The 144,179-nt window shown below is 48.1% G+C and overlaps 2 protein-coding genes across 3 annotated transcripts in view; one reads left to right on the top strand and one right to left on the bottom strand.

The window, feature by feature from the left end:
• LOC119451039 (zinc finger protein 800-like) overlaps nt 1-16,158 on the bottom strand; it is a 120,447-nt gene extending 104,289 nt beyond the window's left edge. Inside the window, 1 exon segment of the mRNA XM_049666404.1 lies at nt 15,924-16,158. The gene's annotated coding sequence lies outside the window, so the exon portion shown is untranslated.
• Nucleotides 16,159-55,175: 39,017 nt separating this feature from the next.
• On the top strand, nt 55,176-121,301 carry LOC119451037 (protein arginine N-methyltransferase 1). 2 transcript variants are annotated; one of them, XM_037714468.2, is made up of 9 exons: nt 55,177-55,259; nt 61,026-61,064; nt 68,060-68,350; nt 81,612-81,689; nt 82,841-83,047; nt 85,618-85,705; nt 97,374-97,640; nt 107,630-107,751; nt 121,108-121,301. In XM_037714468.2, the coding sequence occupies exons 1-9, from the start codon at nt 55,233-55,235 to the stop codon at nt 121,189-121,191; spliced, it is 1,203 nt and encodes a 400-aa protein (XP_037570396.1). In that variant the 5' UTR covers nt 55,177-55,232; the 3' UTR covers nt 121,192-121,301. The 2 variants fall into 2 exon arrangements, with proteins under 2 accessions (XP_037570397.1, XP_037570396.1); XM_037714469.2 differs by lacking the exon at nt 61,026-61,064 and having other exon boundaries at nt 55,176-55,259.
• Nucleotides 121,302-144,179: the final 22,878 nt, after the last annotated feature.

Here is a 144,179-nt window from a genome sequence, read left to right as displayed (position 1 = left end):
TGTAGCTTCCGTGGTCAGTCTTAGTTGGCATTCTACAAGATGCGTCTTGCCAGGAACATCCGACATATGTCTTGGAGTGCACGCATCGTATCTTTTGCTTGATCGCCTTGCTCTACTGGCAAGTCCGTGACAATCTTTACGTTCTCGTACGTTTCTTTCTGCTTGAGTACAAGAAATGGAGGGTCGCTATTTTCAACACCTTCGCGAGTGTTGACCGCGGCAGCAGCTTGGTGTTTTGTCGGCGGCAACGACTCCCGCTCCTCGTACTTTTTAAGGAGATTGATGTGGAAAGTACCTTCACGTGTGCCTAAGTCTACGACAAAGTCGATGTCGCTTCTCTTGTCAATAATAGTAAATGGTCCCTTCCAGGTCAGTATTAGTTTGTTGTTGTCGGATGGGAGCAGAAGTAATACTTTGTCTCCCATGGCAAGGTGTCGACACCTTCGCCTTCCGGTCATAATATTCCTTCTGGGTCGCCTTTGACCTTCGAAGTGCCTCATGGGCAAGTTCGCACGTTTTGGTGTAATCGGTCTTGCAGCTCCACAACGTAGCCGTACGTTGTTTTTGTCTCGTCATGCAGTTGGCTTCCCGACCACAGCTCCTTGAGGATTGCCATTGGTCCTCGTACGTAGCGTCCATAGAGCAGATCAAAGGGCGAGAAACACAAGCTTGCCTGCGGGACTTCCCTGTAGGCAAATAACAGTGGGGCTAAGTATCGGTCCCAATCTTTCAGGCTTTCTTGGCACATCTTTCGGATCATTTGCTTTAACGTTCCGTTAAAGCGCTCCACTAGGACCATTCGCCATTGGATGGTAAGGCGTGGTTGGTAGCTGTTTAAAAGACAGCAGACGGCTTAACTCTTTCATGAGCTGCGAGGTGAATTGTGTACCTCGGTCGGTTACTATTTCTCGTGGAATTCCGACCCTGGCAAACATTTCAAGCAATGCCTCGGCAATTCTTTCAGCGGTGATGCTTGGCAACGCAACCGCGTCTGGATAACGGGTTGCAAAGTCCACCATAGTTAGGACATATCGATTACCACTGGCCGATATGGGTGACAGGGGTCCAATGATATCGATAGCGACACGCTGGAAAGGCGTATTGATTATTGGTCGCGTTTCTCAGAGGCACACGTCCTACAAGATGTTTTGGGACGGTCCTCTGACAAATGTCGCAGGACTTCACAAACCGCATGACTTCTGCTTGCACACCAGGCCAGTAGAATTCTTCCGAAACCCTATCCGCCGTCCTCTTTGTTCCTTGGTGACCGGACAGTATGCCTTCGTGTGCGATCTTCAGGACGGATGCTCGAAGGTCCTTCGGAACAACCAGCTGTTCCACTTCTCTCTGTGTCGCAGACTTGTACCGCCGGTAGAGAAGGTCATTGATGATGACGAATATGGCAGTGGTTGATCGTGTCGTTTTAGTCTTGCCAACGTCCGCGAAGCAACCACTGAGGCTCCGGTCGTCTTTTTGCATTTTCGCGAATCTTTCGGGACCAACGTCCAACGGGCTTGGCATGACTACTGACAGCTTTGGTGATTCTTTGCCACCGGATCGTGATACAGCAGCCACATCATCATCGCAAACAGGTTCGGTGTTGTCCTTGCAATGTAGACAGCCATCAGTACGTTTTTCAGGCTTTAGCGCGGCTTCGATTCCAGGCAACTCGAGAGAGGGGCAGATGCCGTTGATATTGCCCAACACAACGTCATACAGTGGCCGTTCCATGCATATGACAAGTACCGTGCCCTTGTAGAACGGACAGTCGATATCAACTTCCGCTTCTGGAAGGTGTTGAGCGGAACTGTCTAATAAATAAACAGTCCGCGTTTTCCCAGTAAGTTTCTCGGCTGGAACAAGTGCGCGTTTTACGATGACAGTGTCGCAGCCTGAATCTCTGAGAACGGTCACAGGCTGACCTTCCAGATAACCTTGCGCTGTCGGCATTCGTGCTGTTCGACGTATCGGACCGACGGGGCTTTCCGCACCCGACCCAATCTTGTCACATCGGGTGTCTTCAATGTCTGTTGAAATTTGGCACTGTTCGCGCAGGGTGCTTTCTTGCGTTGTTTGACCACGTTCATAACTGGAACACAAAGCCTCGTTGCAGTCCTTCGCGTTCTTGGGAAAGCTCTGTGGCTTCTTCCCTTTCACATTGTTCACGGGCCTACTCCCTGTGGCTCCAGACCAGCAATCAGACGGCTTGTGGCCTCGTTTATTGCATATGCAGCAATGGGGCTTTCCTTGAGCGCTCGTTGGCTCTTTTGGCACCGTCCCGCTCTTCACATACGCGTTCTCTTCTCTGCCTCTCGCCAGGTGTGTCCGGCCTTGGGCTTCGAGATAATGATCCGCTGTTGCGGCCAAATTGCTCAAATCTTTACAGCCTCGTTCCTTCAAAAATACCGCGAGCTTCTGGTCGCATCGACGCAAAAATTGTTCCGAGACGACCCTGTCTCTCAAGGCGTCATATGTCCTTTCGGTTTTGGCCAGTTCTTGCCAATGGTCAAAATAACCAAGCAGTCTGCCTGCAAATTGGCGTCCTGTTTCGCCATTTTCGGGTGTGGCCTCTCGGAACTTGATTCGGTAACCCTCTTCGGTATACCGGAACCTCTGCAGTAATGTTGACTTCAGCTTTGCAAAGTCAGTTGCATCTTCAGCAGACATGCGTCCGACAACAGTGAGAGCCTCCCCTGTTAGGCACAAACTCAGGGATAGACCCCACCTGTCACGAGGCCATCCTTGGTCAGTGGCTACTCGCTCGAACCTTTGAATATAAGCGTCGAGTTCATCCCGGGATTCATTAAAAGCTGGAATTAGCTTGTGCGGACTCCGAAAACCTTGACTGCTCGCGCTGCGTTCGTTTGGTTCAGCTGTGCCTGCTTGACTAGGTTGTTGCGACTCTTGCACGCGTAGCCTTAGCTCAAGTAACTGGCGTTCTCCGGCTTGCCGCTCTAACTCTCTGTCGTGATCCTCCTTAGCAGCTTCACGCTGTAGCGTAATATCTCTCGCTTTCTCTCTCGCGCTCCTTCTCTATCCACTGCTGGAGTGCCTTTCCTGACAGTCCTAACTCTTTACCAAGACCTATCAGCTTTTCGGCATCCATCTTCAACCACCGCACATAAACAAAGTGAGACTCTCAAAAGGTGTTAAAGAGAGTTTCGTCCTGTCGCGCGGACGCCAGAAATGTAGTGAGATGATTGCGGACCGTCACGTTTGTTGACGTGCGGTGCGGTGAAGGATGGAGCCGTAGACGTTTAGGTTTGAAGATAACATATATTAGAACTAAGCACTCTGTAAAACACTATACAAACAGCACGACGCACACACCACACAGTGACTAAACTACATATAACCCATGCATGCTACGTCCCTACGCTACAAGGTTCTTGCTCACGTCCTCGTCGTCTTCAGTAGAAGGAGACCGTGGTGGGACGACTTGGTCGCTGAGCAAGACGTAGTGGGTCGACTTGCCGCGATGCTGGGTTAGAGGTGGCGGCGGCTCGAACGTTGAGGATCGGCATGCGATCAGACGACCAGGAACAGTACTAGCCGGGAACAGTCTCGCGGGCAGGTAGTCGACGCACAGGTCACCTACATCCGCAGGAACGCAACTGGTCAGGAGGTTGCCCAGCGGTTCACCCGAGCAACCCTCTAGAACCCTGGCTCTTCGAACGCCGTCTCCAACGCCTCTGCTGCGCTCGTGCCTTCTACCTCTTCTTTTTTTTTTTCTCGGCCGCGCCACCTCGTGCTCTCTCTCTTCTTTCCGCAACGCGCCGCACATGTAGTCAATGTCGTCGTCGTCGTCGTTTCACCACAGTACGTAAGGTCTTACAGCTATCTTTGTGTAGCCTGTTTCAATGGTTTGTGGCAATTCGCTCAATTCAAAGGTAAGTATCAGATGTTTCGTGGGGATTTCTTTGTTGCCCCGTCTCACAACAATGCGCTTCACATTCGTGACGTTTTGCTCCTTCCATCCTTCCAACAGTTCTGTTTCAGATAGGTCGATGAGGTCTGCTTCTGATACTACCCCCCGTACTGTGTTCATGGACCGATGCGGTGAAACGGTAACTGGGACATCACCAAAAGTAACAAGTTTGCCGAGTCTATTATATTGTTCTTTGTCACGTAGTTCAAGAAGAAGGTCCCCGCTTGGCATTTTGGTGACCTTGTAGCCAGGGCCTAGCGTGTTGATCAAGCTCTTTGCAACTACAAATGGGGATATGGTTCTTGCTAGTTTTTCTGTTCTTTCACTATGCACTACTTGAAATGGTGGGAAAATGTCTTTAGGTTGCGTGAACATGTTCAATATCTCATCGGTGCGTACCCTCTTGTGAGGGACACGATCAAGAAGTCGAGGAAAAGCGGGCGTTCCCATAACAGTTCAGTGTTGTTCGGCAGCAATGGCAGCCACCCACCACGGAGTCCAACAAGGGGACGCTACAGCACTTAACGTGTAAGGCTGCAGGCGCCAGCCGTACATTGCCGCTATAACCTTATATAAAAACCCAAGAGAGGGCACCTACACAAGGTTAACCCAAGCCGCCTATGAAAAGTGTGGAAGTAACAGAAGAGAAGAGGTGACAGGACAGTGAGGACAGAAAAATAGAGAAGAAAAAGATCGGAGAGGGGGACAAGAAAAGGCGACCGCCGATTTCCCCCGGGTGGGTCAGTCCGGGGTTGCCGTCTATGTGAAGCAGAGGCCAAAGAGGTGCGTTGCCTCAGCCTTAAAGGTCCAAACACCCGACATTAGCTCAACCTCCAGGATCCCCCTTTCCCCAGACACGGCTAAGCCACGCACGGCTACGCGTGGGAGGGTCCAACCCCCGTGTGCTCAGGTACGTGGTGGCGCAACTCACCAAACGCCTGCTTGCGCAGACGCCCCTGCGGGGTGCCATTCTTTGGGCACTGAGGCCAGCTGCTACCTCCATAGGCTTTAGCGAAGAGCTGTGGGGGTCCGCAGGCTTATCAGAGGGGGATGGTTCCTCCCTAACCAGTTAGGCTAGAAGATCTTGGCCTCGTCTCTGTACGAGAGGCCAAGAGGCCTGAGATAGCTCCCTAAAGTCAAGTGAGCCCATCTTCATGGGCTTGGATGGAATACTGAAGGAGTTGGGAGCCGGAGGACAAGGTGGCTGATCCTTCTGATCACCTCATAGCCCCTACACAATTCTCTCCCCAATGTCACTTCTGCGCAGAGCCCGAGTCCCTCAGGTACGTAGTAGGCGGTTGCAGACAGGCACCACTAAATCCTGCGAACCCTTACCACACCAATGAGCTTTGGGAGAGAGCCTTGGCCAGCTCCGACCTCAAGGATCAGCAACAGCTGATTGCGAGGGCCCAGGATGCGGCCAGAGCTCAACGCATTCTGGAATGAGGACGCCACTCCAAAGCTTCATTTACTTTATAAAGATGTTTATTCTCTCTCTGGCTGATCCTTCTTCTGTGAGACTTTCGAAGTTCCAAGCCACGCATCAGCGGCACATTTGTTCAGAGCAGCTGCTCGCTGCTCAGAGGGGGCGGGGGGGGATAGGGTCAGATCAGCAAGGCTGTATTGACATCCTGTCGAAACCAGATGCCGCCCTGCCCCCCAGCAAGCTGCATCGGCGTAGTTGGTGCCTGAGAACTGTGCATGTCTTCTACGCGCTTCAGGGAAAGATAAAGATGTTTTCGCAAACATTTATAGCTATTGGCTAGAGGTGAGTTAGACCTATTGGCCTGTAACAATTGGCTAGAGACGGGTACTGACCTTGTTTAAGTATGGGGATAACAATAGCTTCTTTCCAGGCAGATGGAATGTACTCAGTTGCCCACACAGCATTGCGAAGTGATAGTGTTTTTAGTGTTTGTGAGTGTCAGTAGTTGATAATTTCATAAATGATGCGATTGCTAACTGGCGCAGAGTTTTTCTGACACTTCGAAGATGCTTGAAGTTCAGCTAAATTGAACGGGCGATTGTAAGCCTCATTTCCTGCACATTTGCATTCAAGGTGCTGAGCAGGAGAAGGAGCTGGAAGATGGATGTGACGGATGGCTCATGGAGACGGCGGCAATCGAGTGGAGGCTTTGTTTGCTTCAGCTGCCACAGCTGCAACCCATGAGCTGAGCAGGCGCCCCACCGGAGACCTCAGCTACAGGCTGACGGCACCATTTCCGAGAGTCCTTGTGGCTACTATCCGCAGGCTAGCTGAGCTGGAGGATGGATGCGACGGATGGCTCATGGGGACTGTGGCAATCAAGTGGAGGCTTTGCTTCAGCTGCCACAGCTGTAACCCATGAGCTGAGCAGGCGCCCCACCGGAGACCTCGGCTACAGGCTGACAGCACCATTTCTGAGAGTCCCTGCGGCTACTATCCGCAGGCTAGCTGAGTCAGCCGGGCGATTCAGGTCCTGCTCTTCTGGCCAGATCAACCGTGGAACAAATGGTGGAGACAGCAACGTCAAATCAACGATGCATCGGGCGGGCTCAACGAATTTTCATCAGAAGCAGCAGCAACGAGGTGACGCCTGCAGACTCAATGTAAATTTTTTGAACTTACCAATACATTATGTCTGCGGACTTCAGGGAATGTGTGGAATTGACTGCGCTGTACATTGTTAGCTTTACACTGTTTTCTTGCAGGTTTCTTTTTTCAATTATAAATATTCACCTTACACGTGCCACTTGTCTCTGTCTGCCAGTACCGTAAAATAGAGCGGAAGCCCCTACACCACTTTCACTGAAAATTGGGATAATCTAGATATGGGCGCTCGTCCGGTCAAAGCGGTGAAAACCAAGGTGACAGCCAACGAAAAACTTCAAGGCAGGAGGGTGGCTACGAAATCGAAGAAAGCATTCTTATTTTCAAATGGTTGAAATAGATTGCCAAGGTTCAGGTTTTCAGCAATTCTCAACACTTCCTCTGTTAGGAGCCGGTTACTAACGGCACGGCGAGCATCTCGTTCCGTTTGAAGGTAATCAAACAGGGCGTCGTCCAACTCTTCATTGAAGACGGGCCCACCATCCGTGAGCTTGCACTTCATCTTCTGCTTGCCGTAGTTGAGGTACTTTAGGCGTCATACTTGAAGTTCAACTCGGGGGTTAGCACAACATATAATTTTCATAATTCTGAAGTTTTGGAAATGTTAATACTGGGCGCTTGTGCGAAACTGGGCACTTCCGCAGTATGACGGAATTTGTGACAACGTTGTGGTACATTGGCTCCTTATTGAGTAAGCATGCACCAGAGGAAAAAAAATTTTCTACCAAGCACCCTCGCCCATCACAATGGGAATCTCCCCACAAAGTGTTATGTGCATTTAAATCTTCGACAACTATGTATGGCTCGGGAATTTCATCAATGTAGCTTTCATATTTGGTTTTGTGAAGTTGATATTTGGGAGGGATGTACATAGAGCCGATAGTAACTAGGTTATTAAATAACACTGCATGGACAGCAACTGCTTCTAGGGGCATACAGAGTTTTAATTCACAGCAGGCTACACCTCTATCGATTAATAGCCACACCACCAGATGATGCGACCGCATCATCGCAGTCTTTACGAAAAATGACATATTGCCAAAATACATTTGTTTGTGTGTGTTTTAGGTGTTTCCTGAACACACAGCACCTTGGGAATAAACTTGTGAATGAGTTCTTTAACGTCATCAAGATTGTGAAGAAAATATTTGACAGTCCAGTGAACTATTTGTGTTCCCATATTAAAATAGAGGTGTGTGTTCCGTGTTTAGGAAACAAATATATCACAAAGCCCCCCTCGGGCCGAGAGGGGGGCTTTGTGATATATTTGTCGAGAGAAGCCAGTCGAGAGAATCCCGCTGCTTCTTAGGCACTGGCTGCGCCACTTCGCTGGAAGTTGTGTCCATCACCTCTTCCAGGCACACGGCACACGCTCTTGCGAGTGGTGTGTTTGCCTTGAGGGCCTCACCTCAAGAGACGAGACCCTGGAGGCCACTAGACCAGTGGTTGATGGCCCCTTTTGGAATGGGCGCTGGCTGCAGCTAGCAAGAAGGCATTGCCACCGACTCACTGCATGTGGGCCAGACAGCAGCTGGAAGCCTTTGTGACGCTGCCCTCTGAAGCGCCATTTCGGCAAAACTGTTCTTTGGCAGGTACGACACCCACTTCCATGCTTCCTTGAAGGATAGGTTCTCTTTTACCCCGTTGCCATGATTTCTTTCTCTCTTTTCCAGGATGGGCAGGACTGCGAGTATGTGGCCCCACCTCAGTTTACACAGTGTAGAGCATTTTTGCAGGATTCAGCTGGATGTTCGTGTGCACTGCATTTAGCACAGGTCAGTCGGCCTCGGTATTTTTGTGAACTGTGGCCGTATCTTTGACATTTGAAGCAACAGAGAAGGTTAGGGATCTACTGCCTTACTCAGATCTTAACGTAACCTGCCTCGATGGTTTCGGGCAGCACACTGGAACCGAATGTAAGACTTGGGTGCTTAGTGTCGATTTCATTTCCATCGCGCCTCATTTTGATTTGTTTTATGTTGATAACATTTTGTTCTTTCCATTCTTCCAGAAGTTCACTCTCGGTCAGCTCCATCAAATCATCATCGTAAATGACACCGCAGATGGTGTTCATAGTGCGGTGTGGGGTCACTGAAACTGGTATGTCCCCGAAAGACACTAGGTTACGCGCTTTTTCATATTGCTTTTTGTCATGAAGTTCCAAGAAAAGGTCACCACTTGCCAGTTTCGATGCCTGGGCCAATAGGCTGAGTTAGACATTTGGAAACGAGGAAAGGCGAGATCATTCTCGCTGTCCTTCCTGATTTTTCAGACTGAATTACTTGATAGCGGGGAAAGCTTTCAGTGTTTTGGCCAAAATATTTATATACTTTATACTCGTTTCTGAGGACAATCAGGGAGTTTAGGAAAAGAACTAGGAAATCTTCAGTTTTCGGCGTCATACAATCTTCAGTTTCTAGAAAAAAAATAACAAATCTTCAGTTTTTAGAAAAGAACCCATAGGAAATCTTCAGTTTTCGGCAGTAACGCCAGTTTGCCAGTGTGGAGCCTAACAAGGCGCTGCAAGTCTTAAAGAACAAGTCCTGCAGACGCCAACTGTCAGTAGCACACTTTGCCGCTATCATACGGCAAAGTGTGCTACGAACAGACTGGACGCTGCTTAAATGTTCGTCTTGGTGAGCACCACGCTGCTGTCAGGAATTCTACAAGCTCAAATCTGGCCACACGTTGCAGGCGCTGCCAATGCGTGATCCCCTGCTTCACCAAACCACAGTGCTGTTCAAAAACGGAAAACAAACAAGCCGAGAGATAGTGGAGGCATATCACATGCACATAGATTCCGCCTCGTGTATTAGCCAAACTATTTCACTGCATCAAAAAGAAATAATTTATGACTGGCCTGATGTCTCGGCATCCTTCCATATCGGGTAAGCACCACGTAACCCAAGTGTTTATAATGATTTGTCAAGCAATAAACTTTCAGTTGCCAGTTAGCATTCGTGTCGTCCTTTCCTTGGCCCTCATCTGCATCACACTGCACATATACATAAAAATGCTTACCTACCAACTTGCCCAACTTGCTGTGTCGATTCAGTACATTTATTCTTCATGGGCCACCTTTCCTATCCTTAATCAAGTTTTTCATGACCCCGCCTACTTGGCCGTGACAATAGTGGGCATGGAATGGGCATGGGAATGCAGCACCGATGGCATCCTCAAACTGTTTTTGCCTGCGTCATCTGCTCGTGCTTACTGGCATGTCCCCCATGCAAGAGCCCTTCTATAATATGACAACTGGCTATGACACGTGTGGCGCATGGACCAACGGCGCCTGCGTCATCAAGGACCATGACGACCTTTGCGCGACGCCACCAGCGCCACCCGGGAACCATATAAGCAGCCTACGAGCGGCCGGCCTCTTCAGTGGACATGCAGCACCGATGGCATCCTCTAACTGTTTTTGCCTATTTGTGCACCCCCGTCACTTTTTTCTAAACGTTCTAACAACGTTGCCCTGTTGCAATTCCCATGCCCACGGGTTTTGTTGTCTATTGCTATTGATTGCGTTCGTGTTTCAAAAGCCCTTCAACTTTGAGGCAATGTTGAACTTAATCCCAGTCCGCTGCATGAAGAATGTAGTGCGTAACATAAGAGAATTCTTGCTGCGATCAAGCAGCTTAGTACACATTTGGACACATGCCACGATGAGCTCCTCAAATCTATTGATGACGTCAAGGAAAATCAAAAACTGCTTGACTCAAACATCCTGGTCTTCAATTCTTGGGTGTCTGCTCTAGAGTACAAAGTAATTTCCTTAGAAAATAGTCACGATCACCTAAACTTCGAGAACTTGGTTTCTGTAGCGGTCAAAGCAGAAAATGCAGCACTACAGGCACATCTGCATGATCAGGAAGAACGAGCTAGAATCGAAAATCTTGTCTTCTACGACATTGCAGGTTTTGGCAAAGAATCATGGGCTAGTGCCGAGGAAAAGGTGCGCGAATTGCTATCCAAGTGCCTCGGTCTGCAGTTGCCTGACGACGTAATTTCTCGTGCTTATCGGTTGGGCCCGTTCCTTTCAAACAAGTGCAGACCAATTAAAGCATGGTTCCCTTCATTTAAGGTCACAGCAAGTGTGTTATCTCAAAAATCTAAACTTCGAGGCACTGAGGTATCTATTAGCGAAGATTTTTGTCAGACAACGCAGAACTCGCGCAAGAAACTGCTTGAATTTGTGATGGCCAGTGGGCAGCCATAAGCGCTGTGCCACAATAAGCTATTATTATATAAAAAAACCTATACCTTTTGTAAAACAACTGACAGAGTATATGAACTTGAATCGAACGGCGGGGTACACGTGCTGGCCGATGTTATCACATTGAGTGAAACATGGCTTTCGCGAAAATCGACAGTTCAGAGCTTTTGAACTGCGAAAGAAGGTATACATTTTATCGATGTGATCCCGTAACTCGAACTGGCGGCGGAGTTTTAATTGCAGCGGACAATGAAATAACTTTTTTTGTTAGTCCTGTTGTTGGAATTGGCTCGGAACTAGTTCGTGTCTGCATCCGTCTCCATCATAAAGACATTGTCCTTTGTGCTTGCTACCGCCCTCCTGGACATCCAGTTTCTGCTTAGGATTACATGACGTTCTGCAGGTTCGATACCCTGTGGCACCCAAATTTTTGGTGGGAGATTTCAACTTTCCAGGCATTTCTTGGGCCTCATGTAAGTTCTAATTCCTCGGAATGTACAGCTTTCATAAATACTTGTTCCGATTTCAACCTTGCACAACTCATTAAATGTCCGACACACATCACGCGTTCTAGTGCGACTACCTTAGATTTATTGCTTACCACGCACCCTTCATTAGTTGGCGATGTAACAATGCTACCTGGCCTGAGCGACCATTTAGCGATGCACTTCTCAATAAAAAATTCTTCACCGCCGATAAAGAAACCAGTAAAGCAAATCAGGGATTACGGCCAGGGTAATTATAGCGCTATTAATGCTTAATTAATAGTTAATTGCATCATTGCATAATGCTTAATTATTTATTAATGCTTAATTATTAATTAGAACTTTTCTTGTCTGACTTCATTTTTGAATTTTCAGAAAGATTGGTTCATGAAAACTGGCTTTTATTCAAGTCCAAGACATTGGAATTAACTAACAAATACATACCATTCCGAAGGATAAAAAGCAATAACAAAACGCCCTGGTTCACGCCATCCCTGAGACGGCTTCTCAATAAAAAAAAACTTCTTTATAGGAAGGCTAGGTTATCTGGCAGCGCTTCTCGTTGGGTCACAACCCGGCCAATGACTACACACATGCGCTGTCGTCCCCCCCCCCCAGCTAAGGATTCATTCTTTCAAACAACACTTCCCTCTTGTTAATAATCCGCACAAATTCTGGAAGGTGGTGAAGGGTGACAGCAACACAGTAGTTTAGCTCGTTGGTGAAGATGGTGCAATACTTCGAAGACCAAATTGATGTTCTGTGTTAAACGACGCATTTTCATCTTCCCTTTACAGATATTGCACCAACCTCACTTCCAAAACTTTCTCAATACGATTTTCCGCTAATGGATTCAATAATCATTGACTCGGTTGGAATTGATATGTTAATAGAGAAAATAAAACTTTCTTCACCAGGTGAAGATGCTATCAATCCAAAGTTCCTGAAAAATACTAAGACTTATTCGTCCACAATGTTGTCTATGCTTTTTTCGCAGTCACTAGATACCTGCGAACTTCCGAGCCATTGGAAGGTCAGGAAAGTGGTTCCCTTGCACAAAGCAGGTGATATACACTCTCCTGGCCACTATTGGCCTATTTCCTTAAGAAGCATACCTTGTAAATTAATGGAGCACGTCATCTACAGTCAACAACTTTCCTCGAAGAAAACTCCTTCTTTAATGCACATCAACACGGCTTCAGGAAAACTTATTCGTGCGAAACACAACTACTCTCCTTTACCCACGACTTGTTTTCTGGACTTGACCGTTGCTCTTTCATCGACTGCGTCTTCATCAACTTTACTAAAGCCTTCGACTCTGTTTGCCATAGGTTCTTACACTTGGAACTCGGCGTACTTAATATGGATACTAATGTCTTACAATGAATTGAATGCTTCTTGTCCTCTCGCACGCAGTTTGTGTCAGTTAACGGCTATAACTCTAACAGCTCTCCTGTAAAATGTGGCGTCCCTCAAGAGTCAGTTCTGGGCCCTTTGCTCTTCATTATATACATAAATGACCTACCCAATAATGTTTACTTCTCTATAAAGTTGTTCGCTGATGACTGTTTTTTAACGCGAAATATTGAAAACCACTGATAGTGTCATCCTTCAGGCAGACCTACACAGCGTCTCTGCATGGTGCGATACTTAGCTGATGAAACAGAATGTAACCAAATGTAAAGTAATGAGAATTTCCCACCATGTTAGTAATTTTCCACCTTTTAACTATTCTCTTAACAACGCTCCGCTGTCTCAAGTTACCTCATACAAATACCTAGGCATCCACATTACCAAGAACCTTTCATGGCCTTGCTTGTGCACCTATATTGCTGTCTTCCTTCCAGAAGTGTAGCAAGTTTCATCAGGTCCCCTCTGTTGTGTCCGTCTTGTTCACACGATAATTATTGCTTTAAGTATGAACCGACTAGCCGAAGAGCAAAAAAATATTTTGGGCATCAATAAAAAAAAGTGAGAAAAAAAACAAGAGCATACCAAATGAAAAAAGGTTGTAGAAAAGCAAAGCAATGACTGAGGGACCAGGCAGCACTGGGCTAGTGCTAAAGTGGAACTGCGAAACAACAGGCATAAAAAAGCTAGCACGTTTGTAAGTCGACCGAACGAGGGTTCGTGTGGAAACCAAAATGTCTAACCCTTTCGACCCCATGACCTCAATCAACGGTCTACAATTCCTATCCCTAATATAAAATACCAACATCTGTCCTGCATTTTCTTGACATACCTGAGCCCATTACAGTGGTCAGATCATTTTAAACAGCTAGTGAACCATAGTATATCGAGTACTGCTTCCCAATGTTTTGTTAGCTTTAACATCTACATCAGCACAAAAATGTATTTTGTTGTGTAAAGCTTCGCATTGGCTTTACAGGTTAAAGCCCATTTCACATGGGGCGATTTTGCAGTGCATTTTTCGCACCTGCGATTTCCGCAGATGCGAAATTCCCAATCCCACATGGATTCACGGCAGCTGCGTTTTTTACATACTCATAGCACAGGGTTTGCAAACTCGTATATTGTTCGGTGTATGTTTTGCCAACTTTTTTTTTTTGCTAGATTAACGACTCAGCAATGTTTCTAAACAATATATTTAAACTCCTGAAAGTTTTATTAACATAGTTTATGAAACAAAAAAAATTAACACTGCGAGCCGCCTCCTATACGTGGGTTGCATGGACGTCACATTCGGGAACGAGAGGACTGGAACACTTGCCGCTGTCTAGAATCGTAGTGGGGAGGTTAGCAACGACGAGATCTATTCTGCGGACGCGCCTCTGGCTTCACCATGACGATTTGCGCTATTTTTGCCTGCAGAACAAGAAGTAGACCTTGTGCTTCTAAAGACAAGGCACAGCCAAGCCTTAGAATGTTTAGTTTGCCCAATTAGGACAAATCAGTGCGCACGAACAAGGCTGTTGTCCGAACAGCACCGGAACGCTTGGCTGGCGTGCATGGGATTCTCTACAGGAACCAAACGAGCACAACTGCGGTGACGTCGGAAAAATGCACATTTACTTTGGCCGTAACATGAAAAGGCATCAACTAACGTCGCTTAGAACAATGAAACACTGCGATGCAAGCTGCTACTCTCTTTACCCATCCGCTGGTGCATGCAGTATAGTTGAGGCCATCCAGTGACTTGTAACCTTCATCTGCTGCGGTGTGACGTGGCTTGTCGAAAGCACCAAATAATTGACGATGTCGCCGTGTGTCACGGCAGGCAACAGATCGATGTTCGGTGCAGCATCCATACCGATGCGCAATTAGTAGGGGTCGATGCTATCGCACATTTCAATTTTCGCTCAGTAACGCACCCGGGTCGGTCCTACGAGCTCTTGAAAGTACGAAGGGCAAAGCGCGTGCACGTTTTCTTTCGCCATGTCGACAAGAAGCTCTGGCGCGGCGGTAAGCCATATTTAAGAACAGAAAGTCAGGCTGCCGCGTGCTGTGCGCGCGCACAGCACGCGGCAGCCTGACTTTGTGCTCTTAAATATGGCGCTTGCTCGCTCTGTAAGCCCGAACTGACATCACGTGCAACCCATGTATTGGTCCTCTGTTTCCACCGCATCTGCTTTTTCGCAGAGAAGTTCAGCACACCGAACATCAAAAAAATGCACGCACGAAGGGTCCAGCGGCCTATTTTCCGCAGCTGCGAATTCGCAGACAAAATCGCGCCATGTGAAACGGGCTTTACACAAGTGAAACTAGCAACTTTGGCAGGGATTAAGCAACATTGTATAATGTCAAAAGGAGAAAGAATGCTTCTACCACCGGCCAATATATTGACTGGGATAATGCATGCATCTACTATCATAGTAGCATTGTATTGTTTCGTGTATAGCGCGATTAATTCACCATTGTCACCGAGTGCAAGTGGTTGGCGCGCTTTCAACTAGAATCATTACACATTTGAAAAACTGTAATAACTGTGCCGACACTTAATCGCAATGACAGCATCCTGCCGACTGCTTATGCGCGCCAACTGTACCACTTCTTTATTTATTTATCTTGCCTGCAAACTACTGTCACTATTGTGAGCAAAGCTCCCGTATGAGAGCCGAAACATATTTTGAACTTGCAGTATTTGTGCGGTCAGTGTCCATGTTTTTACACCACTGTGCCAACACTTTACATCAGGACCGCTAGCAGTTCAGGACAGATATCGCTCATGCTGCACCAACTGCAACCTAGTTATATTGCCTGCATGTGGAGGTGTATGACTTTTCTTCAGAATAGTTATATCAGCAGTTGGGTGTTATAAACTCGAGCCATTTCGTGCAATATGAAGCAAGAAGCAGGAGTCACTACAGCTTCACATACACTCGGAGAGTTTAGTACGCTGTAGCAATAAGCACTTGAGACTGTCATAGGACTATATAGACTATATGCACGCCTGTGAACTGTACGCAAATTAACAAAAACTGACAAGTGTGTACGCACGGCGTCACCATGGCAGAACTACCACCTGGTGAGCGTGCAAGCAGCCCGGCACATGCCCACCCTCCCCAAGGCATGCGCTGGGCTCCGCCGTAGAGGGCAATCTGCAGCTGTCGAAACCAACCGCAGCGTTTCGCCGCCGCCTGGGATGGCGACGCAAACCTTCCCGACGCCGTGTGGACAGCGCAGAAAACGCGGAGCCCAGCGGTGCAGGGCACCACGGTGGTGCCCCGCGACACAGCTACGTACCTCTCCGGCGTTAACTCCCAGCGGCTGTCCACGTTGCTTCTCACGGCCGCTGGGCAGATTGTAGAAAGGCGATCGTCCAGCGTGCAGCTTGTGTCACCATATACGTTGACCAAAACTCAAGCGCAACCTAAGCGCCCGATGGTTCGTCTGGCTATTCCGTACGCGTTCACAAATTGGTCAACTTGGCAGACTTGGCTCCGACTTGTCGATGATGCTACCCAGAGGGCGCGGCCGCGCTTTGCAGAGATTAATGGACATCTGTGGTAAAGAGGGAGATAGCTTAGGTTTGAAGTTTAGTAAAGAAAAATCGGCAGTCATGACTTTTAATGATAATCAGGGCAGCGAGCATAGGATACAGGAGGTTACGCTGGAGGTGGTGGATAAGTACAAATATCTTGGAGTGTGGATAAACAATGGGGCTGAGTACCTAACGGAACATGAAAAATATGTGACGGCTAAAGGTAGCAGAAATGCAGCTGTGATGAAAAATAGGGCACTGTGGAATTACAATAGGTACGAAGTGGTGAGAGGGATTTGGAAAGGGGTGATGGTCCCTAGTTTGACTTTCGGCAATGCGGTCCTGTGCATGAGATCAGAGGTTCGAGCAAGGTTGGAAGTTAAGCAGCGAGGGGTAGGTAGACTGGCTCTGGGAGCACACGGAAATACACCAAATCAGGGGGTACAGGGTGACATGGGATGGACGTCATTCGAGGGCAGGGAAGCCAGCAGCAAGATAGAATTTGAGGAGCGATTGAGAGAGATGGCAGAAAAGCGGTGGGCAAGGAGAGTTTTCAGTTACTTGTACATGAGGAATGTTGATACAAAATGGAGGAAGCTGACCAGAAAACTGTCAATCAAATATTTGGACTGCAGGAGGGGTGCAAACCAGGAAACAGCGGTTAAGAAAAAGGTTAAGGAAACAGAGAGGGGTCTGTGGAAAACAGGGATGCAGACGAAATCAGCACTGGGCACATACCGAACTTTCAAGCAAGAAATTGCCAAGAAAATATCTACGATAATTCTAGGGGAAGCTCTTGTTGTTTGAAGCCAGGACGGGAGTATTGCGGACTAAGATGTACCGAGTCAAGTACCAAGGTATAGACACGTTGTGCTGTGCGTGTGGAGAAGAAGAGGAAACGGCTGAACACCTCATACTTTTCTGTAAGGGGCTTAACCCTACAGTGCAAGGCAACGGGGCTGATTTTTTCAAAGCATTGGGGTTTAGGGACAGTGAAGGCAAAATAGACTTTAAGCGGGTAGAAATAACCAAACAGAGGTTATCTGATTGGTGGATAAAATTAAGGCAGGGGTGAAATTTCACCCACCACAAAGTACAAATTATGTTAATAGCCATGGCTAGGTGGCGTATGCCACCGCCCGATTTAAAAGGTTCAGCCTCATCCATCCATCCATCCATCCATCCAGGACTTGGCTTCAACCTTTCCTATTCCAAGCAGGGAGAATGGATTAAACAGTCATTACCAGGACTGATGTATGCAGATGACATTGTACTTATGGCTGACAGCAAGGAAGACTTGCAGAGATTAATGGACATCTGTGGTAAAGAGGGAGATAGCTTAGGTTTGAAGTTTAGTAAAGAAAAATCGGCAGTCATGACTTTTAATGATAATCAGGGCAGCGAGCATAGGATACAGGAGGTTACGCTGGAGGTGGTGGATAAGTACAAATATCTTGGAGTGTGGATAAACAATGGGGCTGAGTACCTAGCGGAACATGAAAAATATGTGACGGCTAAAGGTAGCAGAAATGCAGCTGTGATGAAAAATAGGGCACTGTGGAATTACAATAGGTACGAAGTGGTGAGAGGGATTTGGAAAGGGGTGATGGTCCCTAGTTTGACTTTCGGCAATGCGGTCCTGTGCATGAGATCAGAGGTTCGAGCAAGGTTGGAAGTTAAGCAGCGAGGGGTAGGTAGACTGGCTCTGGGAGCACACGGAAATACACCAAATCAGGGGGTACAGGGTGACATGGGATGGACGTCATTCGAGGGCAGGGAAGCCAGCAGCAAGATAGAATTTGAGGAGCGATTGAGAGAGATGGCAGAAAAGCGGTGGGCAAGGAGAGTTTTCAGTTATTTGTACATGAGGAATGTTGATACAAAATGGAGGAAGCCGACCAGAAAACTGTCAATCAAATATTTGGACTGCAGGAGGGGTGCAACCAGGAAACAGCAGTTAAGAAAAGGTTAAGGAAACAGAGAGGGGTCTGTGGAAAACAGGGATGCAGACGAAATCAGCACTGGGCACATACCGAACTTTCAAGCAAGAAATTGCCAAAGAAAATATCTACGATAATTCTAGGGGAAGCTCTTTGTTGTTTGAAGCCAGGACGGGAGTATTGCGGACTAAGATGTACCGAGTCAAGTACCAAGGTATAGACACGTTGTGCTGTGCGTGTGGAGAAGAAGAGGAAACGGCTGAACACCTCATACTTTTCTGTAAGGGGCTTAACCCTACAGTGCAAGGCAACGGGGCTGATTTTTTCAAAGCATTGGGGTTTAGGGACAGTGAAGGCAAAATAGACTTTAAGCGGGTAGAAATAACCAAACAGAGGTTATCTGATTGGTGGATAAAATTAAGGCAGGGGTGAAATTTCACCCACCACAAAGTACAAATTATCTTAATAGTCATGGCTAGGTGGCGTATGTCACCGCCCGATTTAAAGGGTTCAGCCTCATCCATCCATCCATCCATCCATCCAGGAGCGATTGAGAGAGATGGCAGAAAAGCGGTGGGCAAGGAGAGTTTTCAGTTATTTGTACATGAGGAATGTTGATACAAAATGGAGGAAGCTGACCAGAAAACTGGGGCTCTATTATAGTGATCTAGATAGGGGTAGTGGGACGAGGGCGATCCGGGAGCCGAGGTCGTTTGCACGGAAACCGGCAGGCGGCGCTACTGCGCCTTTCACCTGAACCGCCCCGCAGTGTGCGCTTATTCGCCGCGCACTCATCGGAAGAGTACGATACATCTGAAGCTTATGCTTGACTCCTGAATGTTTACATTGCTCACAATGTCAGCAAAAGGAGAATAAATACATTTCTATAGTGTTGTCTATAGTGAATAAACAGTAAAAAACGATGTACAGCGCGAAGGACAAGGGCTGAGAGACGACACACACACAGCGCAGTGCGCTTCGTCTCTCTGAGTTCCTGCCTTCGCGCTGGATATTGTTTTTTACCATGGATACCAACCAGGCCAAGCAACCACCTTTGTGTAAATAAATATTTTTGTCTGAAAAGCTCCCATCCGTGGGATTTTAGGTACAAATCCGCCTATGATAAAGTTCGCGGAACTACGCGTGGCTACTCGGAATGAACGGGTGTACCAGTACATCGAAAGCGGACCGCCGGGGCCGTGATTGCAAAAAAAAAAAAAAAAAAGAAGAGAGAGAGAGAGAAAGCTCTGAAGGAAGCTACGAAACCATTTTATTCAGGACAAACGCTTAGATCACAAAAGCGGCGTCAAGTGAAACAAAACCAGCCCCTAGATCGTCCTGCTCAGCTTAAGGTGCTTAGCTCTCTGTGGCTTTGCGCTTCTCGAGCTGTTAATACCTTTGACTAAGAAGTGGAGTCGCGTGAGGACATAGAAAGAAGCAATTCTCATGCTTACTTATTCCTTGTGAGCGTCGCATCCAACACCACTGGAGCAGAGGAAATTACTCTTTACAAGAGCCACAACATCGCAGATGCTGTTCGTGTGCAGCTCTAAAATGCTTAAGCATTCTGTGAATATGTTCTCAAGAGCTTCAATAAATGAGTACAAATCTTGCGACGGATACAAAAGTCCTCCCCAGTCACACTGATAAGTGTACTCTGAGGGTAACAGGTGTGGCTTCTGTTCGCCTGACGAGGAGGATGTGCTCACATAAACAACAGTCAAGTTTTAGGACGCACTTTCTTGCTACGTAGCCTGCTAGGTAATATATTAGCCGATATTGACTCCTCGCCATTACTAATTATGAGTGGCTAGCAAGGGGAGCTTCTACTATGGCTAGAGACTCTTCAGCTTCTTCTACCTCACTTGGGCGAGCAGATCAACACTGTTTGAAGAAATGTTGGGAGTTTTCTCGACCACGCTGAAAAGTGTATTTATGATATTATCATCATCATCATCAGCCTGTATTTTATGTCCACTGCAGGACGAAGGCCTCTCCCTGCGATCTCCAATTACCCATGTCTTGCGCTAGCGTATTCCAACTTGCGCCTGCAAATTTCCTAACTTCATCATCCCATCTGGTTTTCTGCCGACCTCGACTGCGCTTCCCTTCTCTTGGTATCCATTCTGTAACCCTAATGGTCCACCGGTTATCCATCCTACGCATTACATGGCCTGCCCAGCTCCATTTCTTCCGCTTAATGTCAACTAGAATATTGGCTATGAGTCATAAGTCATACCTCCCTTATGACTTAAGTCATTAGGGAGGGAGTCATACCTCCCTAATGACTTATTAGGGGTGCCATTTTCACCGTCCACACTCCTTGCCATGTTGTAAAATGACAAACAGTTCACTGTGATAAGAAACTGATCTGGCGAGGGGTGGGCATTACAGCAGCTGAACTGGCGGATAATGCCAAACGTGCTCTACGGAGTCGGTGCTGAGACGAGCAGTCATCAAGTACTTGAAGCCTACATTCTCTGCCAAGTACTTCAGGAGAGACAATGTACTGGCAATAGTGACTCTCAGCCCTGTCGCCGTGGAGTTCCAACCTGCCTGCTCCCTTGCAATGAATGTGCTACCTCCAGCACCTGCTTTGCCTCGTCCATCGTCCGTGACACACTCTCACATACGAGCGTCTTTCGTATGTACAGTACGTGCGGCAAATTACTGCACTGGGGCTCTCGCCGTAGTTCATCAGCACAGCTTTCTCAACGCCGAGTCTTTTTCTCACTGTCCAACGAAGCCAAAACAAACCCAACACCATCATAGTTCGGAAACGTGAGCAGTGCCCAATGCTCAGTGGGTCAGGGAATTTCACTCAGCACAAAGGCGCGATTTTCAGCGCCGTCAACTATGTCCACAGTTTCACTGGTCTGCAGGTCGTCCTCTTGCAGGCACCGCCTTTTGTCTGGTCGGCATGGAGTTGTAAGGCAGCCCTTTTCCTTGTGGGCCGTTCGCGAGATGGATTTTTCGAAAGTACGTACATGGGGAGATTAGGCAGAATCGTGGGCACGGCTTCTGTCGAGAGAGAGAGGGCTTTCCGCGTGGTGTACGTATACCTCTTTGCCTTCGATCACGTGTACGTAATCTCTCAGTACATACTTTCCTTCAAAATGAAGCTCGCATACGGCGTCAGTGGCATCCAGCGGCTTGTTCTTGCGGTGTAGGTTCCGCTCTCATGTCAGGCGCATTTTTTCATCCTCGGGGACAGTGAACAGAGACAACTTCGGGGCACCTTTCACTCTGCTGAACCCAGTCTTACAACCAGGCGCAAAGGAATAGTTCTTTCGCCGAGGTATCCCTATCTCATAATTCAGTATTTCAGCCAACTCAATGCGCACACGCCACCAACAAAAACCGCGCACGTGCAACTACAATCACACGTCGGGGCCTGTCCGAACGCGTGCGGCGGGGATGCGGCTTCAGGTGAAAGGCGCAGTGGCGCCACCACACGGCGCGCGAATATTTCCGTGTGTTTCGCCTCGCCGGCGCTGCCCCTACCCGCTCTCCCTCGACCCACTACCCCTATCTAGTTCACTATAGCTCTATTCTGGACACGCATGGCGGCTGCACGGCCGCCATTATCCGCCATCTTGGCTGTCTCATTGGCTGTCCGGAGGTCACGTGTTTTGAAATTTGTGCCGGGAAACGGAAGTTTTGCTACATGCAATTTTGCGTTTTCGTCAGAATGATGAAACGTGAGGTGGAGCTGCAAACTTTATCGACTAATACTTTTTTGTGGTCCTTGGCACCTCTATTGCGACTTTAGCGCTTAAAAAGAAAGTGGACGGTAGCGTGCAGAAGCTCGTGCAATGCATCTGCAATTTCGCGAATATGTGGTGGCGCCCCAAGATAGCCGGCATGTCAGCTTGCTGATTGGCTGAAGGAATATCCTGTGAAGAGCGTCACAGGAAGGGCTGTTTCGTAAACGTCAATTTGACGTTGCGTGACGTTGCGCTCGGCGGCCATTGCAGAGATTTTCCGCCATAATTTGTGGTGCGACGAGCCACGCGAATTATGGTAATGAGCGGCCATATGCAATGACAGTGGAGAGGCATGCGTATCGCCGCATTTTCCCTGTCATTTGGGGCGATGAAAATCTTTTGTTCACAACGCGTGCTCATAGCATTTGCATCGCTCTCGGGTGGTGTTGGCATTTGTTTGGAACCATCATTTTTATTAAAAACACGTTTATTTGAAATAATATTGGTTGAAACTAGCAAACTCCTTGCGACTTTTTGCAATTTTCGCCACTGCGTTTGTATTGTAATCAATATTAATGTCTTTTCGCCTAATCAAAGGCTATGACAATGGCGACTTTTTAATTTATAAAGATAAATGTACGCAAGGCGGCGTCTTGAAGTATCCTCTCGCGGTGCGAGTAAGCAGCGAAGTGAACAAGAGATGGCAGTGCCGGCGCTTGCGTCGTGCAAGCGGATACCTGTGGCGCGCGCAACGCTATCGATGATATTCGGCCGCTTCTCAGCCAGACGAGTCTGGCTGATTCACTTGCGGATCACGAGATAGCGATAACGCGGCCTAGAGCGTGCGCTGATCATCACTGGCAGGTCGCGTATGTTGTCTCAAGGCAGAAAGCAAGCGCGTGGGCGCCAATATACGATGACTCATTCAGTTTCCCGAGGACACGCCTCCTAGCTAATGAAGCAGACGACAGCCTGCGCGCATGCAGACGACGGAAGCGAGAAACGATTTTGATAGAATAATCGTACGCTTTGAGCTAGCTGCTTTATTTTTACTGGGGAGGAAAACTGTTTTGCTTTATCAAGAATGCTAGGTTCAATGCCTACATTACAGTTTCTTAGGCGAAACGTCAAATTTGCGTATCGTTACGAAAGCAAAACGGGGCCATGAGCGCCATTTTGTAAGCGTCGCGCCTACGTCACGCCTCGAAGAAAATGGCGGAATGTCCAGAATAGCGGCTCTGTACTAGAATATGGTCGAGTGGGACGAGCGGCTGGGGCGGCGCGTGCTTTGCAGTGAGGCGCCCGACGTGGAAAAATACTGTGGCGGCGCTGCGATCGAACTGGATTGGGCCGCATCAAGGTCGCGCCGTTGGAAACTGCTGGCGATACTGCTCGGCAGGGTCAATCGCACTACTTCGCGCGCTGGTATTTGCGTTCAGACCTCTCAAATGGTGTTCATATTCGAATATGACATGTATATATGTCTTAAGAACAAATGCCTTTCTTTCTCTTCATTTTATTTTTTAATGCCGCTCGGTGATTGCCGTGCATTGCGGCCGCAGTGTCGGCTTTCATTCTACTATGTTATTGTACGGTTCCCTTAGGAGAACAAATATTTTTCTCGTTCTTCAAGCAGCATGTATCTCTCGTGTGTATTGTTCCGCATATAGTTTTCCATCAGAAGGTCTTGCGGAACGCAAACGGAGAAACATATGTAACCTTCCTGCTTGCCGCTTCAAACAAGTAAAGCATATCTGCCCCATCCGGCACCTTGTACTCAGATTTCGTTCTTCTTTTGGGGTTTTTTTACGTGCCAAAACCAGTTCTGATTATAAGGCACGCCGTAGTGCAGGGCTCCGGATTAATTTTGACCACCTGGGGTTCATTAACGTCCACTACAACGCAAGCACACGGGCTTCTTGCATTTCGCCTCCATCGAAATGCGGCCGCCGCGGCCGGGATTCGATTCCGCGAACTCGTCCTCAGCAGCGCAACGCCTTAGCTAACTGAGCCCCCGCGGCGAGTACTCAGATTTACGGGAAGCATCGTTATTGAAAAAAAAAAAAACTGCAGCGCAACATATTCTATTCAAGTTTCCGCCTTACTCGCGTAACAGAATGCGGAGTAATGGGTACGGGATCATTTATCGCGGTCGGTGTCATTCTGGTGTCATTCTGGAAATTCATTTCAAGTGGATGCGTTTTGCAACCTCACCGGCTACAATTCGTAAATTGCAATATGTATTAAAGTAATTAACTAAGAAGTTCATTAATCAATTTTGTTAATAAGTTGAATAGGTGTTTCGATTCTCGTGCTACTAATGTCCGCCTCTTCGAATAACCCAGCTCATCAACGAGAATTGTGCTAACTGCCACAGCAGATTTTTAAAAATCCCCTAAGTGGATATACGGCGTTGCGTTGCTAAACTGGAGCTCGCGGGTTCAATCCGTCGCGGAATTCGATGGGAACAAATGGAAAACACTCGTGCACTTCTATTTAGGTGCACGTTAAAAAGCCCCAGGTGGGGAAATCTAAACCGGGTGCCTCATACTCATATCGTGGTTTTGCCACGTAAAACCCACAAATTTGTTTGAACTAAAAAAAAAAAAAAGACAGGTGGCTGCGTTCTTCGTCTTTTTGCTAGGAGTGTAAACAACATAAATTGTTCTCGAGTCTGATTTCCGAGAAAAACATGTTACGCTTATCCTATATTTCATACATAAATGTAATGCCACTCCCAAATGTCTGTCCGCTCAACTCTATAAGCAGCTTGTATATTATAAACGGCTGCTTTCAGTTATTCGACGCACTATCATAACGACAATAATGAAGCAATTAAAGAAACGGCATATATACCTCACATACACGTACAGATATGTGTAGATCTGCTGCGTTCGTTCAAGAAGATAAGTGTGGTACCACATGGGGCACCCAGTTTTAATGGGTTGCAAAGATGGTGAGACTGTCAAAAAAAAAAAAAGTTTTCCTTGCCTGAATCAAGTTAGCAGATTTACAGGCTGCCCAAAAACGGGGCATTTATATTGAATGACAGCTTATTACACTTATTAGCAGGGCTTATTAGCAGCTTATTAGCCGGACTTATTAACACCCCTGCGTTAATTTTCTCAGGAACTGCGACTCTGCGCAACAGCCACAACTCTCCGGCAGCACAATCATTCGGAATAACAGTCCGCACTTGCATCGGTCTCACCTTTGAGACTGCAATAGTGCGGTTATGCGTTACATTCGTACGGAAACGACTGTTCGGCGTCGTACAGCATATATCAATAACACTTTCACACACACACACACACACACACACACACACACACACACACACACACACACACACACACACACACACACACACACACACACACACACACACACACACATATATATATATAGTTTTAGTTCCCTGCTATGAATATTATTTCTGCGAATGAGAGTTTTATGTGCACTATTCACTAATACGTGTGTTTCGTATGCAAACGTGCACGGTCGGGAGTTCTCACTGTACCATTTGTACCATTCTCAATGTACCCTTTGATTTAATTACGTAGAAATACATCAGTCATTCTTCGCGCCACGCAGCTAATAAACCTGGTTTATTTCACTTTAATATTGTTTTCTTCGATAATTGTTCCTGATCAATATCCACCGACAAGAAGCGCGCGTAAAATGACACGCTATCAATAATAAAATTTTCGTACGTAGCTTCATGTTGCAGAGATGCCAGTTGCTTTTAGAAGACAGTGTTAAAAACAATGGTTCACTTGACTGAAACTACCTTTGGTACCCGCCGTCAAGAGTCATGAGCGCACCAAAGCAACTAAAACATAAAAACAAATGTACTACACAGACGTTCTGCGAGAAAAACTGGGCGCCGCCAGCGTCCGCGTAGCGAACGCGCGCTCGCTAGCAGACGACGCGCTTGACAACGACAACAAAACTGAAGACGACGCGTTGTATAATCCATGCCTCAAATATATATGTTTGGCAAAATGATGTAAACATAAATTTGCAGTTGAAATAAAGCACTATTTTAAGAGCGTACTATGCGCAATCGGCCTCGGCGCCCGCAGCGAAAGTGCGTTGAATATGCCGCGGAGCGCGTCTCCGCCCCAATCTAGTTCGCTCGCAGCGCCCTCGCAAAATTTTTCCACACGCGGCGCCTCAGCGGGAGAGCGCCGTTCGGCCCACTCAACCATTATCTAGTACACTCTACAGAAAACTGTCAATGCTGTCAATCAAATATTTGGACTGCAGGAGGGGTGCAAACCAGGAAACAGCGGTTAAGAAAAAGGTTAAAGAAACAGAGAGGGGTCTGTGGAAAACAGGGATGCAGACGAAATCAGCACTGGGCACATACCGAACTTTCAAGCAAGAAATTGCCAAAGAAAATATCTACGACAATTCTAGGGGAAGCTCTTTGTTGTTTGAAGCCAGGACGGGAGTATTGCGGACTAAGATGTACCGAGTCAAGTACCAAGGTATAGACACGTTGTGCTGTGCGTGCGGAGAAGAAGAGGAAACGGCTGAACACCTCATACTTTTCTGTAAGGGGCTTAACCCTACAGTGCAAGGCAACGGGGCTGATTTTTTCAAAGCATTGGGGTTTAGGGACAGTGAAGGCAAAATAGACTTTAAGCGGGTAGAAATAACCAAACAGAGGTTATCTGATTGGTGGATAAAATTAAGGCAGGGGTGAAATTTCACCCACCACAAAGTACAAATTATGTTAATAGCCATGGCTAGGTGGCGTATGCCACCGCCCGGTTTAAAGGGTTCAGCCTCATCCATCCATCCATCCATCCATGGAGCAACTAGAGTGTACTAGACAATGGTCGATTGGGCCGAACAGCGCTCTGGCGCTGAGGCGCCGCGTGTGGAAAAATAGTGCGAGGGCGCTGCGAGCGAACTGGATTGGGGCGGAGACGCGCTCCGCGGCATATTCAACGTACTTTCGTTGCCAGCGCCGAGGCCGATTGCGCATAGTACGCTCTCAAAATAGTGCTTTATTTCAACTGTAAGTGTATGTTTACACCATTTTGCCAAACATATATATTTGAGGCACGGATTATGCAACGCGATGTCTTCAATTTTGCTGTCGTTGTCAAGCGCGTCGTCTGCTAGCGAGCGCGCGTTCGCTACGCGGACGCTGGCGGACGCCCACTTTTTCTCGCAGAACCTCTGTGCAGTACATTTTTTTAATGTTTTAGTTGCTTCAGTGCGCCCATGACCCCTTACGGCATGTACCAAGTGTAGTTTTAGCCACGTGAACTGCTGTTTTTACCACTGTCTTCCAAAAGTAACTGGTATCTGTGCAACATGAAGCTACGTAAGAAAATTTTATTATTGATATCGTGTCATTTTACACGCGCTTCTGGTTGGTGGATATTGATCAGGGACAATAATCGAAGAAAACAATATTAGAGTGAAATAATTACCAGGTTTATTAACTGCGTGGCGCGAAGAATGATCAATGTATTTCTAGGTAATTAAATCAAAGGGTACATAGACATATATGTTTACGATATATATATATATATATATATATATATATATATATATATATATGTAGGGGAAAAATAACAAATATCATAAATGCAATAATTGAAAAAATGAGAACTCCCGGCCGGAAGAAGCGCACGTGTTTGCAGTAACAAACACACTTATTAGTGAATACTAGAAATAAAACTCTCATTCGTAGAAATAATATTCATAGCAGGCAAAACCTTCGAGCGCGCGCGCGCGCGCGCGCGCGCGTGTGTGTGTGTGTGTGTGTGTGTGTGTGTTATTGATATACTGTATACGACGCCGAATAGTCATTTCCGTTCGAATGTAACGCATGCCAGCACTATTGAAATCTCAAAGGTGAGTGACTGCATGCAAGTGATTCCGAACGATTTTGCTGCCGGAGAGTCGTGGCTGTTGCGCAGGGGCGCAGTTCCTGAGAGAATTAACGGACGGGAGGTCCAGTCTCACCATGTTTCCAGCCCATTAAAACTGAGTGCCCCACGTGGTTCCACACTTATCTTCTTCAACGAACGCAACAGATCTGCACATATCTCTACGTGTATGTGAAACATGCCGTTCCTTTGTTTCATTATGGTCGTTATGATAGTGCACGGGATAACTGAACGCAGCCGTTTATAATATACAAGCTGCAGAGTTGAGCTGTCATACATTTGGGAACGGCATTACATTTACGCATAAAATATAGGGTGAGCGTAACATGTTTTTCTGGGAAATCAGGCTCGAGAATAATTTATGTTGTTTACACCCCCAGAAATAAGCCGAAGAACGCAGCCACCTGCTTTTTTCTTTTTTTTAATATAAGCAAATTCTTGGGTTTTACGTGGCAAAACCACGATATGATTATGAGGCACCCGGTTTAGTTTTTACCACCTGGGGTTCTTTTATAGATATACTAAGCTATCTCCCTCTTTACCACAGATGTCCATTAATCTCTGCAAGTCTTCCTTGCTGTCAGCCATAAGTACAATGTCATCCGCATACATCAGTCCTGGTAATGACTGTTTAATCCATTCTCCTTGCTTGAAATAGGAAAGGTTGAAGCCAAGTCCACTCCTCTCTAATTTTTTCTCTAATCCTTGTAAATACAGCATGAACAACAGAGGTGACAGAGGGCACCCCTGCCTAAGCCCCTGCTGTATCTCTATAGGCCCAGATACCTTGTTTTCCCATTTTATAAGCACCTTGTTACTTTTATAGATATCTTCTAAAAGATTTCTCACTCCATCTTCCACCTCTAGAGTGCCCAGTATGTCCCACAAATCCTTTTGGATTACACTGTCATAGGCTCCCTTGATATCCAGAAAGGCAAGCCATAGGGGCCTGTGTTCCTTTTCTGCTAGTTCAATACACTGTGTCAATGAGAACAGATTATCTTCTAACCTTCTTTGTTTTCGGAACCCATTTTGTAGTTCCCCCAGCACCTCCTCGCTCTCCACCCATGCCTGCAGTCTGTCCTTTATAATCTGCATCACCACCCTGTAAACCACTGACGTCACTGCTATGGGACGGTAGCTGTTTATGTCGGCTTTATCCGCCTTTCCCTTATATATCATGCTCATCCTGCTCAGTCTCCACCCGTCGGGGGCTTTACCGTCCATTATCATTTTGCTCACAGCCTCTCTTAATGCTTTCTTAGATTTTGGGCCCAATGTCTTTATCAACATAATTGGGATGCCATCAGGACCTGTCGACGTGCTACTAGGAACCCTCTTCTCTGCCCTTTCCCACTCGCTTTGTGCCAGTGGAGCCACTGCACTGACTAGTCCATCCTCACCTGATTGAGCACATGCTATGTTTCGTTCTTTAAATTTTTCTGTCATCATTGTTCTTATATGTTCCATTGCCTCATCTCCCTCCAGTCGAACACCTTGAGCTGTAACTATCAACCTCTGCTCTAGGCTAGTCTTATTACTCAAGGAGTGGAGATGTTTCCAAAATTTCTTCGCTGCTTTTCTATCCTTTTTGTTTACTTCTGACAACCATTGGCTCCCCTTTCTTCTGATCTTCTCATTGATCAAATTGGATGCTTCCCTTCTACAGTTTAAGAAGTTATTCCATTTTCTGCCTACATCAGCTTCTGGTTCACCCCTCTGCTTTGAATATCCGTGTTCCCTGGATGCTTCCTGACGTTTCTCTATGGCCTTCTTAACCTCCTCATCCCACCAGCTCTTGGGTTTACGTCTTCTGTTCCCTTTTGTCCTGACTCGTACCTTAGTAAGCTCTAGCTCAAATAGTCCTGTTAAATTTGCATATGTCCATTCTGTTTTTGTATCCTCTGAAATTACTTCCTCAATTTGCTGGGTTGCTATTTCAAGCTGCTTTTCCGAGTAAAATATCCCACCTGGTTGTTCATCTTGCCTCCTACCTACTTTCATTTCCCTTCTAAAACTCACCTTAATACGTTTGTGATCACTACCTAGACTTCTGGAGCCATATTCATCTATGCTCATTACATTTAGCCTATTGTGCATCCTATGTGACATTAGTGCATAATCTATCGTCGACTGCAGGCTCCGTACCTCCCATGTTATGTGCCCTTCACACTTCTCAGTACTGTTGCATACAACTAAGTCATGCATTTCACACATATCCAGCAACATGTTGCCTGTTGAGTCTGTGTACCCGTCCATGTCTTCTATGTGTGCGTTCATATCTCCTAGTATAATAATCTCGCACCCTTCTCCTAGCTCATTAATGTCACTTGATATGCATTCCAGCATTTTTTTGTTTTCCTCTTTGGCATTTGCTCCTGTCCACAGGTATACAAAGCCAAGGAGTGTCTGCTCTCCTGCAACTTTCCCTTTTAGCCATAAATGCTCCTTGCATTCCTGTTTGACCCTTTGCCAATTCATACTTTTATGAATGAATGCACCAATTATTCCAGCCCCTTTTCTGCTGCCCTCTGTTCTATTGCAATATTCCCATGCATAGTCAGGATTACAGGGAGGTTGCTCCATGTCCCTAAGATGTGTCTCCACAAACCCGTATACCATCAGCTTTTCTTGCCTTAGTTGCTCGTCTATCTCCTCCCACTTCAGCCTATTCCTGCCACCTTGCATGTTAATGTACCCTATGTCAGAATGACCTTGCCCCTGGTGCTTACGTCTATTTCTTCTACCGATTCTACGTTTCTTGAATCTTCGAGCCTCTCTGGGTCCGTCTTCGTACCTTTCTAGGGTCCCTCGATGCCCAGCGCCGCCGTCGGCGCTGGCATCGAGGCACCCTAGAAAGGTACACGGAAATACACCAATCAGGGGGTACAGGGTGACATGGGATGGACGTCAATCGAGGGCAGGGAAGCCAGCAGCAAGATAGAATTTGAGAAGCGATTGAGAGAAATGGCAGAAAAGCGGTGGGTAAGGAGAGTTTTCAGTTATTTGTAGATGAGGAATCGTGATACAAAATGGAGGAAGCTGACCAGAAAACTGTCAATCAAATATTTGGACTGCAGGAGGGGTGCAAACCAGGAAACAGCGGTTAAGAAAAAGGTTAAGGAAACAGAGAGGGGTCTGTGGAAAACAGGGATGCAGGCGAAATCAGCACTGGGAACATACAGAACTTTCAAGCAAGAAATTGCCAAAGAAAATATCTACGATAATTCTAGGGGAAGCTCTTTGTTGTTTGAAGCCAGGACGGGAATATTGCGGACTAAGATGTACCGAGTCAAGTACCAAGGTATAGACACGTTGTGCTGTGCGTGTGGAGAAGAAGAGGAAACGGCTGAACACCTCATACTTTTCTGTAAGGGGCTTAACCCTACAGTGCAAGGCAACGGGGCTGATTTTTTCAAAGAATTGGGGTTTAGGGACAGTGAAGGCAAAATAGACTTTAAGCGGGTAGAAATAACCAAACAGAGGTTATCTGATTGGTGGATAAAATCAAGGCAGAGGTGAAATTTCACCCACCACAAAGTACAAAATATGTTAATAGTCATGGCTAGGTGGCGTATGCCACCGCCCGGTTTAAAGGGTGCAGCCTCATCCATCCATCCATCCATCCGTACCAATGCATACCAATGAATACCAATGAATAAGTTCAATTTTTTTTTTATTTTTATTTGGTTGATAGAAGTGTTAGGGTACCCGAGCTATCTATATATATTGTTTTTCATGCTTTTTTAGTTTCTTGGTTATTTTGGTAGGACGTTAGCAGGTAACGAATAGTTTTTTTTTTTTTTTTTTTTTTTTGGAAGCGGGTTGTGGCGTGAGTGTTGCATGGTGAAAGCAGTGTAAAGCGGCAGTTTTAAACCGCGTTAGGGAAGCTAGCGGAGGTAGCCGGATAGCGAGATCGCCGTACGGCTTACCGTGGGGCTTTGTTCAGGTATTTTGGTGGGCTTTCTCGTTTGGTGGTCGGGCGGACAATGGTGCGGCAGGCTAGGAAGGACAGGGGTGGTGACGAGCTGGTGCAGTGCGAAGAGTGCAAACGTTGGTATTATTTGGACGAGACGCACTTCGCCAGTTTAGCCGACGCTGAGGAGGCTAGCTTCGCGTGCAGGTCGTGTGAAGGATTTAAGGGGGCTGTGCGGCGGATGGAAGGGGAATGGGCAGCCAGTGTGGAAGAGCTCGAAGGGGAGCTGAAGGTGGAGCGAGAGCGGCGAATTGAGCTCGAAACTCGGATCGGCGAGTTGCTTCACAGGGAGGGGGCAGAGGCCGTCCTGGTAAAGCGAATAGCTGGCGAGCTACAAGAAGAACGGGAAAAGCGATCCGTGCTGTAAGAGCGGGTGGAGGCGTTAATGGCACAGGCGGTGCGTAATTCTGGGTCAGCTCAGGCGGGCGGCGGGGACAGCGAGGAGACTCAGGCAGAGGCATGCCATGAGAGCAGGGAGGGACGCCCAGGGGCCGTTGAACAGCAGGCGAGAGCCGGCGGCAACACGGCGGTTCCACAACTCTACAGCGAGGTAGTGCGGCAGGCTTCGGGTGGGAAGGAACGAACGGCAGGGAGCACATCGTCACGTGTCCAGTGGCGTAGCCAAGGGGGGGGTTGGGGGGGTTCAAACCCCCCCCCGAAATTTTTTGCACCCCCCCCCCCCCCCCACTAACCCACCCTTTGCTCTCGTCGCTTCACGCTGACACATTTCAAGAAACCGGTGCTACTTTCACACTTTCGTTCCTGGGCGCTTCCGTTTGGGTTGGTAATTTACAGCGAATCATGTCTGCATATGGAAAAAAACTGTCACGGTGTTTGTCAAGGCCTTGACACTCTGTGAGGTTTTGGGCGCGAATGTGGCGGCCGCATTCTGAAACAACAAATGCGCAACAAATGAAGCAACAAAACAAATGCGGCAGCCGCATTTTAGATGAAGGCGAAAATGCTCGAGGCCCGTTTACTTAGATTTAGGTGCACGTTAAAGTCTCCAGGTGGTCGAAATTTCCGGTATACATTTCCACCGCTTCCCTTCAGGTGCCGGTTAGGCCGCGTTCGCGTAGGAACTTGGTCTCGAAGCTGGCGGAAGCGGCAAAATCTTGCAAAAATCCGCCCGCCTAGGCGGCAAAACAGGCAGAAAAACAGGCGGCGAGCCAAATTGGTCTCGGACCGATTTTTTCGCCATGGCGAAGCGGAAACGTGGCGGAAAGTCGTTCTGCTCGACCGGAAGCTACACTAGCATGTAAACTTCAGGTCGTAACATTGAACATGGCACCAAAAGTGTAGGCTGCAATGCTGATCGACGCGATCAAGAACCACCACTTGCTCTACGACAAGAGAAGCACTAAAACGTACTGTCAGCAATACTCGCGATAGTATTCAACGTCGCGCGACCGGAGGCGCGGCAACGAAGCCAACGGAGTCGCGTGACCCAACTTCTCGCGCTTTTGCAAAGCCAGGCGAACCCACCACCGCCGTTTCCGAGGTTTTCTTGTCTTCCGTTTATTCATTGTCCATTTCTAGAAAACAAGTAGGTAGAAGTATAAAAGCCATTTCTTCTTCCACTTCCATGACAGACAATAGTTAGGCAGATTCCTCGTTGGCGCTCCATAATTCTCCTCGCACGTGCACGGTATGTTGCAGAAGTCGCGGGGTGCTTTTCTCGTCGCGACGATAGATTGGGAGCGTAGGTCTCACGAAGGACGCGCAGGCTTTGGCGAGCCTCAACACAAAGGGCCAGCCCGGGTTTTAGCTTTGGTGTTCCCGTTGCCACTTTCGTGTCCTGGAGGCGCCGAAAATAATACGAATTGATGAAATGTTATTACAACTTGTAAATAAAAGCTATTAAAGAAATATAATCACGCCTAGGCAGCAACCTGTGACACAGCGCTACCGCGCCCGTGTGAGGAGAATTACAGAACGCCAACGAGGAATTTACCGAAGGTCGCAGATGACACGCGAAATTGCGCAAGATGATCACTTTTGATGACGGGTGGGTCAGTGAATGAACATACCGCAAGAAATAATGCGATAATGAGCGCCACCACGCCGACAAACGTACGCAGACTAGATGGATGTGGACGAAAGCGGCAGCGGCGGCCGCGGTGGTAGCAAAACAAATGTGAACTTGGACATGCGCGGAAAAGATTTTGCGGCCGCTTTGGCCTTTCCGGCCGCTTTGGCCTCTCCACCCGCTTGCCGCTTCCCAACTGTGAACGTAGCCATAGTCTGCAGCGCAGAACGTCTCTCGTTTGCGATTGCGCCCCTACGGAAGGCTGGTAGTTACTGTTGTGTTGCTGAATCCCCAACCAGCAATTGCGAAAGGCTGGTAGTTGCTGTTGTGTTGTGGAATCCCAAACCAGCAATGTGCCCACCAAAAGGTTGATGCCAGCAGTGAAATTCCACCGACTCGCAACAGAATGCACGAAACAGACAGCCGACAAGCATGGATTATATGTGCGCAGTGCAGCGTAAGTAAACTCTTGTTGCAGGCGCTGACAGTTCTCGTCGGAGTTCACGCGTCCTGAGAAATTGATTATCTGCACTATGCACTGAACAAGACCGGAGTTCATTCCTGCATCACTAGTACACTAATCAGTCGAGATTCTGTGAGGTACAAGGCCGCTTCCTGTTTGCACCGGCCTAAGTGAAGCAGAAATGACTCGCACGCACTACTTAAAATGCGTACACATGCCATGACGTAAAGGCAAATGACGGCTGCACGCTCGCACACAGCGGAAGACACAGCAGCCCATGCACTTGCCACAGGAAATGCAAGGCGACGAAAGCTTCGTAAAAAAAAGCATTACTCGTTTTTGCGCGTATTTAAGTTTCTAGCGCAAAGACGCAGCGAACAAGCTATTGCTATGGGAGTAGGTATAGCCTGGTAACACGTGCATTTTCACATGTATAGCCGTCCTTGATCTGTGAAACGCACTTCGCCCCGACGAGGACGACGCCATCCACGCTTAACGGAGATTAACAATTAATGATGTCTTCTCCGATCGGGCGGGTCGTCTCAATGATGCGTTTTCGAAGACTGGTCCATTCAGTGGCGCGATGAGAGACGGTTGCTCCAAACGCCCACTGTACCTGTCGTACTTACTGTATTTTACTGAGCTTACATTACTTTTTACTTAATTTCTTCACAAGCACACACTAGAGCACTGCACGTGCCGATTTTTTCAGCCCGGGCCCGGCCCGGGCCCGTTATTACGTTGGGTGGCCCGCCCGAGCCCGATCAAAACTTTTATGGCGAGACCCGGGCCCGGCCCGGGCCCGGAAATAATCTACGTTACCCGCCCGGCCCGGCCGGCCACCCCTTTACCTTATGCCCGAGCCCGGCCCGAGCCCGACTCTAAACTGGCCCGAACCCGGCCCGAGACCGAAAAATAATGTTTTTCAGAGTTGAGTCGCCCGAGAATAACTCACTGCACGTTACATGCACACCACCAGAAAGCCTGAGCCCGGCCTGGGCCCGGGTCAAAAAGCACACGCCGTGTCCGAGCCCAGCCCGAGCCCGTGAAAAAAGAAAAAACAGTTCTACCCGGCCCGGCCCGGCCCACGGGCCCGGGCTTTCGGGTAAGCCCGAGCCCGTGCAGCGCTCTAGCACACACACACGCGAGGGGGGAGGGGGGGTCCCATGTCTTTGATATACATACATAGAGGGTGCTTAAACTACCGATATTTATTATCGATCACGTCACGTAGAGGAAAGCGGACGCATGCCCCCCCCCCCCTCCCGGTCGGGCCGATGAACCCCCCCCGAAAAAAATTTCTGGCTACGCCCCTGCACGTGTCAGTGGCGCACGGCGGGTGGAGAACCAGCTAGCGCGAACTGGAGGACGACAATCGCAGGCGGGAGGCAAACGTGTAGAGCGAAGGGTCCTAGTGGTGGGGGACTCCAACGTAGCTAGGGTTGAGGAGGGCGTCCTTACAACAGTGAAGGCAGACGGGCAGGTGAGGGTGGAGGCGGCCCAGTCAGGGAAGTGCATGGTTGACGCAATGGCAAAAGCTCAGAAGGTGGTATGGGACAACATGGAGCATGAACATCTGGTCGTTATCAATGATGTGCTGAAGGGAAGGAGCCAGAACCTAAACAGACAGTTAGAGGTTGGGTTGCGTAAACTCAGAGAAACCTCTGCGAATGTGCATGTGACCATATGCACAATCCCAGAGGTCCGGGGCCAGGCTAGCGGGATGGAACGGAGTGTGCTTGAGGCTAACCGGGTCATTAGGGGTCTGAGCCAACCACTTGGGTACGGCATAATGGAGGTAAACCGGGAAGTGTATGAGTCTGGCTCCCACCCTTTTGCACTGGATGACATTCACTACAGTGGTGCCACGGGAGGGAGGGTAGGTAGTAGGATAGGGCGCCAAGCTACGGCTTTTCGGGGGGGACCCAGAGCCCTAAGACCACCAGTGTAGACGAAGACGGACCCAGAGAGGCTCCAAGATTCACGAAACGTAGAATCGGTAGAAGAAATAGACGTAAGCACCAGGGGCAAGGTCATTCTGACATAGGTTACATTAACATGCAAGGTGGCAGGAATAGGCTGAAGTGGGAGGAGATAGACGAGCAACTAAGGCAAGAAAAGCTGATGGTATACGGGTTTGTGGAGACACATCTTAGGGACATGGAGCAACCTCCCTGTAATCCTGACTATGCATGGAAATATTGCAATAGAACAGAGGGCAGCAGAAAAGGGGCTGGAATAATTGGTGCATTCATTCATAAAAGTATGAATTGGCAAAGGGTCAAACAGGAATTCAAGGAGCATTTATGGCTAAAAGGGAAAGTTGCAGGAGAGCAGACACTCCTTGGCTTTGTATACCTGTGGACAGGAGCACATGCCAAAGAGGAAAAAAAAAATGCTGGAATGCATATCAAGTGACATTAATGAGCTAGGAGAAGGGTGCGAGATTATTATACTAGGAGATATGAACGCACACATAGGAGACATGGACGGGTACACAGACTCAACAGGCAACATGATGCTGGATATGTGTGAAATGCATGACTTAGTTGTATGCAACAGTACTGAGAAGTGTGAAGGGCACATAACATGGGAGGTAGGGAGCCTGCAGCCGACGATAGATTATGGACTAATGTCACATAGGATGCACGATAGGCTAAATGTAATGAACATAGATGAATATGGCTCCAGAAGTCTAGGTAGTGATCACAAACGTATTAAGGTGAGTTTTAGAAGAGAGAGAGATAAATGAGATGGGAAAGGCAGGGAGGTTAACCGGAAGGTAGGTATCCAGTTTGCTACCCTGCACTGGGGAAGGGGTAAGGGAAGACAGAAAGATAAAGAAAAATGCACACACATAGAAAGGAGGGTGATCAGAAAAAAAAAACACAAACACATGCACACACACAAAGGAACTCAGGAGTGTCACAGTCGTTCAAGCAGGTCGCTTGTCCGCAGGAACCTCAGCACTGCGCTCATCCCCTTCTGGTGTGAAGACCGCGTCAGCCGGCACTCTAAGATCGTCTGCTCAGAAAGCGGCCGGTCGTCGAGGCGCGCCAGCGTCATCACGAGCGTCTGTCTCTGAGAGCTGTAGCGGGGACAATGACACAAGATATGTTCGATTGTTTCCTCGCTGTCGCAACTATTACAGGTAGCACTGTCAGCCATTCCAGATGCGGCAAGCAAACGCATTCGTAAAAGATACTCCAAGCCACAGTCGGCAGAGACCATTTGTCTCGATTCGGGAAAGTCCAGATGGAATATGTAGTCGGATGTATAGGTCCAAGCGGTGCAGTCGAGTATACCGGAAACCTGGCGTGTTCCACATGGATCAAGTGGCATCACGCGCGAGTATACGAAGCGTTGCGGCTGCATCGGTTCTTGAAAGTGGAATGGGTTCCTTCAAAGCATTTTCGTGAGCCCTCCTAGCAGCTTCATCGGCCTGTTCGTTGCCCATGATGCCGCAGTGGCCTGGAAGCCACTAAAAAGTAATGTCATGTCCTTTTTCTACTAGTTGGTGATATATCAGCCTTATTTCAAGCACAAGTTGGTCGTGTGGTCCAGGACGCAGAGCGGATAGCAGACACTGCAGGGCTGCCTTCGAATCAGTAAAAATACTCCATTTTCGTGGTAAATCTTCATGAAGCATATGAAGGGCGCTGCGAAGTGCAGCAAGCTCCGCAGCAGTTGACGTTGTCCAGTGAGAAGTTTTAAACTCATAGGTCACGGCTTTTTCGGGGAAGATCACAGCTCCTGTAGATCCATCAAGAGTTGTCGAGCCATCAGTGTAAATGTGAAGGTGGTCCTTGTATGTCTCGTGCAGCATGAGTATATAGAGATAGCTGCTTGAGAGCTGGTGACGAGAGTCCTGCTTTCGTTTGAATCCCTGGTACCGAGTCGAACTTGTGGGCGAGCCACAGTAGCGCACCCAGGATCTCTGCCAGGGGGGGGGTTGACAGTTTGCCAATACCATCTAAACAGCACTAATTTCGATTTCTTAACGGGAAATTGTCAAAAATGCGCTTTTTGCGAGTGTGCAGACGATTGCGCGTCTTACATCTTAGTTGCAGTACTCAAATGCGTAAGGAAAGAAAAGGGGTTAAACAAAAGGGGGGGTTAAGTCGGCCTCAGGGGGGGGGGGGGGTTACAACCCCCGAATCACCCCCCGTCGGTGCGCCACTGGCGAGCCAAACACCAAGGAGATGATAGCAGCCTCTCGGCAGGCGTATAATCTTGAGGGAGGCAGTCACGGTACGACAATATCACCTGGCAAAAGGAGGCATTGGGTCGGTCTTTCGGCAGCGTGGCGAGGTGATGGGAAGGGGCGCGGGCAATGTGCCTGATGTGTGCTCTCAGCACTTCCAATGTCATATGAGTTCGCGCTGGGTAATCGTGTGCTATTGCAATTGTTTCCACTGTCGATGTGCATCGTGGCAATCCAAGACAAACCCTTAGTGCCTGCGCCTGAGCACTTTCGATTGTGCGGATGTTGCTTCTGCAGGTATTGCTCAGTACAGGTAAGCTGTACCTCAGATATCCGAGAAACAGCTCCCTGTAGAGTTGTAACATCGCGTGTACTGACGTTCCCCATGTTTTTCCTCCAAGAAGTTTAAAAATGTGTGAAATGGCCGTTAGGCGTTTCTTCAGGTAGGCCACATGAGGACTCCAGCTGAGGTCTCTATCAATGATCACCCCTAAGAATGTATGCGTCCTGGCGTAACAGATGTCTTGCCCATTGATGGATATGGCGTAGGACGTCATTGCATGGCTTCCGCATACACGCGACCAGTGCACATTTCTCAGGTGAAATCTGGAGGCCTTGTTCGCTGAAATACGCCGGTATTGAAGTCGCGGCTTTTTGAAGCCCCGCGCGCACCTGAGGACGTGTTACACCTGACGTCCACACGCAGATGTCATCGGCGTACATTGATATCTAAACAGCACTTGGTATGCGTTCCACGAGACCGACAAGAACAAAGTTGAATAGTGTCAGGCTCAAGACGCCACCTTGGGGAACACCGCGGTATGTGTAGTGTTGTGAGGTCAGACCGTCATCGGTCTGCACAAAAAAGGACCTCATGTGTAAATAGTTGCGGGTCCACCGGTAGACTCGGCCACCAAGGCCGACCGATTCAAAGCGTTAAGTATGGCGTCATGAGCAACATTGTCATAAGCTCCTTTTACGTCGAAAAACATGGCGACAGATAACCGTTTCAATCTCTTTTGATGCTGGACATAAGTGACCAGATCGATGACATTATCAATAGAGCAACGGATACGTCGAAAACCGGCCATAGCGTTTGGGTAAACTTTGTGGCGTTCCAGGTACCACTCCAATCTGGCAAGGATCATGCGTTCCATCACCTTCCCTACGCAACTTGCCAGTGCGATTGGGCGGTATGACGTGAGCTCTAGTGGTGACTTGCCATGTTTGAGGAGTGGCACCAGACGGCTTGTCTTCCATTCCTGAGAGACGTTTCCATCCCGCCAGGATTCATTGAATATATCCAGCAACACATTTCGTGCTCTCTCACCCAGGTGGCACAAGATGCGGTAGGATATGCCATCTGGTCCAGGAGTCGACGACCGACTACACAAAGCAAGAGCCGCATCAAGCTTCTCGGTGGTGAAAGGCAGGTCCATGCGTGAATCCCGTGGATGGGGCATGGTGCTATTAGTACCCAAGGGAGCAAATCTTGTTTCTGTACCTTTATCGAGGACTGACGCAGCCCAACACCTAAGCAAGCTAGCGCAAACTATGACATTGGAGAAGTGGCATACAACTGAATTCGCCCAACATTGGTTGCATTCTATCGACCCATCTATGCAGCTGCGGCTGTTGCCTGGATTTCCGCGAAATGAGGAAACAATGCTGTGCCGCTTACGCTTCGGTGTTGCATTCACCAATGCTTATACGTGTTTGATTGGAATGGCTGATAGCGCCGAGTGTAATGCCTGCGGTGTCGATGAGACTATAGAACACCTACTATGCTACTGTCCATCTTTTCAAAATGAAAGACATGACCTCTGCAACGTTCTCAATAGGCTAGATAGAAGACCGTTCACTTTGAGCAAGATCTTGGGACCATGGCCTCGAATATCACAGCTGCAAAAGGTCACAAAAGCGCTGCTGCGATTTTTAAAAACTACAGGACTGAGTGACCGTCTATGACCTGGACTGATTGATCATCAGTGATAGAACAGAGATCTGTTGCTACGTCGGCGATATCAACAGTGGACTTTCTATTCTTCTCTTAATCTCTCTCTCCCCTTTTTCCTTCCCCCAGTGTAGGGTAGCCAACCGGGCTCAGTCCTGGTTAACCTCCCTGCCTTTCATTAAATCATTTTCTCTCTCTCAAGGGCACCTGTGTACGATGATTGACCTGCAATCTTCCTGCAAAAATCTTCTGCAACCTCAATGTTCTCTCGACGTTGGAAAAGCACCAGGGCTTTGAATGGCACGCGTTGGTCGGGAAATGTACGTAGGCCTAACACGGTTCTCCACATATGAGAAAGAGATTTTCGGGGGTCTAAGGATTCACAAAATTTTGCCCACCGTTGACACTCCAATTTGTGCATTCGACGCTGGATCTTCTTTTGTGTACGTCTGGCTATTCTTAGATCATGGATGGACTTTGTGCGTCGGTATTTTCGTTCAGCACGCCGACGAATCGCACGGAGTCGCTCCAATTCCACGTCGAATTTTGAGAACATGGAAGTGCGTGTCAGTGTGCACATCGCATTCTGCGTTGCTTCTTTGATCGCTTGCTGAAGGCCAGAAGGGAGACCTTTGCAACAAGCTTCTTCCATGCTGGTTTCGAATGTATACCAGTCAATACGCTGGATTGTGTTTGGCGAATGACAGCTGGCCAGAAAGTAGGTAGGAGGCAAGATGAACAACCAGATGAGATATTTTACTCGGAAAAGTAGCTTGAAATAGCAACCCAGCAAATTGAGGAAGTACTTTTCAGAGGATACAAAACCAGAATGGACATATGCAAATTTAACAGGGCTATTTGAGCTAGAGCTTGCTAAGGTACGAGTCAGGACAAAAGGGAACAGAAGACGTAAACCCAAAAGCTGGTGGGATGAGGAGGTTAAGAAGGCCATAGAGAAACGTCAGGAAGCATCCAGGGAACACGGATATTCAAAGCAGAGGGGTGAACCAGAAGCTGATGTAGGCAGAAAATGGAATAACTTCTTAAACTGTAGAAGGGAAGCATCCAATTTGATCAATGAGAAGATCAGAAGAAAGGGGAGCCAATGGTTGTCAGAAGTAAACAAAAAGGATAGAAAAGCAGCGAGGAAATTTTGGAAACATCTCAACTCCTTGAGTAATAAGACTAGTCTAGAGCAGAGGTTTATAGTTACAGCTCAATGTGTTCGGCTAGAGGGAGATGAGGCAATGGAACATACAAGAACAATGATGACAGAAAAATTTAAAGAACGAAACATAGCATGTGCTCAATCATGTGAGGATAGACTAGTTAGTGCAGCGGCTCCACTGGCACAAAGCGAGTGGGAAAGGGCAAAGAAGAGGGTTCCTAGTAGCACGTCGACAGGTCCTGATGGCATCCCAATTATGTTGATAAAGACATTGCGCCCAAAATCTAAGCATTAGAGAGGCAGTGAGCAAAATGATAATGGACGGTAAAGCCCCCGACGGGTGGAGACTGAGCAGGATGAGCATGATATATAAGGGAAAGGGGGACAAAGCCGACATAAACAACTACCGTCCCATAGCAGTGACGTCAGTGGTTTACAGGGTGGTGATGCAGATTATAAAGGACAGACTGCAGGCATGGGTGGAGAGCGAGGAGGTGCTGGGGGAACTACAAAATGGGTTCCGAAAACAAAGAAGGTTAGAAGATAATCTGTTCTCATTGACACAGTGTATTGAAATAGCAAAAAAGGAACACAGGCCCCTATGGCTTGCATTTCTGGATATCAAGGGAGCCTATGACAGTGTAATCCAAAAGTATTTGTGGGACATACTGGGCACTCTAGATGTGGAAGATGGAGTAAGAAATCTTTTAAAAGATATCTATAAAAGTAACAAGGTGCTTATAAAATGGGAAAACAAGGTATCTAGGCCTATAGAGATACAGCAGGAGCTTAGGCAGGGCTGCCCTCTGTCACCTCTGTTGTTCATGCTGTATTTACAAGGATTAGAGAAAAAATGAGAGAGGAGCGGACTTGGCTTCAACATTTCCTTTTTTCAAGCAAAGAGAATGGATTAAACAGTCATTATCAGGACTGATGTATGCGGATGACATTGTACCTATGGCTGACAGCAAGGAAGACTTGCAGAGATTAATGGACATCTGTGGTAAAGAGGGAGATAGCTTAGGTTTGAAGTTTAGTAAAGAAAAATCGGCAGTCATGATTTTTAATGATAATCAGGGCAGCGAGCATAGGATACAGGAGGTTACGCTGGAGGTGGTGGATAAGTACAAATATCTTGGAGTGTGGATAAACAATGGGGCTGAGTACCTAACGGAACATGAAAGATATGTAACGGCTAAAGGCAGCAGAAATGCAGCTGTGATGAAAAATAGGGCACTGTGGAATTACAATAGGTATGAAGTGGTGAGGGGGATTTGGAAAAAGGTGATGGTCCCTAGTTTGACTTTCGGCAATGCGGTCCTGTGCATGAGATCAGAGGTTCGAGCAAGGTTGGAAGTTAAGCAGCGAGGGGTAGGTAGACTGGCTCTGGGAGCACACGGAAATATACCAAATCAGGGGGTACAGGGTGACATGGGATGGACGTCATTCGAGGGCAGGGAAGCTAGCAGCAAGATAGAATTTGAGGAGCGATTGAGAGAAATGGCAGAAAAGCGGTGGGCAAGGAGAGTTTTCAGTTATTTGTACATGAGGAATGTTGATACAAAATGGAGGAAGCTGACCAGAAAACTGTCAATCAAATATTTGGACTGCAGGAGGGGTGCAAACCAGGAAACAGCGGTTAAGAAAAAGGTTAAGGAAACAGAGAGGGGTCTGTGGAAAACAGGGATGCAGACGAAATCAGCACTGGGCACATACCGAACTTTCAAGCAAGAAATTGCCAAAGAAAATATCTACGATAATTCTAGGGGAAGCTCTTTGTTGTTTGAAGCCAGGACGGGAATATTGCGGACTAAGATGTACCGAGTCAATTACCAAGGTATAGACACGTTGTGCTGTGCGTGTGGAGAAGAAGAGGAAACGGCTGAACACCTCATACTTTTCTGTAAAGGGCTTACTTAACCCTACAGTGGAAGGCAACGGGGCTGATTTTTTCAAAGCATTGGGATTTAGGGACAGTGAAGGCAAAATAAACTTTAAGCGGGTAGAAATAACCAAACAGAGGTTATCTGATTGGTGGATAAAATCAAGGCAGGGGTGAAATTTCACCCACCACAAAGTACAAAATATGTTAATAGTCATGGCTAGGTGGCGTATGCCACCGCCCGGTTTAAAGGGTTCAGCCTCATCCATCCATCCATCCATCCAGCGCCGCGTTTCGACTCGTACGAGCCGTGCCGCACCGTCTGCGCATGCGTGGGCGCGCGGACGCGAGCTTGCGCGCGTTTGCAAGCGTACGTGTGGTCTGGGCTTTAAGACGCAGTTAGCGAAAAACAGCTCGGCCATCCTGGCGCAGTTAATTTGAGTTAATGAATCGTGCTGAGACATGATTCCGACGCTTCCTATGATACTATTGTAACTTATTTCGGTTTTTGAGCCACACTGGCCGCACAGGGCGCCGTGTCGCAGTTAGCGAGAACTCAGCCGTGGTGTGTAGTCTAGTGCATCTTGCTAGGAGAAGTTTGTGCCGCTTTCTCTGACGCGAGACGTTACTGAAAAGTAATTTTGTTACTTTCTGGGGTACTTTTGAGGCACGATGGCCGGATGCGCGCTGTGACGCAGTTAGCGATAAGCAGCTCGGCCGTGGTGATAAAGTTAGTTTGGCGTGTAATGAATCTTGGAGGGACAAGACTGACGTTTTTTTTTTTTTTTTTTTTTGTGGCTCCGCAACAACATATACCTTCTTTCGGTACTCACGCCTGTTGAAAACGCGATGGGCGATTGCCAAGAGTGATAACATGAGGTGTGCTTTACTCTGCCAACAACCGCGCTCGTCGCTCCGCCCGCACCGTCTCTTATCTCCCCATGGCTCTGACCTTTATGCGCCGTGCATTCGCCGCTCAGTTTCCGTTGAAGCGATAGACCGCACGTACCTTCGCCGCTGCGGCGTTTGCGCTTGCTGCCAGCGTTTTGACAGTCGTTGTCTGCGGTCATTCAGTGTGATCTATTCATGTTTGTTTGTGCGCGCTCACATCACGCTTGTTCATTCAGTTAGTAATAGTCGGGCCACATTTTCCAACGCACGCTACACATGCAATTAATGCTGCCCGGATCGGCAGTGCAGCGCTACAGGTGTGTCCCTTCGCACGCGCTGCCCACGGGAAGCGCTTCTCATCAACACCACCGTTTCACACGCGCCTTCTCGTGGTCATCGAGTCTCTCTTCATGTCGGTCTACTTACGCCGCAGCATACCTGCTTACTTAATCAGCTCATGTTTACTACAATTCATATTGCTACCAAAGCCGCTCACCTTACTTCGTATGACATTGCTGTGTTGCTATCGCATTCATTGCTTCGCCCTTAGGGCGAAACTATGACATTATTTTTTCAGCTGGTGCCGTCCGGTGGAGCTTCATACAGGAACTACTGCCTTACCTGCTGGTGTCACAACGTTGGATGAACGCACAAAAAGCGCGGAACGAGCTTTTACATAGAGCAAAATAAATATTTTCTCATTGCACAAAAGGTCTTGCGTCTACTTTGTGAAATTGCACGTGGCACAGATTCGATGGGACTTTACGAGATCGTTCGCAATCATTTTTACTAAATAATACAGATTCTGCACGAAGAGCAAAAAAAAAAGGGGGGGGGGGCGCAGCCGGCGTGCTAGCTTGCGTTCAAAATACGCGCGCCCAAAACCGAAACCGGAAGTGATGTAAGTGATTGACACCGACCGCTTGGCACGCTGCAGTCAATTCGGCCGCTGGGCCTAAAGTGTTCTAGTTCACTATAGCTGGGCCCTATGGGACTGTCCCCTCTTGTTGAATTCCTTTCTCTGTGCCCGCAGTCTCAATGATGAATGCGCCGGTACAACAGCGCTGGCACGGCCTGTCACAATCGGCAACACCGAGCAAAATGGGTCTTGGAGGGTTTACGGTAGCGCGATTAAAAGACAGAACAAAAGAAGACACACACGGCGCTAACTTCCATCAGTGTTTGTTATCGAAGTCCAGTTCGTACTTTTAATCGCGCCACCTTTAACCCTCCAAGATGTGTTACCAACAAGCACACATTGTGAGCAAAATGGGTGCCATGTGCGATTTGGTTATCGGCTGCTACGCATCGAAGTGTCCTCGTGTTTTGCTTTTTTTCGTCACTTTTGCGTTTTAGAATACGTTGCGGTTGCTGTCAAAAGCTTCAGTGGAGACCACCTTGCGACCGTGTATCACTGATACATATCCCTTGAACCATAGGCGCCGACTACGGGGGGCTCTGGGGCTCGAGCCCCCCCCCCCCCCGCGCGCCCCTAAAATGTCATTACCGGAGTTCTGTTACCCACATAATTTGAGGATTCTCTTGCGTTGCCTCCACATTTTCACTTTTGTTGTGGCTAAAAGTTTACGGCACTATTGTTGGCGCGGACGTGCACGGCTTTTAATTTATACTTTCGCTTTATTTCGGCAAATCCTGACAATAGGAGGACAAGCGCATTAGTAACACCAGCGGTGGCTACCTCATCCGTGTTTCCTCAGTTTAACATTTTTTTTAAATTTCCGCTGAGAACACCACGCACAGACACTATATTTAAATCACGGTGTAAAAAGGGAAGGTGATCCGACGGCGGCGCGAGGCGCGGCCACTTAGTGTGACTCTACGCACGCCGCTGCTGCAAGGGGCAGCACCTGTTCTGGGGGCCACTTTTTTACTCGCTTTGCTGGCGCTTTTATGGGCACGCGCGGCAGAAGCGCTTTATTTCGATGAATATATGTCGTTCGCCTGCTTAAAACGACTCTACTTGGTTGGAGGAACGTCCCTTTATATTTCTGCCGACATTCCGATTGACTCCGACGCGGCGAGCAGTGGTAAGCGCACCGCGCCGTCTGCTCGAGCAGACGACGCGTCTCTCTCGTGTTCGAAATGACGGTATTTTGACTGTAAGTGGCATGAAACCTTCTACCTGCTCAGGATTTGGCGTCTAAATAACGAAAAATTGCATATCTTTGGCTATGGGTGTTTAAATGCTGACGGAGGTCGTAAATTATCCACTGTTGTGCGGCTTTTCCAAGGCCTCCTGAACGCGTGCTGCCCCTAGCGGCGGCGCTCACTTCCGGTCACACGAAGTGGCCGCTCTCTCGCCCCAGTGCGGGCGCGCCGTCGGAACACCTATCTTCTTATTTAAATATATACAAAGGACAATGTTTATTATATTTTTTTAAACAGAAGGAAGTAGCCAACTAAATGGATAGCCTATACCTAGAGAATGAATATGTTGATGTATGTTCACCTCACTTCAAACTATTTTGCGTGCTTTTTTGACCCTGAAAAAAAAAAAAAACTGCAGACTGCAGTGACTCCTTCGGCAGAGTCTTCTATCAACGGCGTGTGAAAATCACGTGAGTGCACGACATATGTCTCAATATTGATTCTCTTTCCAGTAGGCAATGCTAACTACTGGCGACAAAATAAAATAAAAAAGCTATTTTAATTATTTACATTTACGCATGAGGGATGGAAACATCGCCTCTTGCATGCAGAGGCCATAAATACGGGGTGTTTCAGCAAACACTTTCAAGAAATTTTTAAAGGTTGCCTGTGACAGATAGCACAATTCTAGTTCATGAGCTGGTCTACTCGAAGAGGTGGACATTACTTGCACAAAAAATCGAAATGCATAATCAACTATTAAAAAAAATCACCAATTAGATTTTTGACATATTAACTTATGGCCCGTGTTGCAATTTACAAATTCTAGCCGTGGAATTCGCAAGGCGGATGCACTAGGAACTAATTCTCAGGATGGCACCAGTTTCGAGATATTAATACTTCCCGAACATTGCGGAGAAATGCATTGGCGTTCCAGTTACTTTTGCGCTTACCCGCCGTGGTTGTTTAGTGGCTATGGTGTTGGACTGCTAAGCATGAGGTCGCGGGATCAAATCACGGTCACGGCTGCTGAATTTCGATGGGGCGAAATGTTAGAACACCCGTATACTTAGATTTAGGTGCACGTTAAAGAACCCCAGGTGGTCTAAATTATTCCATAGTCCTCCACTACGGCGTGCCTCATAATCAGATCGTGGTTTTGGCACGTAAAATCCCATAATTTGTTCTTTTCATACTTTTGTACTTTGATGCATAAAACGACGTTTTGTTGAGAAAGTGACTGGCACGCCAATGTATTTCTCCGCAAAGATAGAGAATTAATATCTCGACACTGGTGTCCATCGGGCGTGCGACGCAGCAGAGGGGCTGGGCCTTTCTGTACCGACGTGGGAGCGGCCCGCTACGTGCTGAAAGTTTTATCATACATACCATACTGGTGTCAGCCTGAGATTTCGTTCAAAGTGGATCCGCACTCCACGGCTATAGAATTTGTAAATTGCATCATTGACCATAAGGTAATTAGCTAAAAACTTAATAATTTTGTTAATTAGTCGATTATGCATTTCAATTTTTTGTGCACGTAATGCCCGCTTCTTCGAGTAGACGAGCTCATGAACTAGAATTGTACTATCTGCCTCAGGCCACCTTTAAAAAGTTTGGAAACTGTTCACTGAAACACCTTGTATATAGAATTCACTCAGTAACCGAAATGATGCCAAGCCGAATTCACTCAAAATCAGAATAAACAGAAGTATAGAGATCATGCGCAGCAGCGCTTATATTCGGACTGAAAGTACTAAAAAAAATAAAAGAGTGTAGTTTGGCCGGGAAGGCGAAGCAGTATTAGTGATAGAGGAAGATTCTTACCGTGTGAAACCGTGTAAGGATCGCACCCGTGTAAGGGCCGCACCATGCATAACTTGACAGCCAATAAAAAAAAAAAAAAAAAAAGACATCCAACCGAGAAGCAATCGCGTTCCGTGCGCTGATTCTGATCGGGCTCAACAGCGAATTGTCGCGCGCAGCATACTTTCGCGCGTCGCTACTGGATGTCGGGAGGAGGCGATCGTGGAGGTTTACGGCAGATTTCATACTCGTAGTTGGAAAAAGGAGGTCAAATGGCCCGGTCCCATGAAAGACTCGTAAAAATCGCGACAGAGAAGTGTGGCCCTCACATGAGTCTATACGTTAGTTATAGTGGCCATATGAATTGTAGTAAACATTCACCTAAAATTAAAATAGTAAGCACGGACCATGTAAACCTGTAAATACCTCACTGGATGACCTCGAGCACTCGCTTTCACAACGCAAGCATTGTGAAGAACGCCGGCAGCGGAGGCGAACGGTTCGTGCAGCCGCGCGATTCACCGCAACTCTGAAAATTAGATTCATCATCATTATCTGCCTATTTCAATGTTCACTACTGACGGCCTCTGTGAGTGATCTGCGATGACCTCTGTTTCTTAACTCTGCAACACTAGGGGTGCAGAAAGACAGCCCGGCAAGGAAGGCAGCGCACATGAAGTTAGCAGCCATCCCTGGTTGCCCTTTATCATTGCACACACCATTGATTACCAACAATTAAATACGGCACGCGGGCCCCATAAGCGTCAACCGCGCACAGTCATTCACAGTTACGGCAGGGCTAGAGGAGAAGACGCGTTCTCTCCTTCCAATTCGCGTTTTATTACGTGACCTACAACTAATCCGAATATTGAGCGCGTGGGAAATAATGCCCATCAAGCCGTCATCTTTTTCGGCTCACTGTGACGTGCTTTTTCCCGCACCCACAGGGTATGGGTCGCTCATGTATATGGCTTGTGGATTTAATGCGGAACATCACGGCGACGACAACTGCGACAATTTGCCTGAGGTGTCGATATAATCGCTTTCGCCATAAAGTGAGCAATAGAAAATTGTTAGCAGAGGGCATATATATATATATATATATATATATATATATATATATATATATATACACACGGTGTTTCAGCGAACACTGTCAAAATTTATTTAAGGTTGCATGTGGTAGATAGCCCAATTCTAGCTAATGAGCTGGTCTACTCGAAGAAGCGGACATTACTTGCACAAAAAATTGGAATGCATAATCGACTAATTTAAAAATTACTAATTAGTTTTTAAAACTAATTACCTGATGGCCCATATTGCAATTTACAAATTGTAGCCGTGGAGTTCGCAAGACGGATCCACTTGGAATTAATTCTCCGGATGACACCAGTTTCTAGATATTAATTCCCGAACATTGCGGAGAAATGCATTGGCGTTCCAGTTAATTTTGTGCTTCATTGCAAAAAGCGACGTTTCGTTAAGAACCTAACTGGAACGACAATGCATTTCTCCGCAAAGTTAGGGAATTAATATCTCGAAACTGGTGTCATCCGGAGAATTCGTTCCGAGTGGATCCGTCTTGCGAACTCCATGGCTACAATTTGTAAATTGCCACATGGGTCATCAGGTAATTAGTTAAAAACTTAGTGAATTTATGTTAATTAATTATGCATTTCAACTTCTTGTGCCAGTAATGTCCGCCTCTTTGAGTAGACCAGCTCATGTACTAGAATTGTGCTATCTGCCAGAGGCAACCTTTAAGAATTTTAGAAAGTGTTCGCTGAAACACCCTATTGACCCTTTTCGCGGAGCAGTTTGTTTTAGAGAAACGAGATGGCGCTCACGGCGGCGCGCCATTACGCGCCATACCTCTCCTCAGCGACCGCGCACGAATACGAAACCATTACCGATTCTACCTTGCTTCTGTGCGATCAGCTGTCGGAAATGCAACTGAGTTTTCGCTAACACACTGTGCTCCAATCATGCTAGATTGAATCATGTGGTTTAAAGACGTGTGCAGTAGTTGGCTGCAAAAATAGGGACTGGTATGTTAAGGAATAGAATGAATCTGTGCGGCGAAGTTCGCGGACCGCTGCTGCAACTGTCCGAACGTGTTACCGGCACTTCGTGATGTACGGCTTTCCTCGAGGATACAGAAATTTGCTCATCCGCCAGCCTTGTATCGCTAACCTTCAAAGAAAAGACTTCATCTCCAGAACGTCGGCAACAGTGAGTACCACTCGTTAAACAATGACAAAGGGAGTAGCGCCGCTTCCTGTCATAGTAAGTTTCGCGCACGTTATCTATGCACATCTGTCCAAATGGCAGGAAAACTTACGCCCACTCTATCGCCGACGTATCAAGAATAAGTGAATGGACGCACACTTGAATATATGCGCACTGTATACACACAATAAATGACGGACTACACCTATGGCGCACCAATGGTCGAAGCTCAATGTTTCGTGACGGTCCACAAGAGTAAGCAAGTTACTAACTGTAATATATATTTGCTACAAGGTATTACAATGTACAAAACAGCTACGTTTCAAGCCTTGTGCGCAGCAAGAACAAATCTATCGGATTCGGAACTGAGCACACCCGCGAGCGATTAGGCAGAAAGTAATCAGATAGTGGCCGCACCGAGGAACTTCACTGAGTCAGAAACTGACAAGCCACTGCTTCAAAATATTTGCCGAATAAAGAACAAAGAGCAAAACACACTAATCCTGACTGAATTCATAATCGCAAAGCTTGGAATGCATATTTAGCCCCGCTTTTAGAAGAAGCACCATATAAACTGCCTGCGCCGTTTGGACATAGCTCAATCAGCTCCGAAAGCGCTTTTGCATGTTCTCTGAAGCTGAGATCAAAGCTTCGTGTCGTCCACCTAGTCACCGTCTACGATATCTCCGAAAACAGAGGTTTTCTCAGCCGCGCCGGCGTCATACACTTCCATTGTAAACAAGGAGGCAACGGAGGCAGTTGAGGCAAGCAATGGACGCGTCACCACGTGATCAAATATGGCAGCGCCCACGGGATCGCCGCGAAAAGGGTCAATATATATATATATATATATATATATATATATATATATATATATATATTCGGAAAGCTGGTCGGGCCCCAGCCCCCCCCCCCCCCCGGAAAAATGAAAACTTTCCGCCTATGGCTGATGATGATGATGAATAATTACCTTTCTAGTGGCCGCAGTAAGCAGTCATGTTATTGCGATAGCAATTATATGGACACTCAAAAGCAGATTTCTGCCGTCGGCGTCGCCGTCGCCGTGAGGTTCCGTATGACGTCATTTGGAGAAGAAATCGTCGCCGCGCGCCGAACGCTGTATGTGCGAGTGAAAGGGCGCGAGGGGCGCGTCTTTCACGGGGAGTGAACGCACGGCGGAGAACAAACGCGCGTTCTGCGCCGTGCTCGCTTAAGGGCTGCAGAAGTAGGCGTCTTCTCCTTCACAATCACCATGTATGTAGAGCAAACGCGCCTTCTTCCGACGAGCGAGAGGCTGTGGGGGAGGGGGAGGGAAGGGAGGCGACGTTTAGCTGCGGCACGCAGTGCCTATTTATATCAGAGGCTCCGGCAACAGTCACCAACGCCGCACGCATTTTGAGCGAACGCGGGCAAAACGCCGATGGCGTCGACAATAGTTCTGCGTGTTGCCGATGCTGCTGCATGTCCAAGTTTATACAGCTGATAAAGCTAATATCATTACTCCGTATAGCTCTCTACAAGTTTGCTATCGCAATTGATGCTTCGCCTTTCAGGTGAAACTGCGACAACTTTTTATATTGAAAAGTTAAAGGCTAGGCGTGCTTTTATAGACAGTATCAGAAGATGACGTGGAATCGTTCCCCACCTGCGGCAAGTTGTTTTATTGCGATAGCAATTATATGGACACTCAAAAGCAGATTTCTGTCGTCGGCGTCGCCGTCGCCGTAGCCGTCGCCGTCGCCGTGAGGTTCCGTATGACGTCATTTGGAGAAGAAATCGTCGCCGCGCGCCGAACGCTGTATGTGCGAGTGAAAGGACGCGAGGGGCGCGTCTTTCACGGGGAGTGAACGCACGGCGGAGAACAAACGCGCGTTCTGCGCCGTGCTCGCTTAAGGGCTGCAGAAGTAGGCGTCTCTTTTCTCCTCTACAACCACCATATATGTAGAGCAAACGCACCTTCTTCCGACGCGCGAGAAGCCGTGGGGGAGGGGGAGGGAAGGGAGGCGACGTTTAGCTGCGGCACCAAGTGCCTATTTATATTTTCATCCACTTCAATTTCCATTAATTTATCATTTGTTTATTTTCAATTAGTGAGTACAAGAAATTGCCCTTGTGTTGTCTTTCGTGTCTATGTTTGTTGGCTTCCCATGATATATATATATATATATATATATATATATATATATATATATATATATATATATATATATATATATATATAACTAATTAAGAACGTTGGGTCGAGAAATGGTCAAATTCCAAGCCCATCACTGAAAGATTAAACCAGTAAGAGGAGTGGATGATTTAAAAAAGACGCATGTTTCACCCGTGGTTTCACCCGAAAGGCGAAGCATAAATTGCGATAGCAAATTAGTAGAGAGCTATATGAACGTTATAGTCTAAGAACGTTGAGCTATACGGAGTAAGGATAGTAGTTTTATTAGCTGTAGAAACTTGGACATGTAGCAGCACCAGCAACGCGCAGAACTGTTGTTGATGCCGTCGGCGTATTGCCCGCGTTCGCACCGAAAGCGCGCGGCGTTGGTAATATTGAGGGGCTTTAGTTGGTAACTGTTGCCGGTGCGATCTGGCGGCGGCTCGGAGTTTTTCGACGAGATCAGAACGGGACGCTCGTCGAGCAGCGTCGGAAGTCTTTAACACCTTCTCGCTTTGCAACGTTTATATATAAATACGCATTTGGTGCCGCAGCTAAATGTCGCCTGCCCTCCCTCCCTCACTCCCGTACCACCACGGCCTTTCTCGCGACGGAAGAAGTCGCGTTTGCTGTCCGCCGTGCGTTCGCGCGTCCCTCGCGCGCGTTCACTCGCACATAAAGCATACGGCGCGCGGCGACGTCCATATAATTGCTATCACAATAAAAGCAAAGTTCATCGACGTTTTCTGCAACACCGAGATATTCCTTCTAGAAGCTTCAGCGTGTGTGATCTGTCTGCAGTGTGCATCCCAAGTGAAGTCCGCTGCGCCGCGTCTACAATTCGGCCGTGTTTCACGCCGTTTCTATTCGTTGTTGCTCAGAGTGGCCAGCCAAGGCAATGGCCAAGGTCTGTCAAGATAGAACGGCGTCACTCCCGTCGTTTGCAGTCTCCAGCTTTTCGTAGGCTCGCGCACCAAAGTTTGTACTCGCCATCTGACGCTACTGGTGAAGGTGCGTGAACGGTGCCTGAAGGGATTGATTGATTGAATAACTTTTATTTTTTCAGTCCTGCAGAACGCACTACTGAACAATAATTAAACAATTGGTGACCGCGCAACGGCGAAAATTAGTTACAGCCAGGCGATTGTAAATCAACTACGCCCGTTAGCTCCATGCTACCCACAATGACGTGAAAACCAAATATTTTTTTACGTTGTACACTAGCCGGCAAGATTTTTCACGGTTCCAGAAAAATACACGCGCGTCCTAATTGCGATCGCCGCTATGTGTCAGTCTTGTCAAGATTACCGGCGGCGATTAGAAATTTTTAAGCTCCATAGAGCCTGGTACCCTCATTTTTGTGGACAAGCCCAGCAGACATCCTCTACAAGCTATTAAAAACATAAACAACGTTTTGAAGCATAGCGAAAGCTTGCGATGCGCGTCTTTGAGCCCATAAAACCCCTATCGCCCCCTGGCGATCACTGTAGAAACTCGAGAGGTTCGGCGACGCGCTTGCGGAGTTCGTTGGCAAGATTTTTCACGGTTCCAGAAAAATACACGCGCGTCCTAATTGCGATCGCCGCTATGTGTCAGTCTTGTCAAGATTACCGGCGGCGATTAGAAATTTTTAAGCTCCATAGAGCCTGGTACCCTCATTTTTGTGGACAAGCCCAGCAGACATCCTCTCCTATTCTACCACCGTGTTCCTGAGTCTTCAATTGAAAACTAATTTTGCTCTGCACTTCTCTGGCTTCAAAAGAGTTCCAACGTGCATGTCACCTTGCACTGCCTCATTTGCGGTTTTACCGTGGGCTTCCAAAGCCAACCGGCCTACCGATCTGTGGTTAACTTCCAACCCCAACAAGATATCCGATGTTAAGCATAGAATTACATTTGCGAACGTTAGCGCTAGCACCCTTACTCCCAGTGGCGCACCGACGGGGGGGATTCGGGTGTTGTAACCCCCCCCCCCCCCCTGAGGCCGACTTAACCCCCCTCTTTTGTTTAACCCCTTTTCTTTCCTTGCGCATTTGAGTACTGCAACTAAGATATAAGACGCGCAATCGTCTGCACACTCACAAAAAGCGCATTTTTTGTCAATTTCCCGCGAAGAAATTGAAATTAGTGCTATTTAGATGGTATTGGCAAACTGCCCCCCCCCCCCCCCCCCCCCCCGGCAGAGATCCTGGGTACGCTACTGCTTACTCCTGTACAGGATTATACTTACTGTGGCCCCACAGTGCTCTGCGTTTCATTATTTGCTCCATTCCGCTTCCCCTTTATGTTCAGGTTATTTGGTGGGTGTACAGTGTACTAGAATACAGTGTACTCTTCTAGTACACTGTAGGTGGGTGCTTGAATGAAGTCTCTCCTTCGTTTATGTTTTCCTTCCTTCATGGTTTATGTGCATTTATGCGAATTTTAGCTCCAGAGGGCGCCACCCTATGAGGCGCGACATTGGACACTACATATTCTTCGCGCAACAAATATTTTATACATTGTATATTTGTTTAAAATACGTGTATATTTTTTACATAATATTTTTTTATGTTAGTGTAAAACTTGAAAATTTTGAAAAATTAGCCAGCAAGCGGAGCTGGCGACCGCCTCCTAGCGCAAACCACGTGGGAAGCGTTATTGCAAATGGACGCTATGGCGGAGCAAATGGACGTGAGTCGCTCTTTTGTCTCTCTTCACGTAACATTTGAAATGTGATAGTATCGTCTGCGAAACAGCGTCCGACGAAGCCACGGATAGCGGCACATTATCTTCTCATCGTTTGCCTTGTTTTGCGGCTAGCAGTGGGAGCGGGCCGTCGTTTGGGGCTACCGGCCGGCGCGCCTCGGCGCGAATGAATGATCGTGTCTCGAATCCTTTCATAGCGGCATCCACTAATCACCTTTACTAGTGCGCTTGTTCTCGAAGAAATATTGTCGCCACCACCTAGTATTTGCCGCTGTGCTGCCGCTCAAGTCCGCCGCCGCGCGTGCCGGACCTCTTCCTTTGTTTGGCCGCCGGTGCCTTCCTTCTTGTAGCCGGCATTTCTCGTGTAACCCGGCGCGGCTTCAATTCATGCGCTTCAGGCGCATTCGTCGTGTTGCTGCCTCGCCTTGTGCAGCAGAGGCTTGGAACAACGGCGTCCATCGTTTGGTGGCCTCGTGGCGACGATGGTTAAAACGACGCACCGAGCTTTTTTTTTTCTTTCTTTCTTTTTTTTTTTTTTAATGAACCGGCTCTTATGTCTGCCGCTGAAAAAATTAATGCGCCGCTGGTTGCAGTAGTTGTAGCGAACACTATTCGAGGAAAGCAAACTGGGAGTTTGCGCTTGGCTGTCCGCTCGGTATTTGTTGGCGCCCGGGAATAGCTCGTCAGGCACGCTTACTGCAACAATGCTCAGGTCGGGGCGCTCGCGTTTCACTGTAGCTGTCAGCGCCGCTCGATAACTACTTACTGAAGAAAATTATAGACATTACCTTGGACATTGACATTTCACTCAAGTTCAACAAGTATAATTGCAAAGACGACGATTTGCACACACACCACAGGCACAGTAGTGGGGCAGCCTTTGTCCCACCACACTTGCCATGTTTCCAGATTGTGGACGTGCCTTTAGGAATCACTACTTTACGAGTAAGAGACAGGAAGATGGACTGCAAGCTGACATTCAATTGGCTAAAATATTCTTGAGAATTGTTTAATCTGTTGGCACCAAGCAGGGCATGTAGAACCATGGGTAGAGGAGGAATGTTCTCGCTTGCACAAAACAGGTTACAGGGGGAAAATCTGTACTATTGTGGGTGAGAATGTATACAGAATGTATAGGTACGAGTTGATTGTTGACATGGCTTACAAAATACAAGACTGATCAGACCTTCTTGGCACGTGCTTTTCCTGATATGTGTGCAAATATGCAAACATATAAATAGTGCAGCTCCCCTTTAACCCTTTCAGGCCCAAATTAATTCTGCTCAATGTAAAAAATTGGTCTTCACAAGTTGAGATGTGCATGATCGTGCTAGTTAAAAAAAAAATTTAAAAATCTGGGCTCACACTTTTCAATCAAAACTTATTTAATGATTCCAAATGCAGAATCAGTGGGACTTGGTGGACTTCAAATGCGTCGTTTCAAGCAATACGTGAAAACTCTATTTTATATGAAACTCTTTGAAGCAATTCTTTTCTTTGTTGAGGCAGAGGTGTGTGCCACACTTCTCGCACCGAATGCGGGAGTAAGAGCACATTCTTCTCCATTTTTTTTTTAGTTTTCATCGGACGAATCAATGTTACCTCGAGGGATCAGCACAAGCTTCACGACTTCTTTCTTTTTCCCATAAAATTCGCATGTGCTGATTGTCGCCATCTGTTCCCAAAGAAAATGTTTACGTATTACGGAGGGATTTCCCCCTCCGTAAGTTTATCTACACGGCATAAGCTCATATCAACAGCATAAAATCACAAAAAGCAGAGCAAGGCTCCACCAACAATACAGGCTCCTGGTGCGATAATGATCCATCAGGTAACACATGCCCAAAACATGGCAAATTACGGCAGGAAAACGCCGTTTGAGCGCGAACAAATACGCAATTTAGTCAGTGAGGTAATGTCAATCGAAAATGTATCGCGTGACTAGTCGGGGTCGCTACGTCCCAATGATTCCATTTGCGAATCTTGATGATTCTAAAGTTCTCCGGTACCCGCAAATACTTTTCGCCGAATAAATTTACTGCGAAGGGATAGCATAACACCTAATAGTCAAAATCCAAATGTTCGAGCCAAAAATAAAATAATTTTCGTACCTCTGCACGGTGAAAAGAAGAGAGGATCTCAGCGAATGTCGGGAATAGTGCAAGCGATTCTTTTATTTTTATCGTTCAGAGGTGGCAGCACGTCCTTGAGTCTACCAGCTTGCCAGCATATGTAGAGCAAGGGCTAAATATGAGTTGTAGCGTAAGAACAAGCTTTTATTTTAAACCCGGGGTTGCCCACTGAGCTACAAAATTTGATGGTCCCCCTCTAAAGGGACCATGTACAGACACCCTAAATCAGTTGAGACTTATCAGGTACTCTTTTGAAACTAAGTTTTTGTGCTGGGACCCCAGAACCAGTGATGTCAATCTATTTTCTCATATTTAGGCCACTGTGGCACTTGTGGAGAATCTTTACCAATTAAGGATTAACTGTGCTCAAGCAGACTCCATAGAAATTGGTGGTGCCACAGTGCTGGAAGCTCATTGGTCTTTCCATCTTTTCTGGCCTAATGATTCCTGCAGCAGTCGTAATGCTATGCAGGAAATGTGCAACATCAAGAAAAACTATTCAGAAATGTGTCGGCAATGCTAATTACATAATTTGTCCACTTTGAGCTGCAGATAAATAATATGGCTCTCCCTGAAAAAGTCCAAGTTTGGCATCACGCTCAAGTTGGGCCTCTGTGCACTTATTTTTAGAGCCTAATAAGTATAACTTGCCTTGGGTGGCACAAAAATGGCCTTTAAATAATCTGGTCATATTTCATACCATTATGATTATCAAGTTCCAAGTCTAAAGAAACATGTGCTGCTTAAAACGCGTTAAGAATTTCACAGTTCATGCGAAAACTTGCTCATTGTCAAACTCCAGTGGATATTTATTCTTCCTTGATGTCGTCATTCAGATGCGCATAATATAAAATGTTCACTTCATTTAAGAAATGTGGACCTGAAAGGGTGAAGCCTTTTCTGATGGAAAGAGTGGCTTTCAGGACATTGATTTTTCTTTAATTTTTCCATGCTACTCGCCCTTTATGTAATATGTCTGACAGGGTTCAGAGAATAAAGTGAGGTGCAGAAATGTACAAGTCTGTGTGATAAAGGTAATTTCATGGGCATGAGGATTCAGCTTACTTGCATTGGATTGATTGTTATTGTCACTCGACAGCATCATGAGGCCTGTCTGGAGCCACTGGAGTGAGTTTGCGACCTACTCGTACTCCACATGGCACAATATGTTAAGGGTACTATAACACTGTCATTATAATCGAATTTTGGGGAACCATGTTGTGTTAGGTGCCTTCAGATGGACATATTTTCATATTTCGAAGTGACCACAGCCAGTGCACCTCTGCTGCAATAACAGCCACTCCTTGTTGCTGGGTTTCGTGCTTATTATGGTGCAATAACTAACCTTGGTTAGCTCTGAAGAATTAAACAGGCATTCGGTGATAAAACCTTCAAAATGCTACTTATTGCTACAAAATGCTGCTTATGTTCCATAACAAAATGATTGGCATCCTTCAATGGACTAGAAGAATTTATTGTTGGGTTAGTTGGTCTTGCATTGCTGATAAGGAAAACTAGCACAACAGAAAAACAATGCACACATTTGTCTTCCCTTGCTGTGTGTGTGTGGTCTTGCGCCAATTTTCGTCATCAGTTGACTGTTGACTAACTTGTATGGCCTGTTGAAAGTTGTTGCATTCAAATAAACGTGTAAAGATAGGTGGGATGCATTGTAGCAAAATGAACATTTATGTTGGCATGCTATGCATCCTATGTAATGATGTAGGTGGACATTTTGTGCCAACATAATTTAGTTGTCTTCAGTGGCAGCCATTTCTCCAGCTCACATGAAGAGAGGTCCTGTGGGGAGACTGGGCTTTTTCTCTCTCTCTTTAACGCATTGACAGGTTCGTGGCAATTACGAAAGTTATACAATGGCCAGAGTTGCATGAGTCTGAGCTAGTGTCCTGTATGTTATGCACATCATCAGCACATCTACAAGTGGTGTGCGATTTCCCTCTTAGGCTCTACATTTAATAACACAAAAAGATGCACTTGGGTCCCACATTTTTTTTTTTTTTTTCGTACAGTGTGTACTCTCTAGTATGAATCTTTCGTTATGAATACACAGACCCTTCAGAGTGTGGTGACATTTTTCATCGAGTGCATTTCTTCCCCCTTGAAATGTCAAATTTTCATTGTACCAGATGTTACAGCCTACTATACAGCAAAGATGCTTCTGGTAAATCACACAAAAAGATTTTGTGCATGCATGAACAGCCTTCGACTGATTACTGATGTGAGGCACTGCATCACAACTGTTGAGCAGATCTGACCAAGGATGTTTTGAGGGCATTAAAATGGGAGTTAAGGTTCCTTGGCATTGGCAGTGTCATGTGCAGTCAGCCAATAACTGTGCTAGATTTTCTTTCTCTGGATGGAACTCATTGAGTGTTCTCTTCTCAGACTTGTAGTGATGTTATTAGCCTCTTTGGTGGAATGGCAGAAGATGGGTTCATCCTAGGCCCTGGATTAAGTTCAGTGTTTTCACAGAAAGAGCAACAGTGCAAAATGCGTGTAATATTGGTAGGACAGCAGCAGTCATCAGAACTGAAGCATCCGTAACACATCATACCTGTGAGAAAAACGAGCAGTGCAGCTGTGAAGAGCATCCTGAGTAAATGTTGCTGACTGCAGGCTATTAATTGGCTGATTGATGACAATGTCAATCATGACCAAAACACTCTGAAGCCTGTTGGGAAAGCGAGGATTGCCACCGCTGTTGACAGTATGCTCAGACACCTTCCTTCATTCTGTGTTTGTGCAGACAATTTGTGCAAGATGCATCAGTAGCATATAGAACGTAGTTGCTAAAGATTTCAGTGCGAGATACAGAAGCCCTACAGCAATGAAAATGCTCTTTTGGGGTATTTTTAGGGTTAATCACTTTCGGGGGTGCAGTCATCGCTTGCCACCACGAGCACTTGGTAGTGATGGAAACATTTTAATGGATATTGAGTGCACTGTGTAGCAGTGATGCAACTTCTAGAGTTTGAGAATTTCCAAGGCCATGACTCGATAGCTGTTGGACATGGGTATTAGTTGCAGAACTCTTGTTGCTAGCGCATGTAGCAAGTATCCACCCAATGCCTCTGGCTAAGAAGGCTGGAATCGGGGAGCCTCATTGGGGTGCTGCTCGTGTTTAATGAAGTGAAGCTTGAGTTGCCTTTCTTCATCGTGCAGGCTGGCACACTCAAAAAGGCATTTATCTATTTTATTAGCTTTTTTTTTTCCTTCAGTTTTTCTTTTTTGTGACTCTGCAGTCACTGAAGCTTCACATTGCAGAATAGTTGGTAGTCATTTGTACTGCCTGCTACACTTCAGTGTCTTAACTTGTGCCTAATGCATGTTGAAAGTGAGGTCCAATGAGCTGGCCCAGATTTGCTAAGGGAACTTCAGGTGGCAAGTAATTGGTGTCAGAGGGTTTCGTTGTTAGCATGCAGTTATGGTTCCTTTTGGTCGTCGTAGTAAGCAGTGACTGGCCTAGCTTTCCGTCATGCGGAGTGGTTGGACAGCATGGAGTGATGGGGAGCACTTGGCTGTGGTTCACTGCGGGCCAAAAGGAACAATGACTACCGAGGAGCACAGCCTCACTTAAGCCCTTGCTTCCTCTTTCTAGGAGATGCGATTAGGCTCCGGCTCTGTGAACGGCCCCCAGGTGAGCCCCTACCACCACCACTCTCGGGTAGCGCACTGGTGGCATTAACGTTACTCATACTTTGGGTTGTTGCCTACCATCAGGGGAAAAATTGGGATTTTTCAAGAAGTTTGACAGGTTCTGGAAGATTCAGGGGAAAGACGGGAGTTTTTACTCAAATACTGTGAATCTGGGAAATTGGTACCTACAGTGGTTATGGTGAAGCTAGTGGTATGCCAGAAGGGAGCAAGATTTTCAACTCAACCTGTGCTATGGCCAAATAATGGTGTCATTTGCTGGCTTTGGGAGTGGGAGGTTGGAATGTCGGAGAACACGTGATTCAGTCCGTGCATCTTGCCTGTTTTTGCAGCTTACTGTTAGTTCTTGAGGCGAGCAACATGAAAAATAACTTAAGAAGACGACAATGCTGACGGCCAACTGTTCATCTTCCTTGTCGTTGTAATAAGTATTTTTTTCGGTTGCTTGCCTCAAGAATGGAACACCAACTTACCGAGCAAGCCATTCTTAACTATATTACTGGTAGTATTGTAGAAAATTATGGGCTGAAATAGTAACTACTTGGTGAGCAATAAACCACTTTTTTTTTTTTTCCTTGCCAGGGAATTTTGCACATGAACATGTCAGTGAAAACCTGGACAAATCAGGGAATTTGAGTGCCAGTGTAGTAGACACCTTGATATTGTTATGTGTAGATTTAAACTCGCATAATATTGGCACTCATAATTGTTTTCTGTCAAGGTTATTTTCCTCTAGTTTTTGTGCATGTCCTTTTGGCTGTGTGTCCCACAACAAACTTGACTCTTAAGTGGGCTGGAAAGTCCCATCATTCTAATGTTATGTATGGTGAAACTCCACTTAAATTATGCATTTGCTAATTGTACTTTTCATGGCTAAAGGAAACTGTTAGTCATGGCCAGAAAAACTATAGCAAAATAAGGGTCGGGGATGTCTGTAGTGCTATTAAATGCCAGAAAAGCAGCCAGTCTAAGCAACGATTGTTGTTAGGCACAGATCCGGCGGCGATTGGTTGCAGTTTTCGAGGGATCTTTTCTTCAGGCACCTTAAGTAGCGAATCTTTAGCCCTTCGATGTCCTAGACCTTCCTGGTGTGTCCATATCTAGTACATTTCAAGACTTGTGTATTGTAGCAGCAACCTGCTGTGCCCAGTTTACGATCGCTAATTTGGACCTATTTCTGCCTTTAATGGCAGAAAATTTGCCTATTTACTTTAAAAATGTACAAGCAGCCTGAAAAAGAAAGCTGCTTTTACTGAGCAGCTGCTGGCATAAGTTTTTTTTTTTTTTTAGTTTTTGTACTGTCACACTTGTCACTTATATAACCTCTGCCAAACTGCTATCGCTGTTGTGGAATTTCAGAAGTCTACGACATGTGGCAAATTAACTACGCCGAACCGCCATTGACCATTGATATTTGTGGCAAGCCGCTCCGCGTGGAAGTGGACACGGGGGCAAGCGTCTCCGTCATTGCAAAGTCGCGGCTTCTACAGTTTCTGCCTTCGGTTAATGTGCAGCCGTCGCAAGTGTTTCTGCGAAGCTATTCCGGGGAACTGAAAAAAGTTGAAGGCAAGGCTGATGTCCTTGTGAAGTTTCATGGCAAGGAGGCGGATCTACCCATTTTTCTGACCGGGGACAGTTCGCCTACTCTGCTAGGACGCAAGTGGATGCGCGAGCTGGGCGTCGGCCTCTCCAATGTTGAAGTAAATATACATGCACTTTCTGACATCAAACACCTAGTCCAAGACTTCGCAGAGGTGTTCGAAGGTCTTGCTACATTCAAAGGTGCTAAAGCGTTATTACATGTTCCTTCTGATGCCCCACCCCGGTTCTTCAAGCCACGCCTTCTGCCATATGCCTTGACAGATGGAGTCGCACAAGAAATACGATTAAGGAGAGATTCCATCCTTGTTCCTGTGGTAAAAAGGGATGGGCGCATCAGAATCTGTGGAGATTTTAGTGTCACCATCAACCCAGTAGCAACAGTGGACAAATATCCAATTCCAAGGATTGAGGACCTGTAGACTGACCTTGCAGGGGGCGAGAAATTCACCAAATTGGATTTGCGTGACGCGTATCAGCAAGTAGTGCTTGATGAGGCCTCCAGAGAGTATGTCACAGTTTCGACACACATGGGGTTGTTTCAGTACACCCGCTTGCCTTTTAGAGTATCGTCAGCTTCTGCTATATTTCAACGTAAGATGGAGAACTTGCTGAGAGGGCTACCACATGTGGCCGTCTATTTCGACGACATTCTTGTCACAGGTGCTAATGATGCTGAGCATTTCAACAACCTTTGTGCTGTGCTTCGCAAGCTTCAAGACTCTGGCCTCAAAGTGAAACTCGAGAAGTGTCATTTCTTCGTGCCACAAGTGGAGTATCTTGGGCACATCATCAGTAAGGAAGGCCTTTCCCCGAACGTCGACAAGGTGGCTGCCATTCTGCATGCCCCTGTGCCAAAAGACGTCAAAGAACTTCAGAGTTTCTTGGGACTTGTCAATTTCTATCGGCGTTTTTTGCCTAATCTTTCTGCACTTCTTTCTACCCGCACTCTCTTCTTTGTGATGGAAAGAAATGGGAGTGGGGGCAGTATCAGCAAGATGCATTCATAGCCTGCAAGCACCTGGTGACCTCAGCTCCAATTCTCGTGCATTTCCGCCCTGACAGGCCTGTGTGTCTCAGCTGGGACGGGTCACCTGATGGCATAGGTGCAGTTCTGGCTCACAAAGATGCTGATGGCCGAGAACATCACATTGCTTTTGCCAATGGAGCTTGTCAAAAGCGGAACGAAACTACAGTCAACTTGACAGGGAGGCCCTGGCACTTGTGTTTGGTGTAGATCGGTTCCACCAGTACTTGTGGGGCATACAGTTTGAAGTATACACTGACCACAAGCCACTTCTCGGACTGCTGGGTGCCAACAAGCCTGTCCCTGTGCAAGCATCAGGTGGGCTCTCAAGCTATCCGCGTACAAGTACGGACTTGTATACAAGCCTGGAAGAGAACTTGGCCATGCTGACTGACGCTCTTAGCTGACTGCCACTACCGAATGACAGCAGTGCACTGCCTGACCCCGCCGAGATTTTCATGTTGGAGGAGGCCTATCCACAACTTCTTTCAACTGCTGTGGTGGCACGAGCCACCAGGAATGCTCCAGTTCTGGGTCACGTTGTGCATTCCGTATTGAAAGGAGAGAACCTCCCAGCGGGGCCAGAGTGAAACCCTTTCAACACAAGAAGCTCAGAACTCGGTCTCCATGAAGGCTGCCTACTATGGGGATCAAGAGTCGTGGTTCCAAAATCACTGCATGCCCAACTACTTGGAGTACTTCACGCCAGTCGCCCATATAGAAAAAAAAAAGCAAATTGATTGCCAGGAGCCATGTCTGGGGGCCAGGCATAGACAATGACATTGCCAACAGTGTGAAAAGCTGCGCTACGTGCCAGGCTCAACAACGGGCTGCGCAGCCGGTCCAACAGATGCCATGGTCGTTTCTGCACCGACCCTGGTCACGGCTTCACATCGATTTTGGGGGACCATTTCTAAGACACGTTCTTAGTCATCGTAGATGCTTTCTCGAAGTGGATAGAAGTTTTCCCTGTGTCATCCACATCTGCAGAAGCTACCATTTCTGCCCTGAGAATTGCATTCGCTCAGCACGGCCTCCCTGACATAATAGTCTCTGAAATGGCCCTGCGTTTACCAGTGCACAGTACCTTGAGTTCCTAACTCGAAACGGAATACGCCGCATGCTTGTACCCCGCCTCGAACGGTGCAGCAGAGCGAGTGGTACAGACCGTAAAGAACAAGCTTAAGAAGTCTGGCTCTGGAAATTTCAAAACACAGATTTTCAGGTTCTTATTTCATTATTGGACAACCCCACATGAAGTAACTGGTTGGCCACCATGTGAGCTCCTAATGGGGAGAGTGTTCAAGACCCCGTTCTGCGGCCTAGTCTACAAGCATCGGTGCTCTTAAAACAACTGAAACAGAAGTTGAATGCTGACAGAGGGTCACGGCAGGCACTATTACTCCAACCAGGAGATAAAGTGTATGCGAGAAACTTCCGCATAGGTGCACCATGGGTGCACCTGTCCTGCCAGTGTTTTGGATGTCAGTCCACCGTCGGCCCATGTCCTTTGTCAAGACGGTTCGACATGGAACCGACACAATGACCACTCGCGCAGACAGCGCCATTTCATCTTGCTGGCGCAGAAGCTTTTCCTCATCTGGAGCAGCCGCTCATTCATTCTCCAGCTGTCCAGGATGTGCTTCATGAGAAAGAACCAGTCATACATCTCCCAGCTGCACCCGACGTGCTACATGAGGAACAATCGCCTGGAAGTGTATCTGGAAGTAGCTGTGCCGTGGACAACCCTGTCATGGATGCACCTTGCACTCCAAAGTTGCGGCGTAGCACAAGAACTCGAAAACCTATGATCAAGTACTCCCCGTAGCATGTATCTTAAGAGGGGAGGAGTGATACAATGTTTAAGTTGCCGGAATGCAGCGCCCCCAAGCAGCGCTGCCTTTTTGTGTTGCTGTTGCGCCATGCCTAGGGAGCAAGTGATAAGTGGCCGCGTAGTCGGCGTTCAGACGCAATTAAACATGCGAGTTCATCAAGACTAGGCGTGCTTGGCCTGTTTCTTCGGTGGCTGCGCTTCGCGGGCCAACATGGTTCACATTCACTGAGCCATACACTATTGTATCACTCCTTTACATTGTTTTGTTCTGTAACACCTGAAAGTAAATGAGTGCAGATGTCATGTGCTGTGTGGGACATGCACCACCATCGTTCAGGGCCTGCGTTGCTTGTGGCATGTGGCTGGGCACCTAGACATGGCCAAGGTGGTGCTCCATGTTTGTCTGCCTGTGTCACTCTCTGAGAGCATCGGCTGGCTATATGGCTCAGAAACCACGGATCTGAGTTCACAGTACAGTGGCATGCAATTTTCAACAGAAAGTGTCAACTGCTACATACCATTACACATTGAACTCTACTGGAACAGAGAATGAAATCTTGCATCACTCGTGCTTCACTGCAACGTTTGGTGTGCGACCGTTTGTTACTTGTCACTATAGAAGTGCCTTTTAATTCTGCTGGCATTTTGAGGTGTCCAGCTTGAACCTTTTCTTTATTTTGTTTGGTTCTTCATTGAAGCAAAGGGGGTGTGGGAAAGAGATCTCAGCTCAACGGGGCCTCCTAGACCCACCAAGAAGCCAAGGGCTTATCCTGCAGTATCAAAAAATAAATGAAAAGGAAGGCTTTGCTTGTGATCTCTTGCTCCTTGGATGATGCAGTGTGCTTTACATGACATCTAGTTCTTTATGTCCACTGTGGCAAAGATGAAATTTGCTTCATTATTGCTCCAGTTTCACTTTTTTTTTCACAGCTGACAACGTCAAGTATTTGAAAACTATTAGAAAAATATTCGCTTTTGTGAATAGGGTATTCAATTTATTATTCAAAAGTTTTTATATTGGCACACCCCTAATGGGCACTGATCTCTTGTTTGAAATCTGCTTTTTCATGGTAGCTGCCCAAGCTTGGCGTGTGTCGTGGCACTCGATGTAGAACTTTTATGTCCTTACTGTTGCTGCTTGCATTTTTTATTCATTTTGAGCAATGGCTGACACTGATTTAAATCACTGGTGTGCCTATTTCATGCACATTTTTTCATTAAGAGGAAGCTTTAGCTCGGGTGCTCCTATCTAAATACATGTAAAAGGGGAATTTGTTTTTCTCGGCAACCACTGCACCAAATTTGATGAGGTTTGGTGCGTTTAAAAGGAAAACTTTAAAACTGGTGACTGTTGGTTTTGAATTTTTTGTTGTCAATTGTTTATTAAAAATTGGCAAACATTGCAAATATTCAGAAAAGGAAACTATAAAGTTTACAACTCTAACTCAGCAATGAAAAATTATATCAATTCTGTGCATTGCATCTAATAGTACATCTAAAGCGGACAAATTTGATATATTACATATGAATCTCAAAAAGATTTAGTAATATGGAAATACGGCTTTTGCAGAACTCTTGTACGCAATGTAACGAATTCACGTAAGATATAAATTGACATACAGAATTTGTCCGCTTTGAATGATCTAATGGATGCCGTTTACAGAACCGCAATAGCTGTTCTTGATGCAGAGCAATTTGTAAACTTCTTGGTTCTATTTTTTCTGAGCTTTTGAATTTTTTCAATTTTTTAAAGGAATTCAGGCCCTAAATCGAAATTCCGCTTCCAACAGTCACTAAAATTTAACTTTATCTCTCAAATGCTACCAGTTTCATTAAAATGGCCCAGTGGTTATCTCGGAAACGTGTTTCTGTGTTTTACATGTATTTGAATAGGTCGCATTGGAGTTGGGCCCGAGCTAAAGCTTCATCTTAAGGAAGCTGGGCTTTTTTTTTTTTTTTTTTCATTGCTTTGTCCCAGGTACGTTTGGCAGTTGTGGTAGCTTGTGTCACTGGCTGGTGTTTCAGTAATGCATCTTAGCTGCTGTGTAACAGTGATTGGGGCACGATTTGGGCCTGCCATGAAAATTAAAAAACGACACTGAAAGATCGAAATTACATGAAATCAACATTCTTCAAAAACAGCAGAGACCAGGACAACGGAAAGAAGTCTTCCCACCACTCGTTAACCGGTGTTGCGAAAGTACTTCGGAGTAATTACTGCACTACATTCTTGGAAACCGGGTGAGCCTAATATGATTGCGCTCGTTTTTCAAGAATCTCATCGTACTGACTTGCCCCGCTGACGATACTTTTTTGCTGCATTAGTGCTTGCAGTAACTTCTCTTACTGTAATGTCCCAGAGATTTTCATTTATCAAGTCTTACCCTTGACAATTCCGTTGGTGCCCATTGCCAGCAGCTGCCCTACAGTGCCAGCCATTTGCTGTTCTGACGTGCCTCCTCCTCGTAGTCCTCTGCATGCACTACTGCATTACGCTTTTTTTTTTTTTTTGGTGCAGGTGACACCCCACAAGGTTGAGCAGAACCACGTGAATGATGCTGCCCCAGCACCAGCACCACCTGGAGGTGGCGGAGGGGAGGCGGGCCCTTCGGACGCCATCTACTGCTGGCGGTGCCAGAAGGAGATGACCGGCCTCACCACATTCCTGCCCGAGGAGATGACCTCCAAGGACTACTACTTTGACTCGTACGCCCACTTTGGCATCCACGAGGAGATGCTCAAGGATGAGGTGCGCACAGCCACCTACCGCAACTCCATGTACCATAACAAGCACCTCTTCAAGGGAAAGGTGAGCAAGCAAACTGACCTCCATTTATTTCGACTTTATTGGCATGTGTACGTTGTTTCACCGGCTAACAAATGTTTCACCCGACACAAAACATGCCTTCCTCTCTTGACCATCGTCACCGATTCTATGGTGAAAGTCTGTCTAATCAGACTGTGGGCATGAAGTGAATACATACTCGAGCACCAGTGACTACGCTGCAGTCCACTTCTAACGATATCAAGAATATCATCACTATATTTGGACTGCCGTAAAGAAAAAGAAAAGCTGCCGAACATACCTTTGTAGCTCCGAAACGAAATTTGCCATTTGCGATGAAATATTGATGTAGACAGTAGGCTGTGAAAAATAAAACGTTTAATACCTTGAAACAGCGTGTGAAACCGTTAGGTGCGCTGAAGTAGTCGGAAAGCTACGCTTGTTTTCGCGGAAGCTTCAGGTTTAAAACTGCGGTGTGAATCGCATCCAGCTGCTGCACGAACACTGGTGGCTGTAATTTAGCGTGCATGAAATCAATGAGCAACTCGATCGACGACAGTGGACCTTGATTCAACATCTGGGTTGGTGTCAGAGGGGCCGTTGTCAATCTCGTCGTCACTGCTGCTGCTGTCGCCGCCTCCGCCAGACAACGCTCGCCTTAACAGACAACGCTCGCCAGACAACGATCGCCCTGTCGGAGATATTTCCGCAGAACAAGGCAGCACTATCTGCACTCAGAAACTCCTCCATTGAAGCACTACCTATTCCTCGTCAGTAATGACGTGCTCCTAGAGTTCGGACACCACCGAGTTGGTTTCGCCCGTGGGGCTTTCGTCGTGGTGCACGAAGCCCGCCTTTTCCGTTGATCGGCATGGACACTGCTTCTAGCCTTCATGATCGTGGCGCTCCCGGTTTTCATAATCATCATCAACTGCGCGAGCTCGTACTTCGAGTCTTGCAAAATTTGCAGCTTCGTCTCGAGAGACGCAGCTTTGCGCTTTGTCGGCGCAACTCCCGCTGCTTCCGCGGTGCATTTCCGCACTCGCTGAGAGAGGGAGATTGTGCAGGGAGCGTGGGCCGCGCAGGCGCCGCTTGCTTATAGATTTCTCCCCCCTCTTGCAAAATCAGTTTCGTCTCAGGCGCACCTGCCGCTGCTTCCGTTGAGAGAGAGCGCGGCAGGGAGCGCAGGCCCCCCTCGCCAGAGGAGACGTTGCCTTCGCTTATCGCCTTTCTTCCGCCCTCCCCTCGCGCGAGCGCTGATGACGCGGGGGCGAAGCAGCTGGCTGCCGTCTTGTGCATGCTGCACCAACTTGCGATTCTCTCCGTGGCTTTCGCAATCGGCGCGCGGGCGGGATGCGCTGCGCGGTAAGAGCGGCAGATACGAACTAGCGTAGGCAAACTTTTACCCCGTCTCGGTTAAGGGCAACGTAGGAACGCAATTTTGCACGATTATTCTGCATGAAAAGCACCGCCCAGAAGCAAAATTTCAATCGGTATATCCGATATGCGGTGAATAATATATCGTTATACATGGGTTATTTTCTCATAGCCCCAATGCATAAGTTGATACTCTTAGGTCGACTCATCGTTATAACCGATATATCGTTATATGTGGTATCGTTATATGTGGACTGCACTGTAGACAACCAGCAGTCATCAGAAAGAAAGTGAGAGAAATAGAGACCAGGAATTGGATACAAAGAATGGAAACAAAAAGGACAATGGAGATTTACAAGAATGTGAAGAAAGAAATGAGAAAGGAAAATCTGTACGATACCACAAAGGGCAGTGCCTTGATATTTGAGGCTCGAGCCGGTTGCCTAAGGACCAAAACATACCGGAGCAAATATTCGGAACTAGATAAGGCATGTGTATGCTGCAGTAAAGAGAGGTGTGCAAAAATGCTAGATAAAGAACACGTATAGTATACCTGATTAAATCGAGCAGGCTAGGTGACTATTTGTCGCCGCCCCGTTTCAGAGGGGATGCCAATAAATCATCATCGAAACAAGTGAGAAGTCTTCGTCTTATCGCCAACAAGGTGCGATAGAGCTTTTGTGGTCTCCAAAATAGGAAAGGCAAAAACGGCAGCATCGCTTGTGTATATACGCGCCTGCCTGGGAACAGGTGTACTCGCGCCGCAGTGGGCGATAGACGATCGAGTAACAGGCGGTCACCCTTTGAGAGATTTGAAACCAGATAGCCATCAGTTTAGCGCGTGCTACAAGCGGGATCCGCCTCAGGAGAAACCATAACTTGCCGCCAGTGCCGCGTGTGCCTTAATGTGCGAGCGATTAAAGTTCCTATATAGGAAAACCAGATGGGATGATGAAGTTAGGAAATTTGCTGGCGCAAGTTGGAATACGCTAGCGCAAGACAGGGGTAATTGGAGATCACAGGGAGAGGCCTTCGTCCTGCAGTGGACATAAAATATAGGCTGATGATGATGATGATAAGAAAAGTACCGCCATCTTTTGATCAATGCCGCTTCTCTCTCTCCTGTATCTCCAATTGGATGATGATAGAGTGCGCTTTCATTTCTTTATATTTTGTTTTTTTCTGCCTCGGAGCCATGTTGAAAGTCGCACTGCGCAGTCGCCGGCGGCGGCGCGCGCCCGGCCTGAAAGCTTCGACGTGGACTTTCTAGGAGCGCCACCGTCGACTTTCTTTCACAAGCAAAAAGTAAAGAAAAAAACAAGCGCTTTAGGAGAGGAGACGGCGGAGGAAAGAGTACATGGCGCTACTTTTACCATATAGGGACTTTACGAGCGATAGCCAACACACCATTGCCTTAAAAAAAAAAAAAAGGAGCGGCGCTGGCGCACGTAAAAAATTCCATGTGTTTCCGTCTAGCGGCAGCACATATCAAGCGAAAAAAATGATCGAAAGAGGTGCGCTTTTTAAGGGGGACGCGGGGATCGGATCGCGAAAATCACGAGAAAAATCGGTTTTTGGAAACGCCGCATTTCTGCTATCTGCAATGCCTAATCTATGCTGTATCAAAATGCTTTGGCTGAAAACGCACTAAAAGTGCCAGAAAAAAATTTGTCAGTGCGCAGGGCGAGAAAACAGCTTTAAACGGCATATTTTTAAGGTTTGGTGCATGATAGTTGGGACACCCTGTATGTCTTGCACTCATATCAGGATGTGCCCACGCTCGCCTTTGATTAAATGAGCATTGCAACGCTTTTTGTGGCTCACCATATTTGCTCTGAGTCATGAGGGAGGTAGTGGCCGAATACTGCACCAGGGAGGCCAATTCCTGTTCTGGTGAGGGAGTGACTTTTGATGAAGCTTAGTGGGCCTTACTAGTTTGGTTGTACATGAACTAGTATAGCCCCACTAGCTCTCGGCAATTATTTTTTTTTTTTCTTGCCGGTGTCAGGCACCATTCATGCCTGAAAATGTAGTGGGCTAGAGTAGGATTCGAACTTACGACCTTCAGATTTGAAGCCGGGTATTCTACCTCTACTTCACGCCACCCTCGCGCAATATCACCGCAGTTCACGGAGCCATATCTCGTATTTCCCGCTACCGAGCGCCGCCATCTTGGTATCGTTCGAAAGCTCAAAGTGTCGCCGTTCCGCTTCTCAATTCGTCGGTCGTCGCCATCTTGCAACAAACGCACGAACACAAAAGAAGCGCGGGTCTGCTAGTGGTAGTCAAACGGGCCCTCCAATGAAAGCGGACCTCCGATTGGCTGCCGTGCTGAAAGGCGTCTCCCCATTGGTTACAGCTGCGGCAGCAGGCAAGACCGCAGTTGTCTGCTTCGCAAGCCACGCCGGCATCTTCACTTGACACGCAGAATTCGGATTTCTGAGAGCGCCCAGTTTAGTTATGGATCGTCACTTGTTGGAGAAGAAAGTTTGGACGAAGCACGCCTTCGGAATACGGACGCGCAAACCTCCTATGGCGAGAAAAATACAGCGATTCGCTGGAGAAGCGGAGGAGCACCCGACTGAACGTGCCGCGCTACCTTACACCGTGGAATACGTGCCGCGCTATCTTGCACCGTGCGACTCAAGCAGCGAAATCGACAATCGCCCTGTGCCATCGGTACCGATAACGCAGTCGACGGAAGACGCGTCAACGGAAGCTCCCGCGTCTTGGCGTACGGCCGCGCCAATCAGCCGAGATCGTATCGACGCGGGTTGAAGGTCACCATCGCCGGCAATGACGGTGTACTTAGTTTGATGCATTGCGCGACACGGACATGCCACCTCCGAGCGAGCCCCAACTGTCGACGAGCTACAGTGTGATAACCGAAGATTCACCGGACAAATAGTCGCCCGAACGGTGCACCATTCAGATGTGCCTCGAGCCGCGTTTGGTGTCAGCAGTGACGGCAGAATCGCGAGCATGTAGTTTGCGCGACTCCCTTCGCGTGATGTCCGCAACTGAACGGAAGTTCAATTTGATGGACTAGCCAGGCTATTAAATTTTCAAAGCCGACCAAACGAAGAGGCAAAGGTGCAAGAAGATGCTTGACAGCACTGATGCCAAAAATTAACGCCCTGATGCGTTCTAATAAACCTGCACTGCTTGCAAAACTTTGCAGCTCGTTTTCTCAATTGTTTTTTTTTTTTTTTTTGTCAGTCATCTCGCTCGTGGAAAGCATAGCACAACAATGGCTGGACCGATTTCGATCCAGTTTGTTTTGCTGTGATCCATAAACTGTGCTGCACATCAAGACAGTCTTGAAATATTCATTCATTTTTCAGTTATTTAATTATTTCAGAATAACTACATGGCTCTATGCAGTGAAACACAAGTCACATGCATTTCATGTTGAGTAAAAAAATTATGAGGGCATTAAAAAAAAATTGAACACTGTCTTGATATAGATTAGACATTTGGGCAAACATACAAAGTATTCCCAGTTCCGCACCATGTTTCGTTACTGTACCAGGCTTTCCACGAGCAAGGAACTTAGTATAAACTTTTGGAAGTTCTTATAAAACAAGAACTAATAAAGAGATCTTAATGAAATTTTAGATTTGCCTCTCTATTGCAATGTACAGCGTGTGTGCCAAATTTCAGCCCTTTGTGCCAAGAAACAAAAAAGTTATTTTTCATCCCCTCCTACCCCCTTAAATGTACAAGAGATACTGTACATGTACAACATTGAGGAATCCCAGGTCTTAAGGGGGGACGTGGGTTCTAAAAACTTTTTCTCTAGTTTTGGTTTTATCTGAACTAAACTGCACTGTCTAGATCAATTTTCACACTGATTTCACATCTATAATTAGTTTTTTGATAGCTACTCTAGTTCAGAAAGTATTAAAATCTGAAAATAAATTTCATGAGTACTTCTTACGGGGCTTTTTGGCAATTTATTCTTGTCAAAGACAAGAAGTAAGAGCATGACTTTAATGCCAAAGACTTGCTCTAGGGGGTGATGCTATTTTTATTTGTTTGAAAGCATAAATGTAAGAAAGGAGACCAACATTGACTGTGAATATGTTTTTCTTATTTTCACTCATTGTTACTTTTTATTGTAATTTATAAAATGATGCTAGAGAAACCGAAATAGCATCACCCCCTAGATAATTTCATTACGAATACACTGATACCAAACTTGTTATTGTCACTTCAAAACATCATAGAAAAAAGCCCCGTAAGACTGAGTGCGGTGTGTAAAAACATCGAACTGAGAAAAACGCATTTGAAGTTTAGACAGCTGCAACTTTTTCTAGAATCCAGCTACAGCAATAATAATGACATCATTTTGTAGTTCTATTCTTAAAGAGAATGACTATACTAAATATATGACTGTACCCTGCCAGAAAACTGGGAAAATCTTGTCATAAAGCCATGTACTGCCCCTAAACTAGCATGAGAAACTACATTTACCACTTCATGTGCCCGTTCCAGTGGCCTGCTAGCTAAATGAATACAAAAATTGTATAATAAAGTAGCCTTTCCATAGACAAATAAACTTACACAATGTTCAGTCAAAATCACGCATTTATGGAATATTTATTGAATGACCAAAATTGATTATTGTCATTCAACAACACTTCACTCTACAGCATGCCAGGGCTGTCTATGCAAGGTTTTTTGCTGGCTTGTGCCATTTTGAAAGCCTAACCTTGGTAGCACTACTGTCTAGATGCTCATTTTGCGACTTCCAAAGCTTTTGCGACTAGCAGCTTGAATTTCCGCTCCGCTCCGTTGCGCAGTATGATGCCAGACACTCCTTCAAGATAGCCGCACTTCTCGCGCGCTCAGCCGACTCGCCCACTGAATAAGCCGTATCAACGCGGTCTTGGATGCCGCGGACGCGCTGGCTGACGATCCGATGAAATCAGATGGGCCGCAGCTATGCCCAGTAGAATCAACGGCGACGTTAATGTGCCGGCCGTTCCGCTCGTGCCGACTGTTCGGGCAGCGCGCTAAATAGTACACCGTATCAACGCGGTCTTGCGCTGAATAGTATGCCATATCAACACAGTCTTGGGTGTTGCTGGATGCGCTGGCTGACGATCCGATGACATCAGATGGGCCGCAGCTATGCCCAGTAGAATCAACGGCGATGGTTATGTGCCACTTCGGACGCAACAGGTGGTTCCGGCCGTTCCGCTCGTGCCAAACGTTCGGGCAGCGCGCTGAATCGTACGCCGTATCAATGCGGTCTTGCGCTGAATAGTATGCCATATCAACACAGTCTTGGGTGCCACTGGACGTGCTGCCTGACGATTCGATGACATCAGATGGGCCATAGCTATGCCCAGTAGAATCAATGGTGACGTTAGATGTGCCGCTTCGGACGCGGTGGTTCCGGCCGTTCGGGTAGCACGCCTTCGTCCGCGATCTTCAGCCGTGCGTTCCATTGACGCTTTCGTTTCTTTCCGTTAGATTAACGCGTTATCTTCAGACGAGCGCAAGACGAAAAGACTGTACGTGAGCCGTGTGAACACAAGCGTAGCAGACGACCGCGAGAAACCGGGAGCAACGGAGATACGGTGCTCACGAAAAAAGTAAAAAAGCAAAATGGCCACCTCGGCGGGTGCGCCAGCCAATGGGAGGCTCGAGATGGGGGGCTCGCCTTGCGCTTGCGCGCTCCGCCCAATCAGAGGCCCGCAACCACCCTTCGGAAAAGCGGAGAGAGCGGTCGTTCAGCTTGAGCGGCGCCATTTTGAGCTGGCGCAAAATGCTCACAAAGAAAACAGCTACAAAACAAGCCCAAGGTGGCGGCGGTCGGTTGGTGGCTGCGCGCGCGGGAAGTTTGAACAAATTTTGCCTGCCGCAGGTCGTTTCGAGTCTCCCGTGGCGTTTTGAAAGCCGATTTTTTTCCTATTTACCGATCAAAATCAGGGTTAATAATTTGAGGGCAGCTGCTTCTAGGCCCAAACATTCCTAAGATCCGTTTTTCTAAAAATCGATTTTTCGGCAGTTTTTTACCATTCTAGAACCCACGTCCCCCTTAAATAACCTGAGAACAAGATTGACTAGAGATTTTATTGGCAAATAAATTCTAGGTAGAATCCTGCAAGCTTGCAGATGGCAGCACAAGGGCGAATTGACAGCTGAGAGCACCGGGACACTGAATATGGCAAATCAGTTCTGCAGAATCCTGCGATGTGGAGGAATGTTCATAAAAGGAAAAATTGTCAGCCACTCGAATGTAGCATGAAACTAGAAAAGCAACCCATACGGGTTTCTCTGAAAGGATTTTTTTTTTCCTTTTTTTTTTGCGATTGAGAACTTTGTGGTCTGGGATTCGATGCATATAGCATGCCCGGGCCCTTGCATTGCTCTACTCTGTGGCACATGCAACGTATGGCACTGCATGGGTCTCAATATCGAATACGGCAGCCACTTCTAAAAAAATCGCAGTTTTGCCCTCTAGACTGTAGTTTTATCGCCCGTATAAACTTGCAAACATTCGCTAACTATTTAAATTAGCAAGCATGGTGCCAGCGCGCACATGGAAACATGAACACATCACACTCGATGACTGCAGACACTCACTCTCAGAATGCTGGCATGAGGAAGCGCGGCAGCAGCAAGGGAAGTCGCCTGCATGCTGTGTATTGCTTCAACGCAAACTGAGCGGCGAGAGCAGAGCCACGCACAAAGGTATAAGCCGCCGTCACACCTAGACTCAGTCCCTGACACAGATGGCTAGATAAGGCGCGCGCGGCCGCGCAATGCGCAGTTGCTGCACCGCTCCTCCTAGCACTATGCGTGCAATGGAACACGGCGCGTTTCCTCCCCGCTTTCCTTCCTCGAATGTGGGAGATTAAGATGCAATCTTCAGCGCCAACAGCAAGAATGCGCCTGTAGTGTCCATAATTGCTATCGCAATAAAAGTAGGAGAGACGCTGTCGTCTCCGGGTTCTCTCAAGCCGCCTTTGTCCCTAAGGCTTAGGCTTGACGGCCAACTCCCTTGTGCTTGCCCTGTACTACCGGGGTTCGGCGGTATCAGGACTGGCAGAAACACGACAACGCACGATAGTGTAACAAGTACAAACAGGGTTTATTGCTCCAGGGGGAATTCGCTTGGAAGCAGGCTATAGAGTCGACCTCGACGTTTGTCGGGGTCGAGCGTGGTCGAACAAGGTAGGGCACGACAAAGGAAGGGAACAAGATGGTTACCTGAGCTCCGTCCTTCGTCGCGGCTCGCAGTCGTCTCCCTCGTCCCCGGCGTGCGCCGGTCGCGCCGCTCGCGACCGCCCCGCCTTGTTCTGGGCTCGGTCCAATGGGCGCGGGACTCCGCGGCCACGTGACGGTCTACGTATGTGACCGGTTCGACGGGAGGGGGTGAGCTCGCGCCGCCGGGAAGCCGCCTGGCCTTCCCGAGCGGGAGAACCGTGCAAGGAGCGTCTGCTCTACTCGCGTCTCCTGGCGCGCCTCTGGACGTGCGGAATTATCAGTTTGGCAGATGACTGCCAAACATTCTTTCTCCGTCACTGAATAGTTGCGCTCCGCCGGGGTCATCGCGCGGCTCGCGAATGCCACCGGGCGAAGCTCAGTCTCTTCCGCCTGAAGGAGTACTGCGCCAATTCCGAAATCGCAGGCGTCTGTCTGGATCACGAAGGGCCTGTTTAGGTCCGGTAACTTCAATGAGGCTGTGTCTGCGATGGCCTGCGCGAGATGGCGGAAGCTTTCCCGTTGCTCCGGCCCCCACTCCCAAGCCATGCCCTTTTTCAACAACTTTGTCAAGGGGGCTTGCATGCGTACGCAATTGAGAATGAACTGTCGGTAGTAGCCTACCATCCCAAGAAAACGGCGTACACCACTCACGTCTTGCGGTTCTGGAAACTCGACGATTGCTCGAAGTTTTTCCGGGTCTGGGGACACCTGCCCTCGTTCCACCCGGTAACCGAGTAGGCTCACTTCTGTTCTGCAGATTTGCGCCTTGGCGGGGTTGAGTGTGAGGCCGGCCGCCCGGAGTTTTCCCAGGACGTCTCGAAGATGATCCAAGTGCTCTTCGAAGGTGTGCGAGTATACGACGATATCGTCGAGATAGGCGAGCGCGTGGTGCCATTTGGCGTCCCCGAGTACGCGGTCTATCAGCCGTTGAAACGTGCTCGGACTTCGGAGAGACCGAAGGGCATCCGTACGAATTCGTAGAGGCCCCTGTGACAAGTAAATGCCGTCTTGCACTCGTCGCCTGGTCGCATCTCTACTTGGAGATAGCCTTTGCTAGCATCCAACGTCGAGAAGTGCTTCGCTCCACCGAGGTTGGAAACTATCTCGTCCACTCTTGGGAAGGGATACGCATCCTTCTTCGTGACCGTATTTAGTCGCCGGTAATCCACACAAAGACGGGAACTGCCATCCTTTTTGGGAACGAGCACGACTGGGAAACCCCAGGGGCTCGTGGATCGCCGTACGATACCCGCATCGAGCAGCTCCTGTAGCGCCGCGTCAATTGCCTCCCGTTTGGCAGGGCTGACCGGTCTAGGGTTGGATTTCCAAGGCTGCGCGTTGCCCGTCTCGATGCGGTGTTGCACCAGCTTCGTGCATCCTGGGCGGTCTGTGAACATCTCGTTGAAGTCGTTTAACAACGATAAGACGCGGTCTCGCTCGCGCTCCGTCAGATCCTCGGCGTCCGCCAGGAGATCGCACATTTTCTGATCCGGTCTCGGCGAAAATCCGTGTTGACAAGTCTCCGCCAGCGGTTCCGGCCGCTCGCGAGGCGCGTTGCTCTCGCCGAAAAGATTCCTCCTTTCCACTTCGGCGACTGCCGGTGCGGCGAAAGGCGTGAGCGGCGCCAACGGGTTTTCCCGGTAACCACCGTTGCCGAAATCGATTACAATGCCACTCTTCGCTAAGAAATCTCGGCCGAGGATTACCGGGACCGCGAGGCCAGCCAGATGAATGAATCGCTGCCTCTGCCGCCGCTGATTCCAGCGCACGACGAGTCGCACGCCGCCGTTCGAGCAGGCCTCTCCGCACGCCAATTGGAGAGGTAGTTTTCGCTGCCGCAACTTGACCCCTCTCTGCGCAAGGTGGGAGACGGCCTCGTCTCCGATCATCGATGCGCTTGCCCCGGTATCGAGTAATGCTTTGAACTTTGTCCCCGCGATTGCGAGGTCTATGAAGGGGGCATTCCCGTTGTTCTGCGCTCCGACTCGAAAGACAGAAGCTGCCGCGATGGTGTTTGCCTCGCGGGCCGTTGCCTTGGCCGCCGGCACTGTTACCGGCGGCCCGTCTCGTTTCCCTGCTGGTTAGGGCACTCACGCGCGATGTGTCCCGTCTGGGCGCAGTTGAAACATCGTACGGTATTCCGCGTCGTGGGTTGTGCTAAGCCGGGCTGCTCCGCCGATCTCCAAGCATCGGGCAGAGGACGGCCATCCGTGATCGCGTTTCTAGCGGATCTGCCTAGTTTCGGCACTGGCCTGTAATCGTCTGATCGGGCGTGATGTTGTGCGCTGCACCAGCCTTTTGACTGTATTGCCTGCGCGGTCCTCCACCCGCAAGCGTAGGGATCGAGGGCGCGGTCCGATATTTCGAACGGCGCCGTTGCACCTGCGGACCGACCCGGCATCGCAGCGTGCTCGCTGTTCGTGCGCCCGCTGCCGTGCCAAGCGCAGCTTGGTTCCAAGGACTCCGATGGCGGCGGCGGTGGTCGGTACGCGCGGGCTGCCGAGATTTCGGCTTGCACCCTGCGTGATTCTGCGGCCAGCTCGTTCAGGTCTCTGCAGCGTGAACTCCGCAGATAAAGTGCAAAGGTAGGGTGGCTTTGTCGAATTACCCGCTCCACTCGCTCCGTGTTCGAAGCGCTCGGATCAGCATACTCGAAAAGCTCTTGCATCGCCCGAACGTATTCCACCAGCGATTCGTCCGGGGCCTGTGTGCGTAGTTCCAACTCCCTCCGCATCTGCAGTCGGTAGTCATACGGGAGGAATTCGTCTCTGAACAGCCTACGAAACTCGTCCATGGTGCTCGCCGTGTGGCCTACCAAACGGTACCACCGGGCGGCCTGGCCGACTAGAGCAACCGGGAGAACTCTCTCCAACACCGCGCTCTCGCGCATGCCAGTCGCTTGCTCGTACTGTCGCAACGCCAGTAGAAAAACGTTGGCGCTCATTTGATCGCCGTAGCCACTGTACGTCGGTATCGGGACTCCGATACGAGGCCCGGGTGAAATTGCGGTTTGCAACACCTGCTGCAAAGCGCTCGCCAGAAAGTGCACGGGATTTGCCGCGTCTGCAGGTTTTCCTCCGCTATTGGAACCTCCGAAACTGTCCGGCCCGATTGCGGAGGTCCCTGTGTTTACTGGGAACGGGTCACTATCGGGCTCCGTGACGCGTGGTGATCTCGCTGCGCGACCGAGAGCCGAAGTAATTGTGCCGTTTGGCCAGACTGGGTGCGCGCCCAAGGTGGCCGGGGCGGCTGCGCCCGGGGCGCGTGCTGTTGTTGTGGGTACAACCCCGTCTGAGTTGAGCCCTAGGTAATGCACGCCGAAATTTTCCGACGTTCTGGGGACGCGTGTGGCGGCGAGAGATCCTTCGCCGTTCGAAACAGGTCTCTGGGAACCGCCGCCGTAATCCGTTATGTTTACGGCGCGCACGGAGGGAACCAATATTTCGCCGAGTGACGAGAATAGATTCGGTAGCTCGCCGACATGTGCCGGTGTGTTGGTGAGGTGCGCGAGGTTGGGCACTCCTACATTTGTAGAGTGTATGGGAATGTTGTACGTGCTTTCACGGCCCACGTTTGTGGGTGACGCGGCCGCTGCAGCCAGGCCTGAGTTTTCCCTGGCTTGACTGCAGATCTCGGCCAACTCCATGAGATCGTTCAGTTCGTACTGTGGGCTCGTCATCGTGTAGTGGGAGCCGGCTGCTCGATTGCGTCTGCAAGCGAGAATTCACGTTGGGCGCCAGTTGTCGTCTCCGGGTTCTCTCAAGCCGCCTTTGTCCCTAAGGCTTAGGCTTGACGGCCAACTCCCTTGTGCTTGCCCTGTACTACCGGGGTTCGGCGGTATCAGGACTGGCAGAAACACGACAACGCACGATAGTGTAACAAGTACAAACAGGGTTTATTGCTCCAGGGGGAATTCGCTTGGAAGCAGGCTATAGAGTCGACCTCGACGTTTGTCGGGGTCGAGCGTGGTCGAACAAGGTAGGGCACGACAAAGGAAGGGAACAAGATGGTTACCTGAGCTCCGTCCTTCGTCGCGGCTCGCAGTCGTCTCCCTCGTCCCCGGCGTGCGCCGGTCGCGCCGCTCGCGACCGCCCCGCCTTGTTCTGGGCTCGGTCCAATGGGCGCGGGACTCCGCGGCCACGTGACGGTCTACGTATGTGACCGGTTCGACGGGAGGGGGTGAGCTCGCGCCGCCGGGAAGCCGCCTGGCCTTCCCGAGCGGGAGAACCGTGCAAGGAGCGTCTGCTCTACTCGCGTCTCCTGGCGCGCCTCTGGACGTGCGGAATTATCGGTTTCCATAATCCCCACAACGCGGTACGATTAGGTGTCTGGTACGGCGCCCGGCACAATTGTACCCACCGGCCGCCATATCAGACGCCGCATCGTACCGTGTGTCTCCTACATCACGGCAGCAAGTTCAGGGTGCGATCATTATGCGAGGAAAAGAAAAAACACACTTGTTGATTGGAAAAGTGGGGCTGCGTTCAATATGCAACTAAATAACACTATTTGCACACCATTAAATTGTTTTCAAGCTTGTTTAGGGTTGCAACTTTTCTTCAGCCAGAGCAGCTTTTTTTGTCGTGAAAGCGCAGTGACCCAACAAACTGGGTCATGCAGCAGCAGGGTGACCAGTTTCCTGACTGTACGTGGATGCTGACCAATTGTGCTTGCAAACTCTCCACAGGTGGTGCTGGACGTGGGCTGTGGCACCGGCATACTGAGTATGTTTGCAGCCAAGGCAGGTGCGGCCAAGGTCATCGGGGTGAGTTATGCCTGCAACAAAGCTAAGCAAAGTAATATACATAGAGGAAAGTGAATTCTAGAAGAAAGAAAATACTTGAAGGTTGTGTTCTCTAGATACTGAACACACATGCAATTAAGACCAACTGCAGCGAATTTTCACTTGGACTAAATTGGCTATAAATGTGTAGCGTATACTGTCACAGTAATCTTGGCAAAGCCGCAGGGCTGGTAATTGTCTTATAAGCAGCCATTACAGAGTGCCTAAGCAGACAACGTGTACACCTGGCGGTGAGCAGTAGTGATGCGGATATGGCGAAAATCCCCAAATTGTACACGACTGTCAATCTCTCAGTTGAACCCAGGCGTGTCACTCGCTCAACATTTGCAAGTTCATGGCCATCTCTTACAGTGCTTTCTCGTTGTGCATGTGATTTGATCGGTTGCAAGAATGCAGTCGCGTTGCATGGCTGTCGGATTCTCAAACACAAGCAATGGCTGTGTAGTACACATTACTGTGCAGAGAAAGGTTTTCAGGGTGCAAGTGTGCACTGCGCTGCAGCAAACAAGTGCGACGCAGACCAGCCACTGCACACATGGTATGTTAACTGCACTTGACGAAGCTGCACAAGCTACATTTTGCGAGCACACTCACCCATGCAAAATCTCCTTACCAACGCTTTCTCGGGATGACTAAGTACTACACTCGAACCTCATTATAGTGAAGTTGAAGGGGTAGCCAAAATTACTTCGTTATATCCATTACTACCATTTACTCCAGTATACGCCCAATGAGGTGCACAGTTGTAAACATGGCAATAACAAGACAGCCTTGTGGCCCGCGGAACTGTTACATGGCCACGCGTGTGTGATGAAATTTGAATAAAACAACTAAAGAATGCTAGGCATGTGCAGCATGCGACTTCTTTGCACCTGACGCGACCGCCTTTAGATAGCTGCTTTCTTTTTGAATGTTGTGGTCATCCGCTTTCCACTTAGCTCTTTCTGCTGGTCGAGCAGGCCGTGGCACACAGCACCGCGCTCTGATCAGGGAAGCATGGCGTGTGATTCCCTGGGATTGCGCGGGGAGAGGCCACACACCCAGCTGCTACAACAATGCGCCACTGGCTTGATATTTGTGACACAATTGTGTTGTGCCCTTTTGCTTTCCAGATTGAGTGCTCAGGTGTGGTGGAGCACGCCGAGCGCATAGTGCACGAGAACGGCATGGCCAACATTGTGACCATCGTCAAGGGCAAGGTGGAGGAGGTGACGTTGCCGGTCGACAAGGTGGACATCATCATCTCCGAATGGATGGGCTACTGCCTCTTCTACGAGTCCATGCTGGACACTGTGCTCTACGCCCGTGACAAGTGGCTCGTTAGTTTTTCCTCTCTCTCTCTGTTCAAATGATCACAGATGCTTAACAGTAAATCGATAAAACAGTTACCGCATTTGGGCATACTGCAGAATTGAAGCTCCCAATTCAAGTTTACTCTACTGTCATAAATAATCGGACTGCCAGGTTCATTCATTCGTCGTACTCTTCAGAGATCAGCTTTCGTCCCAGTCTTGCCCATCACTCCTTTCCTCCCGGCATCGCGTTTCTAGTTCTTTTATTCTGCTATCAACTGTGCACCCTTCAAGCCGGAGACACACGGGACGTGCATCTGAACGAGCGAGCGGCGCGTAAGCTCCGCCCAGATCCAGCGCCCCAACTTGTATGCTTGGTAGACTTCATATCCTCTTCAAAAAGTGCAAACTAAACAACTTCGCATGCTTCATCTTACGCGAATGCTGTCAATAAAATTATGCCTGCAGGAGCATCAGAACACTTCACAATGGCGCATTGTCCACTGACTGCTCCGCTGACGGTCAGCAATAGGGCCAGCAGGCCTAGCTTGCCGGACGGTGCTAGTCATTCAGCCCAAGCTTGTCGAAGAGTGCTTTTTTTTTTTTTTGATAACACGATTAAAACCATACAGTTATGTAGCCCATAATTAAATACACTTGGTTTACTTGATAGTGTCGATGGGAAGTGCAGACGTGTAAGCTAAGCGAGCAACCTCGCTCAGAAGGTCGTGTCTACTTGCGAAATGCCCTCACGTCGTGGCTCGAGATCATACCAGCAGCTTATTACCAGTGTACAAGGCACTGCTTTGTAGAGCAGGCACACGCTTGAGATGATTTTATTGAATTGAACCATTTCATGCCAGAAACAAATTTTAACCATCAAGAAAAAAAAGAAACCGGGCTACCAATGCCTGCCTCCTCTGTGGGGGGAACAACAGAGAATGTCACATGGCCGCCACACTGCCATTGATTGCGGTCATACAACGGTGCAGTTGTTGGACGGGTCACACTGTAAAAACCTGCCCAATTTGTCGCATACCGCAAGACGCCGAATCAGACCTTGTCTCCCGTTTCATGCATATCTCATCGTATGGGTTGCGCCTTGTGGTTTCTCGTCCACGTGCCCGTACCACGTTTAGTGCTTTTTTTTTTTCATGAGCAGCCACTGACTGAAAGAACCTTCCCCACAATATTGCCGTCCTCATCTGCTCTAATTTGATTGCTAATTCTGTTCCCATTCATCTCGTATGTATGTATGTATGTATCCCACAATTCTTTTATTATTCTCTTGTTTCCTGTGTGTGCTTACGTATGCCCACCGCGTCTGTGATATCCCCCATGAAGGCAAGGTAATGAAAATGAAAAACATTTTTCCTAGTGCAGTTGTACAGCGGCAACACATCTTGCAAAGTCATGTTCCAGTTATTCATTATGCAGAGCAAATATTAGCTGTTTGATGCTCGGCTTTTAGGGATTTTTCTATGCAGCAAAAACGGTGTTAATTCGACCCTTGGTAATTAATCTCATAATTCTGACTTGTCCTTCGGTCTATATGCATTATTTAATGTCTTCAAATTGTCGCTAATCTGGGCATATTTGGCCGCGCACTTGTTAATTTGGACAACCTACGGAGCGCGGCGATCGCGGAGCGTCTCAAATGTGCGATGCAAAAGTGCAAGAGCAGTGCTAGCGTCCAACCAAAATGAGGTGGCAGAGTCCGCACCACCATAGTCATCAGGCAGAAACCACGTGGAGAACAAACGCTTGGGGCTTGTATGTGATCTCATGGCCTTTATTCATGCGTTTATCATTGCGTGCGATACTGTATTGATCGCAACTACAGTCTGTCTGCAGCGGTTGCTTCAAACATTAGTTTTGTTTAGACTCGGTGTGTGCGTTGGCCGCATGCCTTCAGAACTGCATGGTCGCCTTCCATGATCATGTGAGTAGAGACTGTGGCAAACAGTAGCTTTGTTTTCACTCACGCAACATTAAACATGGCGCAAGCTGTCGAAGATTATGAGCGATTCTACTGCGGCCCGCATGGTGGCATCAAACCTGCCGGCTCCATCATGACGCTGTTGCTGACCAGCTCACTGCCGAAAAAATAATCGGCAGGTATGTGCAGTAGTGAGAACATGTCTTGAATGAAGACGCAAGTCTTGAGCTATGGCTATACTGCTAAGCAAGTTGCCACTGCGAGTGCTAATCAGTCACAAGATGAGAATTGCACCTTCTGCACTGCTGTGATTCATTCAGGAAATAGATGCATGTTGAATTTAGTAAACATTTGTTTATTGTTCTCTTCATGCCCTCGATAATGTGAGTATGCCCTCGGTAAATTCGGACGTTTCTTTCAGTGCCGCAAAATCCGAATGATTAAGGTTTTGCTGTAACATCCTAGAGGGGGAAAAGTGTTGTATTTGGGAATACCGGCTTTGGATTGACACACAGAGCGAGCGTACGTCTGATGGCCTTCTATCACGATGGTTTAGTCTCTTATTTTTAATTTTAAAGGCAGGCATACATGTGAGGAACTCTTCATGCTTTTGGGTGTAGGAGCTACAGGCAGCCTCTTTGCACATGCTCTTTTGCAGAAGCCTGGTGGCCTGATGTTTCCTGATCGGGCCACACTCTTCCTGTGTGCCATTGAGGACCGCCAGTACAAGGATGAGAAGATCAATTGTGAGTGTCCTGTAACAGCTGTGCTTGTTTTGTGGCATATACAGTTAAACTTCGATGTAACCAACGTCACTATGACGAGATATAACGAAGTATTGAACTTATGGTGTGTGCGAATATCCGAAAAGTTCCAGTATTACCGAATATAATTTTTTTAGTAGCCGTAATTGAACGTATTGCTGGCTGTGCGGGAGCAAACACGGTTCATCGCATTTGTTTCTATCTAATCTAAGAATAGCATTAGGGCGATTTTGTGCCGAAATTTGCAACGATTTCGTGCTGCGAGCAAAATTTCTCCTGTGAAGCACACTTCGCCACTAGACGTCTAAACTGTGCGGGAAAACCAGCCACTAGTAGCAAAGGGCACGAGTTTGCAGACAACAAGGGTGCATGTGGCTTCTTTTTTCTTTCCTTTTTGCAGCGCCATCCCCAATTCTGAGCTGATTGCTTGACAGCAAGTGCGATAAGCGATGACTGGCACAGGGTCAAATGCCTCCAAGCTTATGGACATTTGATGCGGTATAATAAGGGACAAGCCGGGCAGGACAGCTAGTGGGAATTACTAAATTTTCCAAGTTATCATGAGCCAATTACACAATGTTTTAGTATAACGGCTTACTAGTCTAGTTATTTAACATTGACAATGTAATTTCAATGTTCTAACATAACAAATTAACCCAGCTTGCTAATACAGCTTAGCCCACCTCGGGGAGAACCCACCACTTACCATATTTACTCGAATCTAGGCAGACTCCGATTCTAAGCCGACCCCCCCAAAAGTTCGAAGCCAGGAAAAAAAAAACTTGCATCGAATGTAGGCCGAACGAAAAAGCGAGGACAGCATTCGCAAAATGAAACAGCATTTATTAAATATGAACATGCCGAGCTCATTCTATGTCACCATCGCTGCTAGCCTCGTTGCTATCTTCCTTATTGCTGACGTCTTCAAACAGTGGACTATATTCAGTACCATCAAGCGCGTTAGAGATGCTGCACTTTTTGAAGGAGTGCACGGTCAATGTTCCTGGGTAAATGCCATCCTCGTTGCGGCGCATGCAAAAGGCATCTCCTGTGGCCCCCTTCAACGACAGATGTTTTTCTTATCAGTGCCGAAGTTCCGCCTGGATTGAACGTGTGACGATGCCTCTGATGCCTCTACGGCTAGCATAGCAACCGTATTTACTCGATTGTAATGCGCACCCGTTTTATGTGACGGGAAAAAAAGAAGTCCTTTACAGTACCGCGCATCTCATGCTTTCAAACAGAAATGCAACTTTCTGTCATTTGGGAAAAGATTTCCTCCCGATGCACTGAAGTTGCGGTAAGTAAACAAAGTCGCAGTTTCGCCCGAAAGGTGATGCGTCGTATGTGATAGCAAATTAGTAGACCGCTAACGAAGTAAGGATAGCAGTTTTATCGTCCGTATAAAGTTGCAAACATTCGCTTACTAAATAAATTCACAAGCACGGTGTCACGCGCGCACCAGCTAACATGAACACATCTCGCTCGTTGACCACGGAAACGAACTGTCAAAACGCTGGAAGCGCGGCACGCGGCGGTCTTTTCCCGTCGCAGATTGCTTTCAAGATAGGGCCAAGCCGATCGTATCGCCGAAGTGGATCGTCGCAGATTTCGTCCTGCTTCAGTCCACTGAAATCGTTCCGCATTGCTTTGCTGGCAAAAATCCTCTCCTTCTGTTTGCGCCAGTCTCGCAAGTTTCGGATTCTCTGAACGCCCGTGATGCGGCCCGATTTCCGTCCATCTCTGCACACATGATCACTTTCCTTTTTAATATTTTTTAATGATAGAGCAGACGCAGAGAACGTGACGACAGACGGTAGACTATTGCCTAAGCACACGGAGGAAGCTATGGCATGCTACGGTAGCTAGGCTCAATGCGCGTGCGAAGCGGCCATTTTGAAATGCCGACGGCAATGTGGTAACGCAAATTTAGGGTCGTTTTAAAAGTGCGTGTTAGATTCGAGTAAATACGGTATTTGTAGAAAGCGGCGCTATAGTGGCTGTTTGGTGCCATTTTATAACGCCACACCGCGTGCCGATGCTACACCATACCATACCGATACGATGCAGGTCAAAATGGCGACGTCTCTCGTGTACTTCAGTTGGCTACTGGCACAGCTAGTAGCGACTGCGATACTGACTTTTCTAGATGGCGCTAACTATGCACCATTCGAATAAATACGATATAATGTAACCGTTTATAGTAGTGTTGTGCGAATATTCGAATTCTTGAATACCGTATTCATTCATAGTTGCCGATAGTTTTTTTTCAAATAATCGCATACGAAACTCTAGGGTGGGCTTAGATTCAAGGATTTAAAAAAACACGTCAGTTTTAACTGAAACTGATAAATACGGTGCATAGTTAGCGCCATCTAGAAAAGTCAGTATCGAAGCCGCTACTAGCCGCGCCAGTAGCCAACTGAAGTACACAAGCGACGTTGCCATTTTGATCTGCGTTGTACCGGTAGTATCGGTATGGTGCAGCATCGGCGCGCGGTGTGGCGTTATCGTAATGGCACCAAATGGGCGATGCCACAATAGTGCCGCTTTCTAAACGAATACTGTATTTACTCGAATCTAACGCGCACTTTCAACACGACCCTAAATCTGCGTCGGCATTTCGAAATGGCCGCCTCGCACACGGGTCGAGCCTAGCTACCGTAGCATGCGGAAGCTTCCTCCGTGTGCTGCAGTACACGTGCTTAGGCAATAGTCTACCATCTGTCTTCACGTTCTCAGCGTCTGCTCTATCTATCAGCATGAAGTACCGAGTTCATCATGATGTCGCATTTAAAAGGAAAGTGATCCTCTGTGCGGAGACGGACGGAAATCAGGCCGCATCACGGGCGTTCGGAGAATCCGAAACTTGCGAGCGGGACTGGCGCAAACAGAAGGAGGATTTTCGCCAGCAAAGAAATGCGGAACGGTTTCAGTGGACCGAAGCAGGACGTAATCTGCGACAGGTAAAGTCCGCCGCGCACCGTGTTTTCGCCGCGTTGAAGCGAGAGGCATGCTAGCACGAAGGCGCGCTTCGTCTCCAGTGTTCTGACAGTTCGTTTCCGCGGTCAACGAGCGAGATGTGTTCATGTTTTCTTGTGCGCCCATGACACCGTGGTTGTTAATAGCGGTCTACTAATTTGCGATCGCATTCGATAAATCGCCTTTCGGGCGAAACTGCAACTTTTTTTTATTCATCGCAACTTCAGTGCATCGGGAGGAAATCTATTTTTCCAAATGACAGAAAGTTGTATTTCTGTTTGAAAGCATGAGGTGTACGTACTGTAAAGGACTTTTTTTTTTTCCTCACGGGAAAACGGGTGCGCGTTACAATCAAGGAAGCGTGAGAATCGAGAAAATACGGTAGTTGTGCTAGCCGTAGAGGCATCGTGAAACGTTCAAGCCAGGCGGAACTTCGGCATTGGTCTGTCGTTGGAGGGGGCCACGGGAGATGCTTTTTGCGTGCGCCGCAATGAGAATGACATTTACCCAAGAACATTGATCGTGCGCTCCTTCCAAAAATGCAGCAGCTCTAATGCGCTTTATGGTACTGAATATAGCGCACTGTTCGAAGATGTCAGCAGTAAGGAAGATAGCAACAAGGCTAGCAGCGATGGTGACATAGAATGAGTTCGGCATGTTCAAATTTAATAAATGCTGTTTCATTTTGCGAATGCTGTCCTCGCTTTTTCGTTCGGCCTACATTCGAGGTAAGTTTTTTACCGCTCCCCTAAGTTTCGTTTTCTGCCGTTGAAGCGAGCGTTGGCTGGCGTGGGCAGTTTCGTTGGCTGGACTGGGCCTCCGCGTTGCTTCCCTCTGTGCCGCCGCCACTGCGTTTGCTGAGATGTTGGCGCACACACGCGTGTTCCGGCGCGACGCTGAAACGGCGCCTGAAGTTTCGTTCACTGCTATTACCGGGATGTGAGAGAGGTTGTGGTTGTGAAGAGCAAGAGGCGCTATCGGGATGCGAGCGTTGGCCGGCGTGGGCAGTTGTGGGCCCTTGCTCGCTATGTGCTTGCCCGCCGCGATATTTCACGACTCGCACCGTTCGTACGCAGCGCTATGGTGCACAAATACGACAAAAATAAGTCCTTTTAATTCGAACAAATTTTCGGGCCCCTTCGAGTTCAAATTATCGAGATTTGACTATATTTTCTGCTGGTGCGTCACACCCTTGGACAGGAACAACTCCTTTTGCACACATTGCAGACCCTTGTCCGCTTTTTCGTTGTTTCGTGCGAAAGATTTGTAAGGCTTCCAGGCCAGCAAGGGCTTCGGCGAAGGTAGCCGGTGGGCGCAAGCCTCGTTATTTCTTTTTTATTTCTCCGCGGTATCTTTCTTTCTTTTTTATTTCTCCGCGTGGCGTTGAGGGGTCTATTCTAAGCTTTTGCTCTATGGCGGTGTCGGAGCAATGCCGGTCGGAGGCACCGCCGCGTGATTTGGAGCACTGCTGAGGGCATTGTCGGTGCGCCGTATGTTCGAATTAACCATCGTAAATGCTTTCGCGTTCGAATTACCGAGCGTTTTCGCCCATTCGAATACACATAACTTTGACGGGACCACAGCGTCGGATTGAATTAAGCGTGTTCAAATTAACGAGATTAGATTGTAAATGCTTTCTGTGGGTTTTCCTCACTCGCATTATATGCGGATGAAAACTTTTTTTTTTGTTTTTTTTTTTTTCGTTATTGCTATCCCCAAATAACACCTCGTCTTATATGCGGGTCTGTATTATACGCGGGTCTTACAGTAATACAAAAAAAGTGTCTCCATACGAAGGCGTTTTGTTCGGTATTTCAGCTTCAACAAACTTTTCGAGAACGAAACTGGGACTGAATTGAAATTGGAACTGCCGAGTAGTCAATTTAGAAGGCCCTTCCAAAGCTGTGACGATTCTATGTCCGCTTGAACGAGGTTTTCAAGAACAAAATCAAGTGCAAAATACTGATTTACGCCACTGCAATACATAGCCACGCGTCATCACGTGCCTGCGCGAGACTGCACAGGATCACCGCGATTGCTGCCATTTTTTTTTTTTTTTTTTTTTCTTGTGGTGTGTGTGTGTGTGTGTCCGGTCGAAATGGCTACGCCAACGAAGAAGCGTAAATTTTCCTCTCTCGAAGGCACATACCGTATTTACTCGCATAACGATCGCACTTTAAAAAAAAATTGACGCAAATTTTGGGGTGCGATCATTACACGGGGTAAATTTTCCGCGAAATAATATTTTGAGCACCGAAAATGCAAACAAGTCGTGTATCAGAATTCTTACGATAGCTATCATGAACATAACCAAAAATAAAAGTAGAGTAAGGCTTACCTTTGTAATAAACGCAAACATTACGCAGGAACTACATGAATTGCATATTGCCCTTTAATTTTTTCATTCACTGACTTCCTAACTTTCATTCAGAGTCTGAAGCGTCAGTGTCGTCGCCGCTCGATTCCCTGTCGGAACTGGCAGTGTCATCGCAGTCCCACAGAAGGTTATCTTCCGTTCCGTCGAGCGCGTTAGATATGCCTGTCTTCTTGAAGCTGTTGGCGACCACCTCGTCGGAGATGCTACTCCACGCTTCGACAATCCATGAGCAAAGGACTTCCACGGACGGTCTCCTGATTTTCCCGCTTGGCGTGAAATCATGGTCGCCCGCCGCCATCCACTCGACGTACAGCCTGCGAACGTTGTCCTTGATTGGTTTGTTCAATGATACATCCAGAGGCTGTAGCAGCGACGTTAGACCCCCAGGGATCACTGCAAGTTCCGTGCGCCGCTCCTTAAGTTCAACACGGACACTGTCGACGAGATGGCCTCGAAAGCTATCCAGCACAAGCAGTGAAGGAAGCAGAAGCGCTCCTGCTCTTCGTCCCCAGATCGTCCTAATCCAGTCTACCATGAGTTCTGCCGTCATCCACCCTTTCTCTTGAGCGCGGATGTGGATCCCACGTGGAAACTTTCCCTTCGGAATAGTTTTCTGCTTTAGAATAACATGGCGGCAGCTTCCGCCGTCTGCCGTCACTGCGAGCATCACGGTGCATCGCTGCTTCTCCGCACCACACGTTTTTACGAGGACACTCCGAGCACCTTTTTCATTGACGGTAGTGCTTCGAGGCATGTCGAATGTCAAAGGTGTTTGGTCCGCGTTGCCTATTTGTGACAAACCTATGGAAGTCGATGACTTTGTCTTCGTACGCGGATGGGAGTCGCTGGCACGACGACGTCCGCCGCCTCAGTGACAGTCCATTTCGCCGCATGAAGCGTGTCGTCCAGCCGGAACTAGCGCGGAAGTCCTTTGTGGGCAATTCCCAGCCTCCGGGAAATTGTGCATGCCTGCGTCCGTATCATTTCTAACGACACTGCACAACTGTCTTTGCGCATGTCCCTCACGTTTTCGAGGACTGCCTTCTCAACGTGAGGGAACTTGCCAGTTTTGGGTCCGCGGAAAGCCCGGCACGTGCTGTTGGTAGCCATGAGCTTCTCACGCTGATTTTTCCAATACCTAATTATGATTTCGGCGACGCCGAAATGCCTGCCGGAGCGCGATATCAACCGCCTTCATTAAACGCGGCAGTGAAACTCTCGTATCGCCCCATCGTGAACCGGCACTCAAACAAGCAACCACGTTACAGAATGGTGAAAAAACGCAGGCGATGGCGGCGACGCGGCTTTTTCAGGAATTATGGGAACGCGTCGGCAGCTTGTTGCTGCGTGATGACATCACGTCAACCAACAGGCGGCTGCTGCTGTAACACTGCGGGATATCAAAACCACGTGATCAAAACAAACCTGGCGGCTGACGGAGCCAAGCGAACGCGTTTTTTCTCGTGAGTCATGGAGGTTGTGAGTACATCACGCGTGTCAAAAGTTTCTTCCGTAGAAATAATGAATTATTTCGTTTAAATCGGTAAATTTGCGGCAACAGCATAGCCATGTCTGCTTTTAGAGGACAGAAACAGAGATGGGCGCGTTCAGCTGCCACAGACGTAGAAACACATGGCCGGCATGTGGTGAAAACTACGGCATTTGTGTTTACTGCTATGCTAATACAGCACGTTTCCGCCAAGGGTGGCAAAAATTGGGAATCTGTTTGGTGTGTGCAGTTCACTTGGTGAGTCTTGAAGAGTTATTTACGTAACGTTCGACAGATGGTAAACATGATGTTCATCAGCTAGACTTAGCACACGACATACCGCTGCGGCAAGTTCGGGGTGCGATCATTACGTGGGGGGGAAAAAATCAAATTTTTACGACAAAATTTAGGGGTACGATAATTACGCGAATGCGATCATTATGCGAGTAAATACGGTATGATCGCCGAGGCAGAAAGCGAAAGGAAAATTTCAGTTGTCAAAAGGCGAAGCATCGATTGCGATAGCAGATCAGTAGAAAGCTGTACCAACTAAGGATCGTAGTTTTATCGGCCTTATAAACTTGTAAACATTCGCTTACTAACTAAATTACCAAGTACAGTGTCACGCGCGCACAGCTAAACATGAACACATCTCGCTCGATGACCTAGGAAGCTCTTGTGAACACGCTGGAATGAGAAGGCGTGGCAATAGCAGCGAGCGAATTGACCTCCATGCCGTCTCTTGCTTCAACACCAAATAAATGTCGAAAGCACAGTGCACACGACTCTACCGGCACTAGTTGCACTTTGCCGAAATCGCAGATCGCTTTGAAGAAGAGACCTGCACGGGTGCGCACTTTGTGCATGGCGCAGATTGCTTTCAAGATACAGCGGCTGCGCCGCATCCGCCGTTGTCAACATGATGCCAACGTCTCGTCTGGAGAAAATGACAACCCGCTAGACACGCTGACTCCGGCGACTGCTTTGAAAGTAATCGATCCTTTTGACCTCGTCTTAAATGTTATCAGAGCCCACGACAATGACATTGCGATGGCTCTTTTAACGGACTGAGAGACTCGCATAACGGCTTTGCTTGCCATGAAGCATAAGAAAGCTTTGCTTGCCATGAAGCATAAGAAATCTAGGCTGACCGACTTCTGGAAATAAAACTTCCGGTATGCGCAAACTTGCCAAGTTTGCCGACTTTGTTATAAATATCCAATGAAATTGTGATAATTCAAACCGCTTCATTGCGATCGTGACCTTCGACCCGTATTGCCTCTAAAGATGTTATCTCAGCTACTGATTCGCGTGGGAGCCTCTGTTGGCACGTCTTCGGTCGACTGCATTATCGGTGCCGATGGCACAGGGCGATTGTCGGCTTCGCTGCTGGAGTCACACGGTGCAAGGTAAAACGGCATGTTCAGTCGGGTGTTCCTCCGCTTCTCCTTTTAATCATATTTTTCTCTCTGTAGGAGGCTTGCGCTTCCGTATTCAAAAGGCATGCTTCATCTGAAATTTTTTCTCCAACGAGCGACAATCCATTACTATCTTGGGACCTCTCATAAATCCGAATTCTGCGTGTCAAGTGGCTGGCGTGGTTTGCGAAGCAGACAACTGTGGTTGCCATTTTGCCCAATGGGGAGATGCCTTTCAGCATGGCAGCCAATCGGAGGCCCGCTTTCATTGGAGGGCCCGTGTGACTACCTCCTGCAGACCCGCGCTTCTTTTGTGTTTGTGCATTTGTTACAAGATGGCGACGAACGACAAACTTAGAAACGGAACAGGGAAACTTTTGAGCTTTCGAATGATACCAAGATGGCAGCGCTCGGTGGCGGGAAATACGAGATATGGCTCCGTGAACTGCGGTGATTTTGCATGATTTATAAAGCTGTTTTCTTGCCCTGCGCACTTACAAATTTTTATTCTGGCACTTTTAGTGCGTTTTTAGCCAAACCATTTTGATACAGCGTAGATTAGGCGTTGCAAATACCAAAATGCGTGGCTTCCAAAAGTTTTCTCGTAATTTTCGCGATCTGATCTACGTGTCCCCCCTTAATGGACTGTGAGACTCGCATAACGCCTTTGCCTACCGTGAAGCGTAAGAAATCCAGGCTGACCGACTTCCGCTAAGCTCAAGCTTGCCAAGCTTGCAGACTTTGTCATATATATGCAGTGAAATTGTGACAATTCAAACCGCTTCATTGCAACGGTTCATGTGCCGCAAAATTAGTGTTTCGCAATGGGCCGGGTACCGTATTTACACGATTGTAGGTCGACCCATTTTTTCAAATTTGACAATCCAATGTTGGGGGGTCGACTTAGAATCGAAACCGAACCGTGTACCGCTAGTAGCAGCAAGGGAAACGAGAAATCAGGGGCGCTACGGCGTGGTTACAACTTTGCACCTACGTTTCCATGGTTACGGTAGAAGTGTAGCGTATTAATTTACCGTATTGCATACATTTTGATTGCGCGCACCACGAGCGCACTGCTCTTGTGGGAGCATCGATCATGGAAGAGCTGCCGTTTGGGGGGTATTGGTAGTTGGCGGAAGTGCCGTCGTTAGGGGGGTATGGTAGTTGGCGGAAGAGCTTTTCTTTGAGATACGATTGTTTTTGACGGCCGCGCGCATCTGTCCTTTCTGCTGTTTTGCTGAATCATCGCGCCTGTCATGAGTGCCAAGAACTTTCGGCGCTCGCTCACAGCAGCGTTCAAAAGGGCTGCTATCCTCCCTGTCGCGGAAACTAACAACTGCGCAGCGGGACGCAAGTTTGGAGTCAGTGAACGTGTGGTGCGGCAGTGGCGGCTTCAGCGCGAGGAAATTTGGCCTCCCTGGCTACTGTGTGCGGGTGGGTCCTCTCTGCGTGGGCGGCTGTACCTCGCGATGTCGTGGTGCGGTCGTTCGCGAAGTGTGGACTTGCACTTGATGACGACGTGCTGTGGGACCGCAGCAGCTATGACGGCAGCAGTGCCAGTGAGGTTGACTCTAGTGACGATAAGTAGTCTTCGCAACCCCATCAATAAATTTCGCTTGTGTGAGTGCACTCGCGTGGTTTTTCTCTTCCCCCCCCCCCCCCCCTTTTTTTTTTTTTTTTTGAGACATGCAATTTTGGGGTTGTCGACCTACATTCGAGTCGACTTACAATCGTGTAAATACGGTACGTGTGTTGGGTTAGGCGTCGGCCGTAATGTACGAAAAATGCTGTAACATTGGCGTGAAATGCATTCTCTTGTGAAGTTGACACTTTATTGACTGCTTCGGTGCGTCTCAACTTTGCCCCCACACCATCGCAAAGATTTCCCGGACGATGGTTTTGGTTTCGTTCGCAGCTTTGCCGTTTGGCGTATGTATATACATACCAAATTCGCGTCAACGAAGTTCTGCCACAACGAAATTTTTTGCGTGTCCCGTGAATTTCATTGAAGCAAGTTGTGAATTAACGAGCTTTTACTGTGGGTTAATACTGCATTTATTCGACTATAAGGCAGTTACGAATATAAGGCGATATAGTGCAGTTTGGGAACCCAAGAAAAAAAAAACAAAAGTATGCACACCAATATAAGGCGATAGTGCAAGACAGGGGTAATTGGAGATCACAGGGAGAGGCCTTCGTCCTGCAGTCTACATAAATATAGGCTGATGATGATGATAAGGCGATATAGAGTGCCCGGAATTATTCAGACTCTGCAGGGATTGCCTGAAATGCTGAATTACTAACACAGCCAGAACTGAAATGGCGACCATGATAGGCAGGAAGGGAGCTTCACCACGCAAAGTGCGAAATATCTGCAAATTTTGCCTGTACGTGGCTTCACGGCTTAGCGGCATTCGCTGCCGTAAAGCCACACCTAATGGCAAAATTCGCGTGTAAGGCAGGGGGGGGGGGGGGGGGGGGGCTTTGAGGCTAAGGATTCTGGGAAAAGAATCTCAGCTTCGAATAAATACGGTATTTGTGCACTTTTCTGCTGCCAGTGTGTAGCATACTGGTTTACTGGTACTGGTTGCAGAAATGCGTTACTCTGCTCATTCTGTGGTAAATAACTTCATGTCTGCGATACCTCCCATGTAACACTTACTTCATATTATGCGACTGAAGCATGCGGCAAAATGTTACATTGAATTATATGACTCACAGCTGTCTTTCTGTGACGCAATATTTTTTGGTTGCAAATGTTAGCGATAAGGTAACCTTTGTAGCATTGCCTGCTGTGTGTGAAGTGGGGTATAACGCGCATTTTAGATAACATTCACTGTAGTATTGCATTTCTTTCCTTGTTTGTGGTGGTGCAAGCAAAAAGACACAAATTTGTGTTATTTGACACTTACTATGTCGTTACCTTGCGTCCCTCCCTGCCAGGTATGTGTTAACGAAGTTGCACTAATGGTGATTTAGTGCTTGATTGTACAGAACAACGATGCACTCACTGGCACCTCTTGGCATGTCGAAGTTCTGTGCTCTATAAGGTGGGTTTACTGTCACATGAATTGTCTGCAACGTGGGCAATACAAGGGGCAGTGGTGAGCAAACTCCTGTACACCTCATGAGGAGGTGGCCTGATGATGCATCAATGCTGCCATTATTGGCATAATGGTCATCACTTAATCTGGAGGCGGCTAAAGTGAGGATGCCACTGCAACCAAGATTTATTGTAGCTGGCCAGCCATAGGGCTGATGGTCCCGGGGAGCAGCAAGTGGGTGTGGGCGCACTAGTGTGTTTCTCGGCGACGCTGAGGCCGATCGTGGTGCTGCTACAGGCAGGACAGAGCTAGAGGTCCACTTCTCTTGTACTGTGTGCAGGGTGGGACAGTGTGTATGGCTTCAACATGAGCTGCATCCGCAAGGTGGCCATCTCAGAGCCACTGGTGGATGTGGTGGACCCCAAGCAGGTGGTGACCAATGCCTGCCTGCTCAAAGAGGTCGACCTGTACACTGTGCGTGTCGAGGACCTCTCCTTCACTTCCCCATTTCACCTGCAAGTGCGCCGTGACGACTACATCCAGGCCTTTGTCACCTTCTTCAATGTTGAGTTCACCAAGTGCCACAAGCGCACGGGATTCTCCACAGGTACCTTGCACTGCTTACATCAAAATTGTGTGCTAGAGCACTCTGTCACAGTAAAGAGCACTGAGAGGATGACTGTTTTACTGGGCACATAAATTATGAGCTTTGAATTGGCCTGATCGTGTTTTGAGTGTTCATTATGCAAGTTTTATAGACCTTCAAATTGTGAGGGAGTCTCTTAACGTAGTCCAGGAGTTTTTGAGGTAGCGCTGGAGTTCTCAAAGCTTTCCCAGATTTCTGGGAAGTTTACATAGTGGTTCTCATCACTGCTGTCTACAGTACCGTAAAAACCCGCGTATAATACGAGGGTTTTTTCTAAATTTTACCATGTAAAATTTCTGCCTTGTATTATATGCGGATCCCAAAGTTTTCAGTGTAAAATTTGCAGTTTCGAGTTCGTTTTTGCTTACTGCTATCATCATCAAGACTCGTAGCGAAGTATGCGTCATCTTGCGGTGGCGTCGTCGGTAGGCGGCTGCTGCTTTCAACGGGCGCCATTTTGACCACGCTAAGAATCGGCACGTTCGCTAGTCTATCTCGCACGATGTCGGGATCGCAAAAGTAGTACCCAGCTGCCTTTAAAAGGAAAGTTATTTTACCTGCCGAGGCCATTGGAAATTGCGCCGCAAAGCGGCACTTCGGCGTCACCGGGGGCAGCGTTCACGGATGGGACGACATCCCAGTTGCAAAGTTGCAATGGCGGCAGATAAGCGCATTTGGCCTTGGCAACACCGTCGCTTCAGTGGCAGTGGCTCCCCTCGCTATCCCTCTCAACTCCCTTGTAGCTCCCCCCACCTTCGACTGGCTCCGCGCGCGCCCGCCGCCGCTCCCGTCGGCGCGGCTCCCACTTAGCCCTTTCCCTTAAGTTTCGTTTTCTGCCGTTGTCGGGTAGTTGGCCGAGACGTCGGCTCGTACAAGCGTGTTCTGGCGCGACGGTGAAACGGCGACCTTGCTGTTTGAGAGTGAAATTGCCGCCGCGTGTTTTTTTTTTTTTTTTTCGTTGTCTTTTTCTCCGTGTGGCGTTGAGGGGTCTATCCTAAGCTTTTGCTCTATGGCGGTGTCGGAGCAATGCCAGTCGGAGGCGCCGCCGTGTAATTTGGAGCACTGCTGAGGGCATTGTCGGTGCGCCGTATGTTTGAATTAAGGGGGGACGTGGGTTCTAAAAACTTTTTCTTTAGTTTTGGTTCTATCTTAACTAAACTTCACTGCTTAGATCAATTTTTCACACTGATTTCAAATCTATAATTAGTTTTTTGATAGCTACTCTAGTTCAGAAAGTATTAAAATCTGGAAATAAATTTCATGAGTACTTCTTACGGGGCTTTTTGGCAATTTATCCTTGTCAAAGACAAAAACTAAGAGCATGACTTTAATGCCAAAGACTTGCTCTAGGGGGTGATGCTATTTTTATTTGTTTGAAAGCATTATAAAGGTAAGAAAGGAGACCAACATTGACTGTGAATATATTTTTCTTATTTTCACTCCATTGTTACTTTTGATTGTAATTTATACAATGATGCTAGAGTAACATAAATAGCATCACCCCCTAGATCATTTCATTACGAATACACTGATACCAAACTTGTTATTGTCACTCCACAACATCATAGAAAAAAGCCCCGTAAGGCTGAGTGTGGTGTGTAAAAACATCGAACTGAGAAAAACGCATTTGAAGTTTAGACAGCTGAAACTTTTTCTAGAATCCAGCTACAGCAATATTAATGACATCATTTTGTAGCTCTATTCTTCACGAGAATGACTATACTAAATATATGACTGTACCCTGCCAGAAAACTGGGAAAATCTTGTCATAAAGCCATGTACTGCCCCTAAACCGGCATGAGAAACTACATTTACCACTTAATGTGCCCGCTCCAGTGGCCTGCAAGCTAAATGAATATAAAAATTGTATATTAAAGTAGCCTTTCCATAGACAAATAAACTTACACAATGATCAAGTCAAAATCACGCATTTATGGAATAATTATTGAATGACCAAAATTGATTATTGTCATTCAACAACACTTCGCTCTACAGCATGCCAGGGCTGTATATGCAGGGTTCTTTGCTGGCTTGTGCCGTTTTGAAAGCCTAACCTTAGTTTCACTACTGTCTATAGATGCTCATTTTGCGACTTCCGAAGCTTTTGCGACTAGCAACTTGAATTTCCGGTCCGTTTCGCACTATGATGCCAGAGACTCCTTCAAGATCGCCGCACTTCTCGCGCGCTCAGCCGACTCGCCCACTCAACGCGGTCTTGGATGCCGCTGGACGCGCTGGCTGACGATCCAATGACATCAGATGGGCCGTAGCTATGCCCAGTAGAATCAACGGCGACGTTAATGGGTCGCTTCGGACGCAACAGGTGGTTCCGGCCGTTCCGCTCGTGCCGACCGTTTGCGCAACGCGCTGAATAGTACGCCGTATCAACGCGGTCTTGCGCTGAATAGTATGACATATCAACACAGTCTTGTGTGCCGCTGGATGCGCTGGCTGACGATCCGATGACATCAGATGGGCCGCAGCTATGCCCAGAATAATCAACGGCGATGTTTATGTGCCGCTTCGGACGCAACAGGTGGTTCCGGCCGTTCCGCTCGTGCCGACCGTTCGCGCACCGTGCTGAATAGTACGCCGTATCAACGCGGTCTTGCGCTGAATGGTATGCCATATCAACACTATCTTGGATGCCGCTGGATGCGCTGGCTGACGATCCGATGACATCAGATGGGCCGTAGAATACGCCCAGTAGAATGAACGGCCACGTTAGATGCGCCGCTTAGGACGCGGTGGTTTCGGCCGTTCGGGTAGCGCGCCTTCGTCCGAGATCTTCAGCCGTGCGTTCGATGGATGCTTTCGTTTCTTTCCGTAAGATTAACGCGTTATCTTCAGACGAGCGCAAGACGAAAGACGGTGCGCGAGCCGCGTGAACACAAGCGTAGCAGACGACCGCGAGAAACCGGGAGCAACGGAGATACGGCGGCTCACGCAAACAAAGCAAAAAAAGCAAAATGGCCAGCCTCGGTGGGCGCGCCAGCCAATGGGAGGCGCGAGATGAGGGGCTCGCCTTGCGCTTGCGCACTCCGCCCAATCAGAGGCCCGCAACCACCCTTCGGAAAAGCGGCGAGAGCGGTCGTTCAGCTTGAGCGGCGCCATTTTGAGCTGGCGCAAAATGCTCACAAAGAAAACAGCTACAAAACAAGCCCAAGATGGCGGCGGTCGGTTGGCGGCTGCGCCCGCGGCGCGCGCGGGAAGTTTGAACAAATTTTGCCTGCCGCAGGTCGTTTCGCGTCTCCCGTGGCGTTTTGAAAGCCGATTTTTTCCTATTTACCGATCGAATTCAGGGTTAATAATTTGAGGGCAGCTGCTTGAAGGCCCAAACATTCCTAAAATGCGTTTTTCCAAAAATCAATTTTTCGGCGGTTTTTTACCATTCTAGAACCCGCGTCCCCCCTTAACCGTCGCAAATGCTTTAGCGTTCGAATTACCGGGCGTTTTCGCCCATAGCAATACACATAACTTTGACGGGACCACAGCGTCAGTTCGAATTAAGCATGTTCGAGTTAACGAGATTAGATTGTCAGTGCTTTCTGTGGGTTTTCCTCGCTCGCATTATATGCGGGTGAAAACTTTTTTTTTTCGTTATTGCTATTCCCAAATAACACCTCGTATTATATGCGGGTCCGTATTATACGCGGTATTTTATGGTAATTGAGCTAAGGTACCGTAAAAACCACCGGAGTAGAACCCCCCCTCCTCCTCCCGACAAAAGACTGCGTTTCCTCCCATGTGGGTGCGATAATGAGTCGCACTTGTCGGCTCTCCTTGCATGCTTTCACTCACCCATACAGCATGTGGTGCACGGCAACATGTTCTCGCCCTTTCCAAACCTTTTGGTTGTCACATGGAGCGCTTTTGAAGGTCAAGCGACCCTTCTCTAACGCTGGTTTTCACGACTAGCCTTCCGCTGCGCGTATGAAGAGCACTTGAAGTTCTTCAGCATGGTGCCGCGTTTGGCATTTTGTGTATCGAATGTGCTGCTGAGTGGGCGTTCTATATACACGTGCACCACCCCTTTACATTTGCATGGGATTTTCAAGGGGATTTTACAGCTGTTCGATATACACAATAATTCGTTTTATGTGGGTTCGATCTGGGTTCGACTGTATAGATTATCTGTAGGTTAGCTATACGATTATCCATGCCATATGTGCAGGTTACATTTTATTAGACAGTTTTAGTTTAGCGTACGCTATAAAATAGCGGGTCATCACTGCGCATGCGCAGAACGCTATGCGACCGATAGCGTATAGCGTACGCACTCTATTTCTCAGATTTAGCATTACCGTCTTTGTGTGGTTTGCGTACTTTACGTAAAACACGACGGCGGTCCCCGCTGCCCGCTTCGAATTGAGTTTGGCGTGGCTTTTGTAGTATTCGCTTCGTTCGTAGCAAATGACTGCGTAAACGGCTTTCGCTTAGTATCAGGCCGCTTCGACAACAGTGTATTATGGATAACCTTGTGGAGTTTTTCAAGATTGCTTCTTGTTTCCAACGACACGACGCCTAACGAGGGAAATCGCCTAACGAGAGATATGTCAGCGTCACCTTTCGGTGAAGTCGAGAGATAGGAAGTTTAGAAGAACTTCTTGCTGGGCGAGTTGGTGCATAGCTGTATCGGGAAGCGGTTGCGCGTACAAACGGACAAACACAGGAAAAAGACGTGAACGGATAGAGCGCAAACAAACACAGGAAAGAGACGTGAACGGATAGAGCGCAAACAAACACAGGAAAAAGACGTGAACGGATAGAGCGCAAATCGCGTGAACGGATTGCGCTCTATCCGTTCACGTCTTTTTCCTGTGTTTGTCCATTTGTACGCGCAACGCTTCCCGATATATCGAGAGATAGGAGCGACGATGGCATATGGCCTCTGAGATTGGAAGATCTCGCAGGCCCACTAAAGCTAATCAATGTGCGCTGTACTATAGCGTATAGCATACGCTATTAGTTGCGTACGCTATACTAAAACTGTCTATTGTATTTATTATACCTGACTATTGCTACACTATTCAATCAGTAAAGTTGCTCATTATCAGGTCTTACATTCTTGAATAATTATTCCCCAGGATTGTGAAATGTCAACCCGCGAACAAATTTTATAATACGTAACTTTCACAGCGCATGCATTTTATCTTTAGTCTTCTCATATGAAATATTAAAACTTCAATACAATATTGGTGCACAAACCTGAAACTTGCATAATTTTAGTGGTGTTGGTCTCTTTGGCAGGCAGCATAGGGGCACCTGTGTGATGTAATTACAGGCCCTATATGGCGTTTTAAAGTTTTTCAGAGTGGCAGAAATTTTCCTGCCCCCACATATGTCGCGTCCGCGTTAGTCGGACCTGGTATAGGTAGACCACCATCTGACAAGTTCAAGGGCAATGCTAAGCCTTGCTATCGCCATCAGTGCTTTTTTGCTGATATTTCCATTCCTTTTTATTTCGGCACAAACACCCAGTAGACAGGTTTAAATGTTCAATGTGGCATGGGAACGTTAATTTAGAGCGCAGCTCTTAGGTGCCCGTTCCTGCTGCAAGCGTTGGCGAATTCGTCATTGAACCGAGCGAACGAGCACAGTGAAAGATAAGAGAGCGAACGTAGAGCGAGATGGAAGACGCGAACGGCGGAGACCAATGAGAGCGGCCCCTTCAGTAATGTCCTCACGGGAAACTAGTGTTATGCGGACCCACCCGACTGCTCGATGCATACAGTCGACGACTGATAATTCGGACTTCACGAGGAACGTAAGTAAGTCCGAACTATCGAATTTCCGAAACAACGAGTGCCCAAAAAAATATAATTTTATTTACGTTTTCATGTCCCTGTGCAAGGAAGAAGTGGTCTATTCGTTGCTGCACACACTTCTGGTTAAGTGCAACCAAGTACACCTATATTTCTGCCGGTTTTCTGTTGTCGCTGTACGCTGATGCAAGGACTGCAAAGGCTCGAGTCAGATCCGCACGGCACATCATCATCCGAGTTAGAGTCGCTGTTTGACAGTGAGAGAACTTGCTCAATTATTTCGTCACCGTTCAGTTCGGCACACAACACCGCGCTGTCTGCGTCTGCAAAGTCTTCAAGTGTAACGGTGGCAGGAATCGGCACACCGCAGCCTAGCAGGTCATCAATGATGTCCGCATTTGAGCTCGTTGTGGTAGGCAGCAGTTCAAGCTCTTCAGTTGCGGAGTCGGGGTCATTCGGACTGCGACTCAAGACTTATTCGGGGTCAAATGGCAACCGTTGGTGCCATTTGACGCGGCCTGTTGATAACTTCACGAGAAAGACTTCTTGGAGCCAGCAGAGCGCTGTCTGGAACACCAACTAAACAAACGGAATGGCGAGAGCGGGCTATGCGCTGGGATGCCAGAATAAGATGTGATCGCGATGTTGAAGCGACCTCACAATTCAGGCAAAGCCTCCAAGATCAGCATTTGTAATTTAATCTGAGGCATAGTGCTGCGACCGAGACAAGGCCTCGGTGATTACCATCTTACATGTAATCTTTGAGGCCATACTTGACGTCTCAAATCTCTGAGGCCATACTTCATGTCTCGTCGAGGTTGCCAAAGAAGATAATGGCGGCAGAATCCGCTTACGCTACAGTCACGGACAGAGTCCGAATAATCTAATGTAGGGCTGGCGGCTGTCCGAAATATCGGTCGTCTTTACGCATTAAGTCTACAGGGCCATTGGCGGTGCCGCGAAGCTGTCCAAATTACTGAGCATGTCCGGATTATTGGTGTCCGATTTATTGGTCGGCGACTGTACTTGTACCTGGTATCAGCCGGACCACTCATTTCGTACCATCGTCTGCGAGCGTCGGCTCTCACTCGCGCTTGTTTGGTTACAGTGTAGTTTGGTTAGCTTGGTTTGGGCTCGTTCGCGCTTGTTTCGATTGTCATTTGCAATTGTTTTTTTACAGTGATTAGTCTAAACCGAGAAGTCCTTATGGAAAGGTTTTTGGAGACAGTGTGCCATATCCAATTCTGTACAAGATTGACCCTGAATACAAAGGCCGCGGAGGTGACACCCAGTACCTCATTGTCCTTGAATTCGCGTCAGCGACAGTGCAACTGAAGAGAGCACACCAACATGATTATGACCAGCGGCATCGACGTTATCGTCACAAGACATGACTCGAGTTGACAATGAAAAACTCGAACACAGCACAGACCTGTCAGCAGACGAAAGAAAAAGCACGCGACATTTCGCATTTACAAAGAGAGGCGAGATTTTCATGCTGTCACATGACTGCCGCAGCGACACGCCGTGCGCGTTTTACTGCTAGCATGTACAGTAAAACCTCAATAATTCGAAGGTCGCCGGACCGCGAAAATTCTTCGAATTAAGCGGATTTTCGAATTAACCGAAATGAATAAAAAAAAGAAAACAAGCAAGAACTTGCCGCAAAAAGAAATCACCTTTATTTTCCATGTCCGAGAAAAATTACTCAAAGTAATCACCGATGCGGCATTACTTGGCGCGCTGGTTCGCCGCCCCTAGTGCCATGCTCTCCAGCTGGCTCAAAAACGTAGCATACAAATATCACCCGCACTGCACTCAACAAAGTTGCGGACGATGTTCACGGAATCGATAACTGCCGCGAAAGCGGGCGTGGTGGTGCTTGACTCCAAAAATTTGGACTTGCTGGATATTCCGGACTTCAAAAATGCACCATCAGGGTTCCCATTGAGTTCATGCATTTTCGCACCCAATTTTTCGGACGAATTGAGACCCCAAAGTTCGATTTTGCGGACTAAATCGCTCTTTCCTAGCCGCGCTACCCAATCTTGGAGGCCGCCATGTTGGATTTTGCACTGGCTTGAATTCCAGTGACTCGCTGTATAGCCTCCAAGATTAGAATGCGCGCTATCAATAGAGAGCTCGCGCAATCCTCCAGTCTCGGAGGCCATGCCATCGTTGTAACCATTTATTGTGGGATTTTTTTTTTTTTTTTTTTTTTTTTTTTATTGCGACAGCAATTATATGGACACTTCAAGCGGATTTCAATAGAGAGCTCGCGCAATCCTCCAGACTCGGAGGCCATGCCATCGTTGTAACCATTTATTGTGGGATTTTTTTTTTTTTTTTTTTATTGCGACAGCAATTATATGGACACTTCAAGCGGATTTTCGCCGTCGGCGTCGCCGCCCTGAGGATCCATACAAAGTCCAAGGGCGATAAAATCATCGCCGCGCGCCCGCCGTATGTGCGAGTGACAGCGCGCGGGGGACGCGCGCTTTCATGGAGAGGGAACGCACGGCAGAGGCGACTTCCTCCCTCGTGCGAAAGGCCGTGGGGGGGGGGGGGGCGACTTCTACTCTTCTAACAACTGCGTACTTAGCGCCGGAGCGGTTTCTCGCGCGCAGCGTATCTTGAAAGCGATCTCCAGACGGCTCTGACCTTTCGTATGGGCTGTGCTCTCGCCGCTCGCAGCGATAGACCGCACGAACCTTCGCTCGCTGTGGGCTGCGGCGGCCGTGCTCGCTCGTGCGCGCTGACACCACGCGTGTTATTTCAGTGAGTTTTTTTTTGTTTTTTTCTCTCAAGTTTCGGTTGCTATTTTGAACATGGCGTGTACACCGAGCAGGTGTCTCGGAGACCCATGTCTCAGTGATCGGCGCTATCTCCTGTACCTTCGCGAGAGCTAAGCGGTGCGAAGCTCGTTTCTTGGATCTCCATGGCGAACTCCGTTGACGGAGATCGCCAACGCGGTGGCGTTCGTGTCGACTGTACACGGAGACGACGTCATTGCTGCGCAAATCCAAGCAAGTCGATCCTCTCCAAGCGTAGTATGAGGCAGGGCATTATTAAAGTTTTTTTTTAAAGCCGCACTAATGACTTTTTTTTCGGCCGAACGAGTTTTCCGGACTATTTTTCAGTCCCCACGAGCTCGGAAAATTGGTTGGCGACTGTACGGAGCGCCCTAACCTAACCGCCGCATGTTGCTACTAGCCGGAAACTTCGAATTATCCGAATAGTGCCGCGCGGGCCATTCAAATTATCCGGTAGAATTTGCATTGAGAATGACGGGACCGCTCAAATTCTTCGAATTAACCGAAATTTCGAATTAACCGAGTTCGAATTATCGAGGTTTTACTGTATAGAGTTTTCTGTGGTGACAACCGCTCCCAGATAGCACCAGAGTAGCGCGCGCTGTCCGTTCACCGATAACGCCATCAATAGGGTATGTGGTGAGCGCATCAAAACAACGCTCGGCATGAGTGAAGGTCTGTCTGTGGCGGCTGCTCTGAATCGCGCCCACGCGTCACTCGCACACTGCTTGCTCATTGTTACATTAGAGCATTGTCAAAACTGGTAATGCTATAAGTGGGTTCGACTTTGCTGCTTTTTGTCCAAATAAAAATGTTTGGATGTTTATCTCCTCCGCTTCTTTCCTGCTACCCAGTTATAAAAATTATTGGTTATAGCAGTGGGATTTTCTTTGCACTGGAATATTGTTTTATGTGTGTTCGACTGTACTACCATGTCTCCGGTTACCTAATGGGGGATATTTCATACTTCAGTTTGTGAGGGCTCATCAGCCTCACTGTGTTTCTCTCCATCATTGAAATTTTTTTTGTCTTTTAAGGGCAAAATACATTGATATGGTATTCAATGCCAGCATTTTCCGAATAACTTCATATTTGGATTAAAATTCCACACTGAATAACTAGTGCAAATGGGTGTTGTTCAAAACCCAACGTCTGCAATGTGTTTATGGCTCCAGCAATCGCTTCCGCTGCATGCAGCCATCAAAAGCCTTTGAGATCTGCATCTGTGATCTACTAAAGAGCGCTGTTGCTGCGGTGTGGATTTGGACATCACCTATTACGGAACGAAAGGCCATCTTACACGACTGCTGTATTCGCTTTGTGACCGGTGAGCCAACTGCTTGGTGAGTGTGCCATTATGCTTTTTGTGCAGCTCCCGAGGCCGCCTACACCCACTGGAAGCAGACAGTGTTCTACTTTGATGATTACATGACTGTCAAGAAGGGTGAAGAGATCTGTGGTGTGTTCAGCATGAAGCCCAACCCTAAGAACAAGGTACGTGCCTTCACTTGCCATGGATGCCTGCTGTGCACCTTTCTATGAAAAGGAGCACAGCAGTCTTGAGGACACTCACTTGAAAGACATTGGAATTAAACTTGAATGACACGGGGGGATTGAAGTGAGAGAAGATATGAAAAGTCCTAATGTTCCAGCCCATTGTTTGACCAAGTACCGTATTTACTTTAATCAAACATGCACATTATTTCAGAGAAAATGAATCCAAAGTTGCCTGCGCATTACAATCGGATACGAAAGAGAAACTACATTCGTGGCCTCAGCAGTAGCCTAGCGTCAGAGCCATCAGACGCAGTGTCATTGCCGTCATAAGATGGTGACAGAGCACATTTTCATGAAGATTGCTCTGCGTTCATATTGTGCTAGACTACAATCTGGAATGGTCAATCACTTGAGAAAATACAGTCGCGGATGGATTTTTTGGAATCCAAAAATACCGTTGACGCAAAAGGCTGTTTGAGGCGTGTCTGAATGGTGTGACGTTCTGGTGACGATTCATCCGGTGAATCTTCAGTTATCACACTGTAGCTCGTCGGCGGTTGGGGCTCGGCTCGCAGGCTGTGTTTCTATGTTGCACAATGCATTAGAAATTGAGTACAACCGTCTCTAACGATGTGATCTCGGCTACTGATTCGCGCGGCCGTACGCCGAGGCGCGGGAGCCTCCATTGGTGCGTCTTCCATCGACTGTTATCGGTGCCGATGGCACAGGGCGATTGTCCGCTTCGCTGCTGGAGTCACACGGTGCAAGATAGCGCGGCACGTAATCTATGGTGCAAGGTAGAGCGTCACGTTCAGTCAGGTGCTCCTTCACTTCTCCCACTAATCACAAGTACTTTTCTCGCTGTAGGAGGCTTGCGCTTCCGTATTCAAAAGGCATGCTTCATCTGAAATTTTTTCTCCTACGAGCGACAATTCATCGCTATCTTGGGAGCTCTCATAAATCTGAATTCTGCGTGTCAAGTGAAGAAGCTGGCGTGGTTTGCAAAGCAGACAACTGCGGTTGCCATTTTGCCCAATGGGGAGATGCCTTTCAGCATGGCAGCCAATCAGAGGCCCGCTTTAATTGGAGAGCCCGTATGACTACCTCCTGCAGACCCGCGCTTTTGTGTTTGTGCATTTGTTACAAGATGGCGACGACTGACGAAATTAGAAGCGGAACGGGGAAACTTTGAGCTTTCGAACGATACAAAGATGGCGGCACTCAATGCGGGATATGGTTCCGTGAACTGCGGTGATTTTGTTCGATTTAAAGCTGTTTTCTCGCCCTGTGCACTGACAAATTAATTTTTTTGTGGCATTTTTAGTGCGTTTTTAGCCAAACCATTTTGATACAGCGTAGACTAGGCGTTGCAGATACCGAAATGCGTGGTTACCAGAAATAAATTTTTCTCGCATTTTTCGCTGTCTGATCCCCACGTCCTTCCTTAAGTTTGATTTCCTAGCGCCTACGTTCGCAATCGAGGACACTGGCCTGAACAATTACGGTTCTTTTTTTACCGGTTATTACCAGGGTGTCTACCAACCGGGAAAACAGGGAAAACAGGGAATTCTCAGGGATTTTGAATATTCTGGAAAAACTCGGGGAAAACTCAGGGAATTTGTGCCTCTATCAGGGAAAATTACTGTAGGGATGGGCGAATATATGGTATTGTCGAATATTTAATTGAATAATTCTATGTTCGTTATTCGCTTCGATTCGAATTCATGGATTCAATATTTTCAAATTATTCAGCGCTCCCGAATAGGCAGCCAAAAGCCACGGACGGTCGATACACATCTCGGAGGCTATGCTTCACGTCATGGCTGTCCTACATCACCCGTAAATCTCGAAGGCTATATGTTTTTGCATTAAAGAGCCTGAAATGTGCGACGCAGAAGAGCAGAAACGGCGCTAGCGCACAACCGAAACGAAGCGGTGGAGTCCGCATGGCCATAGTCAGCAGCGGAAATCGTGCGTGAATGACAGCAACGACGGAACGCTTCGTGCCTATTTGTGCCCTTATTGCGTTTACCGCCGCGCATAACAACGCGTTGGCCGCAGGATTTCATAGTCGCCACCCATCATCGCGTCAATAGCTGCCGCGGTTTCTTTCGCAGCGGTTTCGTTTAGTTTCGTTTCGACTCAATACGCACGTCGGCCGCGTGCCTAAAGAGCTGCGTAGTGGCCATCCATGATCGCATAGATAGCGACCGCGATTTCGTCTGAAGTTGTTGCAGTGAACGGTAGTTTCGTTCTGACTCGGTGCGTGCGTCGGCCGGGTACAGCCACACTAGCGGCAAGTTGCCGCGCGTCAGCGCCTTGCTACGAGGTCCACCGTGGCAATCACGTCTCGCCGCGCGGCAGCGCGATATGATCTCGCGCGCTCTCGGAACGCGGAATCACCGTGAGCGAAAAGGATGCGATCAGACAGCTTCAAGAAATCCCTCTATAGAACCGCGAGAGACGACAATCGTCGATTGATAACCCGGCGCGTAGCGGCGGAGGTCCGGTTGCCATTGGCTCCGTGACGCCACCCTCGTCGCTCTCGGCACCCTCGGCAAGCCGTAATGGCACGTACACACTAGCGGCAAAACGCGCGCGGCGCGCCGCCGGTGGCAAAATGCAGCAGCGGCAGGGCGGCCACACCAACCGGCGGCGCGCCACTGCGGCAATCACGTGACAGACTAGACTCCTCTCCCCTTCTCGAACTATCCGGGAGCTCACGCGTGCAGATGATAGAACGAGAAACAAGCGGTCGGGCGGGTCCGCATGGCACCAGTTTCCCGCGCGCACAGTCACGGAAGCGGGCCGCTCTCATTGGTCTCCTTCATCCGCGGCACGCGGCGAAACCGCAAGAAATCGGTCCAGGAGCGATCCCTGCCGCTGCAACAAAAACCCGTTTCGCGGCGCGCGTTTTGCCACCGGCGGCGCGCGGTTTTCCGCTAGTGTGTAATGGCACGTACACACTAGCGGCAAAACGCGCGCGGCGCTGCCGCTGGCGGCAAAACGCAGCAGCGGCAGCGCGGCCACACCAGCCGGCGGCGAGCCGCTGCGGCAATCACGTGACAGACTAGACTCCTCTCCCCTTCTCGAACTATCCGGGAGCTCACGCGTGCAGATGATAGTGCGAAACGAGAAACAAGCGGTAGGTGGGTCCGCATGGCACCAGTTTCCCGCGCGCACGTCACGGAAGCGGGCCGCTCTCATTGGTCTCCTTCATCCGCGGAACGCGGCAAACCGCAAAAAATCGGTCCAGGAGCGATCCCTGCCGCGGCAACAAAAACCCGTTTCGCGGCGCGCGTCTTGCCGCCGGCGGCGCGCCGCGCGCGTTTTTCCGCTAGTGTGTACGTGGCATAAGTGGCATTAAACCCCCGATTCTTGCCGCTTTTGACGCGCGCGTCATGATGCGTTGCCGCTCGCGGCATGACGCGGGCGTTTTTGCCGCTATCGTGGCCATACCCTTAAGCACCGCAAAGTCGCCGTTAATAATCGTGTCGATAGCGGCCGCGGTTGCGACAAGCAGTTGTTTCGGTTTGACTCGGGGCAAAGCTGTCGAGGATGAAGCGCACCGGCTACATCACGATGGACGTGCGATCCGTTGGCGTTGAGCTTACAGGCGAAAAAATTATCGGGATGTGTGCGCGGTAGTGCAAAGCGTGTCGGAAATGATGGCGCGCGCCGCGGCCGTGCTGCGAAGGAAGTCGCGAATTCTGGATCGCCACTGCGAGAGCCAATCAGTCACGAGATAACGAGAATTGCAGCTTCCGGACTGCTTTTGTGCTAAATAGCGAAAGGATTTGCTCATCCATTATAATAATAAAATCGTGCTGACGTAGTAAGCATTTGTTTATTGTTTTCTGCATACCCTGATAATTCGGACATTTTTTTTTCAATCCCGTGAAATTCGAATTAACTAGGTTTTACTGTAATATGTGATATATACTGTTCGAACTATTCGATTCGAAATTATTTGACCAAATCACTATTCGCTTCGAACCTCAAATCCACTATTCGCCCGTCCCTAAATTAGCTGTAATTTCATTGAAAGAGAACGAAAGTTGCTGTAATGGAGGGAGGGAGGGGAGGCAACGTTTAGCTGCGGCACCAAATGCGTATTTATATAAAAATGTGGTGAGGCGAGAAGGTGGTAAAGACTTCGGACGCTGCTCGACGAGTGTCCCGTTCTGATCTCGTCGAAAACTTCCGAGCCGCCCCCAGAGGCACAGGCAACAGTCACCAGCGCCGTGCGCGTTCGGTCGGCGTCGACAGCAATTCGGCGTGTTGCTGGTGCTGCTGCATGTCCAAGTTTATACAGCTGATAAAACTACTATTCTTACTCCGTGTAGCTATCTACTAATTTGCTATCGCAATTGATGCTTCGCCTTTCGGGTGAAACTGCGACATTTTTTTAACATGCGCTTACTAAAGAGTGACAGCATCAGGCAACATGGTGTCAGCCCATCTTGATGTAAAAGAAAGTTCCGTTTCACTCAGGGAATTTAGCAAAATCACTCAGGGAAAACCTGGAAAACTCGGGGAATCTGGAAATGTCAACTTGGTAGACACCCTGATTACGTTCCTAAAAGACGCAATCTTTCGGTGCCAATCGCCAAACTGCAATTTTATGATACATTTTCCCACTGCTAGATCCCACGCAAACAAGGTGCTAAGCATGCACGATCGAGAACAGTAGCCGCTTGCCGCAGCAGCTTCCCCGCAATACTCTGACGCCAGTCTTATGTGAAAATGTATAACACAGTTTTCTAGTTTTGTAACAGCAAATCCCCTTCCGAGTCGTCGCACGCCACGTTCATAGTTATCGCTGCGAGCCCTGATATCACCTGACCTGTTTCGCAGCACGTGGCACGTAGTGCCGTTGAAAGCGTACTGCACACTTTCAGTAGGTGATAATTAGGGATGGGTGAATAGTGAATTTGAGGTTCGAAGCGAATAGTGATTTGGTCGAATAATTTCGAATCGAATAGTTTGAATAGTATATATCACATATTACAGTGAAACCTAGTTAATTCGAATTTCACTGGAGCGAAAACAAATGTCCGAATTAACCGAATGCCGAATTATCAGGGTATCCAGAAAACAATAAGCAAATGCTTACTACAGTAAAAGCTCGTTAATTCGACCCTCGTTAATTCGGAAAATCGGTTAATTCGGACACGTCCTTTGGTCCCGGCAGGCGTTTGCATTATTTAATGCAATGAAACTCGTTAATTCGGACGTATTTTGGCCGCACATCGGTTAATTCGGACAACTCTCGGTGCTCGGCGAGCGCGGAGCGCCGCGACGCAAACAAGCCATAAGTAGAGTGTACTCTACCATAACGGCGTTAGCGTCCACTGAAACGAAGCGACGGAGTTCGCATCGCCATAGCAATCAGTGGAAATCGTACGGGAATGACAGCAACGCCAGAACGCTTCGTGCCCATTTGAGCCTTTAAAGCTTTTATTGTTGCGTTTGCCGGCGCGCATAGCACCGTGTTGGTCGTGTGCCTTCAAAACTGCGTAGTCTCCATCCGTGATCGCGTTGATAGCGGCCGCGGTTTCATCCGCAGCGGTTGCGGGTGATCGCGTTGATAGCGGCCGCGGTTTCATCCGCAGCGGTTGCGGGTGATCGCGTTGATAGCGGCCGCAGTTTCATCTGCAGCGGTTGCGGCAAAAAGTAGTTTCGTTTTCACTCAGTGTCCGTGCCGACAGGGAATGGGATACAAACTTCTTGAAAAGAAAAAAAGAAAAGAAATTTGAGCCATTCCATGGCGCCCCGCGTTGTTTTCCATCCTTCTCCGCATCGCCAGCCTCGCGCGCCTCTGTCCTGGTGCCCTTCAGCCCCTCCGAACACGAATGGTCTGCGCCTATAGCTCTGTAAGCCACACAACCCTCCAAAACATGGACTGCGCCAACTACGCTGAGGCTGGCGAAGCGCCGCAAATCTGCGACATAATAGAGCCAAAACAACGTTAGCGTCCACCGAAACGAAGCGACGGAGTTCGCATCGCCGTAGTCATCACTAAAAATCGTACAGGAATGACAACAACGCCGGAAGGTTTCGTGCCTATTTGTGCCTTTAAAGCTTGCGTTTACCGCCGCGCATAGCACCGCGTTGGCCGCGTGCCTCCATAACTGCGTAATCACCATCCATGATCGTCTCGATAGCGGCTGCGATTCCGTCCGCAGTGGTTGCGGCAAACAGTAGTTTCGTTTTGACTCGGTACGCACGTCGGCCGCATGCCTTCATAACTCGGTAGTCGCTATGCATGATCGCGTCGATATCGACCACGGTTTCGTCCGCAGTTGCAGCAAACAGTAGTTTCGGTTTCACTCTGCGTGCGTCGGCCGCGCACCTTCAGAACCGCAAGGTCGTCGCCGTGCATGATCGCGTTGACAGCAGCCGCAGTTGCGGCAAACAATAGTTTCGTTTTTACTCAGTGCAAAGCTTTCGAGAATAAAGAGCACCGTCTACATCCCGATGGGCGGCGACCCGGAGACATTGGTGAAAAAATAAACGGGATGTGCGCGCGCTAGTGAAAAGCGCGTCTCAGACGAAGACGCGCGCCTCGGCCGCGATGTGAAAGAAGTCGCGAGACCTTCGTCGCTGCGAGCTCTAATCAGTCGTGAGATGACGAGAATTGCAGCTTCCGCATTGCGTTTATGCAGAATAAAAACATAATTTGCTGATTCATACTGCAAATAAGAGCGTGTTTACGTAGTAAGCATTTGTTTATTGTTTTCTTGATACCCTCAATAATTCGACATTCGGTTAATTCGGACATTTTTTTTTCGGTCCCGTGAAATCCGAATTAACGAGCTTTACTGTACGTCAGCACGGTTTTAATAGTGTAATGGATGAGCAAATCCTTTTGCTATTATGCACAAACGCAGTGCGGAAGCTGCAATTCTCGAAATCTCGTGACTGATTGGCTCTCACAGTGGCGATCGAGACCTCGCGACTTCCTTCGCAGCACGGCCGTGGCGCGCACCATCATTTGCGACGCTCGCACATCCCGACTTTTTTTTTTTTTTCGCTAGTTAGCTGACCGAAGAAACTGACCAAGAAGCGTCCCGGACGAGGATGACGACCTCGCTGCAATCGGCAGTGCCGACACCGGCCTACCGTGGCCGACACCGCTGCCGGCCACGGTAGGCCTAATGGACGCCAGACCTACGAGCTCGTCAGCTGCTGACAGCATCGCGGAGACCAGCCCTGTGCGTCTTGACACGCATATTTTGGTGCCACAACAGTTAGATGATGAGAAGAAGGAAGCAGAAGGGAAACTTTGGGAAATGTCATCCGCCGCGGCGACAGAGCGCAAGCGAAATCTTATTGCTAAACGCGCTGACGCCGTGGTTCCCCCTCTCCCTGACGAAGCGGCCTTCACCATCGTGGACTTGGAGGCGGTGAATGCGCAAATCATGAGAGGTGAGCGGGAATACGGTCTTGCCGTCAAGCTTCAGCTCATGTGTACGAACTGCAGTGACGTATCGTTAAAGTGGAGTTCGCTGCGCGTCGATGGAGATCAAAAGATCAACCCGTTCACCGTGAACCTGCTCGCCGCACGTGCAATGCAGGCTACTGGCAACAGGCAAACTGCATTGAACGACGTGTTCGCAACGAACATTGCACGCCGCGGCCTCCATACGAAAACGTGGCAGACATACGTAAAGAAGAAACTTGCACCTGCCGCTACTCTTGCTGCCGAGAAACTGATGATCAAGTGTGGAAGTTCAGTTCGTGAGACTTGCTTGGAACTGAACTTGGACAACCCGGGAAACAGCGCCGTGTCATACGACTACAGTAAAAGCTCGTTAATTCGAATTTCGCGGGGACGCCCAATGAGTTCGAATTAAACCGAAATTCGAACTAACGAAATTCATTGAAAAAACAGCAGGAATTGAGACCGGGTTGTTGGAAAATCACTCAAAATATTTACTTGCGAAAATAATCCGTGATCACTGTCTGTTTCTCTTCTTTGAATGCGATCGCCATAGCCTTGTTTTCCAAAGCGCGAACGTGGCAGAAAGCATCCTCTGCGTCTTCCTCGAAGCTGAAGAATAGACGCGCGACACGCATGGCCTCCATTAGTTCCAAAGCTGAGGGCCGCGTGGGTGCATCATCCTCTTCGTCATCCGCACCTACATCGACGACGGGCGCTTCTCCACCAGTCACCTGCGCGATGATATCATCGTCGGTGATTGTGCCGCAGACCGCTGCACAGCGATCTGCATCGACGTAGTCGTCGAAGGTCACGTCCTCCAGCGCATCCCGCAATCCGGCAGGAATGACCACGGCCTCGCGCTCGTCGGGCTCGCAAGCTGTGCCCTCATTGGTCACACAAAAGCCACTGTGGCGGAAGCAATTGGCAACAGTTGTTGCCGTGACCTGATCCCAGGCCCGCACCAACATATGCAAGGCCGTGAGCAGCGTCGCATCGTAGCCTTTCGTAGCGGCGGCGCACAACACCAAACGCTCTAACATGTGGCGCCTGTAAAAGCACTTTAAGTTCTTAAGGGGAGACACGGGTCTTCTGGCCCAAAAAATCTAAAAAAAATCGACTTTTTCTAACAATTTTTTTCGCAATCTAGACGTCCTAGAGAAGCTATTGCTGCAATATTAACGCGTTCTGATGAGTACTTATTTATTATTGCGTTCTAAAGTCAGCTTCATCACCGTTTTTGCTCGCAAACGCCCCTCGAAAAGAGGCGAATTCAATGCCTTCGTCTACGCCAACCGTTACCCGCAGCGCGGCCATTTTGGAATCATTCGAAACCTGGATTCTTCTACATTCCGTTTTTAGCGGGAAAGGGGCACTTAGTCTGGCTACTGTGAAGGTACACGCTTTAGAAAAAAGGGGGAATACTCGCACGCCATTGGCGCCTTTGTACCACGTGGGGTAAATCCTGACCTCTGATTGGACGACCGGGAGTTTCGTTTCTCCGACAATGCGAGACGCCATTTTAGACGTGGTTTGGACGGAGTCTAGTGCGCCGTAGCAACGCAACGATGGCTGGTGGTCGACGGAAGTTCGCGACGGCTCATGCCTTCGGGAAAAAACGCAAGCGACGTTCTCGGATACCCCAAGTACCTTCGGATGAATCGGCAGTGACGACGACCAGCACAGCGGTATGCGCCAGCGAGCGTACGGCAGCTACCGAAGCTACGGCCGCGCATGCGATGCCTGCGGTCAACGACACGTCGAGGGCAACGCGCGTCGACACGCTTCTCATCACAGAAGCCGAACAAGTGGCAATTGAACGTCGCGCGGAGGAGGAACGACAGAAGCTGTCTTCGTTATCAGCAACCCGCCGAAAGCAGTCGCTTATCGGAGATTCCCCGGAAGCGGCGGCGAGCGGGACCGCGTTTACGATTCTAAGCCTAGCGGCTCTAAATCAACTGCTTCGGTGCGCGAAATGCGAATTCTGCCGTGGCCCCTTGACCGTGACAAAGGGCGACCGGGAATATGGAGTGGCCGTAAAACTAGTGGTGAACTGTGCCATTTGCGGCGACATAAGCACCGGATGGAGCTCGCCAAGAACAGGTGGGAATGCGACCTGCAACCCTTTCGAGGTGAATGTGCTCGCGGCTCGTGCTGTTATGAGCACAGGCAACGGACAGACTGTACTAAACGATATTTTCGCGGCTCTCAACATTTCCTCTCGTGGTATGCATACCAAAACATACCAAGACTACGTAAAAAATAAGATGAACCCCGCCGCCCTGAACGCATCCGCGGGTGTTATGACCAAGTGCGCGGCAGCTGTGAAGTCTATTTATTCTGAACTGAACTTTGGCAATCCCGGAAACATAGCAGTTTCGTTTGACGGGACTTGGCTGACTCGTGGACACCTGTCACACATTTGTGTGGGAACTGTGATAGAAATTTTTTCTGGCTATGTGCTGGACTTTCAAGTTCTCTCCAACTTCTGTCTGGGATGCGAGCTCGGCCCCAAGGATGATGACCCTGAATATAGTGAATGGCGAGTTCGACATAAGTGCCAAAAAAACACTTCGAGCAAGCCTGGCCAAATGGAGGTAGAGGCTGCGAAAATTCTGTTTGGCCGGTCATTGGAGAAACATGGACTCCGATACACAACTATGTTGTGTGACGGCGATAGCCGCGCTTTTAACAGCCTCCAGGAGGAGAAGGTATATGGCTACATAGCAATTTCAAAGGAGGATTGTGTAAATCATGTGCACAAACGGATGGGTGCTGCACTCCGAAACCTCCTGCAGAAAAATAAGGGAGAAGGTAGGCCAAGCCTTGGTGGCAAAGGGAAGCTTACAGGTGAGCTTGTGGCAAAACTCACAAATTATTATGGCTGGGCACTCAAGGAACACCAAGGGCATATTGAAGAGATGGAGAATGCTGTCCTTGCCACTTATGACCATGTGACTTCCACCGATGCAAAGCCAAATCATTCACGGTGCCCAAAGGGTGAAGAATCGTGGTGCACATACAACAAGGCTGTGGCAAGGCAGCAGGCTCCACCTAAGCATCGCTACAATCTTCCTGCACATGTTGCAGAAGCCCTCCTGCCAGTGTATACTCGCCTCTCTGACCGAAAGTTGTTAAACCGATGTCAGCGAGGTAAAACTCAAAACTCAAACGAGAGCCTCCATTCGGTCATCTGGTCCCTTGTGCCTAAAAGCAAACATGCCTCACTTTTCACTGTGGAAACTGCTGCTGCTGAAGCAATCACTAGGTTTAATGCTGGGACAAAACATGCCTCTGAGGCCATCTTGAAGGAGCTACACTTGAGCCAAGGCAGCACAGCAGCTCAAAGATGTGCTGAAAAAGACCAGCACCGGCTAGTCGCATCTGACAAGAAGCACACCAGAGCAGAAAAGTTCATGCATGCCATAAAGAAGAGGCGCATGAAAGAGAATGATGGTGATTATGAGCCTGGTGGCTTCTAGTGCAAGGTGGACGTGAATTTCTAGCTTCAATTGCTAAGAATAAACCTTGATCATGTCCTGGAACTTCTTTTTGCATTTTCTCAAAAGCTGCATTTCTCCTATGACACATGCTGTTGCCCACAGGATCTTTTCATGTAATAGTCCGATTTCAATTATTCTTGTTGCATTTAAAAGCTTATGAGTTTCTACACACAACAAAACTAATAATATATGATATCCTTTATGCAGGAATTTTTTATGTGGCAATACAACAGATAAGAATTTTGAGCTTCATAACCCTCATATTAGATATGGCTATAACTTTTGTAACAATTGAGCTAAAATTACAGTGATGGTCTAATTGTGACCTCTGATTGTTCTAGAACATGCAAATATAAATTTTTCTCTGATATTCTGTGGTAAAATTGTTGAAAAGTTGGGCAAATTGATTTTCAGAAAGTATTAAATATCTCCAAAATGACTTGACATAAGAAAAAATAGATTGCGTATATGCTTCTAGCAGGCTAATGTATACCTTGCCTGAACATTTCGTTTGTATATGGCAAAAATTTAAAAAAAATTTCGAACACCAGTGTCTCCCCTTAATGACCCCCTGGTCCATTGGTTGCAGGGCTGCCGTTGTGTTCGGCGGCAGAAACATGAGCCTAATCGCCTTCAAGTCCGCATCAACCACGTGCACCATCACAAAACCCACGACACGGCACCGAACGACTTCGTAGCTCTGACGTACACGAGGCCTAGCGACTGAATGTGCGGCACACAAAGGACACGGAGACTACGCAGACACGTCCGGCACGAACCACCACACGATGCGAAGAGCGAGCGCAATGACGACAGTGACGCCGCTGCGCTCGCGCCATCTATCGTTCAGCCTTGAAAGCTTGCGGCGGCAGTATAAAATACTACCACGCAGCGGCGCGCAGTTCGAATTATCGATAGAGGAGCCGATGCGCGCGTGAACTATAACGAGTTGGTTAACCCATAGACGCCTATATATTGTGGCCGGACCATGACCATCAGTTCGAATTAACCCGAAAGTTCGAATTAATGAGGTGCGAATTAACGAGCTTTCACTGTACGTCGTTCTCAGCAACTTTTGCGCCGGGTGTGAATCGGACCCGAAGGAGGGCGGACCCCTCTTACGTATAGTGTAAAGAGGACCATGTGTGCCAGCAAAACACGACGAAGAAATCTGGTGAGATAGAGGTAGAGGCTGGGCTTATTTTGTTCAAGAGGTCCCTGGAGCTCTATAACCTCCGATACACAACTGTGCTTTCGGATGGCGACAGCCGAACATATCTTGCATTACAAGAAGTGAAGGTGTACGGCTACATCCCCATTGCCAAGAAAAACTGCGTAAATCACGTGAAAAAGCGGATGGGCACGGCCTTGCACAATTTAGTTTCCAAGCACAAAAGCTCTGGCTTGGAGAGCCTCTCTGGAAAAGGCCTGGTAATTACTTGTTATGCCAAAAAGTATTCCTGCCATTGGGAACCTTATGCTTCCTAGTATCGAACTATGTGCCTAAAGCAATGTTTTGGCGAGTAGTCCTTGCTCTAATGTTCCTGGAAACAATAATTTATTTCTAATTGGCCTATTATAAAATTGGTTGCATATTTGCAATCAGCCCAAAAACTTAACAGTATTGTGCAGTTTTATTAAATTTGGTAAAGGAGGCTTTATATTAAAGCCCACATATACCCTTAACTTGATCAGCTTCCTGCCTATAGATGGACTGCTAAAACAATCGAAGGTAGCTATGCACTGTGCTGAATATACCAACTCGAGAAAGTGCAGTGTCTGCTCTGCCGCCGCGGTTGACAAACTGCGAGCTTGAGAAGAAGTATAACACATCTGTATTTACGAAAATTTCTTTCCAAATTATTTAGGCCCAATTGTGGTGTCTACACAAGAGTGGTTTCTTTACAAGAGTATACCGTATATCAATGTAACAAAGTAGACACTGATTTTTGCATTTTGATTGTATCAAGCTTGCCTTAATAGCGCAAGAAAGACGATTCGAGATAAAACGGTTGGACTTTGTCAGAAATAAACTTCTTTGAAGTTAGTGCTTATCCTTCTGTTGTTTTCTCTTGGGTCGCGTTCTTTGCACTATTAAGGCAAAAAAGCCATGTGCAAACTTGCCCAAATTTCTGTTCTTGTAGGTTGCATCGATGTTTAAGGGGGCAAGTGGGTTTTAAAGCTCCTTTACCAGATTTCATGAAACCACACAATATTGTTCATGGAATCATTTTTATGATGGACCAATTAGTTTTTCAATATTTTTTGGTCTTTAATACCCATGTCCCGCCGTTGTGGGATCACCTCAGCATATTGCTGCAAAGGCTTATAGCTCAGCCAAGACAGGAGCTCACTGCAGTGTTGTGGTCTTTGTGACTTGCACTGATCACTTGTTCTTGGTTGCAGAGAGACCTGGACTTCAGCATAGACATTGACTTCAAGGGAGAGCTGTCAGAGCTGTGCGAGAGCTTTGCCTACCGGATGCGCTGAGAGGGCTGTCAACGATAAGCTGTGCTGTCAGCAGAGAGAGAGTGAGGGAATGCCTGCACCAGGAGGGGAAAAGAAAAAAAAAGACATTAAAGGGACGTCTACATCCTGTCCTCTTGTTGAGTTGGCCTTGAGCATTTCCTACGTCTACATTGCCTGCTCTTGTGCTGGTGTCCATGAACATTAACGAAATATGGGAGCTGTGACGAAACCAAAGCCTAGTCATCTTACATTCTGCATCTCATTTTCTTGAACTTTTCTGGCTGGGTGTACATGCTGCGGTGGCTCAGTGGCTAAGGCGTTGCGCTGCTGAGCACGCGGTCGCGAGATTGAATCCCGGCGGCAGCAGCCGCATTTCGATGGAGGCGAAATGCAAGAATGCCCGTGTGCTTGCGTTATAGTAGAGTGTAGTAGAATGGGGAGTGGGTCTAGCGGACGCCTTGGCAAGTGATGTGGGTGAAGCAAAAAACGTTGAAATTGTGGCGGCGCTGCCGTCGCCTTATGCTGAATCTCCGGCCAATAAACGTTGGCTGAGGCGAGCTCATGGGCTGAGCAGTTGTCATCTGCTCGACGCACCATCGTTGTTGCGTTGTTTGCATTCTTTCCGCCTCTATTTTTCAATTTTATTTACAATATATCGGTGGGGAATAATATCAGTGTTGCCGCCACCGAGTATCCGCCTGTCAAAGGTTCATGCAGTTGTGGTAGGGTCTCCGACGCGACAAGCATTCGGCCGGCGCGCGGGGCCGCTCACTCGGGAGAAAGCGACGGTGGCGTCACCAACTTTTAAATAAAAAAAAAAAGCCTCAGCGGGGAGCCGGCATTGGACCCACTCCCCCAATCTAGTAGACTCTAGTTGTAGTGCAGGTTAAAGAGCCCCAGGTGGTCAAAATAAATTCGGAGACCTCCACTACGGCATCTCATCAGAACTGGTTTTGGCACGTAAAAACCTAGAAACAAAATGCTCATTGTGTGGTGCTCTTGGCATGCCACTTTGAGCATGTGCACTGTACATGTCCTATGTGCATATTCTCTCGATGCACTCTAGTGCCGAATTCAGGCTGTTGCAGTAAGTACAGTCGAACCTACTTATAACGATACGCAAGTGCCGAGAAAATTATAACCAGGTTACACAGAATAAAAAGCACAGACATAGAAAGATTTTAGAAGTGGAACCCACGTGTAACATTACCTGCTTTAACAATACTTGGATGTAACAATGAGCATTCGTGGCACCATGAACTTTCGTGTTCTGTGGTAAAATATGCCGCGCACTACAATGTTCTCATGCCATGTTAGTGGCCATGACAAATCTCGCTACTGGGTGGCTTCCGTAGATCATGCGCAAAGTTCGCGGGTGTGCCAGCTGCTCACAGTGCTCCCACTCCTACACATATTACATCGCCTGCACCCCACAGCCTGCAGGGACGAATGCCCGTGGTGTGGGGCCACACCAACACCATGACACGAACACCACGAGGGAGCAATGGGAGGCACTGCTGTCCAGCTCGGCCCTCGACGACCAGCTCAAGCTGATCCAGAGAGCAGAGAAGATGGCAAGAGCCAGCGGAGCCCTTGATTAGGGGCCCCGACCATTAGCGATGCCCCATTGGGGCAAGACAAAACTATCTTTGAATTAAAGTTTATCTATCTATCTATCCTGCGCCAGATTGCGCCATACGAGATTTCCTGCGCCATCCTGATAAAAATACACAATTGTGCGCCAAAATTAGTGCCTGTGCATTACGTGTGTGGCCGCAGTGGCCCGCAGACGTGCGTAGCGCGCAAGACTAAAGCGGCTTCATAAATCGAACGGCGACCGATAATTCGGGCTCGATGGGGACCGCCTAAAAGTACGAATAATTGGGAGCCGGAAATATCCAAATTCGCCAGAAAATAACTGAATTTATTCCGCCAGAGGCTAAAAAAGACATTATTTTCGGTTGACCACTTTCGGGGATACGTTCACTTCCGCGGGATTTCGCGTCACTAGCGTCGGCATACTTGGTAGTGTGCCAGGAACGCTATCATTCGTCGGCGTGTCCTGTGCTAGTCGCGCGAAATTTCGCGAAAGAGATAGTATCCCGGAAAGGGATCGTCCAGAAATAAAGCCGAAGTTTGTCAACGCGGTCCTGCGCGCACGTACGCTTGCCTACGACCTGGTCAGTCCGTATCTGTACCACTGTTATATATGCTTTCGCCACAAAAAGACGTAAGTACAATGAATGCATGCACCGAATCTTCCAACATTTGACAACAGGACAGGACCGCGATTTGGTAGCGATGCTTTTTCCGCTGCCACTCCTTGCGCTTTGTCGGAGGTATAAGAGCGGCGCTCCGCCTGCGTTATATGGTATCAGCCGGCATATAAGGGCGGCATATAGAATCGAGCGGAATGCATCGCTACAAAATTGCCGAGGAGTTGAACGCGCTATCATAGCCGAATGACGGCGTTTTTCTTTTTTTGAAACAGTCATTGTCCTCGTCGGCGGAGACTTTGAGGGTGTAGTCGGCGCCGCTTAAGCAACTTAAGTCGCTAGTTTAACACGTCAATGAATAAATGCTGTACCGTGCAATGATTCCACTCCTGCGCCAAAGTGCGCCAATTGGGATTTACTGCGCCATCCTGATACAATCGACGAAAATTGCGCCTAACTGCGCCAAACAGTCTCGGGTTTGACGACGTCTATCGCCAATTGCACTACCGGGGAATTAAAACGTTCAACGTGACGATAGGGCGAGCCTCAGTTGCAACCTTAGCTGCAAACAGGAGACGAGAAAGCTCTAGCGCGTACGTCCCAATTAAGGTCACTGGAACCTGGAAAGTACCGCAGCCCTTTTCTCTAATTAGCCGCCGCGCCGCCGATTGGTCAGTTGCCGTCAGGTGATCACTTTCCACTATAGATGGCGGATCTAAACCGCGCCGGAGGAGATAAGCAGACAGACATCGCTCGCACACGCCGCGCGTACGAGTCATCAACGAGGTCAGATTTTGCATTTTGTATAATTTAGTGTATATGTAAAGGAAATGCCCGGGTGCTGCAAGTTCGGGTGCAGCAACCGCCGGGAGTCCGGGAAAGCGCTTTTCGCGATACCAGTTAAGCGGAAAGAGCGACAGCAAGCGCCGTGCTATATCTGGCTGCACCGGATAAAGAGCGACAAGTTCACTCCCACTTGGTGAACTTGCTGATATCGCAAAGCTGAGAAGCTCCTTGCGGTATTTCATCGAACTCCCTAAATGCCATAATGTGATGGAAAAGCTTCTTCAGGCATTTGCTTTGAAGACTGCTGTTTGCCTTGAGTAAACAAAGCGAGGAGATGCTCAGAAATATGCAGAACCGAGCAAAATGTGGCTCGAAGAGCGACGGAATACGGGCGGCTGTGTCAAAAATAACAAAGTGTAGTGAGAAAACCACTGCAATAAAGATCGATCGACCTGTCAATGTTGAAAATTAAAATATACATTTTCTCGTGTGTTTAAGACAACACGAACATGACCTGGTTAATTCTGTTTTAGCATCCCTTTTCTTGTAGTGCAGTCAGGGACCGTTTGTTTTCGTAGAAATAGGTCTGTATGAAACATTTCGTGCGCGGTTAAATCAGTAGCCACGTTAGAAAGCGATAACCACGCGTATAAACGATTTTGTGGCAGCGCTTGATACCTAGTCATCCGAAAAAAAAAAAAAGATCTTGTGTGACACACGAGCATCGGGATCGCTTTGCATTGAGAAGGGTGGCGCACAGTTGAATGCTTCACTTTCCGAGTGCAGTAGCCGACCGATTCTCCGGACTTCGCGGGGACTGAAAAATCGAGCAGTCCGAAAAACCGAACAGTCCGAAAAACTCGCCCCCCCCCCCCCCCCCCAAGAGAAAAAATTATGAGGCTTAGAGCGGCTTAAGAAAAATGTCGCACTTTCGCCCAAAAGGCGGAGCATCGATTGCGATAGCCAATTAATAGACACGATACGAAGTCAGGATGTTAGTTTTATCGGCCGTATAAAGTTGTAAATATGCGCTTACTAACTAAATAAGCACGGTGTCACGCGCGCACAGGTTACATGAACACATCTTGCTCGATGACCGCGGGCATATTGACCTTCGCGCTGTGTATTCTCTCGCTTCAACGCGAACGTCTAAAAAGAAAAAGACAAAAAAAAATGTCACAGTTTCGCCCTAAGGGCGAAGCAATGAATGCGATAACAACACAGCAATGTCATACGAAGTAAGGTGAGCGGCTTTGGTAGCAATATGAATTGTAGTAAACATGAGCTGATTAAGTAAGCAGGTGTGCTGCGGCGTAAGTAGACCGACATGAAGAGAGACTCGATGACCACGAGAAGGCGCGTGTGAAACGGTGGTGTTGATGAGAAGCGCTTCCTGTGGGCAGCGCGTGCGAAGGGACACACCTTTAGCGCTGCACTGCCGACCCGGGCAGCATCGCATGTGTAGCGTGCGTTGGAAAATGTGGCCCGACTATTACTAACTGATTGAACGAGCGTGGTGTGAGCGCGCACAAACAAACATGAATAGATCACACTGAATGACTGCAGACAACGACTGTCAAAACGCTGGCAGCAAGCGCATACGCCGCACCAACGGGCGAAGGTACGTGCGGTCTATCGCTTCAACGGAAACTGAGCGGCGAATGCACGGCGCATAAAGGTCAGAGCCGTGTGGAGATAAGCGACGGTGCGAGCGAGCGACGAGCGCGGTTGTTGGCAGAGTAGAAGTGCGCTCCCCCCCCCCTACCCCCTCCCGCTCCTTCCGGCGCTGGCTTCCCGCTTCCTTGCTTGCGCGTGGGAGATTGAGTGCGTTCGCTCTCCGTGATAGCGCGCGTCCCCGCACGCTTCCGCTCGGGCATACGGCGCGCGGCGAAGATTTTATCTATAGGGAACCTCACGGCGACGCCGACGGCAGAAATCCGGTTGAAGTGTCCATATAATTGCTATCGCAATAAAAACGGCGCATACGAAGCTAGTGGCACTCGGCGCACGCCCTTTGTACCCATCGCAGATCGCGGGCGCACACTTCGGCCACATAGCAGATCGCTTTCAAGATACGGTTACGGTGCCTGCGCGGCAGCTCCGTCGGCAGCCGCAAGAGCAGAATGCAACTCCCCACCGTCTCCGCCGCCTTCTCCCCGTGCCCCGCGAGCGAACGAAGTCCGTGCGCGCCTTCGGCCGCCTTCCTCTCTCGCGTGCGTGAGAATAAATTGCGCTTGCTGGCTGACCCTCGCAAGCTTTCACCCGCACACAGCGTACGGACCGAACAAAAAAAAAAAAAAAAAAGCAAGTGGAGCTTTTTAGAACGTTTCGTCGGCCAAGGAAGAGCGGGCATGGCCTCGGAGACGAGGGGATAGCGTGCGCTTACTGATCTTGAAGGCTACACAGGGGGGCACTGGAAGCCAAGCCAGCGGAAAATCCAACATGGCGGCCTCCAAGATCGGGTAGCGTGGCTCGGAGCGAGCAATTTAGTCCGGAAAATCGAACATTGGCTCCTAGATTCGTCTGAAAAATCGCTCGCGAAAATGCATTAGCTCTATGGGAATCGTGCCGGTACATCTATGAAGTCCGGAATATGCAACAAGTCCGAATTTTTGGAGTCCCAAAAATCCGTCGGCGACTGTACTTGTAATTTACATCGTATCTAGCTAAACGAAATGCGGTTTTGTTTGTGGATTTCACAGGGCCCACTGCAGCAGCCAGCGTGCTGTTCTTCACTGTAGCAAGCCTAGAAAACCCGAGGAAGATCTGCTCGTCTTTTCCGCGCAGTGTTGCCTGCGCTCGCTCCGGCGGTTGCGGTACTTTCAAAGTTCCAGGTTCCAGTAACTTTAGCAGTGCCACGCACGGCGCCGACGCGGCGTCTGCCTTGCAAGGCGGCTCGACGGCAAAGTGCGGTTTCTGCCGAGGCTCGCGGCTTCAAGGTTAATTGGAGATTCATCGGCGGACGTTATCTACTCCGGAAACGCAGCTAGTAGCTTGTTTGAAGCGCAGCATGACGTGGTTATAGTAACTGCGTGCCGCCAATGTGTCCATCATTTCTGTTTCTGGATATTACCGATGACATCTGGGAAAACTAGCAATATACGAAATGATATCAATTTGTGTCTGTGTGGGTCGCATGCACACAAGTGCATTTTTTTCTCCACGAGATCTGCAATAGATGGAAATGTTTACGAAGCTTCTCGTGAGAATATAAGAATTATTCAGGTAATTGAATGTAAATTGCAACTCGCTTTTTCGAAATACTTCAGGATGTGAAAAATCAGCTGCTCCAAGCTGCTCCAAAATGCCAAATTGCCTGCTCCAAAGTGCTCCAAAATGAAATTTCTGATGCTCCAAAAATTGCTCCAAATCATAAGTCCGCAGTAGCATCACTGTGTACGCGCGGAGCCAACCCGAATGCACTCCCAAATGGCTTACCGGAGTTCGCTTGCCCGACGGTTTGGGCGCGGTCGGTGCTGGATTAACTAGGCTTCGCTAGTTTCGGTTTCCAGGAGGTGTCGGCAACATGGCCGACCACCATTAATGCTGCGGCGATGCCAGCGACGTATCAACGCCAAAATATTGCTATTTCCGCTCAACTCGGCGGTCAAATTAAAACGCGTCGTGCAGGTGGAGTCCGAATTATATAATATAGAATAGCGTACCTTAAGGTGTCCGAAATTTTGGTCGTAGTTATACTTCAAATTTATGGGCCAGTGATGGTGCCTCAAGGTAGTCCGAATAATCGAGCTTGTTTGAATTGCTGGTGTCAAAATAATCGGTCGACGCCAGTTGTGAATCGGCCAGTTGCTGAACAGAAGCTTCAGCATTACGAGGAAAAAATGTTACAGTTTCGCCCTAAGGGCGAAGCAATGAATGCGATAGCAAAGCAGCAATGTCATACGAAGTAAGGTGAGCGGCTTTGGTAGCAATATGAATTGTAGTAAACATGAGCTGATTAAGTAAGCAGGTGTGCTGCGGCGTAAGTAGACCGACATGAAGAGAGACTCGATGACCATGAGAAGGCGCGTGGGAAACGGTGGTGTTGATGAGAAGCGCTTCCCGTCGGCAGCGCGTGCGAAGGGACACACCTGTAGTGCTGCACTGCCGATCCGGGCAGCATTGCATGTGTAGCGGCGTTGGAAAATGTGGCCCGACTATTACTAACTGAATGAACAAGCGTGGTGTGAGCGCGCACAAACATGAATAGATCACACTGAATGACTGCAGACAACGACTGTCAAAACGCTGGCAGCGAGCCCATACGCCGCAGCGGGCGAAGGTACTACATGTACAGTCAACCACAAAAGTTTGCGGACCACGCGAGCGCGTGCCAGACTAGAGTCACTGGAAAAATTTCAGAGTATCGCATTTGTTTTCCGCGCGCCGCCGCCTGCCGCGGCCACTGGTGATTGGGGCGCTCGGGTCACGTGGCCTTTTGCCGCCATATTTCTTCCAAGCCCTTTCAGTTGGCACGTCTAACCCGTAGCGTACGCACCGCGCACGGAGAGCACTTCGCCGTTTCGTTCAACGCTTGCGTTGCGCTTGCGAACACAGGCGTCAGAAATAACCCATCATCATGCCTGGTTGCTGCGCCTTCGGGTGTAGCAACCGAACAGAGTCCGGGAAGGCATTTTTCTCTATTCCGTGCGGGAAGGACGACGGTGAACGACGTTTTGCGTGGCTCCACAGAATTGGCCGCAAAAACTTCGCGCCCTCGAAGAACACCCGCTTGTGTGAGGTAAGTTTCTTGAATAACTAGTTTGTTGGACAGTTATTGCTTTCAAGCGACCGTACTTGCGTGTGACCGCTAAACTTTACCGGTCCGGTTCCGCTCGTCGTTCTGCGTGCGGCTATTGAACACTATGTAGCTAGCACATGTGGTTTTGAGTGAGCTGTTCTGTTCGCGTGGCTCGCTTTGTTTCACGCTATTGAAAATCGCCCAGTACCTATCTTTCAAGTAAGGTCTCCGGTTCGCGTGGCCCGCTCTGCTTTGCGCTATTGTTTCCAGTAAACTGTTCGGTTCGCGCGGCTCGCTTTGTTTTGCGCTATTGAAAATCGCCCAGTACCTATGTTTCAAGTAAGCTCCTCTACTTAGTGCTGTTGAAAACATCGCAGTACGAACTTTCTAGCAAGCTCTCCACTGTTTCATTCGGTTTGCGCGCCGCGTTTGAAGAAAACGTACATACATGTCAAGCAAGCTGCAGTGCTTGATTCGCGCGGCTCGGTAGAAACAACAAACATGCATTTCAAGTGAGCGTGTTGTGCTACAGAGTAAAAGGAGGCGGTTCCCATGAATAACGTGTTTTAAACAAGCACCAGGTCTATACAGAAAACGTTGCTTCAAAATGTCTTCTATAGATTTCCTGACTCTGTTTTTTGCGACTTCCACTTTAGATATTTTAAGCACTGTCACAGGGTAGGGTTATTAACATTCCTATTTTTCTTTGTGTTCTCCATGGACAAACTATAGGACCATTTCATTCCTGATGATATTGAGAAACCAAGAGTCGAATCGGAAGACCTGTATGCTGTTGTGATGCTTGACGAAATAAATTGTTGTTGTGACTGTTGTCAAATAAATATGTTGCTTGCCTCCACATCTTACTTTGTGAGTGCATGCTGTTCTGAAAATGCGAATTTTGCTGACAGCATGAAGCAATTCGGGGACAAATGGCATGGTGTCCCTTATACAGGGAGGCTGTAAAATAGTAATTTTTATTGCAAACCTGCTACAGCATGATTACGGATGCTTGTCAACTGGCACAGCACCTCTATAAACAGCCTCATACGTCTTTTTTATGCCGTGAGTGCAGTGACAAGAACATCATTTAAAAAATAGAAGTGCTCAATGTTACAATTCCGTTTCAGAAACCTAGTTTTTACCGTGTCTTCGTAACTTTTTTTTCGAAAACGTCTTTTTGTGTAAATGATCCGATTCACATAAAGGGTATACAATAAAAGGAGCATGATCGAAAATAAATATAGGAAAACCGCACCACTGTTTAGTACTGGCAATGTCAACACAATACTCCAGAACACAGTAACAGATTGGAAATAAGTGCACTAAAAGGTTGACATTATCAAAGGTACAAAAAAAAAAAAAACATTCGTACACATTCTTTATAGCCGTATGCGGATACCTGCTTGAGTTTCGCGTGAATTAAAAGCTGTTAACCAGTCGTTTACAACGTTACCTTCAGAGGGCTTATTTCACAAATCGACGAGAACATTACAAGCACGCATTCGCAAACACGCCAGTAGCCGCAAGAGGCGAAGTTTGCTTGCAGAGGCTGCTGGCGTTTTATCACTGATACGTGACAGGCAACTTTATAAATCTACATAAAAATTACTGCTTACACTTCGCTCCGATTATACAGATAAACAAGCGCAGGAGTAAGCTGTTTACATTTGCTTGCTTTTATACTTCTAAAGGACGTGAACGAGCACTATGAAGGCAGCCAGAACACCCACTGCACATTCCATCGGCTGTCAAGCTGCGTTTTTAGCGCAAACACAGCCTCAAGGCACAGTTTTCATGCAAAAGACGTTTCAAGCGAATTCACTGGGCGCATACAAGTATGTTTGCAGCAGCTCTGCACATAGCACTTGACGCAAGACGAAGTCCAAAAGCGACACGTAGAGCAGTGGTTCGCGGGCATCGGAACCATCGCCGCACATTTTATACGTTCCGTCGCTTGCCGCGCAGTACGTTCATTTCCGTCGATATCTCGGTGTCACTTGTGACATCCACTTGAAGAAAAACACAAAAATAATCCAGTTTCGCGAAACAGGACTCGAAATCTAGGGAGGAAATCCGTCAATTAAGTCAACGCTACTCAATGCACGCAGGCACCGCTACAGCGCGTCGGCGGTCTGGAAGGAATATGGCCGCCGCCACCCAATGTTGCCGGCATGCCGCGTACCTTTGCGGTACTCTGTTTTTCCAGTGACTCTATGCCAGACTGCCTATCCGCGCCACCTAGCGGTACGCCACCTAGCGGCGACAGGGGCGCTCTCCCGGATATGAGCCCTCTTGGTACTCGCCTGCCTGTTAATTTTTTATTCCCGTGCATGACATTGTTAGTTCGTTGTGTTGACGCAGAGCGCTGTCTGCGATCGTATCGGATCGTATAGCAGTATCGGAGCAATCACTGCAACCTTTGTCGACTGGTGTGCCAGTGGGTAGATAAGTTTCACGAAGCGCTGCGACGATTTTTTTACGCGACGTTTACTGGCGCACTTTGGTTGGCAGCATCTTGGTCCAATGAGTGTTGCTGCTTCTGCGTCTTGAGAGAAAGGGTAGGGAGGTGTTTCACTGTCATCAAAAATAAAGAAAAAGCGGATGCATAGAAAATTTTCTTTCACACATAGGCGCATCTTCGCATCAGTCGCTGAAAACGTAGTAGACTTGCTTCAGGCCACGTGGTGATTGCCTATTTGGAAAGATGCCGCTGCGTGTTCCACTTGACGAAAGAAGGCACATTGTGCGTTTATTTATAGAGGGGAATACCTCAGCGCGAAATCTGCCGCGGAACCAACAGGAGCCGGACTGCCGTGAATAGGATTATTCAAGCTTTCCGCGACGATGACAGATTCACAGATATGGAGCGCAGTGGGCGTCCAATTGAGGGCCACGACTGTTAGACATTTTTGCACAAAGCTATGATTATTTAACCAAATACATAGGTTCTCACCGGTGCCACCTGTGCTCCCTTAAACTAGGCCTATAAATACTCGTGAAGTTGCTCTTTCAGTAAGTGTTGCGTAGCACCTTGGTCGTTCTGTTTGTATGTCCTTGCTTGTCGTTGTTTGTTGGAGATAGTAGTACATTCTTGCCCGGAATCAGTGCGCCTTCATGTCCTTGGTAATAAGCATTACGCGTATGTATATGCCATCAATCAATTAATGCGATAGGGTGCGGTTATATTTTTTCATGTATATTCTTTTTACTTTCTTATGCTTATACAATACCATCGACTTCATATGGCAATGCAAGCGGCACTTATAAATCGAATAGGCGCCATTGTACGGTTGGTAATTATATTTCAGTTGCGTTAGTAACTGCACTACCGAGGTAGTATTAAGTTAGTACTAAGTTAGTGTTTTTTACTAGCTTCAGCAGGTAGTGAAAAGTACTAACCATCATTTTAGGGCCACGACTGAGAAGAGGACCGCCTGATTACGGCCGCCATCGTGGCTGATCCTTTTCAAGGTGCAGAGGATATCCGAGAAGCGCTCTCGCTCACGGTATCGTCTGAGACTGTAAGAAGAAGGCTGAGTGAGCTTGGCCTGCAGTCTTTCGTAGCAGCACAGAAGCCCTGCCTCTCAGACAGCCAGCTACAAGAACGACTCATGTTCGCTACAGCAATGAAAGATTGGACAACAGAGAAATGGGGCGATGTCATCTTTAGCGACGAGTCAACTTTTTCCACGCGCTGGGACCAACGGAAGCGGGTTTGGCGTCCACTAAACTGCAGGTGTGTTTACAGTGTATTGGCAGTTAATTCACGAAGCTAATTCTGCATCACAACATGTTTCACGTAAAATGAGCTTTTGGACATTACGAGATTTTTCTGTAGTGGTATTATGTTGAAAACATTAACGATTGTTTCATAGTACTACTTACTCTGAAGCTAATTAAAAGCTGCCAGTGGGTCTTTCAGTACTATCTAATGATGTTTGCACGTTTTCTATTGCAACTCTATAACAGCATTATAAAGTTCATACGCAAGAGGAATCACAACATTTTTAGACGCGCCGCTGGAACCCAATTGTATGCTATTTCTTGCAGATATCTGCCTAATTACACACAGAGTGTTCTATCCAGTGGACGGTGTTCCGTGAGCGTGTGGGGAGCAATCAGCAAAGATGGCCTTGGTCCCCTTGTGCGTCTGGAAGGGCCCTTCACTGCGTCACGGTACTGCGACGTCATCACTAGACACCTCGTTCCGTATGCGCTGGACGGTCCCTTCAGCGACGGCTGCTATTTTTTTCAACACGACCGCAGCCCGATCCATAAAGCACGTATCGTCCAGTCATTGCTAGAAGAACATGCTGTTTGCCAGCTTGAGTGGCCTCCATGTGGCGCCGACTTGAATCCCATAGAAAATGTCTGGGGCATGTTGAAGAAACGGCTGTCCACACGAGCCAACCGCGGCCGCACGGCCGATACGCTGTGGCAAGCGATCGCACAAGAATGGGAAAGCCTGCGCGGTCGACCGGAGATTACTGAATCTTTGTACGAGTCGATGCCCACACGCATCAATAAGGTGCTAGAAAACGGCGGACATTTCACTTCCTACTAGATCATTGAGAGACCTATGTTTCATGACACTTCTGTAAATGTCTTGTGAATAAATTCATCCCCTTCAGACACGAATTATGATGCACTGTCTGCAAATGCGTCAAATGCGCATGGCATCATTTCAAGACGCTCACTATTACATTCCAAGAAAGAAGACGAAGCAATGTGCTGTTTTGTGCGAGTTTCAGTAAAAAAAATTAATTAGCGTATAACTCATTATCTAATTATTCTGAAATCCGTCAGCTTCAATGCTTGCATAAAAAGAATAAACTATTATGCCCGAAACGCATGCACACTTGCTTTTTCGGTTGTATTCGTGTCGACCGGAGAAAAAAAAAATACTCTTGGCGTTGGTCTTGGAACGCGGCACGTCGAACGATTGTCTAACATGGTAGTGTCTCCAGCAAAGTGATCATCTGCAGCAATACGCAGGACAATGAACTTAACTGACCGCTAGTTGTCCCATCAGGAAGCGGACACGAATGTGCACACTGAGTTTTAGGTCATTTGAAGAAACACGTGGCGTGGGACGCGCCTCCGAAGTTCGAGTCCCCAAACGAGGACGCCGTGTCGCAAAGGGTTATAAAAAGAGTCATCGCACCCGATTATTTCTTATTTTAACACGAAAGTGTTTTATGCCGGGGTCCACCAAGACTTCACTGACGTATTTCCGTCACGGAAATACGTATTTCCGTCACGGAAATACGTCATAGAACATAATACAAAGAAAGAAACCAGAAGAAAAAGTTCCACAAACATGCAAAATTTGGAAATCGAACCCACGACCTCTCGGTCCGCGACGATAGATCGCCGAGCGTTTAACCCATTGCGCCACAAACGCATTTGCAGAGAGCTACACAGACGCGCCTTATATATCTAACACTCCTCCGTGTACCCGCGCTCTTGCTCGGGGCGGTGCCGCCGCCTACGAGCAGAAAAGAGAAGTACTGCATTATGACACTAACGCGCACCGACAGTGAACGCTTCGGTGGTCTCAGCACTAAGACGCCTCGATGCCAGCATTCGAAGGGACGCTGGCATCAAGAAGCACTACCAACGCCGTAACACGCTAGCACAAACGCGTTAGAAACGCGCTAGGTGGCGTTCACCGTACTCAGCACAGCGGAGCGTGGCCTCCGCAATTAGCTCTGAAAATGTTTCTGAAGTTGATCGCGGAGGCTGCAATTACGACGTGCTGTACGCGCTGATTTGACTCGGTGACGATTCAGTTACGTGCTTTGTCTTGCGCGTTGTATTAGTGTGTCAGTTACGTGCTTCGTCTTTCGCGTTGTGCTAGCGTGTGCAGCGTAGTGCAGCTTCCATATGCACGACGGTTGCTCATGGTCATCGACGTTGGTAGTCGTGATGGAGGAGACGTGCCACCAGGCGTCAGCGTGGGTGCATCAACGCCTAAGGGCGCTTTAGCCACAAAACACCAATAGACATTATATATCAATGTGCAATAAACATTACACTACTTCTGTGAAGACACGTTTCACTTTCGTGTTCTATACCGATTCCTATATAAGAGGGATCAACCACATTTTTTTCTAAATGTAACCACTATAGCAGCGCGGTGGTTCGGGCTTTGCGCAGCAAAACCTGGGCGCAGGCGATCAAATCCCTGCCGCTACTGTCACTTAGCGATGGGGGAGGAACGGAAAAATTCTGCCTACTGACTAAGCATCTGTGTCCCATGGCTGCCTCACCGCTCACTCACGCACTCACGAAAAAAAAACAAAAAAAAAAAACAGCGTGGCTACGCGAAAATAGAACTGATAACAGCCGAAGAATACGCTGTCTGATTACTTGTACTGATATTCTGCTCTCAAAATATAAGCAAGTAGCCCTGGCTAACAAAGAGCGCGTCACGTTGAAAGAGATAGGTAGAAAATATTTGCGCACAGTGCGAAAATAGACAGGCCATAGATTTAAGGAGGGATGCGTCTTCAACGTAGCGCTGCTGTCGATCGCTGGTGACGTAGCGGAAGTGTCGCGAAGAGGCTCTTGGCCACGCGCTCGCGTGGTCCGCAAACTTTTGTGGTTGACTGTACGTGCGGCCTATCGCTTGAACGGAAACTGAGCGGCGAATGCACGGCGCATCAGAGCCGTGTGTAGATAAGAGGCGAGCGACGAGTGCGGTTGTTGGCGGAGTAAAAGTGCGCCCCCCCCCCCCCCCCCCCCCCGCGCTCCCTCCGGCGCTGGCTTCCCGCTTCCTTGCTTGTGCGTGTGTGATTGAGTGCATTCGCTCTCCGTGATAGCGCGCGTCCCCGCATGCTTCCGCTCGGGCATACGGCGCGCGGCGAAGATTTTAGAGTGTTTTAGCTGAACGCTTGCTGTCCGCTCCGCTCAGACCGGCATATGCTAGCGAATGCCACACAACCGCTTAGCGGGAATGCTATTGCGCTTGCGCGCAACGCTCATACCGGCAGCGGAACGAAGACCGCATCCCTCGCTCCGCTACAAAGCCGACTGAGCGGAGTGTGACGGCGTGTCTACTTGGCCTCTTCGTCGTTTTGCAGCCGAGTTGATAGCGCGTCGCTCGCGTCTCGGCAAAACGCGCTTATCAAATGCGAAATCTACGCAGTTACCTGCAGTACCTCGGAGCGTGAAATCTGAGCGGGGTGGTGCGTAAGCGGTGCCCTGCTAAAACTGTCTATTATCTATAGGGAACCTCACGGCGACGGCGACGGCAGAAATCCGGTTGAAGTGTCCATATAATTGCTATCGCAATAAAACAGACCGTTGAAAAGTACCTGGTGTCGTCTGAAGCAATGACTGAGCATTACGAGGGGCTCATCAACGCTTGCCTGGCTCAGAAAAGCATTGATGACATTGAGTCTGGCCAGGTGTTTCTGACTGATGCTAGAGCCTTGCTGAAAACATAACAAAGTCAGCTGTAAATGAAAAAAAAATCATACAATGTAAAAGGCAACATCTGAGCTGCTTCACTCAGCTTGAAATAAACAGACGACACCAGGTACTTTTCAACGGTCTGTTTTTTCTCGTAATGCTGAAGCTTCTGTTCAGCAACTGATCGATTCACAACTGGCGTCGACCGATTATTTCGGCACCAGCAATTCAAACAAGCTCGATTATTCGGGCTACCTTGAGGCACACAGCACACTGTGTGAACAGGTTTGTTGCCTTCATTTAAGTTAACGGGAAACTCGTGTATTTAGAGGCAGAGCAACATTTGTTTTACAGCAGGCAAATACTTTCTCGAATAGTGCTTGTCAATTTTAAGTGTTTGAAATAGCTTAGGACGTGTCCAGTAGCTGGCATTTATTGGCTTCGAAGTGCTCCAAAATTAAGATTTTGCTGCTCCAAAAGTTGCTCCAAATCTCAGTTCGTCAGTGGCACCACTGTAAAACCACAAATATATTGTTAAAGCTGGCACAGTGAAACCCATTGTAAACTCAAATTGCAAAGGCGAAATTGCGGAAATAGAAGCCCACTGGCCGTGCAGTGCATAGACCACATGGAGCCTTTCCAAAAAACAAAAAAAAAAAAAAATGTGGGCAGCTTGCACTAGTGGTGCAAGGCAGGAGTAAACGGCGGAGCTGGTGATCGACCTAGCTTCGTCGTCCAGGTTTTACTAGGCTTGGGTAAGTTTTGCTAGGAAATGCGAAGTACTGCTAGGCACGGTATTCTGAATCGGCTCGCCGCCGGCGCGCTTCAAGATGAGCGGCTTCGGGTGTCTAGATCGTCTTTGGTCGTCCCATGTCAAGGCTACACGTACTCACCGAGAGTTCTGCCGCCGTCGCGGCGGCTCCGAGCTACAGTTCACTATATCCGAGTATATATCTCCCCGGTGACGTCACGGCCAAGCTGCGCCTCCGCTATAATATAGTGTACTAGAAAACTTAGTAGTGGGCTCAGAGGAGGGCGCGGCCTGAAGGGGTGCGACTGTTTTCACAACAAATCCGCGCAGGGGCGGGGCTTCGCCTCGATGACGTATCACCATTTCCTCTTTATTTATTTTTTCCTCTCTATTTGGCGGCCGCGGTCGGTGTGCGGCTCAGTTCGGATCAGCTCATTCCACGTGAGTACTCTAACGTGAGCGAGAAGTTGGCGCGCGTATCATATTCGCGGCGTGCGTTGTTAAATGCGAAGCATTTCTTGGCGAACATTTGCCACTTTGACAGTATCTATCTATCTAGCCGCCTACGTCTTGGTGCTCTCATGGTCGTATCGTTAACTTGGTATTTACCAAAATTGGCATACTATGATAAGAGTATGTGTCACAGACCCCGTGAACGAGGCGCAGACGCCGGACCAAATTCCAAAGCCGACTTATCAGCTTCCGAAAATGATCCCACGAAAGCAAGGACAATTAAGAGTGGGCCCTCTCGTGCGCCAGCGAACGCCGGTTGCTGTCCAAAGACCGAGTCAGAGCCCAGAGTTGTCAAAACACAAAATATATTCTTCACACGAGGCAGTTACACACACACACTTGCACACTTACGCTAGACACAACAGTGACAACACAATACAAATCAGATGGTTATTAACAAAACACAGGAAAATAATTAACGACAAGCACTAAGAGTCCAACACGTAAAGTACAAAATAAATAGGAACACTAAGTTTCCAATCGTATTCACCGTGCTGGTTGGTCTTGGAGTCAGACGATCTCGGCGTAGCTCGGGCAAATCTCGAAGAAAGAACTTCTTCCGGAAATGCAGACGCTCGATGAACTCGTCGACTAGCTTGCCGGGGAATCTCCTTCTTCCGCAGACGCTCGGTCTTCACGTTACATAACTAGGGGGGGGGGGGTGATGACTCATGCTGTCGGCGCACGCTCACGCTGTAATCTTTTTCGACTCACCGGGTGAGAAGGTGTCTAGGCGCGCGCGTGTCCTCTCTCTCTCTCTCTCTCCGGTTAACGTCGCTTCGTCGAGGCTCTTCTAGACGTTTCGGCGCCGTTCGCGTCACTGTTTGAGGCGTATGTGCTCTCCCCCTTGCGGCGGGGCCGGCGTGTTCTTTCGCTGGCTTGCGTGACACGCGGCGCACGCTTGGATTACGCGCTCTTTTGTGACAGTATGACGAATATAAATGGTAGGCCATGTCATGAATATGACGTGTGTCATGTAGGCCATGAAACAGCTTCCTACGTCTTGGTGCTCTCAGTGTCGTTTCGTTAACTTGGTAGGTACCAAAATTGGCATGTATGACAACAGTGTATGGCGAACATAAATGATAGGTCATGACATGTGTGTCATGTAGGTCATAAAACAGCCGCCTAAAATCATAATGACCCAGCGAAAAATAACACTAAATAACCACTGAGATTGGTTCGGACCTGGGTACTAAGTTCGGACGTGGGTACCCCCACAGGGCGTGGGATCTGCCGGCTTTTTTTTTTGTTCCGCTTGTGAAAGCGCGGAATGCAACGATGAGCGAGCTCCTGACCGACAGAAGGTGATCGAAAAGTACCTCCAAGGGTTACATAATCATGAAGATGGCTACTCCCATGGCTACCTGAAGTCAGACGATGAGCTTAAGCTTTTTGAGAGGTCCTTGGCTGCCGTCAACGAGAGGTATGCTGTGCGGACATCAAGAGACCTGAACAAGCCGTCTAAATGTAAGGATGTATCGACTGCTTCTTAAAGGGACACTAAAGAGAAACCGGAAGTGGAGCTTAAATGGTAGATTATCCTTTCACGATCACAGCCATACCATTCTTACTACAAACAGATGTTTAATAAGCGAGAAAATAGCGAAAAACTGAAGGATAGGTGCTGACGCTCCTTCGAAATTCCCGCACTCACGTTCGTGACGTCGGAGATTACAAATGCAGGCCGGTCGCAATTGGTCGAGAGCGATTTATCGCTGTTAATAAAACGCAAAATGAAATACACCTTAAACGTACATAAACAGCATTTGCCAACTTTTTAAACCGTTTCAAGCGAGGAAGTACAAGTTTAGTACAAAATTAAATAAATAAGAAATAATGGCATGGCGATACATGCGGCCGTGATAGTTTCGTAGTTTAGTTTTTGGTCAATGCATCGTCGCGCGCGCCTGTTCCGCTCTACGGTGTTTGGTTGCGTGTTGCGTGGCTCAGAAAAACGTTCACTTCGCGGGAAACAGCCAGAAAATGCCTCGTGTGTGTAGTGTTGAGGGCTGTATAAATGGCCCAAGGCGCTTGATCAGGGGCAGCGGCAGTGTTGACTCGATTGTGTCCTTTCATGTGGCGTCGCTCGGAGAGCCCCGGCTCCCCGGCGTTCGCAATGGCTCAGTGCTCTGCCGATGATAAAACGGCAAAAGAGCCAGGGAAACCGATGGTGTGCTCTCTGCATTCCTCTCCCTCGGATTATGTGTATAATCTTGCCCTCGGAAAGTATCTTGGCGTGCCCCAGAGGCCAGTCCTTTCTCGAGCAGCTGTTCCCTCAATGCGGCCTTCATCAAACCCCTACCGGTGCCCCTGCAGCAGCAAACTGGCGGCTCGGTGAGCGCTGAATGTCATTAAATAAAGCCACGAAATAACCATACCGAGTACGTGCGCAACTTTCTACTCTTGTTCTGTCGGGAACGTCGTCGCCTGGCGAACCGGACGCTTCGCCTTCCGTCGACGAAAACGAAGCTCTGCTTTCGCCGGCGCGGCCGGCGGCTCACCGCCATCGCACGCGGAAACACCTACCGCTCGAGCACGGAGGATCATTTCGCGCTCCGTTTCACTGATTATCGCTAAAATGCAGTCCTGCTTCCCTGGCGAGCTCTTCGTTGCTAGGTTCAGCGGCAGCTACGGTATCCATCGCGGCGAACTCAAACACAGCGACCATGCATGCAGCCATGATGCATCCAGCGCCTCGGCCGTTTACACAAGCGGTGACGTATCATGGCACATTCTGATTCGCTGAGAGCAATGAAATCTGTGACGACACTGCTTCAGCGCCAAATCTGGGGTGAGGGAAATTGAGGAAGAGATATTTGGTCTTTGTTTACGAATTTCTCCGCTAGTAACTCATATTTTTGCACCCAACAAAAACTGCATGCATCCCTGAAGGTCCCTCTTTTATTCCAGCTGAACTTCCTGTTTCTTTTTAGCGTATCTTTAATGTTTCGCTCTGCGCGTAGATTTAGCATTGGAAAACTCAGTAGTAATTTTAACCAGGGACTCAACCCGGCAGAACGACTTGTTTTCAGTTGCCACAGCCTAATTGTACCACAGCCACAGCCTAATCATACGCAAAGGGGTGAGCCGTTACCGTCGTTATGCCCTTTGCTCTAACCGCATCGGGTTTGATTGTTAGACTGCCGTGGTAAACTACGTTGCTGCAGGAACGTAAACTTGCCAAGCGCTCGCATAGGCTCGGAAGCCAATTTGCTTAGTAATATTACAGATATTCAATCTCAATTGGTTTGTCTATGGCACTCGTGCATGCTTGCTTTTACAAGACCACTTCCTTACAATACAAAGCATAAGAGTAAATGGGCCGAAACAAACAAGCATTTTTCAGAGCATGTATAAACACTTTATTTACAGTTACAATTGAATACAACATATTGGTCAGGCGCATCTTGCAAAAATGTAGAACAGCATGCAGAAGGTAATTAGCATCCCAAACGACCCCCCTTCCCCTATGTTACATATTTAGCCTAGGTCTCATCTTTCGGAGTTTCATTGCTTGTTGCCTCGCTTCTCTGCATTAACTCCTTTCACGAAGAGTACGGCCGAGTAATTAGGTAGAAACTGACTACCTTCGTTGTTAGTTCAGGCGCGTGTTGGCTGCAACCATGCACGCAGGTGGAGATTCGTGGGGATGGCGCCTTCCTATAGCAGGGGCCTTCCGCGAGGAATGCGCATTTCCTTCCCATCGATTACATGCACATAGTCTCAGATTATACGGGGTGTCCCAACTACCACGCACCAAGATTTAAAAATATGCAAATGCCACGTAGCTGGACAGAACCTAGGCAATTTTCGCCGTCGCTTGGAGATACTCAGATTATTTTCGCATTCCGTCTAATTAGAGAATTAGTCGTAATTATCTAACTTCTCAAATATTATAATTAGATGAAAAGCGCCCATCGGAAAATAGTTGAGCAACGTGAAAAACTCTCGATACAGCTTTCTGTTGCTCAATACGTGCTACATAAAAGCTTTTCCGAGCGCGAGAGAGACCCGCGAGTACACCCAAACTGCCGTGCGACTGGCCGCTCGAGACAATTTGCCTGTATTCGCAGGCTTCTTTCACGCTCGGAAAAACTTTTATGTAGCATGTATTGAGCAACAGAAAGCTGTACCGGGATTTTTTCATGTTGATCTGCAGTTTTCTGTCACATTTCATCGAATTATAATATTTGAGAAGTTGCCTAATTAATTAAGACTAATTATGTAATTAGACGGAATGCAAGAAATAATCCGAGTATCTCCAAACGACGGCAAACATCAATACCTTGGTTCCGTCAAGCTACGTGGCATTTGCACATTTTTAAATCTTGGTGCATGATAGTTTGGACGCCCTGTATATCGCCGCTCGAAATGTGGCTCGCAGACCGCGCATGTTTCATCCAATGTTTTATCTGCACGGTGAAAATTCCGTTTCCACTGCTTTCTTCCTTCTTCGTCTCGCGGAACATTGAATAGGGGTGCCTTCGGTGCGCCTTTCACGCGGCTAGTTGTACCCCGTACGGCACTCGGGCGCGAAAGAGTTTTAGCTTGTCCGGTAATCGGGTAAACGCGAGCGGGCCGGGCGTTGGGGCGGTTTGCCGGAACCGTAAACGTGAGCGGCCTGTATGGTGCTACCACCTGGTGGCGCAGAAATAAAACATACAAAAACAGCCACGGCCGGGCTCGACTGGCGCGCGCGCTCGCTTCTTACGGCCTTCGCATCGGGGCTAGTTCATGCGTCAGACTCTGGAGTTTTGCAAGACGCGTAGCGCCACCTGCCGGTGCGAAGAGGTAATAATTGAGTAGTGCAAAGTCCGGCTCCCTTGCTAAGTTGCCTAAGCAGCTAGCGAGTGCGAAACAAGGCTTTAACTTAATTCTGGTTCATATTGCGAATGTTTTGCGCATTTAACACCCAGAATGAGAGCTATGAATTTCTCCGCTAGTCGGACGCGCCGCCGAACTGCCATAAAGTTCTTGTTGACGATGGCGAGCACGACGACAACCGCGACAGCTCCGCGCGCTACGAAGAAACGCCGCAATCGACGTTACTGTTGTGTTGCCATGAACGTGAAGGACTGAATAACAATGTTCAGTTTTACCTATTTCCATCGCGGCGGTATGAAGGGGAAAGGCGAGAGCGCTGGATACGGGCCGTTCGCGTGTTGGGTAAGCGAATTACTCGCATTCTCCACAACACAGCCGCTCACATGAGAAAGTGTGATAATGCTGATCTGCTGTATTTGTGTTGCGTAGCCCTGATGGGGGACTATGGCAACTAAGCGAAAACTGAAGAATCTGCAGCTGCCCCTTCGTTGGCAACAAAATAAACAAAGTTGTGAACCATCCTGCGTATGTGTCATCGCTATTTCTACCTGTTTACACACGTCCGCCTCCGCTTGACTCAGCAAGTGGAACCGAGAGATTTGGCAGGTCAGTTTAACCAAACATTTTGGTTCCTTTATGAATTCAAAATCGTGTTCTAAGGCATTGTGTGATCGCGAGCTCATTTCTAGTTCCGGCTTTTCCGATACAAGAAGCACGTTTCGCAATGCACTGAGCCCTCTCGGCTGCGCTTTTTTGTTTTTTAATGCGAGCAATAAAGTTGCTGTAGGAGCACTGGATGAGTAATTGCGAAGTAACGCACGTGTGTAGAAAAAAAAATGTCGCGTTTATTTACATTCATTTGTGCGCGTGTGTTGTTTTAATTGTCTGCTAAAAATTCAAGCGTACTGAGCGGTGCTGTAGCTCCCGCGAGACAGAAAGATGCTTCGCGCAGGCACTGTAGGAAGCTTACTTTCGTTATGTTCGCAGGCTGTTTGCTGCCTTGGAAAACGTTTTCTTTTTGCTGCCCGAAAAAGGCTTTGGAAGAATTTATTCTCTATAAATAATTACGACATTAAACATTACGATAAAATGTTTAACCCTTTGAGGGTCGATTTTTTTTTTTTTGCCAAGTGCGATCCCCCAGGGTCGATTTCTTTAATTGCTGATTTAAATTCTTCGCAAGAACCAATTTCGAAAAAAATGGTCGTAATTTTTTTTTAGAGTGACCGTAAAGTGACGAGAAAATCGTTTGTGTTGTAAAATACACAATGTTTATTCATGAATAAGAAGCTAAGCGCACTGAAAAATAGCTGTGTGCACGTCCGAAAACCGAAACAAGTGAGAAGCCTTCGTCTTATCGCCAACAAGGTGCGATAGAGCTTTTGTGGTCTCCAAAAAAGGAAACGCAAAAACGGCAGCATCGTTTGTGTATATACGCGCCTGCCCGGGAACAGATGTAATCGCGCCGCAGTGAGCGATAAACAATCGAATAAGAAGCGGTCACCGTTTGAGAGATTTGAAACCAGATAGCCATTAGTTTAGCGCGTGCAACAACTAGCGAATGCTAACATGTGTTCAAACGAATAAATCCCAAAATATCGTTCGCGACAACCTTTAGGTGTGTTTTGCCTTCGATTGTACCCCGCGAAAGCGGACACGCACGTATCTCCATTTGCAGTAAATATAAACGGAAGACAACCGTGGAGAAAACATTCGAAGATGCGCGGTAACACGCTCGAACGCCCAGGAAGCGACA

Source organism: Dermacentor silvarum, chromosome 4 (genome assembly GCF_013339745.2).
Source record: "Dermacentor silvarum isolate Dsil-2018 chromosome 4, BIME_Dsil_1.4, whole genome shotgun sequence".
In the NCBI taxonomy this organism is placed as follows: Eukaryota; Metazoa; Arthropoda; class Arachnida; order Ixodida; family Ixodidae; genus Dermacentor; species Dermacentor silvarum.
The sequence above is the reverse complement of the archived record's forward strand: the minus strand, read 5'-3'. Positions and strand labels throughout refer to the sequence as shown.

Coding starts and splice junctions, on each gene's coding strand:
- LOC119451037 (XM_037714468.2), top strand. CDS start 55,233: ATGGACGCTATGGCGGAGCAAATGGAC. Junction 68,351..81,611: donor AGCACCTCTTCAAGGGAAAG/GTGAGCAAGCAA, acceptor AACTCTCCACAG/GTGGTGCTGGACGTGGGCTG. Junction 81,690..82,840: donor GTGCGGCCAAGGTCATCGGG/GTGAGTTATGCC, acceptor TTTGCTTTCCAG/ATTGAGTGCTCAGGTGTGGT.